The sequence below is a fragment of the Ictidomys tridecemlineatus genome (assembly GCF_052094955.1).
Source record: "Ictidomys tridecemlineatus isolate mIctTri1 chromosome 2 unlocalized genomic scaffold, mIctTri1.hap1 SUPER_2_unloc_1, whole genome shotgun sequence".
NCBI classification, from domain to species: Eukaryota; Metazoa; Chordata; class Mammalia; order Rodentia; family Sciuridae; genus Ictidomys; species Ictidomys tridecemlineatus.
Genome location: NW_027520951.1, coordinates 165,770 through 280,339, shown reverse-complemented (window position 1 = coordinate 280,339; position 114,570 = coordinate 165,770). Strand labels below are relative to the sequence as shown.

The window sequence follows — 114,570 nt, the reverse complement described above, 5'->3', positions numbered from 1 at the left end:
CATCTGCCTTTCTGGTTCTGTGGCTTCAGACTTGGACTGAGCTATGCTACTGGCTTCCCTGGATCTACAGCTCACAGAGACTTTGCCAAGTTCCCCAATATATCCCCTCTCATACATCCACAGACAGTTGGTCCTCCATATCTGCAGGTCCTGCTGCAGCATATTCAATCAACCACAGGTCCAAATATTCTAAAAAAATAAAATAAAATTGTGTCTGTACAGAATGTATACATATTTTTTTGTCATTGTCTCTGCATCACATCGGGTATTTGAAGTAGGCTATATTTAGAATAAACTAGATCCCTATCTCACCAATTACAAAGCTCAACCCAAAATGGATTCAAAGCTTAAATGTAAAATCAAAAACTATAAAACTATTAGAAGAAAACATGGAGAAAGACTGTGAGGTGTTAGAATGGGCAAAGATTTGAAGGGGACCCCAAAATCAGCACAGGAAACAAAAGCAAAAACAGATGAATGATAATACATCAAACTACAAAACTACATAGAAAAGGAAACAATCAACGGAGTCTAGACACAATCTATGGAATGAGAAGATATTTGCAAAGTAGACATCTAATAAGGGTTGCATCCAGAATATATAAGGAACTCTAAAAGCTCAAGAGCAAAAATACAAATTACCTGATTTTAAAATGGGCCATGGACCTAAACAGACTTTTCTCAAAAGAAAGCATACAAATAATCAAAAATTATATGAAAAATTCTCTACATCACTAATAATCAGGGAACCACAAATCAAAACCACCATGAGACATCACCTCACTCTAGGAAGAAAGGTTATTGCCAAAATGATCAACAAAAACGCATATTGGTGGAGATGTGGAGGAAGTAGAACACTTGCACAGTGTTGATGGGAATGTAAATTAGTACAGCCACTATGGAAAACAGGATAGAGGTTCCTCAGAAAACCAGAAGTAGAACTACCCCATGATCCAGAAATCCCACTATTGGGTCCAAAAGAAATGAAGCCAGTAGTTCAGAGAAGCATCTGAATTCCTATGTTCCTTGCTACTCACAATAGCCAAGAAATTGCAGAAACCCAGGTGTACATTCACTGACGAATGGATAAAGAAAACATGGTACATATACACCCAGCATGCAATTCAGTCACAAAAAAGAATGGAATCCTATCATTTGCAACAAGCATGGATGGAATCAGAGGTCATTGTTTTAGTGAAGTGAGCCAGAGAGACAGGCACAGAGAGACTGCATGGCGGGGCTGTTGTGGAGCACTTCCTAGATCAGGTTGTAGCAGATATGGTGGTTTTTATCTTGGTTGCTTCTGGCCCTCATTGGATGATCTCCATCTCTGAATCAGGAACTAGGAGGAACAGGACCTGGGAATCTGTTCTTACCCAAGCCTTCTGGGTAATGGTTATTATTATCACAATTGCTATTTATTCAAGTTGGAGACCTGTTGGAATAGCTAGTCACATTATCCTCACAGCTTTCCTGTTATCAGAAGAGCAGTGCACTGCCTGGCATTTGAGGGCTGTCAACTATGAGACCCAGAGTCAAGGTCAGGGCCAGTGGTACCTCTGATTCACCCATAACAATGGATTCATCCCAGTTTCTACAGTTAATTCAATGTTTTCCCCCTTGGGCCAGGCATCAGAATCATCTTTGGGGTTCCAGAAATGCAGGTGGCTAGCTTTACCTCATGCCAGTTAAGGCAGGAGCTCTGCAGAATGAGTACTGAGAAGGGGGTGTGGAATAAATCCAAGGCCTAAACTCATGCTAACTAAGTTAGCTAAGTGTTTTACCACAAAGCTGAACCCTTAGCTCCAGAAATTTGTATTTTTATAAGCTACCAGGTGATGCCAATGTAGAGCCAGGGTCAAAAATCACTGGTGGCCATTATTTCAGAAGTTCTCATCCTTATGTTTAATAATGAGGGTTCTAATCAACATATTGCTGACACATGAGGATCTCAGTTTCCTCTTCTTAAATATAAACACCATAGACAAGAGCCAGCCCTGACCAGTGCTCTTTCCCTGAGTGTCCTCCTCCTGGTCACCACTATGGTGAGTCCTAGGGATGTGGTGGAGTAATCTCTCTGCCCACAGATCAGGACAGTCACCTCTCATAATGACTTTCAATACTTCACCTGGTGAGGAGGTGCGACAGGAAGCAGGGAATGGGAGAGAGTTGTGAGTGTACTTTTCTCAGGAAGGTCAGCCAAGGCTTATTCTTTGTAGCCTATTTGGTAGCATGCCCTTCATTTCACCCAGGTTTCTCCATTAACTGGCAAACATGTACTCATTATCCTTTGATAATTTTTCCTTGGTGATCATTTCTTCCTTCTCTATTCAACTTTGTGGAATCTCCTTTTTGTCTTAATTAGGCTACCTGGTGGTTTAGTGACTACATTAGTTTCTTAAAGAAACTTCACTTCATTTTATTTATTGCTTCCATGCATTTTCACCTTCGATTTCATTATTCTTCTCCGTTGGGTGGCTTTTATTAGGGTTATTTGGTATTTAAATATGTTTTCTAATTAGAGGTATAAATAAATTTTTGTGTGCATATAGTTGACCTAGTTCTAATACATGCTTGAGTTGTATTTAGTCATCTGCCATTTGTTTCCATGTATTCATAATTTTTCCAGCTTAAATGACACTTTTGATCCCACTGTTCTCTGCCCATTCATTTTTTCCAGACAGAAGACTGAGAGCATTTTTTGGGGGGAGTTAATTCATTCAGAAATAACAATAATCAGAACTGCATGACATATGGGGTTGTATATGAGAATTATAATGTAGACTGCTTCCTGTTCGATTCCATATTAAGTTTAATCATTCATCTATTTATTCTCTCTAAACTTATTAATGGAGTGTCTACTGCTTGCCAAAGACTGTAAGATGAGAGACCAGGTTCCCTCCAAGGTGACCCTTGCATTCTATTGGTGAAAGACTAATAATAAATAGATATAGAAATGTGTGGTTCCCAGGAATGACTCTGTACCATGACCTGAAATACCAGTGAGCAGCAAAACTGTACCACTTTTCTCAAAGACATTAAAGAAGGCCTATTGGAGAGTGTCCCAGGTACCATAAGGAGGTAAGTACTTACTGAAAGAGGCAGACCAGTTGTGATTAATGCAGATTCTGGCAACATTTACTGAGAACGGGCTCCATCTCTGCCCTGGGCTGGATACTGGGATGGAGGCTGCACTGGATACTGTGATATCTGGGAGTATCTCATCCAACCCAATGCACTAGCATTTTATCCTCTTCTCCTCCTCTTCTTTCCATTTTCTCCTTTCTGGCTTACTCTCCACCAGATGAATCAGAATCTTAAATTAGAACATTCAATGAGAAATGTCACTATGCAGAGACTCCCAAGGCTGGTTTCCATGACTAACTCTCAGCAGCAACTTGACATCATGGACAGCTTTCTTATAATCACTTCTGAGCACAGGGATTTTTCTGGAAAATCAGAGAGAGGACTCTGAAATGTAGAGGAACAAAACCAATGTCTAAATTCAATAAATCCCCAAATTAAGAGGACACCATAAATGATTATACTTTGCAACCCAATGCAATAATTCTGAAGTCAACTTCAAGAAGTTAGGCTTTCCTAGTTTTTAGAATATTTTCAAGATATGATAAACAGAACAATGTGTTGTCTGTGTACTATGGACAGTTCAGTGCATAGTTGACATCAGAATTAGACCTATAGAAGTTTTCTATAGGACATTGGTGGAATCTTGAAGTAGTGGGTAATATAAAGATTACTTAAAAAATAACAAATGCTTTACACATTGCCATTCTAGTGTCTGTTGTATTCTGCTGCAATGTGTAAATCAATGGAAGTGTAAATGATGTGATTCAGCAACCTGTATACGGGGTAAAAATGGAAGTTCATAACCCACTTGAATCAAACTGTGAAATATGATATATCAAGAACTATGTAATGTTTTGAACGACCAACAATAAAAAAAATAATAACAAATGCTAAAGAGGACATGAAGAAAAGAAAACTCATACTGCAGGAACATAAATTAGTACAGCCATTATGGAAAACAGTATGTTGATTCTTTAGAAAACTAAAAATAGAACCACCATGTGATCCAGCAACTCAACTACTAGGTATAGAGCCAAAGGAGAGGGACTCATTATATCAAAAAAAAAAAAAATACTTGAACTCCCATGTCTATTGGAGGACAATTGATAATAGCTAAAACATGGAACCTACCTGGATGCCCTCTAGTGGATGAATGGATAAAGAAAATTTATACACACACACACACACACACACACACACACACACACAAAATGAACCATTATTCAGCCATAAAAATCCTGTCATTTTCGGGGCTGGGGATGTGGCTCAAGCGATAGCGCGCTCGCCTGGCATGCGTGCGGCCCGGGTTCGATCCTCAGCACCACATACCAACAAAGATGTTGTGTCCGCCGAGAACTAAAAAATAAATATTGAAAATTCTCTCTCTCTCTCTCCTCTCTCTCTCTCTTTAAAAAAAAATCCTGTCATTTTCATTAACATGGATGGAACTAGAGATGATCATGTTAAGTAAAATAAGCCAGACACTGAAAGAGAAATGCCACAAGTTCTCAGTCATTTGTGGAAACTAATGAATCAGTCTCAAAAAGAACAAAAAGGGATAGTGGTACCAGAGACTGGGAAGGAAAGGAGACAGGGGGATGCGGAGAAATTCAAGTAGGGGTAACAAAACATAGAGAGGAAGAATTAGTTCTGGTTCTTCTTTAGCAGAGTAGGTAACTGTAGGTTAAAACAATCTGGTATGTTCCAAGCACAGAAAAATTAATGGTTGAAGAGATGGTGTAGTACAACTGCTTCAATCTGAGGCAGGTTCAGGCAGCCTAAGAAGGTACACGGAGCAGAAGGGCAATCTGACATGCTTTTATTTGATGGGTGGGTGGGAATCCATGAAGTGGAAAGTCCCATTTAGTTTATATACAGGATTAAAATGAAGCTAGCAGCTTGCCAAGTATGATATCAAGAGCTAAATAAGAAAACACGTGCACCCTTGTTCCAGAATTTAATAAGACATCTTAACCATTGCTTCCTGGACATCAGGGTGAGGGAGCCTGACTCATGCCATTTTCCCTATAGATGGAAATGCTTATTACCTTGATTATCACACATTCTGTATATTTACTGAATTACCACATGTACCGATACAGATACAAAAAAAAAAAACTATGTCTCAATATAACATAAATAAAATGGTTGTATAATTAAAATGAGTATCTGATGTGTGCGTGTCAAGGATTTAAATGCAAACAATGCAGCTGTAAAAATGTTAGAAGAAAGGATTGGTGATTAAAAAAAATAATAAAGCAGCAAAGCCAAAGAATGACAGAAACCCAGAAACAACCAGTAAGGCTGATACTACAGATATATTTTTAAGGGACACAAAATACTAAAAGCTTGCAGATCCACTCATAGGGATCAGTGCCCCGAGTGGATTTGGGCTATCTTCTTTGAATCCAAGGAGGTCGGAGCAGCTGCATTCAGTTGTGCTGGCCACTGCAGGGATTAGGTTAAAGCTCTTCAGTGCTAAGGGCTAAGTTTCTGGGGCCCATGTGCATATCGTTTTGTAAAGTTACCTGGCAGGTAAATCCGGGGATGCTTAATAGGCGAGACAAGGTGGGGCAGGTAAGCGGGGAGGGCCATCCCCTCTCCCATCCACTAGACTCAGCATCTGGGAGTCCTCCAGGTGCAACTCCAGTGCGGGCTTCGTGTGGAGGCGGTTCCGGAAGAGGCCAGCCCCGCAGGGTTGAAATTGAAGCTGAGCGAGCAAGCAAGGGCCAGCGGCTGCCCTGCTGCATGGATCATCTCCCCAGGAGGGGCAGGTCCTCCCATTTCCCGCCACTGCCTGCCATTTTTCTGACCGCTGCGCGGAACAGGGCTACCCTAGACAGGCTGGGAGCCAAGTGTGTACCTCTCCTGGAGAGGAGCTTTGCGCCCCCCAATCGACCCAGATCAGAGGTGCTCAGACGCTGCAGTTTCAGGCAAGGAAACCTGGGCAGGTTTGCATAGTGAACAGGTGGACCTCTTCCGACCCAGGTGAGTCTCAGGGTGAGGGCCAAAGGGCCAGGGGAGAGGATGCCTGGGTGCAGGGCCAACTGGGGGTGCAGCAGCTCAAGTGTAAGTGTCGGGTACAGAGGATGTTGTGCTATGCCAGTGTGTGATAAGTGGGAAGAACCGGTACTGACTTGTACTAACAAAAGCACAGTGACAGGCACCATCTTGGGAATCTATAGGAGAAAAAGAATCCTGTCCATTGGGATTGAACCCAGAGGCACTTGACCACTGAACCACATTCCTAGTCTTTTTTTTTTTTTTTTTTTTGAGACAGGGTATCACTCAATTGCTTAGGGCCTCACTAAATTGCTGAGACTGGCTTTGAACTTGAGATTCTCCAGCCTCAGCCTCCCGAGTCACCAGGATTACAAACTGGGCCACCATGCCAGGTGTGATTCTTCAATTTCCAGCAGTGTTTTAGCAGGTTCTCTGTCACTTCTCTGCCAACTCGGGAGCAATTCGTGTCTCATTGGTGTGATTGGAAAACGTGTGTAGTTAGTTACCCCATGCCTCATTTTTTTTTACCTAATTAATTGCTTTTGTTTTTTTGTTTTAGATTACCAGGAGACTTTCCAATGATATCTGTTACAATCATGTTCTTTCAGGGCTTTTCTCCTTCAGGGTCATCGCCCTCAGGACCACAATGCCTGGCAGGGGCAGGGGCAGGGGCACAATGCCTGGCAGGGCCAGGAACACAATGCCTGGCAGGGCCAGGAACACAATGCCTGGCAGGGCCAGGAACACAATGCCTGGCAGGGCCAGGAGGAGGGCCGATCAGCCTATCCCCCAACGTGAGGCACCTGGAGCTGCTGCAGTGAGTGCTGTAAATTGTTTCTTTTATGCAAGAGATCCCTGCTGGAGGTGAAAAGAATTTAAAAGCCTAGGTTCTACCACTCTAGTCCAGTATAGAGTTCTTTCCTGTTAAGTGAGAACTGATAGATTTCTAAGGAAAGTCAGATTTCTTGGCTGAGGGGATGCAGAGCTCTCACCTACTTCCTCTCTGCTGTTTCCCTGCCTGGTTTTTACCACATGCAAATGGATTTTTCCTTTCAACCCAGAGGGATCACAAAGGTTTCTAAAGTTCTTGACTTGACCCCAGGATACCTCTTTGGAAATGAGTTGGAAACAAGCATCTTCATTAAAGTCCTCAACCACCTGAACCAGATAGAATTTGCAATCTTGTTTAACACTTGATATCCCTGCTATGTGGATATGTTCTGTGTTCTTTTAGTGCGTATCAACTTTGCTCTGGTAAAAGAGAACCCTACCCATATTGATGGTGACCTCTAGTGGGACTGGGTACTGCTTGGCATTGGCAGGACACATCTGAACCTGCCCATTCTGTATTATTCCTCTCCTCTTCTGCTGCCCTCAAGCCTCACCATCTCCTCTCTAGTCCTAATTTCAAGTCTTTGACATTGACTCCCAGGTCATTGAGAAAGAGCATTGACCTCAATGTCAATGACCTCCTAACTTTGTCTCCTCAACCAGGAGCATCAAAACCCCTGGTCTCAGCCCCTTCTCTGAGGCCCTAGGCACTAGCTCTGCTTTCTTCGGGGATCCTTCAGCAGTCCTTGATCCCAGGAATCCCTTCAGCAACTTCCCTGTCAGCTACTCAAAGCAGCTGGGTATTGCTCATCTAAAGCATTTGCATACAAATGAGATTCCTCCTGTTCAGCAGGTAATCTCCCCAACAGTCCCACCTTCACCACCCACTTCCTGCTGCAGAACTGTCTCCATTCTGACCCCCAGTTCTTCTCTTTTCTCTCTCTCCTCCTGCTGGGCTCTCCTCAGGGCTCTACTGAGACTGCTCTTAGGCTCCATGGTGCCCTCTGCCTCCCCGAATCCGCAGATTGTTTCTGTCCTGCCTGAACGTGCCCTCCTTGATGAACTCCCTCTAGCCACCATACACATCATTGTTTTCCTCCTCCAACCCTGCCACCCCTGCTAAACTGTTCTTGGCCAGCTTCTCCTCCTTGCTCCCAAGACATGCCCTGTGTCCTCTTCTCTCTCCCATTTAGACTCACTCCCTTGCGATATTAGCCAGTGTCATGGCTTGAAATGTCTGGTATGTGGACAGTCCTCATATCTAGATCTCCAGCCAGAACCTCTCCTGCACTGCCCCACAATCCTCACAGATGTTCATGGACACTCCACCCTCCCAATTTCCCCTACCAAACATGTCATTCCCACCATTCAAAGGCGTTCCGTTCATCCATTTGTGCAGGCCAACATCTTTGGGTTCATCCTAGACTCTATGGCAAACCTGTCCCATAGACCACCAGGGAATACTGTCTCTCACTCCCACCCAAAGCCAGGAATGGAAGCCTATCTGGTATCCACCAACTTCTCAGCACTTGGATCCCTCCCTCTGGTCCCAGTTATCCGCAACCCTCCCTGGACACTGCAGTGGCCTGACTGGCCTTCCTGCCTCTGCCCTTGTCTCCCACTTGATCTATTCCTAACAAGGAACCAGGCAAACCAGGTCCTGTAGCTCTTGTGCCCAACACCCTGGAAAGGCTCCCATTTTCAAGGTGAAAGGCAAGTTCCTTCAAATGGCCTCCCTTTTTTTTTTTAATTCCACTGTCTTCTCATCCTGTGTCTCACCTTTCCAGCCACACTGGATCCTCGTTCTTCTTGAACATTTCTACCTGTGCACCCCAGAAATTTTGCCCTCCCGCCTCTATGGCCCGTGGGACTTGGCTCATTCACTCACCTTCTTCAAGTCTGATCCCATGTCAGTGTCCCCTGAGGTTCCTCATTGCTCCCCATGAGTTGGAACAGACTTTCCCCTCCCACCCAGCTTCCCAGAAACCCCCCCCAATTCTGTTTTGCTCTGCATTTTTTTCATTTTCATAATAACTGCAAGGTGCAACAGAAGTTGTTTTTTCAAAATTTACTTTTTACTGGAATGTAAGCTTTTCCAAGGGAGAGGCTTTCTTTGGGTCCCGAGCATATATCATCTGGATGATGATTGAATACACAGGGCAACACTACTTTTTATTTCTATCTCCTAAAATCCTGCAGGCCCCTCAGGCTGCTGCATGGCAGCGTGGCCCCTACCCACCACAAGAGGAGGTCCAAGCAGCTGCACCTGGGCAGCCAAGAGGTACAGAAGGAGGGGTCCAGGCTCCAGGTGAGATGAGGGAAGGAGAGTGTGTGAGGGGCAGGGGAGGATTGTCCGGGGAAGGTGCACACACCAACAGAAAGCCCCAATATTCCCATGATGCTTGGCAAGATGGGGAGCATGGGCAGCTTATAACGATCTCCCTTCCTGCAGTGAATTATTTGACTGTTGGTGTTTTATTTGCCTCACATTTGAAAAGCTAATGAAAAAGAAGCAGAGAACGTTATTCATGAGCAATTCAATATTGTTCTCAAGGTTAGATAATATATTTGTACAGATAAACCCTAAGTTAGCCAGGAGTTCTGGGAACATGATTCTTTTGTCTGTTTAAATCGCTGTGTTGAGAAGGTTGAGCAGCTCTTTAACCACTGGGTGTTTTCCTGCCTTCCAGCATCCTTGCAGGTGACAGGTTTTGTCATTATACAGGTGAGCCCTCAGGCTCAGCTGTCGTCATTTGCCAAGGGTGTGGCTAATTCGATCAAACTTCAGACCCCATTCTCTGCCTCACTTCTTATAGCCAAATAACTTGTGATAGGCTAAACCTATGAACATTAAATAAGAAACAGAAAAATGTTTTAATATACCAATACAAAATCCAGAACCAAGACAGTGAAGTTTGAATACAATCACATTAAAACACACTTGTATCCCCCATCACAGTTCTGCAGTTGTGACTAAATATCATGTATAAAGTACGTGGTGTGTAGCAAATGCCAATAATTGATAACTGCTGCTTTCTTCCACTGAAAATGAATTTGATTGCTGGATGTGTCAGGAGCTAGTTCTAAATTCTATACATAAAATATAGTGAATAGTCATTCTCCCGTAGAAATACAGACTCTTAATACTGTGTAAGAGGACCATAAACTAAGAATAATAGTTTTCAGAAGTAACATTTCAGCAGTAAAACACTTTGGTCATCCAAACTATGGACTCTTGGCCATTCAAGGAAACAGGATTTACAGATATCTTTCACAATGCACTATTCTCACTTTCATTCAAATCTTGCCTATGTGGAATATTTAAATAAATCATAGAAGGTAATGAAATAGGCTGAGGTCCTTTCCAGTTTTTCTACATAGAAAGGTCAGTTCCTCCATACTAAAAGGGAATTGCCTGGATAGATAGATATCTATTTTTTTTTACCTCATTCATTCATTCATTTGGCACTTTCTGCTGCCCACTAGAGGGCAGCACATAGTGCCAGGAGCTGAGCTATGAAGCTCTGCCACCAGAAATCGGAGTATTTTCCAAATCTTGTGAGGATGAACAAATCGTGTAACAGGAATAAATCAAGTACCAATAAAAGAGATTATTGGGAAACTTTCTTAGTAAACTTCTTGCAACATGTCCATGAAATGACGTTTGGATCTTCAGTGGCATCATTTTAAACCTTGATTGTTTAGCTTGATAGTTGGGGTTACATTGTTCTTTTCCCTTTTTGCTGTATAAATTTGCAGCCTTTGCATGTATTCATATGTAGGAGAACCTCAACTGGAAGCTGGACTGCAGGCATTATCGGTGAGGCTATGAGGCGTGCTGGAGTTTTTCAAGATCTTGTGGTGAATACCAGGCAGAACATGGAGTATGTTAGACACTCAAAAACAGGTGTGTTGGCCTATAACCATTACATTTTATGGAGCTGTTCATTTTAAGCTCTTGATTACCAATAGTGTTTGTTTAAGAGATTCTACACAGCTTCACCCCATCACTCTACGTAGACATATTTCACTCGGTCTGCCACTCGCCTTTCATTCAATTTTGCAGAAATGACAATTCATTGTAGAGTTTGGGTAGACTACTTATCTTTCCTTAAAAGCCCATAAAATAGAATGACTCAGTTCTTTGGCTGTCCTGAGCTTTAAAAAATTACAACTGTTATCCATAGTGGCTTGTTTTTCCTTTTGGTAGCTGTAGAGATTTAGCTTGGGGTTTGATTTATATAATATTTTAATCTTAAAGTTAAAACTCTCTAAATTTATATTTACATCAGTTCTCACCAAATTGACAGGCACTCTGGAGATCAGGTGTGTACAAATGTTTGTTTACTCTTTATTTCTGTGATTTACCTAAGTTTGTTTCCGAATATCATAGGGTCCAGACTATTTGGGGTCAAATCAGTCACTTTGTCCCATTTTTGACATGTGCATTATTTTTTTCAGGTTCAGAAGGTAAAGTGGTAAGACTCATAACAAACCATTTCCGATTGACATGTCCCCAGTGGATTGCATATAAGTACAACGTTGACTTCAAACCAGATGTAGACGATACAAATCTTCATTCACAGTTACTTTTTCAATATGAAAGGGTTTTTGGAATAAGCCATATATTTGATGGAAACTCTTTATTGTTAACTCAAAGGCTAACAAATCAGGTTAAGTAATATCTGACGTTTTCTTTCTCTTGCATTTACACTTTGCTATCACAAAACTGTTTCTGTACAAGAGCGTGTTAAGAGAAGTTCTGAGGATCTCTTGCCCACAGGACTTGTAACTAACCTGCGTGTCACATTTGATCAATATGAATAATCAATAATGCTTCTGATGTTAGTGCTTAAGGGGAATTTAAATGGAATTGAAGCACAATGTGGCTGGAAAATGCTGATTAATTTTTTTTTCATTTACTCTCAAACTTTAGCAAAAAAAATGTTTGGATAAGGACATTTTCTTTTCATGCATTTTCATTATCTTCTTTGAACTTCATCATCAATAAATTTTGATATTAGTTAACCAAATAAATTATTTATAGGAGCTTAAGTTAAAAATTCTAAAGCTTGGCTTTTGTGAACCGTGTTTTCTACACACAGGCATCATAGTGGAGTGTTAGATATCTAAGGGTCATGTTGGCTTGTTATTCAATGAAACTTTTCTTTCTTTCTTTTCTTTTGTTTCCTATTCCTTAGGAGATGGAATTTGTCAGCTATACCCCAAGCCGTAGCACTGTGAAGATCACACTCCAGTTTTCCAAGGAACTGCCGCCCAACTACCCTGACTGTGTGAGCTGTGTGCGCTATTACAACGTTCTTTTCAGAAGGTGTGTTGGCAAGATTGAGTTTCCATGAGCTGTGCTCATGGTTCACTTAGGCATCAGTGCTGGTGAACAGAGCTGTGTGCTTCTCACACTTTGTGAATTGACAGCCTCCATATATTGAAACGGTGAGAAGTCTTGGGGAAGAAGTGACACTGGGGCAAGCTCTGTGGCTCATCTCCAACACTCATTCTCCCTGCCCACACCCATTTCCGGTGTTTGTACCTGCCAGAGTATCAGATACATAATGGGTGTTTTTCTCTGGAGCACCTGCTTGCCCCTTCTTCTGGAGTCACTATGTTGACCAGATGTTCAGAATTACAAACTATGTGTCCCAAGTTTTAAGATATTTAGGTTCAGTTCTGGGAATGAAGGATATTCTGCTGAGATTCATATAATTTATCTTTTAAAAAGAGCCAGAAAAATTGAGGTTACATGAGCCTTTATATCTTCCCTGGGAGCATTGGCACATGTAGTTCTGGAGGCTGAGGCAGGAGGACTGTGAGTTCAAAGCCAGCCTCAGCACTTTAGAGAGGCCCTGTCCCTAAATAAAATATTAAAAAGGGCTGGGGATGTGGTTCGGTGGCTAAGCACCCCTGGGTTCAATCCCTGCTATCAAAAATGTATAATATATAATTTGTGTGTATAAAACCAATATATATTTTTTGTATTTATATACACACTTTTGAGATATATATGCATGTGTGAGAATATGAATATATAATCTTCATGTAATTTATTATCGGGTGCTTTGTCTTAATTGATAATAGAACCAAAACCATTGGCAGACTGTTTTCCTAATGTATCTTACGTGTGACCAAATGCTTAGTAACATTCACTCTTTTCAATAAATTCTATTTCAACTTCTAGAACTCTGAGGCAGATGAATTTGAAACAAATCGGCCGCCACTATTATGACTACAGGAAGAAATGTGTTATGTTGGACCATGGGTTTGTATAGAGTAGAAAATACAATGTTCTATAGACTTAATATATTGTTTTTAGAAAGTTGCTCTATTTGAACTGGTATGATTTTAAAGTGATATACCCTTTAAATTGTACCACCCACCCACCATGATCAATTAAAGTTCAATTTAGTATAAATTTAAAAAAAGATTAAATTAACCTTAAAAAACCCAGCATGATGCTCTGCCACTGAGGCTTATTTTAAAATGAACCTTTTTTTCTCTTCTCCCTCTCTATCTCCCTAACCTGGGGTCGGAGGGACAGGTTTACTCTTGGTCCCTATCCAGTTATCTGTCCTTGAGTGTATACCTACCACAGGAGTGAAGAAATTCAGACTTGGGGATGGCATCTGAAGAGCTAAGAAATGATTATCTCCCAAAATAACAAGTGAAGTAGGACCAGGAACACCTGGAATTGCCTCTGTCAAAACCCTCTGTTTCCTATGATGGGCAGAATTGGTCTCTGGGACAGGAGCCCCCTGTGTTTCTCCTTTGCTAGGAAAGCAATTAAACTTTTGGTTTTATTAGAAAAGGAGGGAGTGGGAACCTTGTATGAAAAACATAAACCTAAAAGTATTCAGTTATTGTATAAACAATACAGGAAGCCTAAATCAATTAAAAATTGAGTGATAAATGTCTGAAATTTAGTAGCAGTTATATATTATATGCATCTCTATTGTTGGGATATATGTGTCTATAAATTTATTTTAAAAGTTAGAGATGATGCATTAAGCCTGTATGTAGTAATAACAATTAACAAAGAGATGTGCTACTTATAAGTCATCTTTATTTGAAGGTCCTTGGAAAGATCAATTATTGCTAAAATTAAGGGATCAGAACTAGTTGACTTGTACCTATTTTAGACCCAGAGCTCAGGCCTTGAACACTTTGCTTCCTGCACAGAGGCTGACCATCATACTCTCATGCGGTTTCTTGTGCCTGCAGGTTGGAAGTCTTGCCTGGTTATATTACTTCTATTCTTCCATATGAAAACAGCCTTACTCTGTGTGCCGACCTGAGCCATAAACTACTCTGATTGGAAACTGCTTATGATTTAATAATGAGACTAAAGGAGAAAAATGAATTTGCCAAAATCGAAGAATTATTAGTTGGGTCAATTGTTTTTACAAGGTAAGTCTATTTTTTAAACAAATTTATATAATCATCAATTTGATTACTCCCTTCACCCCACACACAAGATGTTCCTGTACTTCTTGAATCACTGAAGGTGGACATTTAGGACTAGAAATAGCATGAAAATCATAAGAACCATCTGCTGCTCTTCCCATCTGGTTACAACCTGGGAGAGAGTCTCTAGGCTCTTGTTGTCCCTCAGTCCCTGACGCCCATTCAATGGGTCTGCTTGCCCAGAGCAACATGTTTTTTTCTGCATTTCTTCCCTTTTATTTTTTTGGGTGAATGATAAGCTATTTTAAAAATTAGCTCTTACATATAATCCATTGGCTACATTTTATTGGAAGGAAGTTTTTATCTTAATTTTCCTACTACACAGAAGTATTAACTTGATAAGACAGTGGAAAGCAATCTTAAAAAGAAAGCTAGAGAACTCGAATTTCCCAACTGCAACCTTATTAAAAAGTGACAACAATTGAGACAGGGTGATACTGGCACAAATATAGACCCGCAGACCACTGTTACAAAGCTGACTCCAGAAGCCAGCCCTCACCCTTGCAGTTTCTTATTTTTACAGGGATGTCAAGTTAATTCAACAAGAGGGAAAAGCCTTTTCAGTTATATGCTGGGGTGACTGGATATCCACCTGACCCCTCACACAATGCACAAAGTTCACCCAAATTTAATTCAAGAACTAACTCAAAATAGACCATGTGTACACGTATGTAAGAGCTAGTAGGAGTAAATTTTGAGTTTGGATTAGGCAAACTCTTCTTGGATAGGACATCAAGAGCACAGAGATGAAGAACACTATAGGTAGATGGGACTTCAAGTTAACAAATTTTATTCTAAGTACATTGTCAAAAAAGTGAAAGGACAACTGACAGACAAGGAGAAAATACATGCAAGTCACATGTATTAGAAGTAGTAGTATCTAGAATATATAAAGGACACAACCCAACAAGGAAGCCCACCAATTTTTTTTAAAAAATGGACACATCATCGGAGTAGACCTTTCTACGGAGACCTTTCTCCAAAGCAGATATTCTGGCCAGGGAGCACATGAGAAAATGCTCAACATCATCAGCCATTGAGACTCAAAATAAGGTACTACTTCACTTCCATGTTGGTGGCTAATATGAAAGCGGATATCAACAACTTGGTAAGGATCTGGGAAATGTAGAACCCACTGTCTACATTGAGGTAGAAATGTAAAATAATATAATTTCTTTGTAAAATGTCATTTGAGGAAATGTCAGACTAAAGATGGCATACCACATGACCCAGAAACCCCACTCCTAGTTATAAACCTAAGGGAACTGAAAACTTTTATCTTCCAAAATTCATACTTTCATGTTCATAACATAATTCATAATAACCCAACTATAAACAAACAACCCTAAGGTCCCTCAACTGGTGTATGAATAAACAATGTTTATCCATCCAACTGAAAATGTGTGTATTTGTGCATATACATATGTATTGTGTGAGTGTGTGTGTGTGTTATAAAGATTTTGGAACCCAGGGCCTCACCCATGCTAGGCAAGTGCTCTAGCACTGAGCTACAGTCCCAGCCCTTTGTTTTCTTTTGTGACAGGATCTTGCTAAGTTTCCCAGGCTGGCCTGGAACCTGCCATCCTCCTGACTCAGCCTTTCTAGTAACTGGGATTATAGGCACAGGCCACTGCTTCTGATTCCAGTAGAATATTATTTGGAAATTTTTTAAAAAATCAATTACCAACACTTTCTACAGCCTAAATGAACCTTGAAAACATTAAGCTAAGTGAAAGCCAGGAAAGACTACATGCTGTACAGAGGCAGGAAGTTGATTTTTGGCTGCCTTAGGGCTGGGAGACTGGGGTGGAAATGAATGGTTGCTTATGGTTATGATGCTCTTTCTGGGGAGGTAAATACTAAGATTGTTGATTATACGACTCTGCAGATACAATGGAAACCATTGGCTCATTCACTTAAATGGGTGAGTTGTACAGTATGTGAATCAAATCTTGTTAGTTAAAAAATACTTTCGTGTGCAATGACTGTCAGGAATACCCTCTTACATTGTGGTTCCACCACAGATACAATAACAGAACCTACAGGGTGGATGCTATCGATTGGTATCAGACTCCCAGAGATACATTTCCAAAATCAGATGGTGGCCAAATCACCTATGTGCAATACTACAAACAGGTAGGAAATCTTATTTTAAAAATTTTGAATCTTAAAATTTTTCAAACTTAGTAGAATCAACTTCTCAGAAGTCTTACTTAGGAACCTTAGATATACAGTATTAACATAGTCCCCTTTGGGGACTAGGCTGCCTTATCTATTATCCATGTGTTCAAGTGCCTGTGTAGGGGGCAAAGTGACATCATTAGACAGCTCTAGCAGGGCCACTCTGTCAGCCTTAGAAGTGGCTAGAGTACTTTTCAACATGTAGATGGACTATTGGATAAAAATAAAATATGGTCAGTCTTCAGATAGAAAAATGTACTTGTCTAGAAGTCTCAACTCTGTAGTACTTGGTGCAAAAAGAATAAAAATGATCAATTACACTTGATGTGATGTCTCAGTGATGTGCTAAGGCACATCATGGGTTCCACAATCTCAAATGTGAGTGTTCACAAAGAAATAAGTAAACTTAGTAAACCAGGGAGCACCAGTTGATACAATCGACTTTCTAGTTTTGGCAGATGAAGAATGATCATTTAAAGAATGCCAGATACTTGTAGCAACTAGAAACAAGTTGCAGATGGATGATTAAAAAAAAAGCTTATATTTGTATATAAGAACCCAAAATGTAGCCTCGTGGAGCCATTGATAATGACTGCACTCTGGTGGGTGTCCAAGGGAACGATAGTACCCTGGAGTGTATGCCACCCTCAGCCTTGTGTCTTCCATCCAGAAAGCAGTTAGTGCCTCAATTGCCTCTTGGCTGTGCATGCTAGGACAGTGGAGCCTCCTGATCTTGAGGAACTTGGGTTCTCACAGCAGGCAGGCAAGAAACAACTATTCTGATCCTCTTACATATATGGGGCCTCTCTCATGGCTACATAGATTAAGTGGTCATGGAAGCTCCTGAGAAGCTGAAACGTGCATGTCATAAGGGAGTGAGCTGTGTGCAGATCAGGGAGAAGAAAAGGAAGGGGACAGTGAAAGCCCCCTTTTCACGGTGTTTCCCTATCTCAGCGCTGGTATGTTCTCTGGAGAATTAAGATGATTCACAAAGGGAGCTGTGTGAACAGGGCTGGGGCTGCACCCTTACTGGAGGGTGAGGTAGGGGACGCCTTGTATAGAATTTTGAGCCCTGGGAAAACTTGAAGATTACTGTGATCAAATGGTAATATGTAGATGGATCAAGTGATCTGGGGTTGGTTGGTTTGTTTGGTTTTTGGTTGGTTTGTTTGTTGTTTTTTTTGGGGGGGGGGGTGGTATTTTGTTTGTGGCCCTAGGATTGAACCTGGGTCTTGAGCATGGTAAGCAAGCACTCTACCACTGAGCCCCATCCCCAGCTCAAGTGATCTGTTTTTAAATACTATTTCATCTATATATACAGAGAGCACAGGCAGTGTCTAGGTAAAAATGGAGGCAAGGAATCCAGTGAGGAGTTTATTAAAGGGACTCATGTAAATGATGGTGTCCTGGCTTGGAGAGGTGAATAGGAATAGGCAGGACTTGTTGATGGTGTGGATCTTATGGGTGCCAGAAAAAGGAGACAAAAATGGGTAGATGATGGCATCATCCTCTGGGATGGGGGGAGCCTGGAAGAAGCTGGCTTGGGTGGGCTGGAGGTATGAGAGGCTCTGATGGAGTGGCAAACTGCAAAATCAGTGAACTGCATACCATGAGAAAGTTCTAGGAGAGGGACACAGGTAAATCCCAGGTGCATTTTAAATAACTACAGGCCTCTTTAAGGAAAAGACATCTATATCTTCTGTATCAATGTCTTAAGCTAGCCTCCTAGTTTCAATTCTTAAGAATAGTCACAAAAAGCTGAATTTGAGGTTGTCTTCTTCAGAGTGTGGGAACTTTCTTGAAATTCCCAGGTGCTTGAGAAACACCTGATGCCAGAATCCATGTGACAGATTGTCATCTGCCAGGACCTTGCTGATAAGTGATGTGGAAGGCTCTAGCAGGATTGCTATTTTTTTGTTTTTGTTTTTGTTTTTCGGGAATTGCAGCATCAGTGTAAGAAGTTGTGACATCTTGTTTTTAAAATGTCTTTTCCTCCTGGAAACAGGAACTATGACTTAGGGGAGAAGACTGAGAAGAAATGTTGGATGTAGAAATTTTTAAAAGGGGTCAGGATTTGCCCTTCCCCATTAGTGTGAGTCTTCTTAAAAGTTCTTGGTGTGTGTTAGGAGTTTTCAAGGCAAGGTTAGTGATCACTATATACTCCTTTAAGTAGCCCTAAGCAGAGACTGGTGAAAAACACTTTCATTGAAAGGGGTTGCCAAGCTTCCAAAAAACTACGAGTTTCCTGAAATTTCAGCAAATATTTTTTCACCCAATCTTGATGATACTTTCAGGTAATGATCAGTACACCAATCCCACTTGGCTCACCAAATTTCGTTCTTCTAGGTTGACGCATTCGTTTGCAGTAACAGTTTGAATTTTTAGGTTTCACTGTTTTCTCCTATATGGATAGATGTAGTTGGAACTCTAAATCAAACACGGTTTGTGCAAGCTTCTCGAAACTTGACACAATAAAGTAGTTCTAAGTTCTATCTTTATGGTTTGTTTCCTCTTAATGTAGCCCTAAGCAGAGACTGGCGAAAAAACACTTTCATTGAAAGGGGTTGCCAAGCTTCCAAAAAACTATGAATTTCCTGAAATCTCAGCAAATATTTTTTCACCCAATCTTGATGACTAAGTCTCTCAGCCATCACTGTGTATAAGGGTAGAGAAGAGAACAGTGACCTCAATGTAATGCTTTGTGGGAGCCCGACTCTCTCTCTGCCATGTCTGCTTATAGGAACCATATCTACATGATCCCTGGGACATCAACATTAAGAAAACTTAAAAAATCCTTTTCATGCATTCTTAACAGCTAACGGAAAAGTAATTACCAGCACACCTCCAGGCATCCATGTGATCAAAAACATGTGCTTTTGTATCTCTTTGTCAGGTTTTCTATGTGTTTTTTTTTTCTGATAGTCACACCTGTCTTCTTTGCTTCTCTTGAGCAGAAATACAATGAATATATCACTGACTTCAAACAGCCACTCTTGGGTCAGCCAAGGAAGATGGAAAAAGGGCCGGAGGTTCATGCCACGTTCTCCTATATGTCTGGTCCCTCAGCTGTGCTACCTGACAGGTAATGCTGACTGATGGAGTCTCTGTAAAAGACAACCCAAGTCTTTAAAAGTCAGATTTATCTGGTGCCGTGGTGTGCACCTATAATCCCAGCAGCACAGGCCAAGGCAGGAGGATGACAAATCTGAGGCTAGTTGAAGCAACTTAGTGAAACCCTCCCTAAAAATAAAAAGGGTAGGGATGTAGCTCAGTGGTAGAGCACTTGCCAAGTTCAATCTCTGAACTTTTAATACCAGAGAAAAAGTCACTGATTGAATGATGTAGAAATAGTCTTTTTTCAGAAGCCTATGACCCAGAATTGCAATCCCTAAGTTGGTCAGGTGTGGTTCCCACTACCTCCACTACCTAGGTCTTCTCTAATATAAATTTATTCTTGCTTGTGTAGCTGTATTTTAATCTTTTTTAAAAAGATCTAACAGGTACCATACAGAGAGGATCTTTAATAATGAGACAGTTGTCTGCAAAAACGAGACCAGCTCCCATGAACAGGTCAAGAGTATTGAAGGAGTTCAGGAACTCTCTACAAGTGTAAGTGCTAATTTTCTGACTATGCTTGTGCTTGAGTGTCGTGTGCACTGAGTTTGAGCTCTGTGTGTATATCCCTTGACATCTCAGACTGTTCTATTAAAAAATGACTATTGCAGAAAAAATGCTATTCTTTGGGGGAGAGGGGGAGCAATTCCAGTTTTTCTGATTGGGCAATGTTGGAGGACCAAGATACAGGAATAATGAAAGAGGCTCTAAATTGCCTATAGACATGTGAGTCCAGGGGCAAGATGATTTCAGAGTTCTATCTGCAATATTGTTAAGATCCAGCTGCTTGCCCCTTGCTTGACCAATTAAGTTGACACCTAAGGAGTTGAGGCAAGGCAAATGACTTTATTCAAGAAGTGGCTCAATGAGAAGAAAGGGGGAATTCTCTGCCCAAAGCCCTTCCTCTTGGGGGGGGGCGGGCTTATGTTAGTGATTGACAGGTGTTCCCAGACAGTCGGGCATCCTGCAGCAGGAAGGCTGGATAATGGATAACCAAATCATGATGTTTTCCAGTTTCTAAAATCTCAACAACTCCTACCATGAACAGAAACACCTCCACTGCTGAATTTCAATATTTCAACCCTGAGAACAGGCAGTAATGGATTCAAGGAAAATAGTCCTGATTTGCATATATCTAATTGCCATTGCTTATTTTCCTTGATCTGATCACAATGGGAATATTTATATTTTCAGAGACCAGAATGCACAAAGAGAACTTAGTCGCTGGAGGTTTTTGCTTGACCCAGACTTTTTGTCTATCTCGGGAAGAACTTTGAAAGAAGAAAGAATCTTCCAATATAAAGATTCAGTAAGATGAATTGTCAGGATTTGCATGTCATGGTGGAGTCAAATAGAGTAATACACAAAGGAACCAACTCAGTCATGTTTATAGCTATACCTGTTGCTCTTTTCAGTACACCTATTCTTTCAGTGAGATGACAGGCAAACACTGCATAAGGATATGTGTAAAGCACTTGGCTATAGTGACCTCTCTCATCTCTTTATCTAAATCTGTGGACATTTGCTCCTGGCAGTTGGAAGACTGATCTTCCAAGTATATTTTTAAGGACCAGATACATAGAATCGAAATGATGCAGAGGAACCTGTAATAAAGGAAAAGACTGAAGTTTTAACAGTATTAGAGCAAAGAAGGATTAATGAATCCAGCAGCATTCGGAACCAGAAGAGGTTCAGAGTTTCATGGCAGCAGTGTGGGCAGTGAGCTGCCACAGGCTGATGTAGAAGTACAATGAAAACATATTTGACTAGAGTAGAAAGACCCCACATAGATGTTGGTTGGCAGTTTCTGGTTGGTAAAGTTCCTAGTTTTATTTTACTTTTTACATTAGGTCTCCACGTACCTCTGAGGAAACTGAAATCCTGGAATCAGCTTAGTCTAATGAACTCTCAACTAAAACTTCATAACACCCAAGATAGAATCCAAGTTTTGCTAATCCATATCTTAAATATGTAATCCACACATTATTTAAGCTAAGAATTGAGAGATTTCAATAGAAATTGCACAGATATACAATGGAAATGTCCTTGGATAATGTTGATGTCGATAAAAAGTAATTTATGTCTTATCATTCTTTTCTAGTTTGAGGCTATTCCAGTAGCAGACTGGTTAAAAGGATCACAAAGTACATCCTTACTTAGAGCGGTGTCACTAAAACACTGGGCAATACTTCATACTCGGAACTGTTTCTGAGTCCAAGATCTTAGAGGAGAATCTAAGCTCAGTCACCCCTGCCATGGGCATTATATTAGAAAAAGCAAAAATGTAAGTAGAGTGGCAATTTCCAATTTAGAAATCGGTTGTTAACAATCTGAAAGTAGAGTCTCTGAAATATCAACTGGGAGGAATCATTTTCTTTATCAAAACTCTGAAACCCTATAAGTAAATGTTAATTTCTTATAGTCAACAAACACTAGAACAGACTTTTGTGACATGCTTTGTGGCTATTAGAATACATGTTGAGGAAGGCATGGGAATGAGCAACTTGGTGTGAATGGATGGAGAATACTTTTTAAATTTGTTTACTTATACATGACAGGAGAATGTATTTTGGCAGAATATACATACATAGAGTTGAACTTATTCTATTTAGGATCCTACTCTTGTGGTTGTACATGAGGTGAAGTTACATTGGTCATGTATACAAATACAAGGTTAGCAAAGTGAGGACTGATTAAATTGTACTGTCTTCCCCCACCCACCCCTTTGTTTGTTTGCCTTTGTCTAATCCAATGGGTTATTGTTATTCCCCTCCCCAGCCTCCTTTGTTTGGGTTAGCATCCACAAAGCAGAGAGAACATTCAGCTTTTGGTTTGGGGGATTGGCTTATTTCACTTAGCAAGATAGTCTCCAGTTCTGGATGGGGACTGTTAAGAACTAGGTCCCACTGGATGCAGTGGCACAGCATGTCATCCTTGTGGTCAGGAAGCTGGGGCAGGAGACTCACAAGTTCAAAGCAGCCTCAGAAACTTAGTGAGCCTCTGAGCAACTTGGCAAGACCCTGTCTCTAAATAAAATATAAAAAGGGCTGGACCTGTGGCTCAGGGGTTTAGTGCCCCTGGGTTCAATCCCCAGTACAAAAAAAGAACAACAATAAGGGGCTGGGGTTGTGGCTCATTGTTAGTGCTTGTCTTGCATGTATGGGGCACTGGGTTTGATCCTCGGCACCACATAAAAATATATAGATGAAATAAAGATATTGTATCCATCTACAACTTAAAAAGAATTTTTTAAAAGAACCAAGGTCCCAATCATGTTTCTAAAAATTGAACTTATTTTTAAATGGTTCAATCTTTTTGTAGCAATTTTGGGTTCACAGAAAAATGAAGAATGTATGGAGACTTCCCATGTACTCCCTACCTCCTCCATTATCAATATCTCCCACTAAAGCAGTGCATTTAAAATAATTGATGAAACTATATTAATAAACCTATATTAATCCATTACAAATGCTCAATCTATAGTTTACATTGTACAAAATCAAGAATGAAATTCATTCTATGGATTTGGACAAATGTATGTGACATATATCCACCATTACAATACCAAGCAGAGTAGTCTCAACTAATTTTTTTTCGCTATGTCCATAGTTTTCACTTTTCCAGAATTTCATACAGTTGAAGCATATAGTATGTAGATTTTTCAGATTAGCTTTTTTCAGTTAGTAATAATGTACATAAAGTTCTTCTTTTTATGGCTTGATAGCTCATGTCTTTTTAGTGCTAAATGTTATTATGTTGTCTAGATGTACCACAGTATTTTTTCATTCCCCTACTGAAGGACATCTTGTTTTCTTCCAAGGTTTGACAATTATGCATAAAGCTGCTCTAAATATTTATGTGCCAGTTTTTGTGTGGACACAAGTGTTTAACAACTTTGGATAGATACCAGGAAACACAATTATAGGATCATATCATAAAAAAGTGTTAGTTTTTAACAAACTACCAACTGTTTTCCAAAGTGTCTGTACCTTTTGCATTCCCCTTGGCAATGATCAGAGTTCCTACTGCTCCAATTTCTCACCAGCATTTGGTGTTACAGGTGTTCTGGGATCAGGTGATTCTAGGGTGACATTGACTCTAAGTTGTTTATATTTGCATTTTCTCAATAGCATAATATGGAGCATCTTTTCACATGCTTATTTGTTAGATCTTTCCATATTTATCTTCCTTGGTGAGGTCTTATATGTTTGGCTCATTTCAAAATCGGCTTGTTTTCTTATTGGTGAATTGTGAGAGTGCTTGGTATATTTGAGATAACAGCTCTTTGTTAGATGTCTTTTGCAAATATTTTGTTTTGATATGTGTCTTGTCTTCTCATCTCTTTGACAGTTTCCTTCACAAGGCACAAGTTTTTAATTTTAATGAAGTCTTACTAATCTATTTCTTTTTTTCATGAATTTTGCCCTTGATGTTGTATCAACTTGTTGTCATAACCAAGGTCATGGAAATTTTCTCCTATAAAGCTTTAGGAGTTTTTAATTTTGAGGTTGTACATTTAGGTCTGTGATCCATTTCTGCATCAGTTTTGGGAAGGGTATAAGGTCTGTGTCTAGACTGATTTTTCTTTCTGGAACATGGATGTCTATTTGTTCCAGGATCATCTGTTGAAAAGATTCCTTATTGTGTTGGTTTTTTTTCCTCTGATTATTGACCTAAGTCTATTTCTGGCTATATAATTTCCATTGACCAATTTGTCTATGCCATCCCCCAAACCACACACTGTCTTCATTACTGTAGGTTTCTATTAAGTCTCGATGTTGGATAAGTCATTCCTCCACCTTTGTTCTTTTTCAATATTGTATTGGTTAGCTGTGATGCTCCAATTTTTAAAAAAATTGCTTCTCATAAGTTTTAAAAATTAGTTTGCCAATATTCACAAAATTATTCACTGATTTTTTGATTAGCATTGCATTGACTCTAAGTTGTCTATCTATGAACATGGAATACTGCTCCATTTTATTTGTTTGTTTATTTATTGGAATTTTAGTTTCCCTTACGTAGGTTTTAGGCATATTTTGTTAGATTTATACATAAGTATTTCATTTTGAGGTGCGAATATTGTTGTTTTTTCATTTCAAATTCTACTTTTGTTGCTGGTATTTAAAAAAAAAAAGCATTTAGCTCTTATATATTAAGCCTTGTATCCTGAAACCTTATTATAACCTCTTATTCATTTCGGGATTTTGTTGATTCAGATTTTCTTCACAGATATCATCTACAAAAAGAGGTTTATTGCTTTGACTTTCTTCTATAATCACATTAGTAAGAAACTTTGAGTAAAATGTTAAAGGAGTTTTATGTGTGGGGACACATCTGATTTTTAAGTTTTTTTTAATCACTCCTTTTAGTTATGAAAAATTGTGCTCAATTTCTGATCTGAGAGTTTTGTCTGATATTTGCTGTCTCTCTCTTGTGCTTTTGCATTTTGGTGTGCCTAATTTTTCCTTAATGGCTGGATATGATGCTTTGGGTCAGTGTGTGCTATAAATGGTCATGTGGTAGTAAGTTAAAGGGAAACTAGACTCCTATAATGAGGTGTCATTCTGTGGTGAGGTTGAGCCTGTGGATTGTGAATTTCACAGGTGCTTAAGTTCTTCTCTCCTTGGTCAGGCAGGACCAGATGGCTAGAGAGTGTTAGAGTTGCTATTTCGCTTATCTCGTGCAGATTAGCTGATACTTCCCCAAAAGATCAGGCTCTGGTAACTGGTTTTCCCTGCAGGCCAGCCTTGCTGGGAAGAAGAATTTTCTAAAATATTTCACAAGGATTCTTCTTCCCCTCCTCTTTTGGAATCACCAGGGGATTTTTCTGATATTTTAGAGAACCTGTTGATCTCCTAGAAGTGAGTCTTCCAAATTATGGGGTCCTCCCTGGGCCTGAGTACACCTGCAGTTTTTTAATTTTCCCCAGGTGTCCACACTGAGCATCCACCAATTTCAATAAATTGTCAATGACAATTTAGGTCTCTGCTTTGCCTTGGGCCTGTTTGCTCTGAGCCTCTCCGGCAAGCTCTGACTCTTGGGAACACCTGTGTTTTGTCCTTGGGGGCAGCCATTTGCCCTGTGTCCTCACCTCTCTTAGGGATCCTAGAATGATTTTTTTTCAGTCTATTTAGCTTTTTACTTCTGATGACCAAATGGTGACATCCCAGCTCATTACAAAGGAAACCAGACCTACAAATTAGTTTGAAAAACAATTAAAATGGAAATCTTGACATTTTTATCATGGCTTATTTTTATTCATTGCATGAAATATTTGTTGTGTTTCACTATTCATTTCCACTGGAGGATTGATGATATGTTTATTTTCTAGGAGAGAAGTACCTGGTAACACTATCTCTAGTTATATAGACATTTTAAAGACGCTTATCAAAGGTGGCCCAGAAATGGTAAGCGTTTAGTTGATGTGTGTTCTTTAGTTCTAAATCTGCATTTACATGTACTTTAAAATTTAGAAGGCTGCCCATGTTCCCCTAAACTAACCAACAAATGCCAATGTATCTCTAGAGTGTAGCTGAATGTGCACTATCAGGGCTTAGCTATTCCTTTTGCTAATGTTCTCAGGCTTTTTTTTAATAGTCTTATACTTGGACATTTACATTTTTCCAGTTTTCAATTATTTTGTTAAAATATTTATTTTTTAGTTGTAGTTGGACACACTATCTTCATTTTATTTTTATGGGGTGCTGAGAATCGAACCCAGGGCCTTGCACGTGCTAGGCGAGCGCTCTACCGCTAAGCCACAATCCTAGCCCCTTCTCAGGCTTTTGAATTTGGAATTATTTTATAAAGTGATATGACATATAAATTTAATGTAAATGGGTTATAAAAATCATCATGATTTTCATCTCCAGTTATGATCTAAGTAAATGTTTGTTTAGTATAGTATTTCTTCTAGCTCAAGTCCTTCCTCTTGTTCAATGATTCTTCCATCCATTGTTTTAGACCAAGTTGTCATTACCTGGTGTCTGAGTTACTACAGAAATATCCCATCTTTCTTTCTTCCTTGAATTCTTTTCCTTAATTCATCTTGCATCCCCCTCCTTCCCTCAGGATGATCTTTCACCAGGGAGGCTTTCTTAATCATGAGGCCAGTATGTTTTTCTTCCTTTTATGTGAAGCCTAGACTTTTTTTAATTGCTATAGGGAATCTTGGGAGGCAAACACCTTTTCTGAGCCAATATCCATTTTCAAATGAAATGTCTTAACTCTTCAGAAAAAGAGGTAAATCATATATATATATATATTGGATACCACATGTTTTAAAGTATGTCTCCATTGTGGAATGGTTAATTCTAGCTAATTAACATGCATTACCTAATAGTTGTGTCTATGGTGAGAACACTTAATATCTACTGTCGTGACATTTTTTCAAGAATATTATATACACCATTAACTATAGTCAACGTGCTGCCTGCTAGATTTCTGGAACTCATTCCTTCTACCTAACTATAATTATGTGTTATTTGACCAACACCCCTACAGGCTCTTCATTCTTGGTAACCAACCCCACCTGTGGTAAACACTGTCCTACTTTCCACTTCTGAGATCAACATTTTTAGATTACACACACAAGTGAAGTTGATATGATGCTTTTTGTTTCTGTACCTGGCTTATTTCATTTACTATCCTCCAGGTTCATCCGTGGTATCACAAATGACTAGATTTCTCTATTTATAGTGAGTAGCATTCACTATGTGTATATATACTACTTTCTTTGACCATTCATTTCTTGGACATGTTAGTTGATGCCATATCTTGGCTATTGTGAATAGCGCTGAGTAAACATAGGAGCACAGATACTTCTTTCATGAACTAGTTTCCTTTACATATATACCCAGCATGGGATCATTGGATCAAAGGGAAGTTCTGCTTTTAGTTTTCATGGAACTTCCCCTCTGTCTCCAATGATAGACTGTACTAGTTGACATTCCCACTGGCAGAGTGCAAGGGTGCCCTACTCCACACCTTTGATAACAGTCATCCTCAATGGAGTGAGGTGATGCCTCATATGACTTTGATCTGCATTTCCCTGATTAGTCATGTTGAACACATACCACATACACCTGTGAAACATGCATAAGTACATACACAAAATATTATGCCTGCATTTTAGGATTTTAGTTGTAAGACAGAAAAATATTTGTCTAATCCACTGACTAATCCATTTGTCTAATATCTCTCAATTTGGATTTGCTCATTTCCTCATAATTAGATTCCAGTCATGCATTCTTGCAAAAAATCATAGATGTGGTAGTGGGTTTTTCTCAATCCATGATATCAGGAAGCACAGGATGTTGATTTAAATGAACTGGGACAAGTAGAGTACCTAGTAAGTACCCGATCTATAAAGATCATCCTGCAAATGGTGACTTTCCTGATCCTGGTATCCTTCTGTGGACACTTTCAACCCATCCTTGTTAACTTCACCCTAAATTCTTGGAAATCAAGTCAATGGAACAAAGGATTTTTCAAGCTTAAGCATTGGATGCACACTTCCCAGTTTGACAATTCTGCAGCCTTTTCCTTGTGATGTGATTCTACACTCTCTACTTCCTTAGACTTAGTCACTTAGTAGACTCTAGTTTATCAGAGTTCTGCCTTGAAATGGCTTTCATTTCTTTTATCATTACTGTCTTAAAGAATTTCATGTCTGCTTGCTTTTAAGGTGGTTTGCATATTGCCTGATGATAGGAAAAACAGGTATGATGAAATAAAAAAATACTTGTGTGTTAAATCTCCAATTCCAAGCCAGTGTGTGGTGGCACATACCCTGCTAAAGCCCGGACATTAAAAACCATGGCCATAAAGATTGCCCAGCAAATGAATTGCAAGATGGGAGGAGCCCTCTGGAAGGTGGGAGACAGGAGTATGTAGGATTTCATTACCTTCTCTTTTATTTGTGAATAGTGAAATTTAAGAGTCTGTTTTTCAATCTAATAATTAAGTTTTGTTCACATTCTGTTCTAAATTTACTTTTTTTATTAAAAAAAAGTTGAAAAAGACAATATTCGTTGGTATTGTTTCCACGATATTGTAAGTCGTCGGAAGTCAATTGCAGGATTTGTGGCAAGCATCGATGAGGAATTAACCAAGTGAGTAAGCTTTGGTAGACATTTGATTGGTAGCTGTCTGTTCACCCAACCGAAGAGGTGACCTGACTCATATTTATTGGGAGTTCAGACGAGTAGTTCTTAGCCATGAGCTGTCCCAGTTTTCTGGCAAAATTATGCTCCCAAAATATTCTGCATAAATGGTTGAGTTTGTGGGGGGGATTTTTTGTTTGTTTTCATCTAACAGAGCAAAAAGTAGCAGATGACAATACCTGCTTATATTTAGTTCTTTGGGTGAGACTCTGAAATTGTGAGATAGAAATTAAAATCTCAGCCGAGCCACATTCTTCTCTTCAGGCTCTCGTGGGTGTGGCAGAAGCCATTTCCTAGTGGTGGTAGCACAGAGGGTCCCGATGCTTTGCTGGCTGTCAGTTGCAGGCCAGTCTAGCCTCTTAGAGGTTGTGCACATTCCTTTCCACATGCCCCGCCCCCATCTTCCAACCAGAGGCCTGGAAGTATAGAATCTTGGCTTCTTCAGGCCTTTCTATGTAATATAACCACAAAAGGAGATGTATATCTGTATTTCCACAACTCCCCTTTTCTTCTGGAGCCATGTTTCCCCCCATCCTTAGAGTAGAAAACACACCACACCTTAAAATGAGTTTGTAGCCCTTGTGTATTACATGATATGTGGCCCTTAGATTACCCCTGCCCCCATGATTGATGTTTGTGGCCCACTAGAGGATTATTTCAGAGTGTTCTTTAGAGAAAATCCACCCTCATTTCCACAGATGACATCATTTCCCCCAGTGATTCTCTATTTCCACACAGTAACATTTTATACTGCTTTTTCTTTGAATTAGAAAATGTTGCAATAATGGGAAGACAGTGTCACTCAGTGGACATTCTGAAGTAATTTCTAGATCTAAATACTGGCAGTACAGCAGGGAAAACAGAGAACCAAATGTTGATGGTAACTCATGGAGGTTAATAAAGAGGCAGACAAATAAGTAGAGCACATAATGTCAGGTGGTCAGGTGAGCTCATTCTGAAGTAAATGTTAAAGAGAGCAACTTGAGACATTTTATGAATTTTTTTGTGGGTGGGTGGTAACAGGTTGATCACAGCCACTGAGTCACATCCTCAGCCCTATTTTGTATTTTATTTAGAGACAGGGTCTCACTGAGTTACTTAGCACCTCGCTTTTGCTAAGATGGCTTTATACCCATGATCCTCCTACCTCAGCCTCCTGAGCCACTTGGATTACAGTGTACACCACAGTAACCAGCCATTTTTATTTTACTGGACATGTTGAAGTTGTCATACTGGCTGTCAGTCTTGCAAATCAAATTGCTTCCTCAGATTATTATTATGGGTGAGCCCTTTGCCTAAGACATTGACCCCAAAGCAGAAATCTCCAGGAGAAGAGTTTTCACTTGGTCACATTCCCCAGCAGGTGAAACTAGAGTAGTCATGTATGTGGACAACATGAGTAATTTTTTAGAATAATTTTTCAGTTGCAGATGGGCATAATACCTTTATTTTTATGTGGTGCTGAGGATCAAGCCCAGTGCCTCACAATTGCTGGGCAAGTGCTGTACAACTGAGCCACAACCTCAGCCCCAAAATGAGTAATTCATAATAATTTTAACAGTTCTTGTTTGTGTGTATTCAAAAACCCTTATAAGATGCCTAAGATATCAAAAGAGACTAATACTGGATCATTGTAGATATGTGAAGGGATTGTTCCTTAATTGGATCCTTTGGCTACTGGTGTGTGTGTGTGTGCGTGCATATATACACGTGTATATATTCTTGTCATAGATTAACTCAGAATCCAAATGATGAAATTAAGATTCCAGTTAACTCATTTTTTTTTCTGAAAACAGGTGGTACTCTCAATGTATCTTCCAGGCACCAGGAGAGGAGCTTGTGGATGGATTGAAGAACTGTTTGCAACGTCAGCCTTGGGGTTGGTGTGCCAACATTCTACATCAGTAGTTCTTCACAAGTAGAGATAGTGCCCCCAGAGACCATTCATTCATGACCAAAAACACTTTTTTGTTGCCACACTGGGATGGTGGTGTGCTGGCATGTAGTCCAGCAGGTAGAGACAAGAAATGCTGCAAAACGCCCCATTGTGTATGACATGACCACACACGCCCATACCACTCAAATTTCAATGGTACTATTATTGTAGAACCCCTGGACTAAAATAAATGAAAGAAACCCCTGGACTATTCTGAAGTTGGAGTCTGTGAGCGAAACTGTCCTGAAAGCTACAGTGTTGAAAGGTGAACCCTGACATTGTCAAAAATAGCAGAGGCCAGTTTGTCCCAATTGAGGTGTGCTTACATGTTTCTGGGTTCCTTTCAGGTGCCTTGAATTCCTGGCTTAGAAATGTACCACATGCACCAGAATCTATTGTGGTCTATCAGGATGGAGTGGGAGATGGTCAGCTTCAGGCCTTGCTTGACCATGAAATATCTGAGCTCGTGGGCTACTTAGAAAATGAGTGCCCATATAGGTGAGTACATAAATTGTCCAGTTCAGATAATGTAAGAAAAAGCTGTTCTCGGGAAGGAAAAAGAATCTAAGTGACATGTGAAGAGAAAAAAAGGGGCTTGATTCACACGGTGGGCTTCAGTGGCTGGGTGGGCAGTTGAACAGCCCCAGCCCTTTGACTTTGTGGTTCACATGGAGTCGGGGTGCAGAGTGTGGTGGCAGCCTGTTTCTCTTCATGGAGCACTGCGTGGAGTGCTCGTCTGCCTTATAGATTCACAGATGTCCATGAACACTTTGTCCATGGCTCTCAGATGTCACTCCTTTGATCCTGGAGTTTTTAAGTCTCTGTGCTGGGGCTCCCTCCTAGCTGTGTCCGCAGCCTCTTCTGACTGTGGGGCTTGCTGCCCAGCAGAGACAGCAGGACTGGTTCTGAGCTTCAGAGGAAGGGTCCCTTCACCTAGGATGTGGGTGGCTCTAAAGAGACTCCTCCTCGTTCTACTGCCCCACTTGGGTACATGCAACCAAGTGTTTAAACTGGGCTGTATGGAGGGGGGCTGCTGTCCACAGGCTTTTAAATAGGTGCTAAGCGTGTGAGGTTCTAGCACCCTGAATGCTTCTGAGATGAGATTGAGTAAACATCCTAATTTATCCTAATTTTTCAAGTATCAAGTTAACTTTCATTGTGGTGAAGAAACGAATAAACACCAGGTTTTTTCTTCAACACAATCGAAAACTTGGAAATCCAGCTCCAGGAACTGTTGTTGACATGATGGTAACCAGGGAGCAATGGTAAGAGAGTTTTACTTTTATATCTGCATCTATAACTTTCTCAGTTCACCTTGGCAAAATCCCTTCATCCCAGTTACTTCACCTTAGAAGCATTTTCTCATCCTTGACAACTAATTTGATCTATATATTTTTTCACACTTGACCAGGGACTCTTCATTTGGATTTAGAAATTGTGATTGGTCTTATGGTTAAGTTTCTTAAGTATTTTTTCTCTGTGGCAAAATAAAAGTAATTTTGTGGCCTAGAATGCCTTCATTTAAAGTCATAAATGGGCTGGGGCTCAGTGGCAGAGCGCTTGCCTAGCATGCATGAGGCACTGGGTTTGAGCCTCAGCAGCACATAAAAATGAATAAATTAAATAAAGGTATTGTGTCCATCTACAACTAAAAAAATTTTTTTAAAGAATAGCAAATTGTGTTTGACAGCTGGGAGTCATCACAAATCAAATATGAAATATGCCCCATGAGAATGTCTATTTAAGTAATAACCTGAAGAGGTTTTTAGTTTTTAAAAATGTCTTGATGCTTTTAAAGGGGGCAATATAAAAAAAACAGTTTCTCTTATGACACTTATCCTGTAAGAACATTGACAAATAATACATTATAAAGTAATATTGGATAAGCCACAAAATAGTTTAGTTTCATATTGTCAGCTCTATTATCCTTTTATATTGTCAGCTGTATTATCCATGAACATCTGCAATAAATCAGAGCAGTCACTTATGAATTTTTTTTCATGTAAGGAAGCAACCCACCATGAGTTAGAATTAGCAGACAAAATGACAACAGGATCAGACATCCAAAACTTTTAGACAATGAAATGATTGCAATCATTCCATAGTAAAGTATGCTTAAAAGGGAAGATGGAATGAAGTCATTGAATAAAAGTCATAAGAAAAGTAACTAAGAAATGTTGAATTAAAAGGTCAATTTGGACTTGGATAGTTAACAATGATAAGCTTTACAAAAATAAAGAAATTGGAGGAAGTATCAAAGTGAAGTTTACCTGGAAAGGAAATGGTTAATTAGAAAATACATTAAGTATCCATGATGCAGTAGTGAGCCTTAAAATATGGAAGCTAAGAAAGAAATGCTCAGGAAATGATGAGGCAAAATAAGACTTGCTGTGTATCAAATAGAAGGTTCTATAGGAAAAACATGGGTAGAAGTAATAAGCACAGACAGACAGATTCTGAATCTTCATGTTTGAAAATAATAAAATCTGAGCAAAAACAATAAAAATGAGTCTCCATTTAGTTGAAATTTAAGAATAGCAAGAATAAGAAATTTTAAAAGCGGTCAGAATACTATTATTTATATTTATAAACAATAATTATTCAGTACCAGTAATACAAACAATACAGTGAAATTGTATCTTCAAACGGCCTCCAAAATATCAAACTAGAATTTGATAGCCCTCTAAGCTATCAACAAGCGTACCAAACATGCTTAGGTAAACATATGGTGTCCACATGAGCAGATCTATCCAGCTCTCACTGAAAGCCTTGACTTCCTAAGTAATGAATAACTGCTAGGTATATTAAAACATTGTAGAGTTCTATTCTTATGGAAGTCTGTGTGTGTGTTTTTTAAATATTAGATCTGTAAAACTATAATCATATTTAATTAAAACATTTTAAGGTTCTCAGTTACTGGGGAAAACAAGAGCTTCTAGTTAACTTTAGATGTAGATGTTTCATTTCCATAATTGTGTTATATGAAATCTGAATGGGAAATAAAACATATGAATAGAGGGAAGAAATGAAGTTACATTAAGGAAAGGCAGAAACATTGATCAATATAGTCTAATACAGGAAAGAACTAATTCAAAAGGCAAAAGTATAATAAAGCATTACATAGGACTGTACACATAAAAATAAAATTCAGTATTTACAACATATGGAAATAGATTAACCTTGCCAGTTTTGTCATTTACAGAGTTTGAGTGTTTTCCAACAATTCTTTTTTTTTTCATCTTGACCTCTTTTATTTTTTTTTTTCCTTCCAACAATTCTTAAGAAGCCTGTATCCCTGGCCCAAGAAGTCTCATCTTTAAAATTCTGCACCTATTGCCACCCAATGTGCCAATTCTGTTTCTTTCCCTGGGCATCAGTACCTACATTTCAAGTCTCCATCTCAGGAAAGTTATTATCTACATGCACTTAATGGTCCTTTATGGATTTGCTTTATCAAATCATTGTTAGACAGGCTTCTAAATTGAAAGGAAACTGTCTATAGAACAGATTTCTGTAAATTAGTAAATGAAATATTTTCATCTGATACTAGGGTTATATTCTTCTCTAAAATAAGTGGAGACCCCCGTGTTCTGTAATTGCAGGTATGACTTTTTCATTGTGAGTCAGTCTTCTACAGTTGGTACTGTGACTCCCACTCATTATAATGTTATCTATGACACCGTCTGCTTGGACCCGGATACAGTCCAGCGTTTAACTTACAAACTGTGCCACATGTACTACAATTTGTCAGTGAGTATTTTATTGTGATTTCCCTTCAAATCTGTAAAATGTGTTGTTCAAAACTGAGCAACTTTTCAACTTCTGAATTGATATCTATGACAATGTAAACTTAGAGATAGTAAATGTCCATTTGAGTGTAAAGTAAAAAAAAATTTTCTTTCTACTAAAGGGCATCATCCAAGTTCCTGCTCCTTGCCACTATGCCCATAAACTGGCTTACCTTGTGGGCCAGAGTCTTCACGATCAGCCAAGTAGCTTACTAGCTAACTCTATTACCTTTGAGCTGTAGAAGATGTGATATTGAAAACCACAATTCATACTTTAAAAAAAAAACTTTTGAAGCTGGATATCTGAAATAGATTCGTAGCTAAATTGTAATCATTTTTTATTGCACATGGGAGAATGTTGAACAGCATCAGATATGGCAAAGAAGAAAACAAAACCAATATCTAGCAGAAAGAAATTTAGAGATATTAACTCTGGTATTTGGGATTGCTTATTATACCACAAATGCCACAGGAGGCAATTGAGTAAGAAGTTGAATTTATGTTGACAGATTGATGGGTCCAAATCAGTGGAGCTTTCTACTTAAAATACTACCCCTGACTTGACCCAAGGCTGCCTCTCCAGCCTGCAAAGAACTGACAGAGGATTGTCTTGCAATTCCCCTTTCAAATGTTGCAAAGCTTAAGTAATTAAATGTGCCCAAACACTGTGCATTCCAAGTGGTGTGCTGATAATTGAAAAGAAGGGGGCATTAGTCATCTATGGATTATATTTTTGAACAGATGTAATAAAGAGAACCTGGTGATTTAAATTGGCAATTTGGGAACATGGACAGCTTTTGCCACTTCTACCACAAAGGATATTAACATCTCTTGGCCTTTCTTTTGCTTGCTGTCCAAGTGTGATACCATATTAACTGCACCATCATCAGAGTTTTCAATCTGTTGTTTAACCTTACTAGTGATGGCACATGCTTTCTCGGGAACCACACAGGTTGCTCTTTTCATTTAACAGGATTCTTTGAATAGACTCAGGAAAACAAATGTAAAAAATGTATGAGAACTTTATTTTCTCATACTCTACTTTAAACACAATGGTACTTGGGCAAGGCAGGGCGGGCAGAGATTAGTTTCTAATATAACAGAAGGTATGCTAGGAAATAACTTGCTTTAATTATATGGTAATTGATTTTGTTTTGAGATTTGTGCCTGTCTTATTAAAAATAATAAATCATTTAAGAAAATTTTTTGTAATATAGGTAAAATTCTACTGAGATACACAGCCAACCATGATAAATAGAGGAGATAGGCCCATAATTAAACAAGGGCTAAGGCAAATGTTCTTTTTTTGAAGTTAGAATTTGGTTTATGTTGTTTCTAGAAATCTAAAAGATTAATTTGGAAAGAAAGAGTAGAACACTGTTATTAATTTATAGAAAAAGTTTGCATATATACAAATGTCATTCCTAATGCTATTAAACTTAAAATGATATCAATAAAGCTATTCAGATTAAAGTCATTGAGTGCCTTAATATGTTCTACTGATTAATTTCTAAGATGAATGAAAATATTACTGAAACTGGGGCATATCTCGTTTCACTAGCCTATTAGTCTTTTATAAAATTGTGTGAAATGCAAGTTGGGCATGGTGGTATATGCCCAGTAACTCTGGAGGCCAAGTAGGATTGCATGTTTGAGGCCAGCCTGGAAAATTTAATGAGATCTTGTCATAAAAATATAAAAGGGCTGGGGATGTAGCTCAGTAGTAGAGCCCCTCTGGCTTCAAATCCCTAGTATTGGCAGGGGGGAACATTAGGTGAAGGAAGTTGGGTATTCAGTATGTGCAAAAAGGAAATCTTACCATTCCAAAGGCTTATAAAAATTTTTGTAAATGTGTCATACACATCAATGTCTGTTTTACATTGTGGAGAAGGGGCTGGAGAGTGCAAATTAAAGGCCTATCAGGAATGCATCCTGTGTAGCAATATAATAACTTAGGAGAAAATGCACTCCCTGATTCTGGCAATAGTGAATAACATACAGTTGGGCACCCCAGATCTGTGAGTTCTGCATCTGTGGTTCAGACAACCTCAGACTGAAAATAAGTGTGTGTGTGGGGGGGGGGGGCATCCTCTCTACAGAACATGAACAGACTTAAAAATTCTTTGTCAGTAGAACCAAAATAATTCAATATGTTTATTTACACTGTATTCGGTATTTGTAATCTGGAGATAAAATATACGAAGAAAAGGTTATATGCAAATTAACACTTTTATATAAGAGACTGAGCATCTGCAAATTTTTGTGTCCTGGGAGATCTTGGATCCAATGTCCCATAGATATAGAGGGATGGCTGTATATCAGCTATTTCCCTGAATACTGATGAAAAAGCTGGACAAATCATATGTTTTAAAGAGATGGCAAAGCAAACTGTACCAATATTTAGAAGGAAATCTGGAAAAATGCTATTTTTTATACCCAAAGTCCACAGTAGGCAATTGAAAAGTTGGATTTATTTTGATAGATGTGTGGGTATATATTGCACAGAGGGTTGGTTATTGGTGACTTATACAATTTTTGGTTTAAAATACTGTGGTCTATACCCTAGGGGAATCTTGAAGTAGATAAGACCATCCAGGAACAGAAACCAGACTGCTAATACCTCACAGTCATCCACCACAGGCAGAGTCTCTCTGCAGGATAACATCTTTAACACCAGTCTCTTATATTTTCCATATATAATACTCAATGAAAAATAACTGGATATAAGAGGGAAATCAGAAACAATGTAAATGGAATTGTAGGGGCTAAAATGACACAAGTTATCAACCCAGAATAACAGGAGAGGTAAAATTAAAAGGAATCTCGAGGAAATTGTGGAAAAGAACTTGCCAATTCTAAGACTAAAAAACAGTATCTAGAATAACTCAGGATAATTGTAGCATCACGTTTGACACAGCTTAAGAGAACTCATAAAATGGTAGGTGGATCAGAAGAAACTAAAGCAGTGAAATGAAAAGATAAGAAATGTAGAATATAAAGAGGGAATCTCTCATTTTTTATTTCTAGAAATTTGCTGGACATAGTTGTTCCCACAATGAGAATAGATGGGACAAAAGTGCTGAGAAGTATTAGCCTTATTATATTGTTGGTATTGCATGCAGGGAAGAACATGGAACAACAAATATCAGTACGTACAATTGTAACGCACCAACCAAAAGGGGGGAAATAAAAATGATAAGAGATTAACAATAAAATTATATTTTAATAAAGGTTATATAAATGTAAAAAAATACAGGACAGGCTAGAAATCATATTTTAAAAAACACATCATAGAGCTATGATTAAATCCATGCTTTGCATTTTTGGTAGAAATAGCGCAGAAGTGATGCCATATCTTCCTATCAGGAAGTACATGGTGTTGCTGTATTCCATTAGTCATGACAGCTTGGATCACTTTAAGTTTATTTGTAATAAGTATTGTATTTCCATTTGTAATAAGTATCCTGTAGGAAGATATTTTAAGCCCAAGTGTTCTGTTCCTTCTTACTCACTGGTGTGTCACCCACGGAATATTCTTGCTTAAAACAATGATGGCAGTTACCAAGTCTTGTATACTGTTGAAGAATGAAAAGGAAATACGTTTGTGTTTTATAATTAAACGTGTGGTTCACTATATTCTTTGTGCCTTTCACCAGGTTGACAGGTCCTTTTTAATTCTCAAAGTTTTTTATCATGAGTAGATGCCAAAATTTTTGCCAAATGCTTTCTCTGCCTCTATTGAAATGACCATGATTTTTCTTAAGTCTGCTTCTAGGATGGAGTGCTGTTTTATCGGCGTCCCATACCTGGTGTAACCATTCCTGCAAACCTGCCACCTTGAACTGGTGTCCATGTAGTATCTTACAAGGTTACAGGTCTGACATAGATCTGGAGGAGCTAAAAAGTCAAGGTGCTGGTGATACTGCATTCCTGGGGGCACTACAAGAAAATCCACGTCCTTGTCCTCTTCAGCTTCTCAGGGGCCTTGCTCTTCCTCAAAGCCAGCAAGGACCCACTGACCAGTCTCACATTCTGTCACCCTGACAGTGACTCTCCTTCTGCCTTCCACTTCCACTCACTGGTGTTCACATTCATGCCATTTGGACAATCCGGGACAGTGTCCCTATTTTAAGGGCAGGTGACTAGTTCCATCTGCAACCTTCCCAAAGTAAGGCAACATTGCAACAGATTCCAAGGACTCGGACTCGGACATCTTTTGGTGAGTAGTTTGCTACCACAATTATAAAGTTGGATTCTTTTTTTAATAAAAAGATAATTTTTTACTCAAGTAACTGCAAATAGGAAGCGAGAGGGGGGAGTCCTAGGCTGGGACAAATCTCCCAGACAAGAACAGTGGGGAAAGTGGCCCCTACAGCCTTTATGGACGATACCCTCTCCCTCTCCTCTGCTGGGGCTGGGCAGTGGGTACTCCAGCCTGCCTTCCCCATGGAGAGGGGGGATGGGTAGCAGCAGCCACAGAAGAAACACTGAGCCAAACGACAACTGGTCAGAGGCAGTCTAGTCTGTGAGCAGAGAAACCTTGCCAGTTGGGGAGGGGTGGGAAAGGCAGGAGTGGCGGAGCTGTCCTTGTCAGCGCCCATCTGAGGAAGGGAACAGCCTAGAGTGGAAGTGGGCAGGAGGGGTAAGGGGTGAGTGGGCCTCTGGCCTGCCTTAGAGGGCTGCTTGGGGAACCTGGGCCTTACCTGGGAAGTGGGTGACTTCATCTCCACCACCAAAGGAGACACTCAGATCCCAGGGGGAAGGCCAGGTGTGCAGGACCTCTGACCAGGGGACAGGGGCTCCAACTCTAGCCTTCCTTCCTGTACCAAACCAAGTGCAAAATCAGATGAAGCGAGGAGGCAAGAGACGTGGGTACGAGCCCCACCTGAGGAAGGAGTTTCGTTGGAGCCACCTGGGGGCTGAGCACTTCTCCTCCATTGGCCACTCCACCTACTTCCAGTCCAGCAAAGAGGGGCAAACGGCAAAGGGAGACCAGGTTTGTGCCCGTTTTAAGGCCAGAGGAGCCCTCCTAGGCCTCTGTATGGGAAGCCATAGGGAACAGGAGAATAGCCGAGACAGCAATGTCCCCCACCAAGGGAATGGGGATGCAGCAGGCACAGAATGTGAGAGGCAGGCAGACAGACAGACAGACAGACATGGCTGGGAACAGAAGCTGGAGGAAAATCGCTCCCCACTGGAGCCACAGAGGCCCTGGAGCAGCTGCTGGGCTGTGTCCCATGGTGGCGAGGGCACAGGTGTCTGGCCGGGGGCCATGTCTGTGCATCTGGGGTAAGAGGTGGGCAGTACAAGAGGAGCCAAGCAGTCCAGTCCCAGAAGGGAACTGCTCCTGGAGACAGGGGACGCCTCACGGTTCCTGCTTCTTCTGGAAGGACTCCTGCAAGGTGCCCTCTCAGGTCCATGGGTCTGCCCCTGGGCTTCTTTCCTCCCAGAACCGTGGTACTGTTCCAGGCCTTGGCAGAGCCCCTGTTTTTCTTCCCTTTGTTTGGACCTGAGCTCTCTCTGAGCGAGGCTTCCTTGGAGGCTGCCTGCCTGGCCTCGCTTCTCATGCTCTTCGAGCTCAACATGCTCATCTCCCTTCTCCACTGGGCAGATGAGGAGCAATGGCGGGGAGGTGTGAGCTCTCACGCTTTGGGGGCAACAGTGCTAGACACCGAGGACCTGCCTGGCCCTGCCACAGCCCCTGCCAGTAATGTGGCTGCCTTCTTAGAGCCCCGACAGCCCCAGAAATAGTCCCCTTTGAGTCCCAATCAGAGAAACGGCCCCAGATCAAGGGGCACTTAACCACTGAGCCACATCCCAAGCCCTTTTTAAAAATTTTTTTTATTTGAAGACAGGGTCTTGCTGAGTTGCTTAGGCCTCGCTAAGTAGCTGAGGATGGGTTTGAACTCATGATCCTCCTGCCTCAGGCTCCTGATGGATTTTTTTTGAATGGATGTTGAATGACTCTTGCATTTCTGGGATAAGTCCTAATTGCACTTTTGAATTTTGTTAGATTTGATTTTACTTATTTAGGATTTTGGGGCCTATGTTCATAAGGGTGTGTCCATGTGGTCTGTTTTCATGGGTTTTTTTCCTGACTTTGCACTTGATTTGGGAAGCCTTCTGTTTTATGGAAGAGTTTGGTAGAATTAGTAGTAATCATTCCTTGAATGTTTGGTGTGATTCACAAAGCCAGCCAGATCATCTTCTTCCTCCCAGTGACAGATTTTTAAAAAAATATTTAAAAGCAAAAATTCAACCTTTTCCCCAATAATCTCCCAAATAAACAGAAAACAATGTAGAGTGCATCCGAGGTAGGGTTTGACTCTGTGAGGTCTGGGGGGCCAAGATGGAGGGAGGGAGAAAGCAGGGAAACCAATTTTGTTTTTCTTAATTCTATCCATATAAATGTATTCATAAAGACTACAACAAAGGAAAAACCTTGGACTGTTGAGAAATAAGAGGCAAGAAGGGCTGGGGATGTGGCTTAAGCGGTAGTGTGCTCGCCTGGCATGCGTGCGGCCTGGGCTCGATCCTCAGCACCACAGACAAACAAAGATGTTGTGTCCACCGAGAACTAAAAAATAAATATTAAAAAAATTCTCTCTCTCTCTCTCTTTTTTTTTTTTAAGAGAGCCTAGGAGATTGTGGGACCCTCCCAATTCTACCAGACCAGAAAATGAGAAAGAAATTTCATGGTGGGAGAAGAGATTAAAGATGGGAGAAGAGATTAAAGATGGGAGAAGAGATTAAAGATGGGAGAAGATATTAAAGATGGGAGAAGAGGATGGGAAGCAGAAGGGGACAAGTTAGGGGAAAATGGGGACCCTGGCAGGAGGGTGGAGAGTCGAGTGCCAGTGTGAGAATCTGTCTCTCTCCATCCCTCATCCTTGGGCTCCAGGATGGCATCTCCAACGTACTACTCTTCCCCTTGGTCAGCCACGATCCTCAGGCCTTCTCTACCCTGTCTGAACTCTGCCTGCTCCTCTTCAAGGGAGGTGGCTGGCTCTAGGATCCTCGTGCCTTTGTTCTTTGGGGCTCACTTGAACTTTGAAGTTATTCCTGGAGTTGTTGAGGTGAAGGGAAACATGTGGAGCTGGGGGGAGGGGACATGGCCACAATAGTGTACAAAGAAGCAGGAACATCCAAGTGTCAGCGGGTTCTCAGCAACCCCCACCTCCACCCCAGCATCCTGGTATCACTGGATCATGGTACGAGACCTGGTGAACTGAGTGAAGTGTGTCCACCTCAGTAAGGGAGGTGCTCCGTGGAGATCAGTCACCTCCAGCACCCACCTCAGGGCAACACCTGCCATCCCCAGGTCACTAGAGGCAGAATTGTATGTTTGTCTCTGATTCAGGTTTCCATGTTCTAGCTCACTCTGTCCATGGTAAGTCCACTGACCTTGGAGCAACAGAGGGCAGATGGGCTGACCCAAAAGGGAGTAGTGCCCACCATCCTGTGCTGGACCCAAAGGTGAGGAGACTGTGAGAACAGGAAGAGACTGAGTCCTGTGCTGAGGCCACTGAGGCTGATCAAGGAAAGGGTACTAGAGACTGGCTAGGAGGTATGACAGGGGTACCACTCATTTGAGCGCTGGCCTGGGGGCTCCCGTCAGGATGATACAGGCCTCCAGGTGTCTGACCCCACTAGTCCATGCTGTAATATTTCCATTGAGCCCAGTAGACCATGGTTCTGGAGGAGTCTAGGATCTATCAGAGATGTTTGGCTCCATGACCAGCATGCCTGGCCCAGAGGGTGGTACTCTTGAGTATCTGAGCTCTGGCATGTATAAGGGACCACAGAGAGAGAGGGGAGACTGAGGCGTCCTGGGGCTGCTCAAAGCAGGGAGGTCACTGAAACCCCACAGAATGGCTCATACCATTCTGCTGAGCTGGAGGACCCTGCTGGGCCACAGATACAGCCACTTCCCAGAGGCCTTCTTGCATAGACTGGCTCTCAGAGACCAGCATGTGTTGCTGGAAAGGCATCTGGACCACATATTGTGTCATCACCCACTAGGATGGAGCTTAGAAAGAAGGTGCTGATGAATACCAAACCACAAGCCTCATCTGCCTGCTCCCGTGCTGTCCCTTGGATTGCTGAGCAGGACTGGCATTGTCATCCCCAATCATGCCGGGGGTTAATCCACTCTAGGCCTCATGGGCCACTAAGCAGCTACCGGGATGGCCGAGGCAGCTCTTTCTCACTTTGGGGGCAGTAGACTAGTGAGCGAATGTGAGGGAGAGGTTGAAATTGCTGGTTGGGGTTAGGATACTATCCAGGGGAACAGCAAGAAACCCAGACCTGTTCAGACAGGGGGTCTTCACGGACTGCAACATGTGGTGCAAGGCTAGAGACAGAAGAGGCAGAAGTGGGAGGAGCTTTCTTGCAGGAGCCACAATGAAGCTTGTCTGCTGAGAATGCTGGGAGATAGTAGGGGCTGGGACAGAGCCAAGGGTAAGTGGGTGGGCTGCTTCAATCGCACCTTGGTGGCTAAGGCTCATTTATCTAGGGAGGTTGCTGAGGCCATCTGCCTGTGAGATCATGAGATTATTCCAAGAAGACTTACTGAGAGGCCTGGATGGAGAAACATGAGGGAGAAGGCCCCAGATAGACTGGGCAGAGGCAACTGGGCTGCATGCTTCTGGGGCACCTGGTGCCACGCTGGCCTGGAGGTCATTCCTGCACTACCCCCTTGACTGCTTATCAATGCTGTCACCCTGGGTGAGGATAGAGATTCCACTGCAGCTTCTGGTGACAATGACAGAACCATCAGAGTCGATGCTGCTCCAAGGTGGTGGCTCCAGGGACCTGAGTTCCCATGTCTACTGTGCTCCAGTGGCTGCTTGAGGTGCAGCTCAGCCCTTGCCTGATGTCATTTAGACACCTGTTCTGGCTACCTTCATTATCATCTCAGCCCACCCGGGTACCATCTTTCTTGAGAATGAATCTCTCCGCAGGTCCCTGTGTTCTTCTCATCCTTTATATGTTCTGAGACCCTCTGGCAGGGATTTGTATGCTACTGGCTTTGTGGATGGAAACTGCTTTCCCAGTTTGGTCAACCTCGTGGTCCATCCCCAAATAGGTAGTTTAATAGCATTCAGGGATGTGAGGTCATCTGAGGGACTTCTTGAATTACTCATGGATGTCACTAATTTCAGAATCCCCTGTTCTAGTTTTAGCAAGAGGATTCTGTCTCTTTTTCTTTTTCAGTGTTTGCAATAAATACCTGTCAGTCTACTCCAGTGGAGTCCACACAGTCTTGGCTGGAGTCTCTGGATGGCATCTTCTTTGGCAACTTTTGTTTTTGTCCTTGTCTTCTTTTTCAGAGACATCTTTTGCAGACTTGCAGCTGTTGCATAATTCAATTATATCCTGAGTATTTCGTGGTTCATTAGCAAATGAGGTGGGGATCCTCCACAATGGCAGGCTGCACCCAACGCTTAGAGTTAGATCCACCCCTTCTCCAGACAGAATCGTGGCTAAACATCCACTTCTGTTGTCTCCTGATGCAAACTGGTATCTCCACCCCCCTTCTCAGTTTCTTCCTTACTTGGAGTCTTAGGTATAAACTTGTTTTTCCGGCAGTTTCTTTTTCTTCTGATTCTTGCACTGTTTCCAGGATCTCTCTGAGTAGTGGGACTATCCAGATATTCTTCAAAAGGATTCAGTCACCTCTATGGATTCCTGGATAAAGGCTTGGCCTCCCTGAGTCCAGTCCTGTGATGGTGTCCCCTGTAAGCAACACATCTCACTCATGGTGCTGGGTGCAGCTCGGTCCTGCCAGCCAGTGGGGGGCTCTTCTTGGCAGGGGATGGGGAGAAAAAAAAGTGGCTTGACAGAGGGGAAGGAGAGGGAGTACCTGATCCAGAAAGATAAGGGGAGGACTGGGAGTGTAGCTCAGCTGGTAGAGCACTTGCCTAGTATGTGCAAGGCCCTGGGTTCAATTTCTAATACTGCCTAAAAAGAACCAGGAAGAGAAGAGAGAGGGAAGAGGGGGGAATCAGAAACAGCTGGGCCTTCATGGGCATGATTTTAACTCCCAAGTGTGAGTTTTATATATATATATATTTCATATTTTATATATATATGTATTTTAATGTTTTGATTGACATGATATTTGTACATATTTAAGAGGTGCAATGTGATGTTTTAATTCATGTATGCATTGAACAATTATCAACACAGAGCAATTACCATGCCCATCCCTAATTTTTATTATTTAATAAGCATGTTCAAAATTTTTATATGGATTGAGCTTCTTATATGGATTGAGTTTTTTGATGGTTTTGTGTTACAAGGAACTTGATTGTTCATCTAAATCATCAAATTTATGGATATAGTTGTTCCTCACATTTCCTTTTTAATTATTATTTTTTGGGGGATGGAACCCAGGGCTCCACACATGCTGGACAAGTGCTCTATCACTGGGCTTCCTCCCCAGCCCTCTTAAATCTCAATCTTTCTCAATCAGCATAGCCAGAGGTCTGTCAATTTTTATACTTTTTCTGAAAGTATCAGCAATTGGCTTCATCGATTCTCCTTTTACCATTTTCCTATTTCTTTTATTTTTTTAACTTGTACATGACAGTACAATCCTTTTTGATAAAATTACACATGCATATTTATACCTTCTTCTAATTAGGACCCCATTCTTGTAGTACCATTTTCCTATTTCTTTTTTTAATTTTTTTAACTTATACATGACAGTACAATCCTTTTTGATAAAATTATACATGCATATTTATACCTTCTTCTAATTAGGACCCCATTCTTGTAGATGTACACAAGGGTAGGATTCGTTTAGGTATTTTTATATATGGACATAGGAAATTATGTCAGGGTCATTCCACTGTCTTTCCTATTCCAACCCCACTCCCTTCCCTTCTTTCACTTTTGTCTAAAGTACTGAACTTCTTTTCTTCCCCTGACCCCTTATTGCGGTTTAGCTTCCACATATCAGCAAAAACACTCAACCTTTGATCTTTTGAGATTGGTTCATTTCACTTAGCGTGATAGTCTCCAGGTCTGTCCACTTACTTACTAGCCAGCATGCTGCCCTGATGAAAATAGGAAACTAATGAGGCTGCAATTTCATTGATTAATGCTTTTCTCTATCATTTCCTCCATCTGGTTTTCCTGGCTCCGATATGTTTTTGCTCTTCTCAGCACTTTCTTAAGGTTGAAACCCCATACATACTGCTTTGGTTTCAATCTACAAACTTTGATATGTATTATATATATATATATATATATATATATATATATATATATATATATATATATATATAATCTGCAATATTGTCCACATTTTCATGTGACTTTCTCTTTGATCCAGGGGGTCTTAGCTGTTTCACCACTGTGACTAAAAGATTTGACCACAACAATTTTAGGAGAGGTAAAGTTTATTTGAGGGCTCATGGTTTCAGAGGTCTCAGTCCATATACATGTGGCTCCATTCCTTGGGGCTCAAGATGAGGCAGAATATCATGGCAGAAGATGTGGCAGAGGGAAGCAGCTCACATGACAGTATAATATTTATGTACCCCATAGCCATACCCACAATGAGCCACTTCTTCCAGCTACACCCCACCTGCCTCCAGTTAATCCCATCAGGATTAATCTGCTGTTTGGATTAAGGCTATAACCCAATCATTTCTCCTCCAAACCTTCTTGCATTGTCTCACACATGAGCTTTTGGAGTACACCATATCTAAACCTTAACAACAGGTTGTTTCAAAGTGTGTCGGTTTCTTTTATTGTTTTCAAATATTTGGGAATTTTTCAGGTGTCTTTTCCTAATATATTTCTATTTTAAAATCACGGTGGTCAGAGAACACATACCTTGTTTAATTTCACTTATGTTAAATGTGTTCATGTAAGTTGTTTTGTTTATGGTATCCTGGTGCCCTGGTAAAGAAAGTGTGGTCTCTGTTTCAAGTGTGGGGTGCTCTAAGTGTGACTGAGGTCAAGCTGTTCTAGTTTGTTTGCATTTCTATAGTCTAACTGATTTTCTACCTACTTTTTTCCTGTGATTACCTGAAGGAGAAATATGGAAGTGTTCAGTTATTATCATTGACTTGGCTACTTTGCTTTCCTGTCATGCATCTTGAAGCTGTGTTATTTGGTCCACATGCATTTAGAATTATATTGATGGATCAACCTGTGTATCATAGTGAGATGTCACTCCTCATAGGTCATGATATTTTTCTGAAATCTACTTTGTCTTGCACTGTAGTTTACATCTTAAAAGATCCTTCCAAAGCTTCTGTGTTGGCAGGTTGATCCCAGCCCATGGCGCCTAATTGGAAGAGATGGAACTTTTAAGAGGTGGGGCCTAACAGGAGGTCTCAAGGTCATCAGTGGGCATACCCACAAAGGAGATGGGAAGACTGAAGCCCTTCCTTTTCCCCTCTTTTTGGTTTCCTTACTATGGGGTGAGTGGTTTTGCTCTGCTCTATGCTTCCATCATAACATGCTGCCTCATCAAAGCCCAAAGCAATGTGAGCAACTGATCATGGATTGGAGCCTCCAAAACTATAAGCCAAAATAAACCTCATGTCTTTATAAGTTGATTATCTCAGGCATTTGTTACAGTACTAGAAAGCTGACAAACATCTTTCCACCAGCTCGTGCACATGCTGTATCATTTCTTTCATTCTTTAATTTTACATTATCTATTTACCTAAAATGGAATCTTATAAGTTCTTGGTTACTGTTGCTTTTTGATTAACTTGTGATTATTGTGCTCTCTAGATTCTAGGCCATACCAGATGCCATATTTCACAATAGTCAAAGTCTCTGTTAGTGGCCTCCCATAGTGTCTTTTTTGTCAGGACCCAATCACCACTCTTAGAATCCATTATGAGCTTGCCCAGCCATGTGAGGCTTCTCTGGGGAGAATCTAATAGTATCTTACATTGATCTTTAGCCAACCATCCATCTTTGTGCCAAACCTAAAAGCCTTGATCAAGGCTTTCCTATTTTAAACAGGTCACAAGAATCAAAATGTTCTTGACTTCCTGGGATACATATTAATATACAGCCAGGATTGCAGGAGCACTGCTGCCTCATGGAAAGCCTTATCATCTTGTTTGCATGACTTTAATATCAGGAATAATCATGTTCAGCCATGGGCAATTATCACAAGAACCAAGTCTCACTCACTACCATCCACAGACACTCTCATGGTCCATGAAAATTCTGCTGCTCCCTCCCCATCTTTTCATCATACATGGTACTGCCTCAGGCACATGCAAAGATCCTTTCCTTGTGGTCATCTTCCCTCCCCCTCTTCTCTTCTTCAGGTTCCATACTCCATCCATGTGTGCCCCCAACCCTCTCATTCTTGAAACATCCTTGCCTCTGGAGTCTCTCTTCACAGTGCTTTTGTAAGTGGCACAGTTATTACACAAAATCTATGTGGGAGACAATGTGCAGAGGGATGTGGTTTTTTAATTCTATGTGCCTTCACATTGGATGAAGTTTTATGAATATTTATTTATGCAGAACAAATGATCTCAAATGCTGACAAATCATCATTCATAGAACTGTGAAGTGATATAATCAAAAGTGACTTGGCGACACACAAATCTCACCCAAAAGAGATTAGTCTCCAGTACTCTCAGAATAGTTATACTGTAAAAGACCTTCTGGGGATTCCCTAGGGGTTCACCTGCAGACACCAGATTCCTGGATTAGTTCCTCTGACTGTCCTTAGATGTGACACTTTTTCCTGATCCTGGTGACCCCTAATTCTCATCTAGGTGAATTTTTTTTTTTTTTGCTATAACCTCATCATGAAAGAAAACATACCTTTCCTAATTCATACTGGAAACAATTTATATGATTCAACATTCATTTCTGATTTTTTAAACTTAAAAAATAAGAACAACAAAGTAGAGTGGTATGCCACATAACATTTCAGTCAACAACAGACTGCATATATAATACTGGTCCCATAAAAACTATATTACCTAGTGACATTGCAACTATCTTAGTTTGTGTAAATAAACTCTGATATTTTCACAATGATGATGTTGCCTAACCATATTCTCAGTACATGTTCCCATACCTAAGTGAGGTAACTGTGTGTGGATGTTTCCACACACTAGCAATGGGTAGTCCAAAATGAAATTAAGAAAATAATTTAACTTACAGTAGCATCCAAAAGACTAAAACACTTAAGAATGAATTTAACCAAGGAGGTACAAGTCTGATACACTAGGTACATTGAAAATAAAGAAGACCTAAGTAATTGGAAAGATGTGGTATACTCATGTATTGGAAGACTTCCCTTCAAATGATCTATAGATTCAGTGACATTCCTCAGTACTGAACCAGGGGTATAGATCAGTGGTAGAGTGCCTGCCTAGCATGCATGAGGCCATGGGTTCAATCCCCAGTGCACACACTAAAAATTCTGACACTATTTTTGCAATTAAAAAAGCTAATCCTGAAAATCATATGGAATTATAAGAAATCCCAAATAGCCAAAACAATCTTGAAAAAAGAGGAAGAAAGTTGGATCTGGAATGCCCACCAAAGACCCAGGTGTTCGAGGGTCGACCTCAGCTTGGTGCTGTTGGGAGGTGGTGAAGGAGCCTGTGGGAAGGAGCCTATGGGAGGTCATAGGTCACTGGGAGCATGCCCTTGCATGGGATTGCAGGACCACAGTCTCTTTCTCTTCCTCTCTTTCTATTCTTGAACACGATGAGGCAAATGAGCTTCCTTTTCCAAGCTTTCCCACCATGATGGTCTAAAAACATCAGCCACAGACTGAAACCTCCAAAATTGTGAGTCAGAAGAAACCTTTTTCTTTTTTATTGGCTTTTTAAAATTATATGTAACATTAGGATTCGTTTTGACATAATTATAAAAATATAGAATATAATTTGCTCTAATTCAGTCCCCAGCACTCTCCTCCTACCCTCCTTTCCACTGTTCCATTCCCTTCCCTCCACTCACTGATCTGTATTTTACTCCTATGGTTTTTAGTGCCTTGTGGATATATACAATGGTGAGATTCACTGTGGTGTCTCCATTATGTACATAGGAAAATTAGGTCAGATTCATTTCACTCTTCTTCCCTTATCCTGTCCCTCCCTCCCCATCCCCTAAATCCCCTACCTCTACTCCACTGATCTTTATTCTATCTTGATGGAACCTAGTCCCCCCCTAATTTCCGCCCCCCACACTCTCTCTTATTTTGGACTAGTTTCTTCATATCAGAGAAAATATTTGATCTTGGGCTTTCTGGATCTGGCTTATTTAACAGCAAATGCTGTGAGATTCCATTCTTTCTGGGTGAATGATACTCCACTGGATAGACATACCGTATTTTCTTAATCCATTCATCTATTGAAGAGTACCTTATGTTGATTTCATGGCTTGGGTATTGTTAATTGTGCTGCTATAAATGTTTATGTAGCTATATTCCTGTATTATGCAAGTGTTAGATTAAAATTAGGAATGGAATCACCATATTTCCAGCTGTCCCATTCCTTTGTATATATATATATATATATATATATATATATATATATATATATATATATATATATATATCCAAAAGACCTAGAACCTTTTGATCTTTTTATGCCTGTTATCATGGGTATTTGTTAGCAGTAACAGAAAGCTGACTACACAAAGGTCCACATTTTACCATTTCAATACTTAAGTACAAAGGTGTAGTGATCTAAACAGCGTGATGCTATATTAGGAAAGATACATAAATAAGTATGTATCCTCTTGCCTCATAAATTATTGAGAGTCTAACAATAAATTTTCTATCTATGGTCAATTTACTTTCTAAAGGGTGCTGCCAAGACTATGCTGGAGCAAAGAGTAGTCTTTTCATTTGGGCGTGGTAGTTAATGCCTGTCATCCCAGCAGCTCAGGAGGCTGAGGCAAGAGGATCTTGAGTTCAAAGCCAGCCTCAGCAAAAGTGAGGCACTAAGCAACTCAGTGAGACCCTTTCTCTAAATAAAATACAAAATAGGGCTAGAGATGTGGCTCAGTGGCCGAGTGCCTCTGAGTTCAATCCCCAGTGCCAAAAAAAAAAGAATAGTCTTTTCAGCAAATATTGCTAGGACTATTGGATATTCATGGACAACAAATTAGACCCATACCTCACACTACCTACAAAATTTAACTCTGAGAGCATTAAAAAAGTTAAATGTAATAGCTTAAACTGGGAAAAGTTCTTAGAATACAGGAGTAAATTTTTATAACCTTGAGTTTGTTGATGTGTCATTAGAAAGGACATCAAAAGCATAAGCAACACTTTTAAGAAAAAACTTTTACATCTGACTTAGAAAAAAATTAAAAACTTGGGAGCATCAAATAACCACTATAAAGAACAGTAAAACAACATACAAAATGGGAGAAAATATTTACAAGTCATATTATCTAATATGCAATTATAAACTTCTTTATCAAACCAAAACTTTGTCAACTATATCTTTACCACTCTGTGTTTGCTTCTTTTTAACCAGCCACCAAATAGGCACTATGGGAGAAAAGTAAAAATGAAACAGGAATTAACTGGACATGGAGATCATTTTATGTGGCTCTTTCTAAGAACTCCCATGTTTATGACAGGGAATATGGGAATATGGATGGAAAGTTTCAATATAAGAGTAGAAACCTGGGGCTGGGTTGTGGCTCAGTGGTAGAGCACTTGCCTAGCACATGAGGCACTGGGTTCGATCCTCAGCACCGCATAAAAATAAATAAATGTATGTGTCCATCTACAACTAAAAATTTTTTTAAAAGAGAGTAAAAAACCCTGAAATGTTTTCAACCATATTTGCCCATAGGTTTGAGCAGGTAAATGTTCATAGTTTTTTCTTTTTTGTATTCACTTTTTTGTTCAAATATACTTTTTGAACAACTACTAAATGTCATCACTCTCCAGGGATTTAGTCTCATAATGAAGAAACAAAAATCAAGATTATGGGCAACTTTGGGTTTTAGTCTGTCAGATACATTGAACTGCTTTTTACAAAATCACTCAGGTTTCAAAAACACATTATGCAGCTCTGAAACTAAACAGCTTGACTAGAAATACATGTAGAGATGTATAATCTATTTCATTCCATTAATGCCAATGTAACTATAATTATGGATTACATCACTAGAAGAGAGAATTATATTCATAAAGTGAGCAATGCCTGATGCCTAGTGAGTGACACAGAAGGATCTGTATCACTGTCATGAAACAGAAGCATCTCCTGCAACTCAGTAGAGAAAAATCAATTTAAAAATGAACAAAGGAGGGCTGGGGGTGTAGCTCAGTTGGTAGAGTGCTTGCCTCACATGCACAAGGCCATGAGTTCAATCCCAGCACACCACACACGTACACACACACACACAATGAGCAAAGGACTTGAAAAGACATTTCTCCAAAAGTACCACCATATCTATGAGAAGGTGCTCAACCTCATGGGTTATCAAGAGAATGCAGACCAAACCATCATGAGATATCTCATACTTGTTCAAACGGCATCTTCTCAAAGATAGAGAAGTGCTGGCAAGGTGTGGAGAAAAGGGAACACTTGTGTGCAGTTGGCTGCAATATGAATTAGTAGAGCCATTACAGAAAACAGTATGGAGGTTTCTCAAAAATTAAAAACTCCCTCTTATGTTTTCACAATTCAGCACTCTCTACTCGGTATATATACAAAATAATTAAAACTAGTATGTCAAGAAGAAATCTGCAATTCCACGTTAATCTCATTATTCACAATTGCCAAGGTGTGGAAACAACCTATATGTCAATAGATGAATGGAATAAAGAAAATGGGATAGATCGCATTGTATGTACATTATATAGAGATATATATGATGGAATATTATTCACCCTTAGAGAATGAGATCCTGCTACTTGTGAGAACATGGATGAGCCTAGGGAACATTATACTAAGTGAGCCAGTCACAGAGAGACAAATAGTGCACTATTGCGCACACCTGTAATCCCAGCTACTTGGGAGGTTGAGGCAAGAGCATCACAAGTTCAAGGCCAGCCTGGACAACTTAGCAAGACCCTGGCTCAAGTAAAGGGCTGGGGGTGTAACTCAGTGGTAGAGTATGCGTGAGGCCCTGGGTTTGATCCCCAGCACCACCAACTAGTCTAATTAGGTAACTAAAACCATCAAAGACATAGAATCAATTAATACCATAGTAATTGCCAGTGGCTGGAAGGAGGAGGAAATGGGGAATTGTTCTTCAGTGGGCATAAAGTTTGTTAAGTGACATGAATTAAGCTCTAGAGTTCAACTGTACAACATTGTACCTGTAATGAACAGTACTGCACTGTACACCTTCAAAGGTCTTTTTTTTTTTAAGTTTTGGAAAAACTTTGTTTTGGAAAACTAAAGCACTAAGACATTTTTGGACTTGATGGATATATTTGATGTCTCAGTTATGGTGATAGAATTGCAATCATATACACATGTTCAAACTCACCAATATGTTTACATTAAATGTGTGTAATTTATGTAAAATTGTGAGGTATTAATTATACCTCAGTAAGGTTTAAAATTGTAAGTAAATGCAAAGGAATACATGTTCATAGAATTGAATATTTCTGTTTAGGTGCTATGCTCTACTAATCATTTTACAGATTCAAATTTCTATAAAAATTCTAGCCGCCTTTTTTGCAAAAAGTGATAGTCACAAAATTCATATGGAAACGCATGGGACCAGACACATAAAAATAACAAAGATGACATAATCACACTTTCCAATTTAAAACCTTACTCTAAAGTTCCCATATTCAAGTTCACAGGGTACTGTTGTAAGAATAGACATAAAGATCAAGGGAGTAGAATCCAGAGCCTAGAAATAAACCCTCCCCCATTGATGGTGGATTGATTTTTGGAAGAGGACACAAAGCACATTCAGTGGGGAAAGAACAGTCTTTTCAACAAATGTTGTGCGACAACTGGATATCTACAGGCAAAGAATGAAGTTGGACCTCTACCTCACACCAAACACAGAAGTTAGAAATAGATCAGAGACTTAAATGTAACCTCTAAACTACCAAAATCTTAAGACACCAAAATAATAAGAGTAAAATCTTAAGTTATCTTGGGTTTGGCTATGACTTCTTAGATAGGATGTGTCTTTCCTTTTGTGGCACAGTCCAGGAAAGCAAAAACAGATCTATTAGATTTCATTGAAAACACTTGTTTCCTTGTACATGGAGGTTCACATCAGCCAAAGAGCCAAATAACAGTCAAAAATGAAAACAGCCCAACTATCCATCAACCAGTACATAGGTACACGGTGTTATATCCACACAATGGAGATTATTCAGCTATGAAAAGGGTGAAGTACAGATGCATTACAAAGGCTGGTGAATCTTGAAAAACCTTTGGCTTCTTGAAGACACAAAAGGCAGCCCACGTCATGTAATTCAATTTATATAAAATGTCGAGGGGAGAAAAGTCCATAGAACCAAAGTAGAACAGAGGTTTCCAGGACTGAGAGGTGGGTGGAGAGAAAAGACTAACTGGTACTAAGTATAGGGTTTTCTTTTCAGGGTGATGAAAGTTACTGGAACTGTGTAGTGATGATAATTGCAAAACCTGTATAGATTCTAAAAGAAAAAAAAAGTCACTGAATTATATGCTTTTAAAAAATGAATTTTATGGAATGTGAGTTATATCTCAATTACAAAATATGGCATGACATTTTTATAGCTTTTCTCTAAATATGACGCACCAAACAAACTAAATTACTACTCTTTGAGTCAGCCTCTTGACTGAATGTTCCCACAGGGACTTTAATGGAGTGGGTTGTGTGGGATGGATACTTCCCTGTTATTTGCCAGTTGCTCATTTTGATGCTGCTAAACAACTCCTGGAGACACCACCCAGGATCAATCCCTGTGTGCAACTTTTATCTCAATGTATTAACTTTTTTTCTTCTTTTTTAATATTCGGCAATATTTTTTTAAAAGGGAGAGCTGTTGACATCTTCCCGATAAAAGTATTATTAATAATTTAATCCCAAGTCAAACTTTAGACCTTCTTAACATTTAGCTGGTATCCAGTTCAAAATAGGACTTGGTTCAGATGGATCTTGCATTCTTGTTGTGCATTGAAAACAACCAAAGACTCTGCAGGAAGAGTCAATTTATTTAGATGAGGCAATGTAGAAATCAAGGACAAAACAGTGACCAAGAGCATGGGTGCTGGTACCTGAGGCCCTGGAATCAAAGTCACATGGAGCTGGGACTGTTCCTTAGCTCCTGTGGCTGTTTCCTGTCCTGTGATGTCAGAAATGTTAATAGAATGTGCTTCATAGTTTTTAGGAGGCTGAAATAATACAGAAAAAAACTGAAGAAAAATCACTGGTGCTTCACAAGTTCACCTACACTAGTGTTCGATTATTACATGTCTGAAAGAACAAGCAGGATCTACAATCCTGGTGGGCTTCAGAGAGGATACCTGGAAGGCAACAAGTCAGGGGAGTCCAGAGCCTTCCTCCCTTTCCCACACTGGCATGGGTATGATGCTTTATGGCTCACAGAACAATCTCTTATCTCAAGTGATGTAGGGTGGGCACAGTAGGAGCTCAAGGTCTGTTTTATGGCTTAAGGCACTAAAGTTTTTTAGATGTTAACTTGCCCAGTGTCACGTCTCTGAGGAGCAAATGAATCTAAGGCAGGGAATATAGTTGGTTTCCTGGGGATAGAGATCCTTCAACACCTGAGACCACCAGCTCATGCCCTGGACACTGAATCAAGGGCTCACCTCACTCTCTTTCCCAATGTAGCTACAGGAAGATAAATTGGTGTCCTAGAGGAAGTGCTTGGCCCCAGAGAATGACCCAAATTCTGACTCAACGCGTGGCTCTACCTTTCAATCTCTGACACAAAGGGCAAGTCAATGCCTTTGTCTGTGATAAAACCCTCTTGTAGGCTCAGGGTGGGGCGGGGGGAAGAGGTGTCCAAATTTCTCCCTACCCCCAGGATTGGCTCCTCTCTGGTCATGTGACCACCCCGAACCTCCAGTGGTCTGCCTGACTCCTAACTGACTCGGAACTCGGAACACTCCAAGCCAACTGCCCCTGTGACAGTTGCAGAATAATCAGCTTTGCCCTCACTGACCACACCCAGGTGGTGAGCAGTTAGTTCAGACTGAGGAGCTGCTGGGGAGGTGGCCTGCTGGCGCGGGGGCTTAGTGGGTTCTGTCAAGGTCTCCAGGCTCCCAGGGTCTTACAGACAAGATCTGTCTCACTGGCTTAGAAAGGGCCGGGCTGCCCCTGCTCTGGGTGTGCACATTCCTGCTCCTGGCCTTCCTTGCCCAAACTCAGCCCCTGCTGTGCAGACTGCAGTCACCTCGGGGTCCCCTGTAGGGCCTGAGTGCAGAAGTCAGAGGGACAGTGCCTGCCGCTCCCTCGTTTGGCCAGATGCCCATTTCGTGCTGCAGGACACGGGCAGGGGGGTCTCCATGACTTTGGGTCCCTTGTGTGCTATATTATGCATTTGAAAACTTTTTGTGATCTTCTCGGTCCCTTGAACCCTAATCCTGGAAAATGTGTTCAGAAGGGACGGCTATTGACGCCCTGGTGGCAGAAGGCCATGGGAAAGGGTCAGCTTTTCCCGGGTTCCACTTCTGTTCTCCGGCTCCCCCGCTGTCTTGGGGTGGGGGCAGCTGTGGTGCCCCCTGGGCTGGTGGGGGATACAGCTCTACTGAGACATGGCGATACGGTGACCGAGCGCCCACACTGGGGCCAGTGGCTGAACTCAGATCCACTTAGAAGCTTGAGAACCCAGGAAAGGGTTCTCCGTCCTGGGAGGTCCCCTGCTCTGTTACAGGGGACTTCCACAGGGCCTGCCTATCAGATAGAAGCAAATACGGAAATAAAATAAAACCTGAAGGAAAATGACTGGTGCTTCGTAAGCGAACAGAGAATTCAGACAGTAACCAGAGGCCCAGGGCAGCCACGCACGACAGCCTCCAGTGAGGAGACTCGGGTGGCTACAAGTCATGGAAGATGGGAAGTTCCTTTCCAGCCCTCACCTGGGCAGGCTGCTGTGGGGTGGGCGACTGTCCCCTACCTTCTCCTGCGACCCCCCGTCAGCCCCGTGGGCAGCAGGGCAAGGGCTCTGCCCCGCAGCTCTTGGTCAGGGAAGTGACTTGCCCAGAGTCACACACTGAGGGGTGATGGACCTGAGACAGGGAAATGTCGTTGGTTTCCTGGTGACAGAAATCCTGAACCCAAGTCAGCCGTGGTCTACATGCTCTGGACTCCTGACCCAAGGGCTTCCCTCACTTCATTCCCAATTCTCCTCACCCCAAGGTTGCTGCAGGCTGGCCCAGGGAGGCACCCAGCCCAGGGCAGCCCAGGAGAGGTGCCCAGCCCAGGGGAGGCCCCTGAACCCAGGGGAGGCGCCCAGCCCAGTGGAGGCGCCCAGCCCAGGGGAGACCCCTGAGCCCAGGGAGGCACCATAGCCCAGGGGAGGCCCCTGAGCCAAGGGGAGGCCCCTGAGCCAAGGGGAGGCACCCAGCCCAGGGGAGGCACCCAGCCCAGGGGAGGCACCCGAGTCCAGGGAGGCATGTAAGTCCAGGGGAGGCCCCTGAGCCCAGGGAGGCACCCGCCTCCGGATTTCAATCCCTGCTGCACGCTATGTCATTTTCCTGAAAGGAAGCCCCTGTCCCCTCCTCACACATCAGCTGCCCCCAGTGGCTCAGGACGGGGCCCTTCCTCCTGCCCATGTGGTGCTGCCACCGCGAGCTGGCCTGGTGTCCAGCAGCCCAGTCCTGGGGGAGCAGCCATCAGGGGCACTGTGGCCCGCTGGACTGGGGCTTCAGTGGCTTAGTGGAAGAGTCCACCCTGCGCCCAGGTCTGTTGACCACTGATCTGAGCCACTGACTGAGCAGGAGGACAAAGGACCTGCTGAGAAGGGGACGTGTCTGCGGCACGACTCAGCATCTCCAACCCTGTCCTCCTGAGGGGCCCTCCATGGCCACAGCCTGTGGCCACACCCCACACCCTCCCCGAGGAGCATCCAGTCTCAGCGACCCTGTCACCAAATGTCCACCCCACTGACCTGATGGCACTGTCCCTCTCCCCCTCCACCCACAGCACCAGCCCAGGGACCCTGCCCTGAAATCCCAGGTCCTTTCCCTTCCTGTCTCTCACGTGGCTGCTGCTCGGTGGCCTGTAATCCCCTTTCCTGTCTGGTGGCGCTGGGGCTCTCCTGATGGTGCAGAGCTGTGCAGCCACCTGGCCTCCCCAGCGACCTCAGGAGGAGTGGCCAGGGGACGGTCTGATGCCAGCGAATTATTTGGTAGAATTCAGAGGAAGCTCCCTGGGCTTGAATTTGCTTTTCAGAGAGAAAAAAAAACAAAAAACAAAAACAAAAACCTGTATTCCTGGCTTTTAAGTTAATGCTAAGTTTTTAGTAAGGCTCAGTGAGCGCATTAGGAGATGTGGCTCCTCATGAGCATTCCGGTGGCCACCTCAGGCCAACGTCCCCTGCTTACTCAAGTACCGCAGTTGCCTCCTAGGAGGATCAGGTAATGCCTGACTCAGTAGGTTAAAGAGTGACATCAGTCACTAGTGTCCATTCCCAGCACAGTGATTACACATAATTGGCACCTGGAGCGTGGCGGTGCCCTCGAGTGGGGAGGAGCTGAGCGGGGACAGGCAGAGTCCAGAGATCTCTGCTAGGAAGTCTGGGGCAGGCCACGAGGCTGAGGGGACTTCTCACTGGGGCAGGACACAAGGTTGGGGACTTCTCGGGGCGTGGAGTGTGGGCCCCAGGTCCCCTTTGTTTGGGCCGCTTTTCCCCATGAGCTTTAGGTAAAGTTCAAAAAGAGGGGGAGGGGCTGGCAGAAGGTCTAAGATGCAAACCTCCAGCACCGAGTAGGGAGCACATCTCTGAATCTGATCCGAGATCATACAACCCAAAATCAACTGCCTCTAGCTGTCACAAGGACAGGCCCCAGGGCAGTTCCTGTCCTTTGACCTCCTGTCTGACTGGAGCAGCTTCCCATTTCAGAACAATGTCTCCATTTCAAATTGAGCGCCCTCTTCAGACGAGGGAGAGGACGGCGGGAGGCAGCTTCTGTCCTTGGATGTCCTGTCTGATTCCAGCCTCCCTCCCGTCACTCAGCAAGCTGCAGCTCCTCTGGGTCCCGTGGCCACGGTCCGTCCTCCCAGGTGTCCAAATGGGCCCTGACCTCCGCAAGGTCTAGGTCAGAGAGCAGCGAGGTCTTTGTGCTGCCCTCTGCTGAGTGTGTCGTCTGTGGGCAGAGAGTCTGTGAATGTCTTCTAGGAGTAAATTCCCCTGGGCATTCCCCTGGGCAGCCTTAGAGGGGCCTGCTCCCCTGGACAGTGACCTGAGGCAGAGGGAAAGGGGGGGGTGCAAAGGATAACACAGCTGGGCCCCCTGAGAAGCAGGAGGCCTGAGGACCCAGGGTAGCCAGGACCCTGCCCTGCAGCCCTACCCTCAGCAGCATCCTCCTGAGACCCCCATTTTAAATATGAGCTTCCTGGAGCTTTCTTTTATCTGGAAATGATCATTCTTCCCTCTATCACTACCAAATCTTGCATATGCCTTTCAACCAAAAGAAGACCATTATGCTGTAGCAAATTTAAAACATAAATTTTAGGGCGTAATGTAGTCCCGTGTTCTGTTTAAGTTGTAATAATTCAACTATTTATTTTATCACTATGGAAAATAAAAGGGACAAGCAACTTGTAATCCTGACCTTAACATAGACTCAGTTAGCATGGCATCGAATTTCCTGTGTGTGTGTGTGTGTGTGTGTGTGTGTGTGTGTGTGTATGCACGCGCATGCACGCACGCGCACGCTCTTTTGAGTTTTACATATGAAAAGCGTATGGAAGGATAAGTCCCATAGAAGCTCAACTTAAGGTACAGTGCCATGAGGCCACCCTAGTTCTCTCTAAGGGCTCCCAGGGCTTGGGCAGATCCCAACTGGTCTTGGACCCTCTCATGTTTTCTACCAGATGCCAGGACCTGCCAAGCTGTGCCTGCAGGAGAAGGAGCCTGTGCCTCCCTTGTCCACCCCACCCTTCTCCCAGGAGGCCAGAAGAGAAGGTGGTCAAGACCAACCTACATTTTTCATCACACACACAGAGAGATGGAGGATTCTAGCACTAACTCTCCTCTTGAATGAAAGAAGTTTGGTGGCTTATTACAGTTGGGTCCTGCAGAGCGAGTCACTGAGTAAATCTGGGAGCACTCTTCACCCCCTGAAGTCATGCATGTGGTAGCCCTGCAGGCACCCATAAGCTCTGTCCTCCAGATTAAGGAGCCGTCGAAGGTGATGGTAGAAGTTCCCACAAGTGGGTTTCCATTTCCTGGCAAATACTCTCCAGACTCCCTTCAGTTGCCTGAATGGGTTTTCACTACTCCTCTTATCTCCACTTGGGTGCTCACACACGCTGGTAGCCATGCCAATCCTCTCCTTGCTTTTGCTGGTTTTCCTGATGTGCCAAAAAGACAGGCCAGCAATGGAACACACATGTCCCCCTGGGCCGCACCCCCGCCTGCCCCTCCACACTCGTTCTCCTTCCTTTTCATATTCGTTGAAATCCTGGCTCCTCTCTGTGGAATCAAAATTAATTTCTTAATAGCTGGACGGCAGAAAATGACCATGTATGTCCAAAGCCACCCAGTGCAGAACTGCGTGGGGTACTCAGAGAAAAACAGAATATATCTGTGGCCCCCAGGATCAGGGCCGGGGCCCAGCTTTTTGGCCATTAGCCCAGCTCCCTGCCTCGGCACCCACAGTTCAATGGTGCAGTCTGGGGACAGAAACCAGAGCCTTATTTAAAAAAGAGGAGAGCCAGAGAGAGAGGTTATATAGACAGTGAAAGGACCAGGGATCTCAGCTCCCTGGATGGGCCTACTAGGTCTTTCAGGATGAAGATCAGAAAAGGAAGTGGCAAAAGCTCAAAGCAGGTGCTCAGAAAAGATACAAAGGAGATGAGAAGGGGGGATAAATGGCAGGTTGTCGCTCTCTCAGGCCTCGTCATTGGCAAAGTAGTCTTCTGAGTGTCTAGGAGCCGTCGTGGTGATGAGGGGTGGGTGGCCACGGGAAAGAAAGTGGGAGCAGAGTGGAGGTGAGGACGTTGGGCCTCCGGATCCATGGGGTCTGACCTTGGGGCCCTCTTGTGTCCTCATCTCTAGGGCCTGGGTGGCCCCGCTGTGCAGTGAGGGAAGGAAGGGGTCTCTGATCTACAGCCCTCCAATTCCACTACGTGACAAGAAGGGAAGCCTCTGACATCCTGATCCTCCAGGAGGCAGCCACTGTCTCCAGAACGTTCTGTGCATGACTGGGTCTTCCCTCCCTGCTGCTCCCTTTACTACCTGTTTTCTTTCTCCCGAATAATGCCCATTGCCTATCCTCATGCCAACTCTTCTGGTCACATTTTGCTTCAGTCTAGGAACCTGAAGAAATAAGTGGATGGATCCCTTTCTATGGTGGGAACACTTTGCCGTGGGCTTGGGGGCAGGGCGGGGTCCTGTGGCAGGTAATGACAAACCAATTTCATGTAGTAAGTGGCTCTTGGATGCCTGGGATGAGCTTAGGGACTTGGAATATTGAATGTTGAATTAATATTCAATATTGAATCCTCACAGCAAGCCCCAGTGAATTTTGGGGGGTCCTTTAGAAACAGTGAACCCAAGTTGAAAGGTAATGTGCCTTGTCCAAACCCCTTTAGTCTTCAAGTGAGGCAAGAAATTGGAGCCATGTGAATAAATGGGGACTATCAGGGTTAGCACCGAGCCATGGATGAACTGGGAAGGAAGGAACAGGGAACAGGCAGGGGCATGGCTGGAGTACGGGGACATTGTGGCCCTGTCCAGCTGGAACAGTGTCTGAAAGAGGCAGTGACCTCTGGCCCTGCTGCCCAGAGGCTCCGTCCTGGGCCTGCTCAATCCTAGGAGCCAGTGGGGCTGTGAGGGCGGGTTTGTAGCAAGCCCAGCAGCCACTTCCTGCCTGGCCATGGGGGGGGTGGGCTCATGGGGCAGCTGGACAGAGTAGAGTCCTCACAAATAGCTGCAAATTGAAGCACTGGCCTTGGGCAAAGTGGAGAGACTGACATGAGCCAAGCTTAAGCCTCTCCTTCCCTTCTAGGATGCTGGTGCACATGCAGTAATCCAAGAGGAAATAAATGCTCCTTCACCCCCCCCACTCCAGGCAGTGTCCTGTGACCCAGGTCCCCACCTGCAAGTCCGGGGAGTGCAGAGGGGGAGGGTCCACTGCTCACCGCCACGTGGCACATGCCAGAGGAACTTTATCTCCAGGCTCAGGCTTAAGCCTGAGAGAGAGAGTCCTGTGGCTTCCAATGTTGGCCAACATCTCTGGGGGACAGTTCCCAGGAGGTGCTACCCAACATAACCCAAGCCTGTGGCCAAGGTGGGAAAGACCTGGCCTTCCAGGAAAGAGCATCTTTAAATAGCAGAGTCATCAAAGATGGTTACATACCCAGCAAGCACAGAGCCCAGAGGTCCCGGGCCTCTCCCTCTTAGGCCACTGGGATATTTATTGTCCAAACGAGTCGGACACTTGCACACATTTCCTTTTTCTTTCTGATTTTATACCCACCTTCCTCGGATCTGCAGAGCAGCAGGTGTAAGCTGACGGCCCCAGGCACCTGCGCCCACTGGCTCTTCTTGGAGTGTTGTAACCTACCCAGAGTCGTCTTCTTCATTGTCGGAGTCATACATGCTGTCATACATGCTGTGTATGCTATGTAACTGGAAAGTCACACAGTTATGGCCTCATGTTCAAGTGATGACTGGTGTTGTTTTGTACCTACCAGGCTTTGCTCCATGAGCTATAATTCAAACGGTGTGTAATTCTCTACATCAGGTGACATGACTGTTCCAAAACTCCCATGGTCTACATTAGGATTGTTCTGTAGGGCTTTCCTTAAACAGCAGATTTTGTCTCATCACCAATTCCTCTATTAGCATACATCTAGGGCATAAGATTGTCCATACAGCTGGGCCACCAGAACCATTGTGGCATATGTCACTATATCTCCTTATAGTGTAATATATACACATTCCTCAACTTTCACTGTAGTTCATAGACAAGCCTCCATGGGGCTCAGCTCTGGACCCAGAGCAGGGGCCAGTGCAGAGAGGCACACTGAGTCCTCAGCAGACAGTGCCCAGGGGTTGCCCCTGCCCATTCCTGATGTCTGGTGCTGGTGTCATGGCATTGGGTGAAGTGATCTGTGGAGTCTGGAATATGGTCAGGGGAAGTGGTAATCCAAGACAACCTGATGCAGTTGGTGAAGGACAAGAAGCTCTTGTGCAGCCTGTCCAAATTCTGCAGGATCTTCAGCCACTTCTAGCAGTTGACAGAGGAAGAAATTAGCAGAGTACCTAAAGACATGTACACATATTAAATGGCAGTACAAAAAGAAAAAGAGTGAAAAATTGCCTGATTATTTGGGAACTATTGTTCAGTTATGACAGAAACTGAATGTGTCTGTAAAAGAATATTCAGATTTTTGCCACTAAAAAAATGGAGTGACCACTTTGGAAAGCAGATTGGAGATTCCTTAGAAAAATTTGAGGGAACCATCATTTGACCCAGTTTTCCCAATCCTAGGTGTACATGCAAAAGACTTAAAATCAGCACACCATAGTAATGCAGTGACATCAGTGATCATAGCAGCTGAATTCACAGTAGGTAATTCATGGAAACAACCTAGATGCCCTTCAACAGTTGAATGTATAAACAAACTGGTACATATGCAGAGTAAAATATTACTGAGCCTTAAAGAAGAAAGAAATTATAGCATTGGCAGGTAAATGGACAGAGTTGGAGACTATCATAGAACAAAATAAGTTCCAAATATATTCTCTGATAAGTGGATCAGGTTCATAATATTCTGGGGGAGACTCAAGGAAAGGAGGAGAAATTTTGGATTTAGCAGAGGAGAGCAGGTTGAGGGGAGGGTGTGTAGGGGTGAGATGGTGGAATGAGAAAGGCATTACTACCCTTTGTATGGTATGATTTGATACATGGAGTGACTCTGCATCATGTACAACCAGAGAAATGAAAAGATGTGCTCTATTTGTGTAAAAAAAAATTCAAAAAATTTAAATATCTAGATTTTAATTTTCTTGGTAGGAACTTTGGCCCCAGAGGATTTACAGCTAAAGAGCTTGAGACAGAAAATGGTTGTAAAACAATGGCCTGAGGCAAAGGGTCAGTAAAAGATAAATCGAAAGAGGAGGAAATAGGATAAACTGAATTGGGGGCATATACATGAAGATTCGGATGTACTAATCAATGTAGAAGATGCTCAGAATAGAGCAAAGTAAAACTAAAGACAGCAGGTATGAGCTTCTGATTCTGAATGACACCTGCAGAGGTGCTAACGTTAAATCACCAGCCCTTGAATTTTCTCTTGTGGAAACAGCCCTGGCTGCTCCAAGGATCATAACTGGAGCTGCACATTTTCTCTCACCAGTGACCCTGAGTACTCGTCTCCAGCTAACCCTACCATAATGTCTTTGATCAGACAAATACAGACCTCTGTCATGCCAAAAGGAACTCCCCACACTACTGCTGTGATTGTCTCTCCAGGGCCAGAGGCTGGGTTGATCTACACACCCTACAAATACCTTACACGTTGGCACCAGCCACTTCAGTCCTTGAGTGCCCTATTGAACTGCAGTGTCTACTAAAGTTTGAAGGCACAATATGTGTCTCCATCCTTTCCAAAGGGTTGTGACCGAAGGTAGAGTTCATAGGAAACTAACCTATCAACTTGTATCTCTGAACTCTTTGCCCAATAATGACTTAACCATCCTGCCTGCGGATCACTTAAGTGATCATTGCCTTTGCTTGCCTGTGGTCAGTGCAGCAAGATGAGGGACTACTTTGTTCATTTGTCTTACCATCTAGGCAAACAAAATACAAATAAAACATTTTCTTCCAGCTCAGCTTTTTGTCCAACAGCTCCACTCCTGTGTGGATGAAAGTGGTTATAGAAGCTGTACTGAATAATAGTAAAGTATTAGGGACCAAATCATTCCAAGCACTGATCATCTTTCAATGTCTACCCCAAGAGACTGGTAAGAAGGTTTCCATGGGAGACATATGGCCCTTGACTACACAGTGACAGAGGGAGTTACAGTGAAAGACTTCTAGGAAACTTTTCTTCTCATAGAAAAGTCCTACTCTCTATGAATGAACTGTGTGCTGATGCAACATTCATGAACTCGGTCAGGCAAGTCATTGGTGAAGTGATTTGAAAAGTATTATAATTTCATGTACTGTTAAGTCACTGTAGTGCCCTCCAAGGGCAGAAGGCATTTTTAAAAATACATTTCCTCTCATATCTGAAGTATACAAAGATTATGCCATGAGAGAAAAACTTAAGAATATGTTTTAAAAGTAATGAAAAGAAGAAAAGTCCAAAAAACGATTTTTAAATTTCAGAGTTATTTAAGAGCTAAAATTTAAGTTATTGGGATAGAAGAAGGCATAGAGGACCAAATCACAGGAATATACAATCTATTCAATGAAATAATACCAGAATCTTTCCAAACATGAAGAATAATTTGGAAATCCAAATTCAAGAAGCCTACAGGATGCCAAATGTACAAAATCACAACAGATCCACATCAAGGCACAGTACAATGAAAATGCCCAACATACAGAATAAGGAGAGAATTTTAAAAGCCACGAGAAAAAGGAATAAGATTACATATAGGGGGAAAACAATTGGGATAATGGCAGATTTTTCAACCCAGACCCTGAAAGCCAGAAGATCCTGGAACAACATATATCAAGCTCTGTAAGATAATTGGTGCCAATCAAGAATCTTGTATCCAGCAAAATTAAGCTTTAGATTTGAAAATGAAATAAAAACCTTCCATGATAATCAAAAGTTAAAAGTATGTATAACTAGACAACTGGTGCTACAAAAACATCCTTGGCAAAATATTTCATGAACAGGAAATGAAAAACAGCAATGAAAATCAACAGAGGGAGGTATGCACTAAAGGAAAAAACTAATCAAAGAGGAAAACCAAGTCAACTTAAATAACAAAAATAAATATGGCTGGAAATACAAACCATGTCTCAATAGTAACCCCCTAAATGTTAATGGCTTATACTCACCAATAAAAAAAAGACATGGGGTTGTAGATTGGACAAAATAAAAGACCCAACAATATGCTGCCTCTGAGTAACTCATCTGATATGAAAAGACATATACAAACTGAAGGTAAAAGGTTTGGAAAAATCATACCACTCACATGGACTGTGTAAGCAAGCAGGGGTTTCCATACTCATATCAAATAAAGTAGAACTTCAAGTCAAATTTAATCAAAAGGGATAAAGATGGACATTACATACTGCTCAAGGAACCCTATACCAATAAACCATAACAATCATAAATATATATGCCCCAAACATTGATGCAGCTATGATCATCAAACAAACTCTTTTCAAGTTCAAGAGTCAAATTGACTACAACACAATAATCTTGGTTGACTTTAACAGACCTCTCTCATCACTGGATAGATCTTCCAAACATAAGTTGAATAAAGAAACTATAGAACTCAATAACACAATCAATAACTTAGACTTAACTGACATATATAGAATATTTCAACCTCCACCAAGTGCATACACTTTCTTCTCAGCAGCACATGGATCCTTCTCTAAAATAGACCATATAATGTGCCACAAAGCAACTCTTAGCAAATACAAAAAGTTAGAGATACTACCATGCATTTTATTGGATCATAATGGAATGAAATTGGAAATCAACAACAAAATAAAAAACAAAATTTTCTCCATCACTTGGAGCCTAAACAATATGCTACTTAATGAACAGTGGGTTCCAGAAGATATCAAGGAGGAGATTAAAAAATTCTTAGAAGTAAATGAGAACATAGACACAACATATCAAAATCTCTGGGACACTATGAAAGCAATACTAAAAGGAAAATTCATTGCATGAAGTTCATTTCTTTAAAAAAATGTCAAAAAATAAATGACTTCACACTACATCTCAAAGCCCTAGGAAAAGAAGAACAAATCAGTAGCAAAAGCAGAAGAAGACAAGAAATAATTAAAATTAGAGCTGGAATCGATGAAATCAAAACAAAAGGAACAATTGAAAAAATTGACAAAACAAAAAGTTGGTTCTTTGAAAAAATAAATAAAATTGATAGGCCCTTAGCCACGCTAATAAAGAGAAGAGAGAGCTCAAATTACCAGCATACATGATGAAAAAGGTAATATCACAACTGACACTACAGAAATACAGAGGATAATTAGAAATTATTTTAAAATCTTAAACTCCAATAAAATCGAAGGCATTGAAGGAATTGACAGATTTCTTAAGTCATATGATCTGCCCAGATTGAGTCAGGAAGATATAAACAATTTAAACAGACCAATATCAAGTGAGAAAATAGAAGACGACATCAGAGGCTTACCAACCACGAAAAGCCCACGACCGGATGTTTACACAAGCGAGTTCTACAAGTCCTTTAAAGAAGAACTAATACCAACACTCTTCAATTTATTTCAGTATATAATAGAATAGGCAGTCATTCCAAACTCATTCTATGACGCCAATATCACCCTGATCTCCAAACAAGGCAAAGACAAATCAAAAAAGAAAACTTTAGACCAATATGTCTAATGAACATAGATGCAAATTTCTCAATAAAATTCTGGCAAATCTAATACAAAAACATATCAAAAAGTTTGTGCACCATGATCAAATGGGATTCATCCCAGGGATGCAAGTTTGGTTCAACATACAGAAATCAAAAAATATAACTCACCACATCAATAGGCTTAAAGGTAAAAATCATATGGTCACCACAATAGACACAGAAAAAGCATTTGACAAAATACAATACCCAGTTAAGTTCAAAACACTAGAAAAACTAGGGATAACAGGAACATGTCTCAGCATTTTAAAGGCTATCTATGCTAATCCTCAGGCCAACATCATTCTAAACAGACAAAAATTGAACGCATTTCCTCTAAAATCTGGAACAAGACAGGAATGCCCTCTCTCACCACTTCTATTCAACATAGTTCTAGAAACATTGGCCAGAGCAATTAGACAGATGAAAGAAATTAAAGGGATACACATAGGAAAAGAACTTAAATTGGCACTATCTGCTGACAATATGATTCTATACCTAGAAAACCCCAAAAACTCCACCAGAAAATTTCTAGAACTAGTAATTGAATTCATCAAAGTAGCAGAATATAAAATCAAAACCCATAAATCAAAGGCATTTCTGTATATCAGTGAGAATCCTCTGAGAAGGAAATGAGGAAAACTACCCCATTCACAATAACCTAAAAAAATAAGATAATTGGAAATCAACTTAACAAAAGAGATGAAAGATTTGTATAATAAAAACTACAGAAGCCTAAAGAGAGAAATCAAAAAAGACCTTAGAAAATGGAAAGATCTACTTTGTTCTTGGTTAGGCAGAATTAATATTATCAAAATGACTATACTACCAAAAGCACTATACAGGTTTAAGGCATTTCTCATCAAAATTCCAATGACATTTCTCATAGAAATAGAAAAACTAATCATGAAATTCATAGGGAAAAATAAGAGACTCAGAATACGTAAAGTAATCCTTAGCAGGATAAGTGAAGCAGATGGCATCACTATACCAGACCTTAAAACTACACTGCAGAGCAATAGTATCAAAAACAGCATGCTATTCACACCAAATCAGTCTTGTAGACCAGTGATAGAGAATAGAGGACACAGGGACTAACCCCCCAAATTACAATTATCTTATAATTAAAACAGTGCCAAAAACATGCACTGGAGAAAAGAGAGCATCTTCAAAAAATGGTACTAGGAAATCTGGAAACCCATATGCAACAATATGAAATTACACCTTTAAATTTTACCTACACAAGACTAAACTCAAAATGGATCAAGAACCTAGGAATGAAACCTGAAACTCTATGCCTAACAGAAAAAAAAGTAGGCCCTAATCTTCATCATGTGGGATTAGGCCCCAACTTCCATAATAAGACTTCTATAGCACAAAAATTAAAAGCAAGAATCAATATATAGGGTCGAATCAAACTAAAAAGTTTCTTGTCAGCAAAAGAAACAATTTGTGAGGTGAGCAGAGAACCTATGTCCTGGGAGCAAATTTTTACCCCTCACACATCAGGTGGAACACTAATCTCTAGGATATATACAGAACTCAAAAAGCTGAGCACCAAAACAAAACAAAAACAAACTCAAATAACCCAATCAACACATGGGCCAAGGACTTGAAAAAACACTTCTCAGAAGAGGATATAAAATCAATCAACAAATATATTTGAAAAATATTTATCATCTATAGCAATTAGAGAAATGCAAATCAAAACTACTCTAAATTTGGGCTGGGGATGTGTCTCACGCAGTAGCTCGCTCATCTGGCATGCATGCGGCCTGGGTTCGATCCTCAGCACCACATACAAACAAAGATGTTATGTCCACTGAAAACTAAAAAACATAAATATTAAAATTCTCTCTCTCTCTCTCTCTCTCTCTCTCTCTCTCTCTCTCTCTCTCTCTCTCAAAAAAAAAAAAAAATACTGTAAGTTATTATCTCACTCCAGTCAGAATGGCAGCTATTATGAAGACAAACAACAACAATGTTGGTGAGGATGTGGACAAAAATCTACACTCATACATTCCTGGTTGGACTGCAAATTGGTGCAGCCAATATGGAAAGCAGTATGGAGATTCTTTGGAAATCAGGGAATGGAACCACCATTTGACTCAGTTATCCCTTCTCCTTGGACTATACCCAAAGGAATTAAAAACAGCATACAACAGGGACACAGCCACATCAATGTTTATAGCAGCACAATTCACAATAGCTAAACAGTGGAGCCAACCTAGATGCCCTTCAGTGGATGAATGGATTAAAAAATGTGGCACATATACACAATAGAATTTTATTCAGCAATGAGAGAGAATAAAATCATGACATTTGCAGGTAAATGAATGCCGTTGGAGAAGGTAATGCTAAGTGAAATTAGCCAATCCACAAATAAATAAATAAATAAATAAATGCCAAATGTTTTCTCTGATATAAGGAGGCTGACTCATAGTGGGGTAGGGAGGAGGAGCATGAGAGGATTAGATAAATTCTAGATAGGAAAGAGGAGTGGGAGGTAAAGGGAGGAGCAGGGCATTACAAAGGATGGTGGAATGTGATGGCCATCATTATTCAAAGTACATGTATGAAGATTTGAATTGGGGGTCAACATGCTTTATATGCAACCTGAGATATGAAAAAATTGTGGTATATATGTGGGATAAGAATTGTAATGCAAAAAAAAACCCAGAAAGTAATTGTGTTAAGGCATGAATTGGTGTGAACATACTCAATATACAAAGGTATGAAAAATTGTGCTCTATATGCATAATAAGAATTGGAATACATTCCACTGTCATATATGTAAATATATAAAATCAATAAAAAATTCATATGCCATTCAGTCACTACAGAGCCCTTCCAAGAGCAGAAGTTGCAATTTTTTTAAAAATTGACTCTCATATATGAAGTATTAGAAGGTTCTGCCATGAGAGAAAAACTTAAAAAAAGTTTTCAAAGTAATGCAAAGAACAATGCTGCAACACTATTTTTTAAAAGATGGATATTTGATTTAAAATTATTGAACCTGTATTTTATATCTCCTTATTAAAATTTTGAGAACAAAATACAATCATTCTGTGTCACATTACAAGGCAAACTGTTGAAGTACTGTTTTAAACTTCAGTGTATATAAAATTATCATGAAGGATGTAAAACCCATAATTTCCTTTTTGCTGTATGCATGTAATGAAATTGTAGATAAAAGTGTATTGCATAAAAAAATGAACAAAAGCTAGACACTTTTACTATACAAGACGGCTGATGAAGAAATGTGTTTGTGTGTGTGTGTGTGTGTATGTGTGTGTGTGTGTGTGTGTGAAAGAAGATATCACAGGGACAAATGACTTGAGGCTTTGAATTATATGATGTGTGCCACATGACCGCAATGCAAATTTGGCAAATTTGATACTGAATGCCTTGGTTCTCAATATTATCATTCTTTTTACTTATATATACTTTTTTAGTTATCAATGGACCTTTATTTATTTATATGTGGCTCTGAGAATTAAACCCACTGCCTCACATATGCTAGGCGAGTGCTCTAACATTAAGCTACAACCCCACCCCATCATTCTTTTTTTAAAAAATATTTTTAGTTGTAGATGGACTCAAGGCCTTTATATATTTTGTTTATTCTATGTGGTGCTTAGGATCGAACCCATGGCCTCATGTGTGTGAGATAAGTACTCTACTACTTAGCTACAACCCAAGTCCCTGTATTATCATTCTTTATTGAATTTATTTCTTATTAAAGTATATAGTTTTAAGACATTTTTTACAGTGTTATGTAACTTTTAGCATGGTTAGATTAGAGTGATGCGCATATGTTACCATAGAGCAAACATTTATATTTTATCTACACTTTATTATATTAGTAGTTTTCATACACTATATATACAGCAACCAACCTATTTCCAATGAGAAACATGTCAGTTAATGTATTTAAAGCCATCGTTACAAGTTTGTAATGTAGTTTTCCAACTTGTTTTATATGTATGTGATATTACAAAAAAAATATTGTTCTTGATTGAAAAAAAGGATATAAAATGTAAAACCACAATTTTTCATAAATGAATATTTCCAATTGTTTCCCAGCCCTTTCTTATATTGGGTGTTTTGACTTGAGATTCAGTTAGATAATGAATGGATAAATTAATTAAACACTTATGAAATTTAGTTGGGATTTAACTTATCGTGTAATTTAATGATTTGATTCTTTATTGCATCTATTCACCCACATCAATAATTTAGTGAATGTTATAATACCAATCTAAAAAACAACCAAAAAAGCAAACTGAGTGGGGTATGAGAGGAGAGGAGTGATGGTGATGGAAGTCACCAGATAAAAGCTTTGTAATTCATCAAGATCTGCCTCAGGAACATATTCCTAATTTAGTGTGTGTGTTTTAAAAATTTGTTTTAATTAGTTAAACATGACAGTACAATGATCTTGACATATATTTTTGAATAAGATGGGGTATAATTTCTCATTTTTCTGAGTGTACAGGTTGCAGAATCACATTGGTCATGCAGTCATGTATATACATACAGTAATACTAATGTCTATTTTATTCTGCTGACCTTCCTTTCCCCCCTCCCCCTCACCTCCCCTTCCATCACTTCTCTCTACCCAATCTAATGTGACACACTTCTTTTTTGTTCTCCTCACATCATCATACATGTATTCTGTATAATGATGAGGGTCTCCCCTTCCATCTTCCCTGATATTCCCCTTTCCCCTCCCTTTCCCTCCCACCTCTCTTCTCTAGTGTGTTTTATTTTACAGAATGAATTTAAAAAGAAACTGTTACCAAGTAAATATAATTTTAAAAAATTTAGCATGAAGTACTAATATTAAAATTATTAAACAAAGAACATATAAATCTGCAAATTCTATACAATATAGATAGTTATGTCGTTCGAACCAAAAAGCAAGCTCCTGCTTCGAGTCTTACAGGTTAATTTCAGCTTCTGTGCACTGCAGGAATCATTTCTCCCGTGTCCCAGGGCCAAATCTCTGCTCTCCCAGTGTCTTATGGGGTCTATAAAACAGAACAAGGTAAAAAGGTCACTTGGGATGAGTTGCTGGCCACAGAGAGTGGCCAGGACCACAATTGTCCTCAGGATATGCAAGATGAACTTGGGCCCTGATCTCTCCTGGGGTCTGAGCAAGGAGCACTGAGGCTGGTATGCTGCCCTCAGCTGAGAGTGTTGTCTGTGGAAAGAGTGTCTATGAATGTCCTCAGGAGCAAATTCCCATGGACATTCACCTTCAGTACCTTCTGAGTCTGCTTCCCTAGAGAGTGAATATGAGGCAATGGGAAGGGTTCTCTAGGACATTTGGGTGTAAAGGCTGAGTAGCACACATTTGGGACCCTGAGGAGCAGCACCTGTGATGACACACAGTGGAGCAAGGACCCTGGCTCCTCCAGCCCTACCCTCTGTAGTGCCATTCCTCAGAGAGCTTCCCGCACTGATTTCAACCAAATTGTACCTTCCTTGCATGGCCATGGTCACATGCAACTATGGAACCTTCAGTGCACTAATTGGTTCTGACTGATTGCATAAAGTGCAACAAAGAAACTTAAGAAAGCAATGGAGAATATGTGGACTGATTTGACCTCTTCTATCCTTCCCATTCTTTCCAGACTCACATTTCCTTTTCCTAAACTGCTTTGTCACTTTTGCTGCATTGAGCCCACATATTAAATCAGAAGAGGGCCCCTGGAAACAATTCATGTTAGGAAACCTCAAGCATTCTCAGAGCCAGCAAAGGCAGGAGAACCCAGCTATTCAGTGGTCAGTAAAACAGAACCATATTGTTTGTGTCTCATGCATCAGGCAACAACTCAATTCTTCTGATGCTCCCTACAACTCACACTCAGTGTATGGGTATGCAGTATTGCTCTGCATGATTCAGTGGTGTTGCCTGTGGTTAAAAAAAAAAACAGGGAATGACTAAGAATGTTAGTGCAGAGAGATTTAACAGACATTGAAGGTCCAAGAACCTCAAAGATCTGGATAAGGAAAGCACCTTTAGAAAAGTAATAACATGTGGGAAAGATAAAACATGGAAAATCTACAGCCTTTACATAAGAAAGAATAATTAAGAGAAACCAATAGAAAATCAATTACTTGCAGATTTCTGGTCCTTTTTTCCTCCTCCTCATCCTCTGAATCAGTTTCCATATTTTCTCTGTGGACCATGGCCTTGATGGTGATGATGTGGCCTTAGAAAAAGGAAAGGAAGAGTTAAAGTCAAGGTGAGAACTTGAGTTGCTCCTTTTCCTGGTGTTCTAGAACCCACAGTAAAAGCTCTCCATTCTTCCTCTTGTCTGTATTCCTGTCTCCTGGCCCCCATCACCTCACTTCTGCAATGAGAAATAGATCTAGCATCCCAAGAGCTCTTTTCCAGTTCACATTCTGCCACTGTACTTGGTAGGGATTCTGTGTCATCCTGTTCCTCCAAGAGGCAGCCACAGTCTCCCTGATTTTCTGGACTTAGGCCTCTTAAATACAAGCAAATTCAGATTTTCCTCCTAGTCCCAGGGCTTGGGAATTAGATCAAGACTTGAGGTTAGAAACATGTTCAAGGAGGAACTTCTCTCCATTCTTTTACAGGAGAACACAGTGGCGTGTTCAAGGAGAACTGAAACAATATTCTTTTAAGTCTCCCACATTTGGGAGTTTATTTTCAACCAGAAATAGACAAAACACAGAAGAGAAAGTGCTGCTCTAAAAAGAGAGCATTCAGAGTGGAATTGTGACTTCATACTCACTGCTTATCACTAGTGAGAGCTTCAATTACAGGTTTTCAAAGTGCTTCTAAGAAAGTATGTCCCACTAGATTCTCTCCATTGTCGGTCAAACCTAAAGTGCAGATCTTATTTCTTTCATGCATGATGCAAAAAAAAATAACAAAAGCCAAGCTACTTGATGTTTATTAGAGGCGAATTTAGGACAGAATGGGACTTAACATGGAAGATTGTGTTTAACTGGCAAAGCAAAAGTTGTCTTCTTATGAACAGGATGTCAGAAGGTCTACTAACTCTTATTTTTATGAAAATAACACATATTTCTGTTTATTTATATTTTATTCCCATTCCTCATTTCCCACATTAGTAGGTGAACTCAAATCCTACCAGGAAACCTTTCCCATTTTGCCATACCCCAAGGGCTGTTCCTACCTGCAGGCTCTTCCTCATCACTGCTTGAATCATAATTTTTGTTCCATATCAAACCTTTAGAGACACAGACACCATAAACAGAGTTACTTAAGATTGACTCATGTTTTCTTCTACACAATTAAGCTTATGATGGTTGCTAGGGTTGGATGTTTTTTATCCCATACTGGATTGTGTGATTGAGGCTTGGTTCTCAGAATGGCCACAATGAGATTTGTGAAATCTGTGTGAGGAAGGGTTTGCTAGGAGGTGTTGAGGACATTTGACGGTATGAGAGTCAGAAGTAAGAATATAGATTTCTCAAACCCTTGTTAGATCCTGTTATATAAGAAGAGCAAATGAATTATCTGATTCTTGCTGGCTTCCTGTCTCCCCATGTGATGTCTCCCTCCTGCACCTGCATCCCTGCTGACACCACCAATCATGCAATGCAGGTTAAAGGGTACTCATTAAAGCCAAGTGTTTGCCAGTGCCATGCTTTTGTATCTTCAGAACTGTAAGCTAAACACACCCAACTTTATAATTTATTCAGTTTCTGGGTTTCCTTATTAGAAAGAAAAACATAGTAATACTAATATTAATAGTCAGGATCATCCTCATCTCTGTTCTGGGTTCTCAGACCCTCTCTGAGTTCTAGGGAGTCAGAGGCCTCAAACAGGATGCTGGAAACAATTGCAAACCTTCTAATGAGAGAGTGGAGCTTTAAGGAGTCAAATAATTTAATTACTTTCTTCCATTGGAACATTATCACTGTCTCCTTGAAACAGACCAAGCTGACATGCAAACTGTAATGCCAACAGTTTCAGGAATATAAACACGCAGAATATATACTGTGCCAGCATCAGATTAGCTGCTCACAAGACAAAAGGAAATGTTCTCTGCTTTATGCACATGGGTCTAGTGGCCACTTTGAAAGTTTTGTTTTAAAATTAAAATAAAATTTAAAATACTGTTATTTTGGATGGCCAAGACCTGAAGTTCAAAGATGAAGCAGGCAATAATTTCCTTCCCCTGGGTTTCCTTGGGCAGCACTTTGGGAGCATGTTCTTACTCATCATACTCCTCATTTATAAGTAGACTGTGGAGTCATACAAAAGTGAAAAGTGCCAGGAACTCTCTGAGGGCCTGAGGAATCTACATAAACAAAGTCAAAATTAAGATCCAGATGGCTCTGCACAAGGTCAAGCACGTCCCACCTAGAGCTCATGAGATATGTGTGTGAAAAGCTTGGACACAATGCTATCTTAACTTACCTACTGCTTCTGGCTGGTCCTGGTCAGATCCCAGGTGGATACCTGGTTTATTGTAGAGCCCCACATGCTTGACAAGGGAGATCTTAGCATAGAGTTGCATTTATCAATGAAGACATGGACTAAGATGAAGACACTCTGCCCAGGGAGGAGTTCAGGGATGAGAAGGAATTATGACCACAGTAGTTCTATCCTCACAGTGACCAGTCAGTATCAGTATCCATGTATGTATGAATAGAAGGACCTAGACAGCATTTGAGACTGACAGTATGAAGACCTATCATATATACTGTCAATGTGATATCCTGCAGGCCACACAGGGAGCAGCACAGATCTAAACTAGGGATCGAACATCACTGCTCTGCTGAGCTGGACCTTCATTAGAGCCCACCTTTTGCTCTGTAACTAGATGAGCTGCAGTTGTGCTGATCAGGCCCCATGAAAATCCATCCAGTTAAAACATGTTTCTACAAAGAAATGTCTACAAAAAGACCCAATAAGGTAGCTTTTAGTGTCAGTTGGAACATGCAAAGTAAGCCCTTCCTTGGCTACAGTAACCTCTGGCCTGTGTGTCTTGTCTGTCTCAGATACCCACCATAAGTGAGCATAGTGTATTGGTGGACCTGAGGGTCCCTGTTAAGGATTGGCCCTGTCCAGAAACTTGTGCCTAGAATGGGGATTGGAAGATGAATTCTGACACCTCTCACAGAAAATGTATATGAACGTGAAAATTTTTCATGAGTGAAGTGTTGTGAACAATCACATGCACTGACTAAATACAGGGCCTACTGACAGGTGAGGTTTGCTATTAAACGAAGTTGCTACTGGTGCAGTGACAGGAATGAACCCAAGCTTTTTTCTTATAGAGTGTCGTGAAAATTTTCTGGGTTTTGATGGGATATGTTTTGCATGTTAATTGAGGTATTGGTATAGAACGAACTGCACACATGGAAAGTTTACAGTTTGATCTATTTACACATATACAAAATCATGATCTAATGGAGATACCTTTTTTGTTTAAACATGTGGACATTGGCATCTTGGCATGTATATATCTAGAGAAACAACAAGTGTGCAAAAATGAACACAAAGTCACACCCAGAATAATGTTGCATGAATGCACACAGAGACACATGTATAAAACTCTAATTGACCAAACCACTTTGCTAAATTCACTCAGGTGTTTCATGGAAATATGCAGAATGCCATAGATTTTTTTTAATTAGTTTAGACTGCAACCCCCTCACTTCTCATTCTCAAGGACGAAGTGGAATGACTTGAGACTCTCCACTCAAAAGGAAGGAAGACTCTCCGACTCTTGGCATCATCTACATTTTGCAACAGGAAGAGAGTGAGGCCAGGATACATACCAACTATGGATCCTCTTGAATCCTCCTGTAAATATGAAAAGGAGTCACTATGAAGATCAAGCCATGCTCTGTCCCGTGTGCTCAAATCTTTTGTTTAATTGGTGACATTAAAAAATCCACTGAGAATGTGGGCAAATCAAGGGAACACATAGCAAATGCACTCTCACCAAATGACACAAGCTTTTCTAGGGGATTTGTGTCACAGGTCTATATTAGGTGATAATTAAGGAATTCGATGGCCAGGAGGGAAAACCACAGCCAGGAACAAAGCTTGTTATCATACAGTGTGCAGTTGATACTGTTTCTTGTTAATGTTGCCTTCAGTGAGGTCTCATTTGGCAACAGACACCCCGGTGAGAATCTGCACACTCAGGAAATTGTGTATTTCATCTCAAGGAAACCATATCATATTACAAGAGAAAGAGAAACTAAAGAGCAACACTTGGATTTCAGAGGAAGATAAGCAACCTTATCATGGCTTTTGATGGGGTCTCTTAACTCATGCTTTCTCCAGGAATGAATTCCATCATGCCATTTGGGGGAACTAGGAGGATGCAGAATAACGATTAGTACACTGATTTATTGCTTATGAATAGTTCAGGGCATTTCTTGATATGGACATCAGTGAAAATATACAGCAAAGATAAGAACAAGAATGAATGAGAAGCACAACCTTTGGGTTTCCAGTAGATTGGAACCAGGTGTGATATGTGTGTTTTTTATTTTGTACCTTTAGAGGTATGTTTGTCTCTAGAGATGACCACTGAGGACACTTTAAAAGTATGCAAAATATTTCACATCTCTGTAGGAGATTAGTTATTACTTATATATTGTAATCACCTGCAATGTGTTATATCGCTAAGTGATGTATACAGTTCCCTATCCGAAAGCATCACCATCAGGATAATTTCCTGAATTCTTAAAGCTTCTTTCACTTACAGAGTGAAGAACCTGTACTCTTGGCTCAGCAAAATCTCTATCTACAGAGAGGGCCTAGAAACCACAACTTTATATTTGGGTGTCATGAAGTGGAAAGAAATTATATCAAACAAATCATGCATTAGTGTGGGTTTTTATTTTTAGAAAATGGATGCTTGTTCTGGGCATGTTAGAAGAGAATTTCTGAAGAAGGTCTCATAGCCTCACAAACACATACACAATTATTACACATGGACATGCTCAGAGATACCACCCCATGCTCATTCACATAAATGCACACCACCCAAAAGACAGCTGTTTCAGGATCATGGTAGATGGCCACAATCCTTCACTGGATAATCACTTTGTCACCAAATCCCAATCCTCATTTCCAAACAAAATCTAAATCCAGGATAACTTTTTACATAGAAACAGGAAAAAATGTATGACCTATCTAAATACAGAGGTTTTCCTCAGCATGTTAGGGAGTTGAGAATACTTACTTTGCTCATTTGTGGCAGAGGCTACCTGTAGTTACAGAAAGGAAGAGAGTGTGAGCAGAAGATCATATTCACAAATCTACTGTTGGTTATGGTGACATTAGTTAACTAGATGAAAAACAGCAGTTGGGGCAAAGATCACAAAGTAAGGCAGAGGGCATCTGTGAAAAGACATGAGCTTTGCATGAGGGATTTCTCAGGTACAATTTGATGACATGCAGAAAATTCTTTTTCTATCAAGGAAAAGTGCCACTGAAGAAAATGCAATCATTTGACAATGGTTGTTCTCATATGTGAATGTCATCTTGAATCATTCTCATAGGGAATAGATGAGTAGTTGTAATTCCACCACCTATGAGTCACCTATAATGAACACTGTCATATTTTCATGCTGGAATTTGAATTAAAAGGAATAAAACAACACTTATATCTTAGACAAAGAAGGGTCACATTACCTCAGCAATATAATTTTGTTGGTCTCCTCCCAAATCAATGGATACCACCTCCATTATGACTTTATAGCAATCTAGGGAAATATAGAGTAAGTGTCAGTATATTGGTTTGCTGAAGAAACACTCCAGGGGCTTCTTAACTGTGGACCTGTGTCTAGAGTGTATGGAGATGGTTGTTTAACACACACAGGCTTAATTACTGCTGGAACATGATTGTTTCTGAATGGCAAGAGAAGGAGCATACCAGGAAACAAAACAAAATAGACAAAAAATTGAAGGAACTACAATGAGAAATTAAATATTCTACTGTTACACTAGAAGGTTTCAGCATTCCTTTATAACACTTGACAGATCCATCAGGAAGTAAAGAAAAAGTATACTTTTGAATCAATCATTTCTGTTATGGGTCAAATTACTTCCACGCAAATACATGTTTAAGTTCTAAACATGGTTAAGTTAGAACTTAAACAGTACCTCCAAATTTTACTGGGTTTGAAATGAGAGTCATTGTGATCTTAGCAATTAAAATTATCCTCTTTGAACAGGGTGGAGCCATGCCCCAAATAGGGCATCTGTTCTCATGAAGATGGGGCACATTCATGAGAGACTAATGCCATGTGATGATGGAAGCAGAGAGTAAAGTGCTGCAGTTGAAAACCAAGCAGATCAAGGATGGCCACCAAACCAGTAACAGTTAAGAATGGGCAGAAAAAATCCTTTCTTAAAGTTTTCAGAAGTAGCATGTTTCTGCTAACAGGTCAATGTGGGGTTCCTAGGGAATAGAGCTCTAAGACAGTACACTTGCATTACTTCAACCCATGAAAGCTGGTAGTTAGACATGGCAACCCTAGGAATTTACCAAAACCATTTTCAATCACATAGATCTATTTGGCATTTGTACAAATACTTCATACAACAGTGAGAGAATAAAATGTTTTCAAGTTAACATGAGGTATTCATCAAGATAAAATATATTTTGGCCCCAAACATTCCTTGGCATGCTGAGAAATTGTGCAAATTTGCTGTCAGGAAAAGAGAAGTTGGCAAATTGGAGGAAGGATGCACCCACGACAGTTCTTCAGTGCCAGACTTAGAAGGCAAAAAGACTGCTTCTCAGTGAGAGAGGAAATAAAGGAAGTCACCAAAACTTAATCGTGAATGGAAAAAAATCATACAGGCATATAAAGTAAAAAACTCAAGCAAAAGAAATAATACATTACAAGACAGAAGCAAATTTAAGATAAAGAGAACCTTTATTTCTTGCAGCTCCACAACCTGTAATGCAAACAGTGTGAATACTCCTTTCTCCCAGGTGAGCAAAAGAGGAGTTTCACTAAAACTCACTAATGAACACTCAGGGAGTCTTAGAGAATCCGAAACTTGGCTACATTAAACAAAGACAAAAAAAAGAAAGTACATTGGATCCAAGCTGATTGTGGCAGCAGCAGCAGCAGCAGGAATAGTGGCACAGCTAGATAACAGAAAGAGGAAAAATGCACAGAAACAAAATAGACAGATTCAGTGTGAAAATCCTGAGATCATAGAGGCAACGTTTTCTTGGCTGAAGAAGAGGCTTCTTTGCACTGCACACTGTACATGAAGGGAGATCTGTGATTCCTGCTGTCCCAAGAGAGCAAGGCAGGAGCCACCTTGACACAGCCAAGATGATGCTGCCACTGCAGGAGCCAGGAGCTGGGAGATCTGAGCAGGTAGGCACACATGGACCTGAAAGGCACCTGCCACAGCACCTAGGCTTTGCCTGCTGAGCTAGAGCAAAAGGCATGGAGAGCATTCTTCCCAGGGGAACTCAAGTCAGAGATGGGCAGGAAAGCTCTGGTCCTTTCCTCCTTGAGTCTGGTGCCTCCCAGGACCAGCTGAAGGGGATTGAGAATTTGAAGGAGCTGGTGTAAAAATGGGCTGCTGTGAATAGCTGCCCAGACCATAAGCCCAGGAAGCATGGAAAGTTTGCTCCACAGGCAGCAGAGTGGGTTGGGGGAAGCTGACTAGCACACCCATAGTTGGAATTAAGAACAAGATTCATAAAATAGATGTAGAAAAGCTAATGATTAAAAAGGAGAAACAATTCATTTTAAAACCAAAGGAGAAACCTGGAATAGAAGGAACTTAGTTTCAATATTATAAAAGCCATATATGAGAAATCCAAAGCCAACATCACACTGAACAGAGATAAAAATGAACGGTGTTCCTTAAATATTAAAACAAGAATGTCTATTTTTGCCAATTTTATTCAATGTATTTTTCTGAAGAAATGTCAGCACAATCAGTCAAAAGTAGGAAATTAATAGGATACAATATGAAAAATTCAAATGGTCCACATTACCTGGTGACATGATTCTATATTTAGAAGGCCCAGAAATTTTCACCAGAAGAATTCTAGAACTAATAAATTTAGCAAAGTAGCAGGATAAAAGATCAACACAAATAAGTCAATATTGTCACTATACTCCAACATTGATGCAACTGATATAGAATTCAAGAAAACCATTTCTTTTATAATAATATAAAAAAGGCCCTGGGAATAAATCTACCAAACAGGATGTAAGATCTCTACAACAAAAAGTATAGAACAATGAAGAAATGGAAGAAGACCTCAGAAGGGGCAAAGAAGTTCTGTATCCTTGGATAGGCAGAATTAATATTGTCAAAGTGGACATAATATCAACAGCAATATCCAGGTTCAATGAATTCAATACAATCTCCTTCAAACTACAAAGATATTCCTTACAGTATTGAAAAACCAACCCTGAAATTCATTTGAGATGATGATGATGATAACAACAGTAATAATATTATTATAATTATATTATAACAATTATTTGGCAAAGCAATTCTAAGCAAGAAAATGTAATAACCAATCTTATATTTTACTACAGAGATGAGTAGCAAAAACAGTATCTTATTGAACTGAAAATAGATATGAAGATCATGAAGATCCTTGAATAGAATATACCACACAGAGACAACCCACCTGATACTTATATCCACCTGATACCAGACAACAGCACCAAAATATTTGTTAGAGAGGAGATTATGGTTTAAACCAATAGTGCTGGGAAAACTGGATAAGCGTAGAAATACCAGGAAGGATAGGAGAAAGAAGGTACACTGACACAATGTTGGTGGGTCTGTAAATTATTATGACAACTCTGGAAAGCAATGTGCAGATTCCTGAAAAGCCCAAGAGTGGAACTCATAGGACTCAGCTATTACACTCCCTCCCTGCTTATTCTATAGAACTACAAGTCAGCATACTATAGTGATACAATCACTTCAATGTTTGTAGCATTCACCATAAACACATTGTATGATCAACCCAGATGTCCATCAACAGTTGAAAGAACCAAGTGCACAAAATTAAAAGGTAACTAGATCTTTACTTCTGGAGCTATAGCACTGCTGAAAGACTCAAAGCATGTAAATTTGTACATGTTAAATAAAAGAAGAATTGGAACTCTGAATCAACTAGAATCATTATTGCAGAATGGACACAATTTCAAGATTTCCACAGTACCTTTGTTGGACTTTTCATTTGGCACAACACTGTTTGGTGGCCAGAGGCGGACTCCTCTGGACCAAGGCCTGCGTAAGTCTTCTGCCTTTGGGAGTTTCTTCCAACATGGGAGGCAACAGCCTGGGAAATGTGATAAAACAGAGTTGTTGACAAGATGCTAGCAAGAAAACACAGGGTCATCAATAATAATTCAAATAACAGTTCAACCAGTTTTAATTGATAACTGATCATTGTAAATATCTGGGGGTATAATATGAGCTTTGAATTCAAGTATATATTTATACACTAATAGCATGCCCAGAAACTTAAATGTTTCTTGTATTTTTTTGCTCTGTCATTTTCAACAACAAGAGGTGATAATTATGTTATCAGAAATAGGTCTGGGACACAAAGATAAATGCTGTATAATATCACTCTTTTGTGGAAACTGAAAAATTGATCATAGAAGGTGAGAGCAGAGTATTATTTAGCAGAGTAAGGGAGACAATGTTACAATTGAATATTAGAAATAAAATTTCGGATGTATTTTTTGCAGTCTGTTAACAGAGTTAAAAATAATAAAATCTGAGTCTCAGGTTGTGGCTCATTTGGAGAGTGCTTTCCTTGCATGTGTGAGGCATGGAGTTTGATTCCGAGCACCACATTTAAATAAATAAATAAATAAATAAAGGTCAACGAATAACTAATAAAATTTTTTAAAAATAACAAAAATTCTATCTTCTAAGTGATCCACTCTGCTGGTAGTTTTCTCAATTGAGTTTTTAAGTTGGTTTATTGCTTCCTGCATTTCTAGGATTTGTATTTGTTTGTTTTTTATTTCCTCTATCTCCCTGTGAAATGCAATGCCAATCAAAATCCCAACGGCATTTCTTATAGAAATGGAGAAAGCAATCATGAAATTCATATGGAAGAATAAAAGACCCAGAATTGCAAAAACTATACTAAGCAGGAAAGGTGAATCAGGTGGTATAACGATTCCAGATTTCAAACTATACTACAGAGCAATAGTAACAAAAACAGCATGGTACTGGTACCAAAACAGGCGGGTGGACCAATGGTACAGAATAGAGGACACAGAAACCAACCCACAAAACTACAACTTTCTTATATTTGATAAAGGGGCTAAAAGCATGCAATGGAGGAAGGATAGCATCTTCAACAAATGGTGCTGGGAAAATTGGAAATCCATATGCAACAAAATGAAATTGAATCCCTTTCTCTCGCCATGCACAAAAGTTAACTCAAAATGGATCAAGGAGCTTGATATCAATTCAGAGACACGGCATCTGATAGAAGAGAAAGTTGGCTACGACCTACATGCTGTGGGGTCGGGCTCCAAATTCCTCAATAGGACACCCATAGCACAAGAGTTAACATCTAGAATCAACAAATGGGACTTACTCAAACTAAAAAGTTTTTTCTCAGCAAAAGAAACAATAAGAGAGGTAAATAGGGAGCCTACATCATGGGAACAAATCTTTACTCCTCACACTTCAGATAGAGCCCTAATATCCAGAGTATATAAAGAACTCAGAAAATTAGACAATAAGATAACAAATAATCCCATCAACAAATGGGCCAAGGACTTGAACAGACACTTCTCAGAGGAGGACATACAATCAATCAACAAGTACATGAAAAAATGCTCACCATCTCTAGCAGTCAGAGAAATGCAAATCAAAACCACCCTAAGATACCATCTCACTCCAGTAAGATTGGCAGCCATCACGAAGTCAAACAACAATAAGTGCTGGCGAGGATGTGGGGAAAAGGGTACACTTGTACATTGTTGGTGGGACTGCAAATTGGTGCAGCCAATTTGGAAAGCAGTATGGAGATTTCTTGGAAAGCTGGGAATGGAACCACCATTTGACCCAGCTATCCCCCTTCTGGGTCTATTCCCTAAAGACCTAAAAAGAGCATGCTACAGGGACACTGCTACATCGATGTTCATAGCAGCACAATTCACAATAGCAAGACTGTGGAACCAACCTAGATGCCCTTCAATAGACGAATGGATAAAAAAATGTGGCATTTATACACAATGGAGTATTACTCTGCATTAAGAAATGACAAAATCATAGAATTTGGAGGGAAATGGATGGCATTAGAGCAGATTATGCTCAGTGAAGCTAGCCAAGCCCTAAAAAACAAATGCCAAATGTCTTCTTTGATATAAGGAGAGTAATTAAGAACAGACTAGGGAAGAAGAGCACAAGAAGAAGACCATCATTAAACAGGGTTGAGAGGTGGGAGGGAAAGGGAGAGAGAAGGGAAATAGCATGGAAATGGAACGAGACCCTCAGGTTTATACAAAATTACATACAAGAGGAAGTGAGGGGAAAGGGAAAAATAATACAAGGGGGAGGAATGAATTGCAGTAGTGGGGGTAGAGAGAGAAGAGGGGAGGGGAGGGGAGGGGAGGGGGGATAGTAGAGGATAGGAAAGGCAGCAGAATACAACAGACACTAGGATGGCAATATGTAAAGCAATGGAAGTGAAACTGATGTGAATCTGCAATCTGTATAAGGGGCAATATGGGAGTGCATAACCCACTTGAATCAAAATGTGAAATATGATATATCAAGAAATATGTAATGGAGGGGTAAGACAAGATAATACAAATGGAAGAAATGATTTACAGTAGAAGGGGTAGAGAGAAAAGGGGAGGGGAGGGGAGGGGAGGGGGGATAGTAGAAAATAGGACTGACAGCAGAATACATCAGACACTAGAAAGGCAATATGTGAATCAATGGAAGGGGAACTGATGTGATACAGCAATCTGTATACGGGGTAAAGTTGGGAGTTCATAACCCGCTTGAATCAAACTGTGAAATATGATGTATTAAGAACTGTGTAAGGTTTTGAACGACCAACAATAAAAAAAAATAACAAAAATTATGTTTAATAAATTTTGAAGGAGGGATTTGAATGTTATTAGATTTCACACTACTGAGTTCATTTTTCACCATTGGGCCAGCAAAGCACCTGAGTCAGATTGAGCTTTAGGATAACATTGCAATGTGTGAGGTCTACAACCCAACACAATATTGTGTGGTCAAAAAGAATTACTAAGGGGGAATCATAGAAAGGCAGAGGAAACAGTGACCATCAGCAGAGGCTGTGGTTATGTATGTGGCTTTTGTTCAAATCCTACCTCAAAAATTAAATACCTGTGCAGTTAAATAAACCCCTTCCCAATTGTTTGCAAAAAGTGTGCATCTGATCCACATAATGGTATAAGGCTGACAATGATCACATCCACGCATCCTTAAGAGGACTGGTGCTTCATATGGGTGCTAATGTGTCCTGTCATTAAATAGGATACGTCATTAAATGTGTGGAAAAATAAGCTCAGTCGTTGACAGTGTTTGAACAGAGAGGTGACAAACAGAGGTCATCCTCCAGGGCAATGGGTAAAGAAAGTCTATTCCTCATTCTTTACAGATGGATATCTGTAAAGCTCATGGAGAATATCTGTGACCTCCTGGGACTCCATATCAGCCTAAAGGGATGGGTGGAGCAGAGTGTGTCCACCACAATTTTGAGTTTAGGGGTTTGTAATTTAGAGATTTTATGTGATTTGCCCAGATTCACAAGAATGATGAGCAGTGGATGTGGGACAGGAATGTAGCTATTTACCTGGGACCAGTAATCCCTGAGCAATTGAGTCCTCTAGCATATATCCTAGAACCAGGAAGCCAGAACTCTTCTCAGTTCTTTTCAAATACTACTTCCTTCAGGCCTCTTTGGCATGAGGTTTCAGTAGCAGACACCATGAAAAATGTTCAAGTTATAACCTGGGCTCCTGTCTCTTCATTACAATTACTGACTCTAAAATGATGATTTCATGCAAATGAAGCCTATCTGCAGGTCAATGGTAGAGTCCACACTTGTAGCCATCCTCCCCCAGGGTCGTCTCACTGCCAGCTGCCTCCCAGTGAGCCTTCCTGATGAGCAGTTGACCATCTAAATCATCAGAGTTCTCTGGGGCTCACCAACTGTTTTGAGAACTTAGGACACTCTAAAACAACTGCCACTTGATGGCTGTGCCCAGAATGAAGTTTCCTTGTGCTTTTCCCACCTGGATGGCCTGTTAGTGGGGATTAATCAGGGAACCGAATACTCTGGGCTGATGCTTTGTTGTTTCCATGTCAGAAGCTGGCCTGCCCCATGTCTGCAGTCTAATATTCTGAGCCATCATCTGAGCAGTCAGACAACGCCTGGTTGAAATGTCATTTCTCCAGATGCACCAACTCTGATCAGGCATATTCCTGCTCCTGGCTTTCAAAGCCTTTTCCTAGATCCTGCAGGGCCAGGGGCCAGAGACTTATCTGCCTAGATGGAACCACCACTAACTCTAACCTGTGAACCTCCACCAATAAATCCTCCCCCTGTAGACCACTGAAGCCCTCATTTCCTCCATTATCAGACATCCACTCCACTGACCTATCTCAAGGCACTGTCCTTTTTGCCTCCTTCCCAGTAGTCCCCAAACACCTGGGATCCTGTAGTCATCAACCAATTGAAAACTTTTCCTGAAATCTCAGTCCTCTTTTCTTTTACAAATGTCTTGATTTAGACTTCTCTAACATTCTTTTTAGATGTTCATATACATTGAGATGGGTTTGGTTTCTAATTGCCCTGTCATGGGATGTATATTGCCTTACTCTCTCTCTCACTTTATTTCTTCATCTCATGAAAGCAAGGTGGGTGTCCTCCTCCTGTAATTCACTTTAAGAGCACACATGTTATTGGCATTAGGAATGGTTCATTTTCTAAATTTAGAAAAACATTTTCAGTAACCAGGTCAATAGAACAAGCAAATATATGAATTGAGTGATAAAACAATATCACCAAATACTTCAATCTCAGGAGAGAAGATTCAGTGTTGAAGATGAAAAAATCAAGAGGAAAATATATTCAGTAAACATTAACTGCCCTTTGAAGAAACAGCCTTGAAAATATCACTGAAAACATACCTTCCCCGCAGCAGTTTAGATTTCCCATGGTCAACCAAGAACTCAAAACCTCCCTAGTCTTCTCCAACCTTAAATGACAGCACCTCGCTCACCACACCAACTGAGTGGAAATAAAAGGTAAGATGTGCATCCCAAATTACAATAGTGACTGGACAACATGGAACTTTAATTGTGAGCACATGCTACATTCTGAGCTGCTACTGTTCTCATAGTAAGTGTATTTTCATGTCTAAGTGTGTTGTTGAATAGTTTGTGAATTGCTTCAAAAACTGAAACCAGTCCCACATATTAATATTTCTTGTTTATGAAAATAAGTTAAATTAGGAAAAAAGGATTTACTCCCAAAATTATTTCATTGATCAAAAAATCATGAGATGAAAGGGACGCATAGCTATAGTTTTGAGAATCAAGATTCCATTCTTGGTTTTTAACTCTAAACCTACACATGTCTCAATCTTTCTGAACCTCCAAACATTTGTCGATAGAAAAAATTAAAAAGTCTTTTTGATTCAGAATGAAAATATATACAAAGTATTATCCTTTAGGAGTTGAAGAAATTTTCAGGAAGAAGAAATTTTAAGATCACATCCCCCTTATTTTAAATTTGAAAACAAAACTATTTTCTGTTTGGTAGGATTTAATCCAGTCATTTGAATTAATCTTCCTCTTCCATGACTCCTGCTGTGGAATTCATTCTTTTGCTTCTCATCCTATCCTGTCATCTCATACCACAAAAACTCATGGTTGAACATGCACATGGTGAGGTCTATACAAACAATGTATGCAATGCCTTCACATTGTAAAAGCTATCTATGCTAAATCCAAGGCCCATATTATTACTAAATGAGAAAAAGAGAAAACATTCCCTCTAAGGACAGAAACAAGACAGGGATGCCCTCTTTGAAACTCTAGTCAGAGCAATCAGACAGATGAATGTAATTAAAGTGATTTGCATAGAATAAGAACTCAAATCATCACTATTTGCTGATGACATACTTCTATATTTAGAAGATCCAAAAAATTCCTCCAGAAAGCTTCTAGAACCAATAAATACATTCATCAAATTAGGATATAAAATCAATACCCATGAATCAAATGCATTTCTATATATAAGCGATTTATCCACAGCAAGAGAAAGTAGGAAAACTTCCCCATTGACTCTAGACTCAAATAAGTCCAATACTTGGGAATCAATCTAACAAAAGAAGTACAAGACATCTACAATAAAAACTATAGAACACTAAGGAAAAAAATTGAAAAAGATCTTAGAAGATGGAAAGATTTCTCATGCTCTTGGATAGGCAGAATTAATATAGCCAAAATGGCCATACTACCAAAACTTTTACAAAGATTTAATGCAATTCCTATTAAAATCCCAACGACATTCTTTTTTTTTTAAATTAAAAGCACCAGGCAAAGGCTAATGCTCTCCTACATGGGTCTTTTCCCTGGGGTCTCTCCTGACCCTCTTTTTGGCTTTGGCTAATGCTTTCCCTCAGGGAAGTCTTTCCCTGTGGACCTTCAGGACCTTCTTTTTGCTTGGGGCTTTTTCTATCTCCCAGGTTGCATATGCCTGGGTGGTTCTCAGGATATTCTGCCTGGCCCCAGCAACTCAGCCAACTCTGGACAAGGCAACTCGGGGAACTCTGGACACACCGGTAACTCTGGACACATTGAAGAGCCATTCCCTCCCGGCACTCCACTGGACCCCACAAGCCGGTGGATAGGTCAATAAACTAGGCACCTGGGGTGCAACTGCTGCCACTGCTGGGGCTGTTGGCTCTTGCTGATTCTGATTCCATTACTACAGGGGCTTGTAGAGATGTTGAGTATGGGCATCCCACTGGGATTGGCACTGAATGGGGCACATACATTTTCATATGGGGTTGCATTGCCTGGAGCCAAGGACATGGGTGTCCTGGCACATAAAGCAAAGGTGCTGGGGCTGGCATCTGGGCCTCCAAATGTGGCATGCCCTTTGCTCCAGGCACTACCACCTCTGCCTGCTCCTCTTCTTCCAGGGACCATGCCACAGCATCATGCTGTTGGGATCCTATAACAGGTACAACCTTTGAGGGCAATGGATCTTCCAAGACTGACCTCTCAGCTTGAAGTAGCCTCTCTCATAGCACTTCACACTCATCCATTGCCTGTTGCAAGACAACCTGAGTGAAGTGCAGCTGAGTAGTAGCATCATCACGGTCCTCATACAGCCGCTGCAGCTCAGACACCAAAGCCCAGCAAGATGCCTCACCTTCCTCCAGTTGATCCTGCAGCAGAAAGGCACGACGCCCCTGCTGCTCCTGATGCCTGGCCACCGCTTGCACGCCCAGGGCAAGGGCACTTCAGGTGCATTCCCTCTGAGGTCTCGAGGCACCTGAGAGTCCACCACCACAGTGCGAAGCCCCTCCTCTACCTTGTTCCAGGGATGAGAGCGAAAGGCCATGGAGAACTCTGGGCCACCACTGTTCAGGAGAGCTTCATTGTTAATGAATCGGACGACCTCCTTGTGGAGAAAGCCACTGGCATGGTCGCCAAATTCCACTGCCATGGCTGCTGTGGGCTTTATTTCTTAATTTCATGAAAATAAGGTGGATGGCCTCCCCCTGTTTATTTATTCACTTTTCTATTAAAATATTTATTTTAATTTGTTATATATGATGGCAGAATGCAATTCCTTTCATATTAGACGTAGAGAGCACCATTTTTCAAGTCTCTGGTTGTACAAAAAGTATTTACACACCATTCATGTCTTCATAAATGTACTTAGGGTAATGATGTCTAACTCATTCCACCATCATTTGTACCCCCATGCCCTCTCCATTCCCCTCCTTTCCCTTTGCCCTATCTAAAGTTCTTCCATTCCTCCCATCCCCTGCTATCATTATGAGTCAGAATCCTCATATCAAAGAAAGCATTTGGCCTTTGGTATTTTGGGGTTGGCTTACTTCACTTAGAATTATATTCTCCCTCTCCACCCATTTATTTGTAAATGCTATTATTTTATTCTCTTTTAGTTCTGAGTAATATTTTATTGTGTATATAAATAAAAGTTTCTCTGTGTATTCATCTACTGAAGGGTATCTGGTTTGGTTCCACAATTTAGCTATTATAAATTGTGCTGCTATAAACATTGATGTGTCTGTGTTCCTGTAGTAAGCTGTTTTTCTTCTAAGCCAAAGAGTGGGATAGCATGGTCAAATGGTGGTTATGTTGCAAGTTACCATGAAATCTCCATACTTACTTCTAGATTGGCTACACCAAATTACAGTCCCACAAGCAATGTATGAGTGTGCCTTTTCCCCTACATTCTGGCCAACTTTTATTGTTGTTTGTAATCTTGATGGCTGCCATTCTGATGGGAGTGAGAATCTTAGAGTACTTTTGATTTGCATTATATCTCTACCAATGAATGACAGTCTTCATATAACTAGAAAAAGAAACCACAAAGTACATTTAGAAAATTAAGAGGCCTAGAATAGACAAAGCAATCCTCAGCAAGAAGAATGAAGCAGAAGGCATCACAATACCAGAACTTAAACTATACTATGGAGCAACAGTAACAAAAACAGCATGGTGTTGGTACCAAAGGACACATGTGGAACAATAACACAAAAATACAAGACACAGAGATGAACCCACATAGATATACTTATCTCATAGTAGACAATGGTGCCAAAAATATACATTGGAGAAAACATAACCTCTTCAATATATAATGCTGGGAGAACTGGAAATACATATGTAGCAAAATGACATTCAACCACTATCTTTCACCTGCACAAAAATCAACTGAAAGTGGATCAAAGACTGACAGTAGAACAGAGACCATGCATCCAATAGAAGAAAAAGTTCGCTCAAATCTTCATCACATTGGCTCAGGACCTGACTTCCTGAACAAGACTTCTAAGTGCAAGAGGTAAAATCAAGAATCAATAATGGGATGGACAGACACTAAAAACTTCTCAGCAAAGGAAACAAGCAATAACGTGATGAGAGATTCTAAAGAATGGGAAAAAGCCTTTACCACACAAACCTCAGATAGAGCACTAATCTCTAGGATATATGAAGAACTTAAAAACCTGAACACCAAAAGCCAAATAACACAATCAATAAATGGGCTAAGGAACTGAATAGATACTTCATGGAAGAAGAAATAGAACCAATCCACACACATTGGAAAAAATGTTCATCATCTCTAACAATGAAAGAAATGCAAATCAAAACTACTATAAGATGTCATCTCACTCCAGATTGGCAATGTATCAAAAATATAGTCAATAACAAGTGTCATGAAGGATGTGGGAAAAATTTACATTCATATATTGCTGGTGAGACTGCAAATTGTTCCAGCCACTATGTGAAGCAGTATGAAGGTACCTCAGAAAACTTGAATTAGAAGCACCCAGCTATCCCACTCCTCAGTTTATACCCAATGGACTTAAAATCAGCATACCAGAGTGTTGCAGCCACATCAATGCTTAGAGTGGCTCATTTCACAGTAGCTAAACTGTGGAACCAACCTAGATGCCCTTCAACAGATAAATGGAGAAAGAAAATGTGGTATACATATACACTATAGAATATTATTCAACCTAAAAGAAGAATGAACTTATGGCATTTGCAGGTAAATAGATGGAACTAGAGAATATCATGCTAAGTGAAATAAGCCAATCCCCCAAATCCAAAAGCTGAAAGTTTTCTCTGATAAGCTATTGCTGATCCATAATGGGGCTGGGAAGATCAGATAGAATCAGAAAGGCACTTTGGTTTGTGTTGAGGAAACTGAGGGAAGAAGTGGGGCTGTGGGGATGGGAAGGGCAGTAGAAAGAGACAGACATTATTACCCTGTATACATGTATGATTACACTACTGGAGGGACTCTGCCACATGTAGTGCCAGAGGAAGAAGTGGTGCTCAATTTGTGTACAATCTGTCAAAATGCATTCTATTTTAAAAAAAAGGAAAAAAAGAAAGAATAAAGAAAAAGACCCAGGGCTGGGGATGTGGCTCAAGCGGTAGCACGCTCGCCTGGCATGCGTGCGGCCCAGGTTCCATCCTCAGCACCACATACAAACAAAGGTGTTGTGTCTGCTGAAAACTAACTAACTAACTAAATAAATAAATACATATTAAAAATTCTCTCTCTCTCTCTCTCTCTCTCTCTCTCTCTCTCTCTCTCTCTCTCTCTCTCTCTCTCTCTCTCTCTCTCTCTCTCTCTCTCTCTTTAAAAAAAAGAAAAAGACCCCAATATTTAGAAGATAAAAAATTTATTTGGATTCTCAAAGGTCTCCCACATCACAATCCATAAACAATTGACTCCATTACTTAGGTCTTGAGGAAAGCGTGAACATCATGGCAGAAGAGTGTGATGGAAGAATTCAGTTCAAGACATGATCACAGAGAACTGGGGACTTAAGCTCTTCTGGGTTCTGTTGTTTGAGCCTCTAGGGGGCATCCTATGGAGGAACAGGTGGCAGTGACAGGTCCACTCACCCCTGTGCACTCCTGTTGTGTCTGTTGGTGCCCTCCTTGTTCTGCAGGCCTAGCATGGAGCAGGAGGTGTTGGAACCTGCTGGTTGCTACCTAGGAGGAGAAGCTGAACTCTGAAGGCAAGGCTGACAAACACTGGTGCTACCACCAGGAGAATTAGCTCTACAACATAGGGACCTGGGCCCCATGGGTAGTGCTGCCTCTGCTTACACCAAAGAAGCTGTGGACACCAAGGGCTGGATGATCCACATAGGACTCAGACCTGGCTGAGTAACAGAATTACAAACATTAAAATAAAAAAAAAAGAAAGGAAGGAAGAAAGAGAGAGAGAAAGAAAAACTCCACCTAATAAAGATCTGCTAAAGGTAGTAATTTATGGCAGCATATGTAATTTTTTTTTATTGGTTGTTCAAAACCTTACAAAGCTCTTGACATATCATACTTCGAACAATAGTTTCAAGTGAGTTATGAACTCCCATTTTTACCCCAAATACAGATTGCAGAATCACATAGGTTACACATTCACATTTTCACATAATGCCATACTAGTGACTGATGTATTCTGCTACCTTTCCTATCCTCTACTATCCCCCTCCCCCCATCTTCTCTTTCTATCCCATCTACTGTAATTCATTTCTCTCCTTATTTTTTCTTCCAATTTCTCTCACAACCTCTTTTATGTAGTTTTTTTATAACAATGAGGGTCTCTTTCCATTTCCATGCAATTCCCCTTTTCTCTCTCTTTCCCTCCCATCTCGTGCCTCTGTTTAATGTCAATCTTTTCTTCCTGCTCTTTCTCCCTACTCTATTCTTATTTGCTCTCATTATATCAAAAAAGACATTTGGTATTTGTTTTTTAGGGATTGGCTAGCTTCACTAAGCATAATCTGCCCTAATGCCATCCATTTCCCTGCAAATTCCATGATTTTGTCATTTTTTAGTGCTGCATAATACTCCATAGTGTATAAATGCCACATTTTTTTAATCCATTCATCCATTGAAGGGCATCTGGGTTGGTTCCACAGTCTAGCTATTGTGAATTGTTTTGCTGTGAACATCGATGTGGCAGTATTCCTGTAGTATGCTCTTTTAAGGTCTTCAGGGAATAGACCAAGAAGGTCAATAACTGGGTCAAATGGTGGTTCCATTCCCAGCTTTCCCAGGAATCTCCAAACTGCTTTCCAAATTGGTCGAACCAATTTGCAGTCCCACCAGCAATGTACAAGAGTACCCTTTTCCCCACATCCTCTCCAGCACTTGTTATTGTTTGACTTCATAATGGCTGCCAATCTTACTGGAGTGAGATGGTATCTTAGGGTAGTTTTGATTTGCATTTCTCTGACTGCTAGAGATGGTGAGCATTTTTTCATGTATTTGTTGATTGATTGTATGTCCTCCTCTGAGAAGTGTCTGTTTAGGTCCTTGGCCCATTTGTTGATTGGGTTATTTGTTGTCTTGTTGTCTAATTTTTTGAGTTCTTTGTAAACTCTGGATATTAAGGCTCTCTCTGAAGTGTGAGGTGTAAAAATTTGTTCCCATGATGTAGGCTCCTGATTTACTTCTCTTATTGTTTCTCTTGCTGTGAAAAAAAACTTTTTAGTTTAAGTAAGTCCCATTTGTTGATTCTTGCTATTAACTCTTGTGCTATGGGTGTCCTGTTAAGGAATTTGGAGCCTGATCCCACAATATGTAGATCATAGCCAACTTTTTCTTCTATCATACGCAGAGTCTCTGATTTGATATTAAGGTCCTTGATCCATTTTGAGCTAATTTTTGTGCATGGTGAGAGGAGGGGATTCAGTTTCATTTTGTTGCATATGGATTTCCAGTTTTCCCAACACTATTTGTTGAAAATGCTATCCTTCCTCCATTGCATGCTTTTAGCCCCTTTATCGAATATAAGATAGTTGTAACTTTGTGGATTAGTCTCTGTATCCTCTATTCTGTACCATTGGTCCACCTGCCTGTTTTGGTACCAGTACCATGCTGTTTTTGTTACTATTGCTCTGTAGTATAGTTTGAAATCTGGTATTGCTATACCACCTGATTCACACTTCCTGCTTAGAATTGCTTTTGCTATTCTGGGTCCTTTATTTTTCCATATGAATTTCATGATTGCTTTATCTATTTCTACAAGCAATGTCATTGGAATTTTGATTGGCATTGCATTAAACCTATGGAGGACTTTTGGTAATATCGCCATTTTGATGATGTTAGTTCTGCCTATCCATGAACAGGGTATATCTTTCCATCTTCTAAGATCTTCTTCTACTTCTCTTTTTAGGGATCTGTAGTTTTCATTGTATAAATCTTTCACCTCTTTTGTTAGGTTGATTCCCAAGTATTTTATTTTTTTTGAGGATATTGTGAATGGAGTGGTTTTCCTTATTTCAATTTCAGAGGTTTTGTTGCTGATATACAGAAATGCCTTTGATTTGTGCGTGTTGATTTTATATCCTGCCACTTTGCTGAATTCATTTATTAGTTCTAGTATTTTTTTCGTAGACCCTTTTGGGTCTTCTAGGTATAGAATCATGTCATCTGCAAATAGTGATAATTTAAGTTCTTCCTTTCCAATTTTAATGCCTTTAATTTCTTTCGTTTGTCTAATTGCTCTGGCCAGTGTTTCAAGAACTATATTGAATAGAAGTGGTGATAGAGGGCATCCCAGTCTTGTTCCTGATTTTAAGGGGAATGCCTTCAATTTTTCTTCGTTCAGAATGATGCTAGCCTGGGGCTTAGCGTAAACAGCTTTTACAACATCAAGGTAAGTTCCTGTTATCCCTAGTTTTTCTAATGTTTTGAACATAAAGGGATGCTGTACTTTGTTGAAAGCTTTCTCTGCGTCTATCGAGATGATCATATGGTTCTTATCTTTAAGTCTATTGATATGGTGAATAACATTTATTGATTTCCGTATATTGAACCATCCCTGCATCCCAGGGATGAATCCTACTTGATCATGGTACACAATTTTTTTGATGTGTCTTTGTATCCGATTCGCCATAATTTTATTGAGGATTTTTGCATCTAGGTTCATCAGAGATATTGGTCTGTAGTTTTCTTTCTTTGATGTGTCTTTGTCTGGTTTCGGAATCAATGTGATGTTGGCCTCATAGAATGAATTTGGAAGGACTCCCTGTTTTTCTATTTCCTGAAATAACTTGAAAACTGTTGGTATTAATTCTTCTTTAAAGGTTTTGTAAAACTCCGCTGTATACCCATCCGGTCCTGGGCTTTTCTTGGTTGGTAGTCTTTTGATTACTTCTTCAATTTCATCCATTGATATTGGTCTGTTCAAATTGTGTGTGTCCTCCTGACTCATTCTGGGCAAATCATATGTCTTAAGAAATTTATCGATGTCTTCACTATCTTCTATTTTATTGGAATATAGGTTTTCAAAATAATTTCTAATTGTCTTCTGTATTTCTGTGGCGTCTGTTGTGATATTGCCTTTTTCATCCCTTGTGTTAGTAATTTGAGTTCTCTCTCTTCTTCTCTTTGTTAGCATGGCTAAAGGTTTGTCAATCTTGTTTATTTTTTCAAAGAACCAACTTTTAGTTTTGTGCATTTTTTCGATAGTTTCTTTGTTTCAATTTCATTGATTTCCGCTCTGATTTTAATTATTTCTTGCTTTCTGCTGCATTTGCTATTGTTTTGCTCTTCCTTTTCTAGGGCTTTGAGATGAAGTGTGAGCTCATTTATTTGTTGGTTTTTCCTTTTTTTTGAGGAATGACCTCCAGGCGATGAATTTCCCTCTTAAAACTGCTTTCATTGTGTCCCATAGATTCCGATAGGTTGTGTCTGCATTTTCATTTATCTCTAAGAATTTTTTGATTTCCTCCTTTATGTCTTCTGTAACCCTTTGATCCTTCAGTAACATATTGTTCATTTTCCATGTGATATTGGATTTTCCCTTCCTTCTTTTATCATTAATTTCCAGTTTCAATCCATTATGATCAGATAAAATGCATGGTATAATCTCCACCCCTTTATATTTATTGAGGGTTGCCCTATGGCATAATATATGGTCTATTTTTGAGAAGGATCCATGCACTGCTGAGAAAAAAGTATATCCATTCGATGATGGTTGATATATTCTATATATGTCAGTTAAGTCTAGGTTATTGATTGTGGTATTGAGTTCTATAGTTTCTTTATTCAACTTTTGCTTGGAGGATCTCTCCAATGGTGAGAGAGGTGTGTTGAAGTCACCCATAATTATTGTGTTGTGGTCTATTTGATTCTTGAACTTGAGGAGAATTTGTTTTATAAACTTCGAAGCGCCATTATTTGGTGCATAAATATTGATAATTGTTATGTCTTGTTGTTTAATGGTTCCTTTTAACAGTATATAATGTCCTTCCTTATCCCTTTGGATTAACTTAGTCTTGAAGTCGATTTTATTCGATATGAGGATGGCCACCCCTGCCTGCCTGCGAGGAGCGTGTGCGTGGTATATTTTTTCCCAACCTTTCACCTTCAGCCTGTGTATGTCTTTTCCAGTCAGGTGAGTCTCCTGGAGGCAGCATATTGTTGGATTTGTTTTTTTGATCCATGTTACCAGCCTATGTAGCTTTATTGGAGTGTTTAAACCATTAATGTTTAGAGTTACTATTGATATATGGTTTGTACTTCCAGCCATGTTTGATTATTTATCTCGTTTTTTTTTTGTTTTTTTTTTAATTGCGTTTGTTTCACCATGATTAGTTTCCCCCCCTCCGTCTGTCTTTACTGAGGTACTTCCCACTGTTGGCTTTGGTTATTGTTTTCCGTTTCTTCCTCGTGAAGTGTTTTGCTCAAGATGCTTTGCAACGCTGGTTTTCTGGCTGCAAATTCTTTTAGTTTTTGTTTATAGTGACAGATTTTTATTTCATTGTCATATCTGAAGCTTAATTTTGCTGGGTACAGAATTCTTGGTTGGCATCCATTGTCTTTCAGTGTTTGAAATACGTTGTTCCGGGATCTTCTCGCTTTCAGCATCTGAGTTGAGAAGTCCGTTGTTAACCTTATTGGTTTACCCCTGAATGTAATCTTTCTCCTTTCTCTTGTAGCTTTTAATATTTTCTCTTTGTTCTGTATATTGGATATCTTCATAACAATGTGTCTTGGCGTTGGTCTACTGTGATTTTGTATGTTCGGTGTCCTGTATGCATCTACAATTTGTATATCTGTTTCCTTTTTTATTTCTGGAAAGTTTTCTGTAATTATTTCGTCTAGTAGATTACTCATTCCCCTTGTTTGAATCTCTATCCCGTCCTCTATCCCAATGACTCTTAAATTTGGTTTTTTTATATTATCACATATCTCTTGCATGCTTCTCTCATGATTTTTAACCAGCCTATCTGAGATGGCTAGACTCTTTTCCAGATGATATATTTTGTCTTCATTATCTGACGTTCTAGCTTCTACTTGCTCCACTCTATTAATGATACTCTCATTTGAGTTTTTAATTTGGTTTATAGTTTCCTTCATTTCTAAGATTATGGTTTGATTCTTTTTATAGTCTCTATCTCCTGATAAAGATGCTTAACTTCTTCCTTTATCTGTTTGTGTAATACATTCTCAATGTGTTCTTTCGCTGCTTGAATTTGCTGTCTTGTATCCTCTTTAAGGTTTCATTCCATCTGTCTCAGGTGTTCCATGAGTTCTTTATATGACCATTTTTGTGGTGACTCTATATCCTCCTGAATATTTAGGCTGCCCTGCATTGTTTGCACTCCTTTTCTTCCTTGCTTTTTCATGCTGTTAATATTGTTTCTTGTTCTGTTTGACTGCTGAGTTACTGTTTACTCCTATAAATATATTTGAAGCTTGGGAGGAAAGGTATTAGAAGGGATGGGTAGAAGTCACTAAAGAGAATAAGAGTAAGCAGGTAGAATTCAAGGAAGGGGGAATAAGAAAATTGAAAAGAAATGTAAAGACAGGAGAAAGAAGGATAGAAAAAAATAGAAGATTAAAAGGGATTTAAAGAAAAATAATAATAGTAGAAATGGAAAATGAAATTAAAAAAATAGAATAAAATAAAATAAGATGGATTAAAAAAATTTAAAAAGACAGCAAAAAAAAAATGTATAAATGCAGTCCTAGAATTCGATTAACTGCTCTTCCAGTGGATGGAGCTATGCCCACCAGGCCAAGTTTCTCCTCTCAGCAGGCGGGAGTCGATCACTGTGCAGCAGTTCTTCCTCCCGGATTGGGCGGGTCTCCATTCCTGCTGTTCGCCGTGTGGGCGGGGCCTTTTGCAGAGCTGGTCAGGGGTCGTTTGCAGCACTGGGTTGGCAGGTGGAGGGTGGTCGTCTGCAGCTCCAAACCACCAGAGGAGGTTCACAGAGTCCGGCCGGCGTGGCTGGGCAGGCAGCGCCTGCTCCCCCACTCACTGCAAGGGTGTAGGGGCAGCGGCCGCTTGGCGATAGCCAGCGGCGGTTCACAGAGCCGGGCAACGGCTCCCAAGTTCGCTGCTACGTATGGGCAGTTCACAAAGCCGGGCTGCGGGGGCCCAGGCAGGCAGCTCCTGCTCCTAAACTCGCTGCAGCATGAGGGCGGCGGTCGGCTTGGGTTCACAGAGCCCGCCCTCGGGGGTCCAGGCAGTCAGTGTCCACTCCTATGTTCACTGCAATGTGTAGGCAGCGGCCATTTGGCGGCCCCGGCGGGACTGTGCCCCTGCTCTGGGTTGCCGAGATTCAGTATTCTGTGACAATCTGACACCTCCTATTAAACTTACTAGTTCCAGGAAGGTCTCCTTTCAGAGGAATTTTGCTTGAAGTTTCTCAGCAGTTTCTCTGATCCCCTTACCACGGAGGCATTGTATGTGCTGCCTCTTCGCTGTCAGCCATGTTCTTCCAGCATAAGTAATTTTTAAGCTCCATCTGTCAAGGAACAAAATTGTGTTAATATGAAATGACATGAATGCCTTCTTCTTAAGGACACACCACAGGGGATAATTGATCCCTGAATTTCATAGTCAAGATTTTCCACATTAATAACATTATGACAGTTTTTACTAGTATATGATTAACTAAAAAAGTGCTTCCTTTCATGATCCTGGTAATCCAAAAATTTTTAAAAATACATTATTGTAAACATCACACTGGACAAAGTGTATTCACTTTTAGTTTGAAATCATACATTTCGAATGGGCACATGTTTATTTTCCATTCTTGTAGTGCTACTTTTAAAAAGACTTTTGTGTCTTACTTAGAATGTTGAGATCATTTCAAAGTGATCCATGATGAGTTTGCTTTCATAACGTGTTCTATTTAATGTGCATAAAAGACTTAATTACCCAATTATATTTTACTGATTAACTTTAATATTTCATACAAATTAAGTAGCTGATTCTTCTCTAAATTCAGGTGAATCAGAAAAAAATACAATCAAATAATTTGGAAGGAAAATGAATAAATTTATATTTTATATATAGATTGCTCAGGAAGAAAGCAAATAAAACGACAATTCCACATGTTGAATGTAACGGAATCTTAAACTTCCAAAAATAGCATATGAAATGCATATAAAACAATACAAAGGCGATTATTATAGACTTCAATACAATCAGTCATTACAATGGCAGACTTGTGAGAGTTTCATGAAGACACTGGAGATTAGTTTTTTTCAATTGAAAGACAATTGTGGGCTTCAATGAAAAAGTATATATGAAGGTTATTTCCTCCATTTTTACTTGTGCAATGGAAATCTGCATTGCATACTTTATTTAGGAACAAAAGAATTGGTAACTTAAAGTGAATAGACACTATTTCTACATATTATTAGTGTTAGGGTCGGGCAAACGTCGGAGGAAGAGACCACCAAGAGACTTGTCTCATGCAAAAGGAAAGGGTTTGGGGGGGGAGCGGGGGGGGGGACCAGCATGCTAGGGCCCAGAGCTCTCCTGAGAGAAACTGGAGCCCAGAGTACAGCTTAAGCAGAGTTTTTATACAGTGTTTAAACAGGGAAGCTCATATGGCAGTTAGGGTGCAAGAGTGGGATTGTTACAAAATAACCATTACAGAATAATCATGTGTTTTGTCAGGGGGTGTTGGGTCAGGGTACATTTTGACATAAGTAACTGTTTTGTTTTGTTTTTTTTTGTATTTAGGCCCATTTTATTTTTTTTTTATTGTTGGTCGTTCAAAACATTACACAGTTCTTAATACATCATCTTTCACAGTTTGATTCAAGTGGGTTATGAACTCCCAACTTTACCCCGTATACAAATTGCTGTATCACATCAGTTACCCTTCCATTGATTGACATATTGCCTTTCTAGTGTCTGATGTATTCTGCTGTCTGTCCTATTCTCTACTATCCCCCCTCCCCTCCCCTCCCCTCCCCTCCCCTTTTCTCATCCATGTTTAATGTAAATCTTCTTCTCAAGCTCTTCGTCCTTACCCTGTCCTTGTTTACTCCCCTTATATCAAAGGGGTCATTTGGTATTTGTTTTTTAACGATTGACTAGCTTCACTTAGCATAATCTGCTCTAATGCCATCCATTTCCCTCCAAATTCTATGATTTTGTCGTTCCATAATGCAGAGTAATACTCCATTGTGTATAAATGCCACATTTTTTTATCCATTCATCTATTGAAGGGCATCTAGGCTGATTCCATAATCTTGCTATAGTGAATTGTGCTGCTATGAACATCGTTGTAGCAGTGTCTCTGTAACATGCTCTTATTAGGTCTTTAGGGAATAGATCGAGAAGGGGAATAGCTGGGTCATATGGTGGTTCCATTCCCAGCTTTCCAAGAAATCTCCATATTGCTTTCCAAATTGGCTGCACCAATTTGCAGTCCCACCAGCAATGAACAAGAGTGCCCTTTTCCCCGCATCCTCTCCAGCACTTATTGTTGTTTGACTTCCTAATGGCTGCCAATCTTACTGGAGTGAGGTGGTATCTTAGGGTAGTTTTGATTTGCATTTCTCTAACTGCTAGCGATGGTGAGCATTTTTTCATGTACTTATTGATTGATTGTATGTCCTCCTCTGAGAACTGTCTGTTCAGGTCCTTGGCCCATTTATTGATTGCGTTATTTGTTATCTTATTGTCTAATTTTTTGAGTTCTTTGTATATTCTGGTTATTAGGGCTCTATCTGAAGTGTGAGGAGTAAAGATTTGTTCCCAAGATGTAGGCTCCCTGTTTATCTCTCTTATTGTTTCTTTTGCTGAGAAAAAACTTTTTAGTTTGAGTAAGTCCCATTTGTTGATTCTAGTTGTTAACTCTTGCGCTATGGGTGTCCTATTGAGGAATTTGGGGCCAGATTCCACAGTATGTAGATCATAACCAACTTTTTCTTCTATCAGATGCCGTGTCTCTGATTTAATATCAAGTTCCTTAATCCATTTTGAGTTAACTTTGGTGCATGGCGAGAGATAGGGGTTCAGATTCATTTTGAAGCAAATGGATTTCCAGTTTTCCCAGCACCATTTGTTGAAGATGCTATCCTTCCTCCATTGCATGCTTTCAGCCCCTTTATCAAATATAAGATAGTTGTAGTTTTGTGGATTGGTTTCTGTGTCCTCTTTTCTGTACCATTGGTCCACCCGCCTGTTTTGGTACCAGTACCATGCTGTTTTTGTTACTATTGCTCTGCAGTATAGTTTGAAGTCTGGTATCGCTATACCGCCTGATTCACACTTCCTGCTTAGCATTGTTTTTGCTATTCTGGGTCTTTTATTATTCCATATGAATTTCATGATTCTTTTATCTATTTCTACAAGAAATTCCGTTGGGATTTTGATTGGCATTGCATTGAACTTATAGAGAACTTTTGGTAATATCGCTATTTTGATGATGTTAGTTCTACCTATCCATGAGCAGGGTATATTTTTCCATCTTCTAAGGTCTTCTTCTATATTTTTCTTTGGGGTTCTATAATTTTCATTATATAAATCTTTCACCTCTTTTGTTAGGTTGATTCCCAAGTATTTTATTTTTGGGGGGGGATATTGTGAATGGAGTAGTTGTCCTCATTTCCTTTCAGAGGATTTGTCGCTGATATACAGGAATGCCTTTGATTTATGCGTGTTGATCTTATATCCTGCCACTTTGCTGAATTCATTTATTAGCTCTAATAGCTTCTTTGTAGACCCTTTTGGGTCTGCTAGGTATAGGATCATATCATCTGCAAATAGTGATAATTTAAGTTCTTCTTTTCCTATTTTTATGCCTTTAATTTCTTTCGTCTGTCTAATTGCTCTGGCCAGTGTTTCGAGGACTATGTTGAACAGAAGTGGTGAGAGAGGGCATCCCTGTCTTGTACCAGATCTTAGAGGGAATGCCTTCAATTTTTCTCCATTCAGAATGATGCTGGCCTGTGGCTTATTGTAGATTGCTTTTACAATGTTGAGGTATGTTCCAGTTATCCCTAATTTTTCTAGAGTTTTGAACATAAAGGGATGCTGTACTTTGTCGAATGCTTTTTCTGCATCTATCGAGATGATCATATGGTTCTTATTTTTAAGTCTATTGATGTGGTGAATAACATTTATTGATTTCCGTATATTGAACCAGCCTTGCATCCCAGGGATGAATCCTACTTGATCATGATGTATAATTTTTTTGATATGTATTTGAATCCGATTCGCCAGAATTTTATTGAGGATTTTTGCGTCAAGGTTCATTAGAGATATTGGTCTGTAGTTTTCTTTCTTTGAAGTGTCTTTGTCTGGTTTCGGAATCAGGGTGATGTTGGCCTCGTAGAATGAATTTGGAAGTTCTCCTTCTTTTTCTATTTCCTGAAATAGCTTGAAAAGTATTGGTGTTAGTTCCTCTTTAAAGGTTTTGTAAAACTCTGCTGTATACCCATCCAGTCCTGGGCTTTTCTTAGTTGGTAATCTTTTGATGGTTTCTTCTATTTCCTCTATTGTTATTGGTCTGTTTAGGTTGTCTATATCCTCCTGACTCAATCTGGGCAGGTCATAAGACTTAAGGAATTTATTTTATTGGAGTATAAGGATTCAAAATAATTTCTGATTATCTTCTGTATTTCTGAAGTGTCTGTTGTGATATTACCTTTTTCATCCCGTATGTTAGTAATTTGAGTTCTCTCTCTTTTTCTCTTCTTTAGCATGGCTAAGGGTCTGTCAATTTTATTTATTTTTTCAAAGAACCAACTTTTAGTCTTGTCAATTTTTTCAATTGTTTCTTTTGTTTCAATTTCATTTATTTCAGCTCTGATTTTAATTATTTCTTGCCTTCTACTTCTTTTGCTGTTGTTTTGCTCTTCTTTTTCTAGGATTTTGAGATGAAGTATGAGATCATTTATTTGTTGGTTTTTTCTTTTTTTGAGGAATGAACTCCAAGCAATGAATTTTCCTCTTAGAACTGCTTTCAATGTGTCCCATAGATTCCGATATGTTGTGTCTGTGTTTTCATTTAACTCTAGGAATTTTTTAATTTCCTCCTTGATGTCTTCTAAAACCCATTGATCATTCAGCAACCTATTGTTCATTCTCCAAGTGATGCTTGATTTTTCCTTCCTTCTTTTATCATTGATTTTCAGTTTTATTCCATTATGATCAGATAAGATGCATGGTATTATCTCTACCCCTTTATATTGTCTAAGAGTTGCCCTGTGACATAATATATGGTCTATTTTTGAGAAGGTTCCATGTGCTGCTGAGAAAAAAAGTGTAACTACTTGATTTTGGGTGGTATAGTCTATATATGTCAATTAAGTCTAGGTTGTTAATTGTGTTATTGAGTTCTATAGTTTCTTTATTTAACTTTTGTTTGGAAGATCTGTCCAGTGGTGAGAGAGGTGTGTTGAAGTCTCCCATGATTATTGTATGGTGGTCTATTAGACTCTTGAACTTGAGGAGAGTTTGCTTGATGAACACAGCTGCACCATTATTTGGGGCATATATATTTATGATTGTTATGTCTTGTTGGTGTATGGTTCCCTTGAGCAGTATGAATTGTCCTTCTTTATCCCTTTTGATTAACTTTGGCTTGAAATATATTTTATTAGATATGAGTATGGACACTCCTGCTTGTTTCCGCAATCCATATGAGTGGTATGATTTTTCCCAACCTTTCACCTTCAGTCTATGAATATCTTTTTCTATCAGATGCGTCTCCTGTAGGCAGCATATTGTTGGGTCTTCTTTTGTGATCCATTCTACCTGCCTGTGTCTCTTAATTGGTGAATTTAAGCCATTAACATTTAGGGTTATTATTGAGATATGATTTGTTCTTCTAGCCATATTTGTTTATTGATGTTTCTAAACCTGATTTGTTATCCTCTTTGACTATTTTCCCCCCTTTACTGTCCTATCTCCCATTGTTGGTTTTCAATGTTATTTTCCATTTCCTCTTCCTGTAATGTTTTGCCAAGGATTTTTTGAAGAGATGGTTTTCTAGCTGCGAATTCTTTTAACTTTTGTTTATCATGGAAGGTTTTAATTTCATCTTCTATCCTGAAGCTTAATTTCGCCAGATACACGATTCTTGGTTGGAACCCATTTTCTTTCAGTGTTTGAAATATGTTATTCCAGGATCTTCTAGCTTTCAGGGTCTGTGTTGAGAGATCAGCAGTTATCCTGATTGGTTTGCCCCTAAATGTAATCTGCTTTCTTTCTCTTGCAGCTTTTAAAATTCTCTCCTTATTCTGTATGTTGGACATCTTCATTTTAATGTGTCTAGGTGTGGATCTCTTATGATTTTGCACATTCGGCGCCCTGTAGGCTTCTAGGATTTGTGATTCTGTCTCATTCTTCAAGTCTGGGAAGTTTTCTTGTATAATCTCACTGAATAGTCTGTTTATTCCTTTAGTTTGGAGCTCTGTGCCTTCCTGTATCCCAATGACTCTTAAATTTGGTCTTTTGATATTGTCCCATAATTCTTGGATGTTCTGCTCATGGTTTCTTAGCAGACTTGCTGAGCTGTCTATGTTCTTTTCCAGTTGAAATACTTTGTCTTCATTGTCTGATGTTCTCTCTTCTAAGTGATCTAATCTGCTGGTAGTATTCTCAATTGAGTTTTTAAGTTGGTTTAATGATTCCTGCATTTCTAGGATTTCAATTTGTTTGTTTTTTATTACCTCTATCTCCCTGTGAAATTCATCTTTTACTTCCTGGATTTGTTTGTCAATGTGATCTTTCATTGTCTGATTTTGCTGTCTCATGTCTTCCTTGAGACTCCAGATCATCTGAAGCATATATATCCTGTACTCTTTATCTGACATTCCGTCTGTTGCAGCTATTACCTCTTCTAAAGTTGAGTTGACCTGCATTGCTTGTGGTCCTTTCTTCCCTTGTCTTTTCATACTGCTTGCATTTCTTTCTGCTTGGTGCAACTGTTGTGTTTTTGAAATTTACCCTCTATTTATTTATATTGCTCTTGTATAGTTGGGAAGTCTCCCTTGCAGGGCGGGTAGTGGCTGTGCTCCTCCTCTAATTAGGGTGGTCTGTCTACCACGCTAATTGGTCGCAGGTCTGCCCCCACTGCAGGCACTGGTGGCTGTTCTGCTCTGACCCCACTCCAATTGTGGTAACGTAACTACCACACCCTGGGGTCATTGGTCCTGATCTGGATGTGGGTGGCGGCTCTGCTGTGTCCCCACTCCAATCAGTGTGACGTGTCTACCACGCTGGCAGACCTCTAGGCCGGTGGGTCGCAGTTCTGCACAGCCCCCACTCCCAATGGGAGTACCTGACTACCTCTCCAACGGGTCGCTGAGCCCCCTCCGGACCCGGGCGGCGACCCTGCTCCACCCCCACTCCAACCAGTGTGACGCGACTGCCTCAGTGTTACGTGTCCACCACGTTGGCAAGCTACCTGGCCTGTCTTGCCAGTGGGTCGCTGGTCCTATTCTAGGCATGGGCGGCTTCTCTCTTCAGCCCCAGCTGCATTTGGGGTTTCATGATACCACGCCGGCGGGTCACTTGGCCTGCTCTGGGCGCAGGTGGAAGCTCCACTCTGCCCCCACAGCATCCAGCAGGACCCTGGCCGAGAAGCAGTCACCGCCGGTTCCCTAGCCTTGGGCCAAAGCAGCTTAGGTAGCAAGAACCCCGCCTTTCCGATCCAGATACACTCTCTCAGCTGGGAGTTGGCTCCAGCGAGTGACCCCCACGGGTTCCCCAGCCCCAGGCCAAAACTGTCCCGGGAGTCAGAACCCAGTCGCCCCAAGCTCAGCGCACGCTCCACTTGGAGCTCGCCTTCACAGGCAGTCTCCGCAGATTCCTCAGACCTGGGTCCGGTTAGCCCCGGGAACCTAAGTCCCGGGAACCCAAGTCCCGCTGCTCAGTGCCCGGCGCACGCCTTGCCAGGCACGAGCCTCCAAGAGTATTCTCCACAAGATCCCCAGTCCCGATCCCGAGCAAGAAATCTGTCTGCTAGACGCAGGCAAATACCAGCCTGAGATCACCTGTTCCGTAGCTGAATGAGCTGAGATCAGCAGAACAATGGGATGATTACATCATCTCTCCGAGATGGCGGCCGCCGTCCTCCTCCGTGGTCAGACCGGTGACTGGAACCACCGCTTCTCTCCTCTGTCTCAAAGCCCGAACTCAGCACCAAGCGCTGCCGATGTATCACTGGCAGGAGCCCCCCGAATCCGTATCACTGTTCTCCCTCTCCTCGCTGTTCTCCCGCTCCGGCACCCTGCCGATCCCCAGCACGCGCCACAGACAACCAGCCGCGGAGCGATCAGGCTATGCGACCCTCCGTGCGGAGAAATGGAGCTCCCACAGCCGAACCTCGCACGATGGAAACCTGTCCATTAGATTCTGTAGCGCCTCAATTTCACTGGAAATTCCCAACAAGATATCCTTCAGCCGTTTCATATCGTCTTTCACTGGCTCAGTGACGTGGCGCACTGGGGTGATGCACTCCCTTCGCCGCCATCTTCTGGAACCTCACCCTCTTTCTTGATGGGCCCCTCGCTCAGCTTCAGCCTTGGCCTGACATTTCCCGTGACATTTGCTGCAAAGAAATAGAGTCATAAATCCAAAGGTTAAATTTGCACAGTGCCTTGCACGGATGGTAAAAACTATGGTCCCTCCACCCATCAGGAACCCCATGGGTGGAGGTTTGTGTTGGATGGCCCACCTATCTCACCACTTCTCTAAGGCAAACCAGTCACCGGGTCCCCAATTGGGTACCTGGGCCCACCAGGCCCTGAAGTTGGGCTCATAGGGATGATTATCAGAGAGAATATTACCTTCCCTACTCTAAAACCAAGACCTTGAGATGCCCTGCAGTAAAGAAGAAAAGAAAGGGTTTCAGCCTGATTTAACACAGCTGATCCCAAATTTGACCATAAAACCCTTGTTTGACATCTGCCAATTGTGAAGCTTCAAATCCATGGACTGCGATTCATGAGGGCCAGTTAAGAATGTCGAGGTATTTACTGGAGGGCCAAAGAGCACCCCTGGGCATGAGACAGGCTATCTGAATGAGGCTAAGTCAGTTCCTAACACCCCTACATCCCAGATCAACCCAGGTCCATGTATCAGAGTGCTGAACGGGGCTCACTGCCTGCTAGGGTCCAACTGGGCTGACCTGGGAACTCTGGTTTCTGTTCACTCTGCATCTCTCCAAGGCTGCTTAGGAAGGTCTTCCAATAGCCTCTGCCTCCTGGCCCCATTGACTGGGTCTGGCTACCCTGAGGAGGGTCATCAGGGTCCATGGACAGCCTCCATCAGAACAAGACAGTCAGAAGAAAGCATCAGACTGCCATCAAACAAGGCAGGTCAGAGCCACCATCATTTCAGTCTATCTTACCACAGCAGAGCAAGGCCATGGACTCGACCCAGAGATAGGGAAGACTATTAGACTCAGCTAATGAGGCTGGAAACTATGTAAAGAGGGTTGGAGAGAAGGGGCCCTGAAGCAACCCCTGCAGAGATGGCCATCCTTAGAGCTGAGAACCTGCTGGGTTATTTGCATGAGAAGGGAGCTGCATCTCTAGAGTCCTGCTACATGGCTGTGGCCAGTATAAGAGGCCAAGGCAGGTTTCAATAAGTAAATTATCTTGCATTTTCTGGAAGGGATTCCACACATATCAATAAAGCATGATGAACAAGAATAGTTTCTGATGTGCAGAATATTTAAAATACAGTGACAATAGAAGAAACTGCAGCACAAAACACCTGGTATGGTGGGACCCAGCCAGGCCCATGCACTCTGGAGATGGTGTAGAGCGATACAGGGGTGTGGGACTGTGGGCCCGCCCTGCTGGCTGGGCATCCAGTGGTGGCTCTGTAACTGTCTGTGCTTTAAAGCACTTAACCCTAGGGGAAGATCACTTTCCTTCATTTGTCTGGTTCAGATTAGGGTCTGAAGACCAGGAATGAATGAACAAATAAGTAGATGGTGGTTAGCAAATGCAATATCTAGAATTTGGTCACAAGGAGGATGCTAGTGACATTGATCAAGCTGTGGGTGCACTTAGCTACAGGGAAGGGACACTAAGAGGTGCAGAGACTGGCCCGTGAGAGAGTACTCATGGGGCTGGAGAGGAGGTAGGGTGTACAGTACTTAGGGCTTATACCATGGGTGGCTACTGAAGGTTGAGCAGTCCTGCTTGAGGGTCAGAGGTCAGGGCTCACCAGGCTGGGTACCTGGAAGCATAAACTTCACTAATGAGGCACAACCAAGTACCTAGGGCCCTCAGTAACCCTATGACAGGGTTGGGGTAGGTTTTACTTGCTCATACACTCCCTCCACTGAGGGCACACACACACACACACACAGACACACAGACACATACACACACACACACACACACACACAGCATGTCTCTAAGGTCTCCTGGACTCCATGTCCTCCCTTTCCAAGTTAAGCCCAGAATCATGTCCTCTCTGTACACTTCCCATGGCACTGATGGCCTTCAAGTGGCTTGATTCAAGGATTCTCTCACTGTCCTCCTCTGTTATTCTTGGCCCTGAACACTCCATGTCACTCTCACCACTTTGAAACTTCTCACCCTGCTGGGCCCCTCTGTCTGGTCCTCTATGCTGGTGCTGCCCTGTCAGGATTATTGGGAACTGGCTCCCTGTGTACTCTGGGCCTTTTTCTTCTTTGCCTGTTGAATCCTTAGCCTTTCTGGGGCTTGAAGGCTGCTGGAAGCTGTTGGCTTTCCTGGTGGCAGCCCTGCCCCAGGATTGGGTTACCATTCATTCTGAGTCCCTACTGGAGGCAGGCAACCTGTGACAAGTGCTGTGTCTCTAGCAGCCTGTCCCTCAGAGGTTCAGCTGGGTTCTGGACTGGACCTTACTGAGCCCTCCATGTTTGCTATTTCACTGTAATGTTGCTCCCAGTTCTGCTGCAAATATGATCCCACCTGCCACCACCTGTCAACAGAGTGACCTTGGCTGAGGGTTGCTTTCAGGGAAATGCTGAGCTGGTATCTGACATGTTTTATATTTTGTGATTCAGACCACCTTGGAGGCAGATGTCCATACTCTCACACCTTGTGAATGAGGAGACAGAGGTTCCAAGAGTGAAGACAGGTCGTCTGAGTCCCACAGCTACACAGATGGTGAGCACCTGGGTCCATTAGCCCAAGGGCAACCCAAGCTGACTACGTCTTCCCCCATGCCTGACTGTAAGGGCCAAGCCAGCTTAGGTGGCATAGATGTTAAAGACCAAATGTATGTTGGGTCACTCTCCCTCCTAGGCAGGCTGTGCCTATACAAGGCCAAGAGAAGATTCTGAACATATGAATATTTGTGGTTCTGTGGAGTTGGAGGACCTGGATTCTTCTGTCTACCCTGGCTCAATGGATTTACAAAGTAAAGCAAACAAGATATTTGTGTGCCTATTCCTGAGATGAGAGGATGGAGGCTCCAACAATAAATGAATGATCCAGTCAGGGTCACAGTGAATTGTGGGGTGACCTATCCCCAGGCTCTTTCCACATATCCTCATCCCTGTGACTCATTGTCATTTAATCATTAGTTCACTCACACATTCACTTAACAAGCCCTGAGTGAGCATAGCTGTAAAATAGACCAAGTGCTGGGTGGAGGGACATGAGGACCACCTGCCCTGGAGGAATTCACAAGCTGCTAGGGGACAATTTGGAATTTACTACTTCTCCCCTCCTCGAGTTCCTGGAGGTCAACACGATTCAGGCAGACCAGGGAATGTCAGATACAGGAAAGGAATCTCCCCATAATCTTGAGATGAATTTAACAAACAGAAGCATCTATGAGATGCCTCATCTGCCAGCCATGGGCCACTTAGGGCAAGTCACAGTACCTCATTGACCCTCCAGTGACTCTGAGATGTGGGGGCTATGATTGCCCATTTCACAGATGAACTCAGAGACATACACAGTCTACCCAGGTTCTACATAGCCCAAAGGAAGCAGATCCAGACCTAATCCACCCATCTGCTTTCATCTCTGTGCCCAATCCAGACCTATATTTTCCCTAGGGAGTAACAGTCCCACCACACAGGGCAAGTCTATGCTGGGCAAGCCCCTCAATGTACAAGGAAGAATGTCAGCATCCAGTAGCTGATGGCCATGGGCTGAGACAAAGTTCACAGGGTCAGAAGAGGGAGGGAGACTGGCTTCCTCTACAGCAAAAGTCATAGCCCAGAATGGCATGAGTCGTTGTTGGGGAACCCTAGGGAGCAGACTCTGGGGCTGTAGAAGAGGGACAATGAAGTGGCTGCTCTGGCCTGGGAGATGGGAAGCAAATGGCTGTTTGGGGTCCCTGGGAAGGGAGAAGCAGAGCCAGCAGCTCCTGATGAATTGAGCTGGGTGACTCTCTCATCTGCCCCAACCCACCTGTGAGATCTGCAAAGCACCAGGAAAATATCCTCCTCCAGGTCTGGACAGGAGACACCCATATACTTCATCCCACAGTACTTATGGCCCCCAGCATGTACTTCCCAACACACAGGTCCAAAACAAAGTTTTCAAGCCAACTAGAAATTTGAACTTCTAGAAGTATGGATGACATAGGCACTGTCCACTGTAGTGCCCACTGACATTTAATGACATAGCATAATGTTAGTGGACTTTGCCCTTTCTTCCTGACACTTCAGCTTCTTCACCAGGGTGTCTATCACTCCTGGGCCAGTTTTCCTGTCTCACACCTCATTTCCAGAGCATTTCCCTTCTGCTGTCTGAATCCTTGAGATCTCACAGAAACCCCAGACTTCATCCCCCATTCAGGATGGGTTTCCATGGCTCTGAAGAAGCCACATGTCTTGGCCTTGAATCAATGCTCCCTCTTGAGGCTCCTCAATGAGATATGCACGAGGAACAGTTCCAAATCAACCTGGATCCTCAGACACATGAGATTGGATGACTTGTCCTGAATACCTGCCTAGTTACTTAGAATCTGAAACCTAATCTGTTAGGGCAATAGTTCCACTGAACCACTCTAGACCAGAGCAGCTCTATGAAGAAGGGCTCTAGCCCTAGATCCTGGGTTTCCTCAGACCTTCCTAATTTGTGCCTGTTGTACTCACATAGTATTACTAGTGTCTTCTCCACTCCCAGAAAGTCCCAATATAGATGATAAATTTTGGTCACTCTATCTCAAATAACTGTCAAATGACTCAATCATGATCATGATGAGAAGGAAGAATGAGATAAGGTCAAGGATGGTGATCATGACTGAATGATTTCCCTCAACTCATAAGATCACCTGTCCTTATCTCTAGGCTGGATCTTTCCATTCCACAATGTTCTTTCTTCCTTTTCTGAGGGCCAGGCCTGATGCTGAAGGCTAATAAACCCCACATGTCAATGACCTTGTAGATGAAAAAGATGGCATAAAAGATATCATGCTGGGTTCAGGGGGGAGCCCCTGGGAGTTCCCTGAGACAGTTCTGCTTCTCTCCTGTTGGGGTGCATGTTTCACTCCTGCCTCTGGCCTTGGACTCCACACATTCTGGGGACTGGTGGCAGGTTCCATCTTAGGAGTCTGGGCTGTAGCTTCTCCTTCCACAGCACCCCCATATGGGCATGACTCTCCCACTTCTCAGGACCCAGAAGCTGTGATTCCCCTAGGGACTTTCCCAGGTCTCAGGGAGAAAAAAAGAGACTGTGCCTAAACATAGCATCCCAGCTATACCAATGCCCAGCCTCAGCTCCCCTCCTGCCACCATCTCCTGCACCTGCAGCAGATGTCTCACCACACACCACATCCTCACATGGTGGACACACTCAGAAATTCAGAAATTTGGGGTTGGCTGAATTCTGAATTCTACACTGAGAGCTGAATTCTGGCAGTGACAGAGGAGTTTTGGTCTAGCTGGCCATTTTTTTAGTGTTCATGGGGCCTGGATTTTCTCTCTTGGGTTAAACATGTAGGTATGCCCTTGTGGTTTCTCCTCTGTCAGAAGGACTTGCCCTAGCTTCCTGCTGCTTCCTTTACTCACAGGCCTCAGAGACTCCCTGTGAGTATAGGGTGCTCGTCCTTCCCAGGCCCAAGTGTCCTCAGCTTCCTGCTCCATGCCACCCACTATGGTTCTTCTCATGTCATGTCATTGCCCCAATGTAGAGTAGGGAATTGGGGATTCTGAGGCAGAGGATGACAGTATTGTTCTGGGAACATAAGAATGGTTCTGACCCTCTGAATTCTCAGTTTGGGGCTAGCTCTGTGTATTCAAGCCCCATTAGAGAGGCCTCCAAGATCTTAAGTACCTTGCCTTCGCTGGTAATATTTGGGGAGGAGAGTATCCCCTACCCCAGCTCTCCCTAGGAATTGGGAGACTCTTCTCCCCTAGTAGAATATGGTAACACACACTCACTGACCTGACATGGATATTCTAGTTCCTTCTATTGATGACTTCATGTAGGAAGGGAGAGGGAGTTTTTCTTGCCTAAGACACCCAGCAACTTTGTATAAAGTCTGCGTCCTGGGACTTGACCAGTACCAGCCAAGACCTTGGAGGGCAAGACATTTTAAAACACCTGGGACGAAGCCAGACTGAAACTGGATGCTGTTTTTTTTTTGGGGGGGCAATTTTAATTCCTTAACTTCAATCTCTCCATCCAAGTGCTTAGAGTGCAACCTGATATGGACAGTCCAATATGGGGCAGCAGAGACCAGTGATGTGGAGCTGAGAGCCAGAAAGTGTTGAAGCTCTTCTTCATGGGGGCAGCTGGACATCAGGTGGAAGGCTGCAGGGGTGGTTACAGGATGAGGGATATATGTACATGTTACTTGTTCTGCATTCCTGCAGTGATAGCTTTCTATCATTCTAACAAACACCAGAAATAATCAACTTGCATGGATGAAAGATCTCTTCTACCTGTCAGGTGTGGACATTTTGGTCCATGATCAGTTGACTCCATCACTTTGGTCCTGAAGTAAGGAAGTCGACCACATTGGGCAGCACATGGTAGAGAGGATGTGCCCACTGCATGGTGGTAAGGAAAAGAGAAAAAGAGAGGGGAACAGGGACCCCATAATCCCCTTGAAGGGCACACCATCTATGACTGGAGACCTTCCACAAGCCCCAGATCTTGAAGGTTTCACCATCTCAACACTGCCATAAGACCAGACTGCAAATCAGTGACCTTTCTGCCTGCACTCTCTGCTCAACTTCCAGCTCAAAAACTTGAGATGGCTTTAAAAAAACTTGTTAAAAATAGTTAGAAACTGTGCATTGTTAACAAAACAGAATGTTACAGTGTTTTGTTTC

General features: G+C 41.1%; 1 protein-coding gene and 3 pseudogenes across 1 annotated transcript; 2 read left to right on the top strand and 2 right to left on the bottom strand.

Moving 5' to 3' along the window:
• Positions 1-5,634: 5,634 nt before the first annotated feature.
• LOC144372234 (piwi-like protein 3) lies at positions 5,635-34,825 on the top strand. The gene is given in 22 exon segments (XM_078035601.1): positions 5,635-5,664; positions 6,715-6,884; positions 7,585-7,774; positions 8,709-8,830; positions 9,121-9,229; positions 10,681-10,828; positions 11,383-11,594; positions 12,123-12,253; positions 13,118-13,198; positions 14,158-14,343; positions 16,425-16,536; positions 19,536-19,577; positions 19,579-19,663; positions 20,082-20,190; positions 28,357-28,487; positions 28,490-28,582; positions 28,709-28,808; positions 30,656-30,726; positions 31,143-31,293; positions 31,935-32,060; positions 34,398-34,545; positions 34,706-34,825. Coding segments are annotated over 22 exon segments (2,667 nt in total).
• A 6,677-nt stretch (positions 34,826-41,502) lies between these two features.
• On the bottom strand, positions 41,503-42,595 carry LOC144372233 (R3H domain-containing protein 2 pseudogene; annotated as a pseudogene).
• Positions 42,596-42,761: 166 nt separating this feature from the next.
• On the bottom strand, positions 42,762-62,322 carry LOC144372232 (R3H domain-containing protein 2 pseudogene; annotated as a pseudogene).
• Positions 62,323-62,873: 551 nt separating this feature from the next.
• On the top strand, positions 62,874-64,477 carry LOC110597009 (KH domain-containing RNA-binding protein QKI-like; annotated as a pseudogene).
• Positions 64,478-114,570: the final 50,093 nt, after the last annotated feature.